This window comes from Ischnura elegans, chromosome 2, assembly GCF_921293095.1.
Source record: "Ischnura elegans chromosome 2, ioIscEleg1.1, whole genome shotgun sequence".
In the NCBI taxonomy this organism is placed as follows: Eukaryota; Metazoa; Arthropoda; class Insecta; order Odonata; family Coenagrionidae; genus Ischnura; species Ischnura elegans.
Genome location: NC_060247.1, coordinates 114065591 through 114188841, shown reverse-complemented (window position 1 = coordinate 114188841; position 123251 = coordinate 114065591). Strand labels below are relative to the sequence as shown.

General features: G+C 39.3%; 1 protein-coding gene across 2 annotated transcripts; it reads left to right on the top strand.

The window, feature by feature from the left end:
• Positions 1-2440: 2440 nt before the first annotated feature.
• On the top strand, positions 2441-45060 carry LOC124154436 (hypoxia up-regulated protein 1). Of its 2 annotated transcripts, none has more exons than XM_046528149.1 (18): positions 2441-2570; positions 2769-2910; positions 3047-3160; positions 7076-7227; positions 14838-15049; positions 16643-16820; positions 19134-19320; positions 20493-20642; positions 22064-22261; positions 23160-23368; positions 24547-24827; positions 24992-25286; positions 29119-29284; positions 34894-35187; positions 37587-37694; positions 40125-40197; positions 42159-42365; positions 44041-45060. In XM_046528149.1, the coding sequence occupies exons 2-18, from the start codon at positions 2779-2781 to the stop codon at positions 44085-44087; spliced, it is 3003 nt and encodes a 1000-aa protein (XP_046384105.1). In that variant the 5' UTR covers positions 2441-2570; positions 2769-2778; the 3' UTR covers positions 44088-45060. The 2 variants fall into 2 exon arrangements, with proteins under 2 accessions (XP_046384105.1, XP_046384106.1); XM_046528150.1 differs by having other exon boundaries at positions 2441-2624.
• The last annotated feature ends 78191 nt before the right edge of the window (positions 45061-123251 follow it).

The following is a 123251-nucleotide window of genomic DNA, read 5'->3' as shown; positions in this document are numbered from 1 at the left end:
TCAACGTCTTCTTCAAATCCTTCTCTGTCTCGGCTATGACTGCTATGTCGTCAGCAAATCGCAGCATACTAATTTTTTCTCCGTGGATATTGACACCCGTAGCTTTCTGCTTGATTTCGTTGATAGCTTTCTCTATGTAAACATTAAAAATTAAGGGGGAAAGCGCACAACCTTGTCTCACCCCTTTTCTTATTCTCGCTTCTGCACCGTTTGGTCCACATTTGATCACAGCTACTTGGTTTTTATACAAACTATGAATAATTCTAAGATCATTGTAGAGTACGCCGATTTCTTTCAAAATTCTAAGCATTGAATTCCATTCCACGTTATCAAAGGCCTTCTCTAAATCGACAAATGCTATGAAGGTTGGTTTGTTTTTCTCCATTCTCTTCTCTATGATCATCCTAAGAGCCAAAATTGCTTCCCTTGTGCCCCTGCTTTTCCTAAATCCGAATTGGTCCTCATCCAGGAATTCTTCTGCTCTTCGTTCAATTCTCCTGTAAATGATTCTTGTCAGAATCTTCGACGCATGTGTCGTCAGGCTTATGGTCCTAAATTCTTCGCACTTCTCAGCTCTCTTCTTTTTGGGTAGGGGAATGATGATGTTCTTCTCGAAGTCACTAGGTAAATCTCCTGTTGAGTACATATCGCAGATAGTTTTATACAGTTGAGTTAAGACCTTTTCTCCTGCATTTTTTATTAACTCTGCTGGAATGTCATCTATTCCTGGGGCCTTATTCTTTCGCAGGTCTCTTACTGCAGCGTCAAATTCCGATCTTAAGATGCTTGCTCCAATGTCATCCTTTTCAACTTCACTTTCCTCTTCGAGAACTTTTGAGCTAAGTTTGCTCCCGTTGTATAATTTCTCCAGGTATTCCTTCCATCTCTCGGCTTTGTCTTCGTTTTCAATTAGAATGTTTCCATTCCTGTCCCTTATGCTATTACATTTTGTGTTTCGTTCATTGAAATGGTTCCTCACTATTCTATAGGCCGCTTCCACTTTCCCTTTTACGAGGTTATTTTGTACGTCCTCACATATGTTCCTCATCTACGCTTCTCTGGCTTTCCTCGCTTGGCGGCAAATCTCGTTCCTTATTCTCTTGTAGCAAGCCTGTCCTTCCTCAGTATTCGTATTCTTATACTTTCTCCTTTCTTCAATGAGGTCTAGGATTTCATCCGTGATCCATGGCTTTTTCTTAACACATTTTCTTATCCCTAGAACTTCTCTAGCGGCCTCCTGAAATCCACTTCTTAAGGTAGTCCAGTTATTCTCAACTGAGTTTTCAGACTGATCTAGTCCTATCTTGCGCTCCACTACTTCTTGAAAGGCCTGTTGATTTTTTGGCTCCTTAAGTTTCTCTAATTGCCAGGTGTTCTTTGCTGATTTCTTCAATTTCTTGAATTTCAGATGGCATTTCATCATCACTAGATTATGATCACTGTCGATATCTGCCCCCGGGTAGCTTTTACAGTCCTTTATCTGGTTTCTAAACCTCTGCTTCACTAAAATATAGTCTAGTTGAAATCTTCTTTTGTCTCCTGGCATTTTCCATGTGTATCTTCTTCGCATGTGATTCTTAAATAGAGTGTTGGCAACCACTAATTTGTGTTCTGTGCAGAACTCTAACAGCCTTTCTCCTCTTTCATTTCTATTTCCTAATCCATATTTTCCGGTTATTCTTCCATCCTGGCCTTCGCCTACGACAGCGTTCCAATCACCTGAAACAATAAGGTTTTCTTCACCTCTTACCTTTTTGATTACTTCCTTTATATCATCGTAGACGTCTTCAACTTCTTCATCCTCGTAGTCTGTCGTGGGCAGGTAGACTTGTACCACTACGGTATCTACTGGCTTAGTCTCTATCTTCACCATAACTATCCTTTCATTGTACTGTAGGAAGCTTTTCACACGCATTCCGGCGCTCTTTCTGAGCATTATCCCAACCCCAGCATTACCGTTCAGGGATCCTGTGTGTACCTATAATCCTATAGCTTCCACTCCAAAAGTCTCCCTCCTCAGGCCATTTAATTTCGCTGATTCCTAGCACGTCGATATATATTTATTTCATTGTGAAATTTAATTTGACAGTAGCACAAAAAGAAGAGGCATTCACTACAAAAACATACATAAGTCATTTGTCTGGGGAAACTTAAAAAATAATGCTATTACTACTAAAAAGTTAACTCATGCAGATATTTTCATTCGTTGTTCGCGGTACCATCACCGATAATAAAAATTAACGTAACGTTAAAAAATACCGCCGGATAAAGCAGGCGAAGAAGCAGATGATACTGAATGAACTCCTCCGCGTGCGATTAAGCTTATTGCCTTAATTTTTAATATTCATGATACCGCCTATGCACGTAAGCGATCGTCAGTTGTGATACCCTGCTACAGCGATATCCGCCGCACCGAAGAGCGCTAGTGAACGGAATGCGAATGCGTCTTGTCCACGTTATCCAATAAAATTTGGCCACACGACCATACACGACATACGAGTTATAGTAACTCACTAGTATCAAAATTCTAGCCATTCATCTTCTTGTCACTTTCTGGATACCTCTGCGAGGTAAAATTTGTTGCTCATTAATAGTTCTTAGCTGCTGCTCTCCAATTGCCGGAGGTATCATCCATCTGTTTACTTTGAGTCAAAACATAATGTTTAGTTACATCTTCTCTAGCAGAATACTGGATTATGGTGATAGTACTCCAATTTGTTTCTCTCTCAAGCTTTTTACTTATTCGTCATTATTTTATTGACTTCCAGGACAGTTGAAATGCGTGCTTGGTGGACCGAGTGGTGTTTGTTATTAATATTTTTATGTTTCCAACCATGGAATTCCTGCGAAGGAATCGCTGTTATGAGCGTTGACTTGGGGAGCGAATGGATGAAGATAGCTATAGTTTCAGTACGTTATCTTGTCATAATTGTGCTTTAAATTTGTTATTACAAGTTTGACCCTCTTTTTATCGATTGCTAACTTCTCTTGCATCACCGTGAGTGTATTGAACGAAAATTTCACTTAGTATTTTCTTCACTTGTAGCCCGGTGTGCCTATGGAAATAGCGCTGAACAAGGAATCTAAACGAAAAACTCCTGTCGCTGTAGCTTTCAGGGACGGTGAACGATCTTTTGGTGAAGATGCGGCGGCTCTTGGGGTATGTGAGAATTATTTGTGTAAAAGACCCATGGTATTCTAATCAATTCTTCCATTTTCTTATTGTTTAACTTTAAAGTGTTGCAATCGCCCATGTATCAGGGAGATCGGGTACTGGTCGATTTTTGGTCTTTCTGTGTACACACTTTCAACTTCAGCAGTTGGGTTAACACTCACTCATCATTTAGGTATCAAATGATTGGTTAAGATAAGACAGCTATCCTATTATTGCACGAAATCTTTTAATTATTTTATGTTAATTCTTAACCGCCGTTTCGGACGTGGCAATGTTTTTGCAAGTTCATTCCTGTTAATACAGCAATTTGCAATGTGGTAGGTTGCCATGATGTTTTTTAATTTATGTTTTTTGAACAGTATTTTTTGCTGGTTGTTGTTGGAACTTGATATAAAGTGTATGGTGTGTTGTGTGTTTCTTCAAATCAAAAGTTCACGATTTGGACTTAAGGACTGTAAGAATAGTACATATTTTATCAATTCCTACATCGGAGGGGGTGGCATGTTCTCCATATGCATTTTCAGTCATGTGGTCGTACACTATGCGTTAGGTTAATTCAAGACATTAGTTGTTAACTGATTACAAGGGAACTTAATTCTTTGAGGTGAAATGATTGCAAATTGGTGTAAATGCACTGCTAGTAATTGGTATTGTCTTCAGGATGCACTTTGTCCTTAGAGTTAAAAATCACTTTACCTTGGGAGGTCGGGGAGTAAAAACACCCTCGGTATTTGTCTTTGGGGATGAGGTTGTGAACACTGTAAGATGGGGGGCCAAGGAAAGGTAATTTGCACCACTGTTTGGGTTCTGTTTTGACCAGCAGCAAACTGGTTAGGGAGGGCGATACTCTTATTCAGGTTTTTTTGGCCAGTAGTTTATGGATGAGGTGATCATTATAGCCTTTGTTTGAACATATTGATTTAATTACATCAAGTTCCTGGTTGAAACTTGAATCAGTCATTGGGATACTAACTAGTCTGTTTAACATAGAGTTAATACCTGCAATATTGTGGGAGTAAGGATGGTTTGAGTCTGCTGGGATTAGTACATCCGTAAAGGTACTTTTCCGGTAGGTTGCGAAGTTGCGAATAAATTATTATTATTAAATTCACATGTGTAAATTTCTGAATTGGGCAGCAGAATGATCAGTTAAAAACATCTAGTGTATTTCCAAAGAGTTCAAAATTTCATAATATTTTTTCTCTTGGGGCACCGTGGCCATAACAAGTCCTCTGATAATTTTTAGAAAAGACTAGGTTAGTCCTATTATTATGTGATGGGACTCTTTGATTAACAGCCCCAAGAAGATCTGAAGAAATAGTTCTATTATTTAAAAGTTAATGCAAAAATATTAAGTCATCCTTAATTCTTCTGTGGAATAATGTATCTAGGTGAAGCTTACAAAGTATTTCCCTATAATTACCTAACATCCAGAGTGAGTTCCTTGAGGGCCTTGTGAGGTGAAATGCAATGAGTAGACTATGTGGAATAAATAGTCAGTGGGAAAAGAGCAAAGGAAGACCTTGGAAATGAAGTAAGAAAACCAAACTTAGAGTAATTAATGGATCACTAGCTCAAGACAGTGTGTCATTCGCAATGAAAGAATATACATAACCTATTGTAAGACATAGCCCTTAGGAATCTCTAAACAACTCGGCTAGTGATATACCCTAGAAAACTGCACCCATTTGTAAGTTTCTCATTAGGAGGTTCGGAATTTTAAAACTGAAAAGAAGATTGCGCATAAGCGCTATGAGGACACGAGTTTATTAACTAACTACAAAGATTTTTCAAAACTTAGGGCCAGTGTCAAGAATCTGCTCTGAGACTGCTGTACGGTTCATATTAAAAATATTGACAGCCTGTCACGAAATCCATGGCATTTCTGGAATTACATTAAAACGATCAGATCTTCCAATGGTTGGCCGAAAACAATGGGTCTTGATAACCTGCAAACAGAAAATCCTTTTGATATTTCCAATTTGTTTGCTAAACATTTCTCAAGTACATGTATTCTTCAGGTAATATATAGAGTCGGATCCAGATTTAACGTTTTCGCGTTTAATGTTTTCCACATTTAGTGTTTATTTTTTTGGGGTCCCGATTCTTTCCATATCCGAGAAATCTAAAAATTATCCTTATTTAGTGTTTCCACATTCTGGGTTTTTCTGCATTTAAGGTCGTTAAAATTTTTCCCCTGCAAGATGTTTTTACCTGATTTAATGTTTTTTCATTATGGTTGATTCAAATGATTGTCAAATTTTTTGAATTTCTGCTGAACAACAAGAAAATTCTCATGAAATGTTAGCAAGAGTCGATTGAATCTATCAGGGAATGCTTCTTCATCAGCATTCTTTCACAATTGTAGCACGGGGACCTTCAACTTGCAAGCTGGGTTATTTGTCTTCTTGTAAAGTTTTGCTCCCCTTCTTATCTACACACTTATATTTGTATCAGATTTGATGTAATGGTGTTACGTCAGCCCTTAATAACCTATAACAACCGTATCTTTCACTTCTTGGACTTAGATGATTGTGTGATGACTGATGACATGAGTTATTCTCCAAGGGCTACTGCTATGATGGTTTTCTGGGAATGTTTTTCATTAATGGCTTACGTACCTTTAAGCTTTCTACTCTGCTCTCTATGGGAGTCCATTGTAAGCTCAATGTTTATCCATTCTGCTACTTTCCCTTTAAAAGAGGAGGCCCAATATTATGTGCGCAATTCACTCGAAGATTCTTTCTATAATCCATTCCAAGCTCAGTTTCAATGGATGAACTGTAAAAGAACCGAGGAAGTGTTTCCCCTGACATAATGGTAGGTGAGAGCATTTTTTCTCTATGGAAGAACATCATATTACATCATATTTAGATATCCCGGAGCCCATTCGATGACATGTGGATGGCTATCATCGATGTGAGATTCAAAGATCTGCTAGTTTTATGACAAAAAAGAAAGGCTATCAGATTTTTGACGACTGTATCACAGCCCATGAATAAATAAATCGCTCATTCTGGAAAAAAATCACTGCATAATCATGATCAAATTTTTTCCATCACGAAAAGTGTTAAAATAAGTTTAAAACCCTCTATTGTCTGCCCAATTTTTCAAAAATTTTCCCTCAGACTACCGGGCCTGGAGTCAAACTCCAGGAGCAAATGCCCATCAAAATTAAGGTTAATGTCCCCACAGATGTCTGGCCATTGGAGTGTTTTCTTTCAGGCTCCGTGGCGAGGTTTTTCCTATGTTTTGATTCGTATTTGGACTCACTGTATACCTCTTCCTAATACATGTCGCCATGGCTGAGAAGGTTCATACTGTACACGGTAGTGGCGGTGGAGTCTTGGGAGGCATCGAGTCTGAAGTAATCATACTTTTTTTTATTTTTTCAAAGACGTACTATGAACATCAACATAATCTGTGTGGGTTACTCAATAATAATTTACGAGAGAAAGTAAATTGAAGTTCTGGAGATGGATTTATTATATAGCATGAGCTGCTCAATTTATGTGTTTGCATACATTTCTGCATATATCCTGCATACATTTAATTTTGATACCCTTTAATGATGTTGTAATAAAAATATTGCGGGAGGTGGGAATGTTGTTCTAATTTCCCTCCTACAGGTACAATAGAAAATACCGAAACTCAGTTTCCAAACTACGGCGAAAGTGGTACTGCTTCATTTGTTGCAATACTTTTGAATCCGACTGTGCATAAATAAGAGAACTTTCTAAGTATAGGAATAATCATTTTTCTTAGGTACACCCAATTTCTCCATAAGGCTAAAATCATCTCTACTATGGGCCAATTACTTGTGATTTATATCAACCTCTAGTGCTATTTTTGTGTGTGAGCATCTAATTAAGGGACATCATACTTCTCTCCTCTTTCTAGGTTCGATTCCCAGCCAATTCATATGCCTACCTTCCTCTACTCCTGGGACAAAAAGTGAACTCCTCTGCTGTGAGACTATACAAGAGACGGTTCCCGTACCACAAAATTGTGGCTGATCCTGATCGAGGAACTGTGGTTTTCCAACATGATAGGTATGTAACACCCCTATAAGTTACTCTTGTGAATTCTTTTTGTGGTACAGTAGATTCCGTTTATTGGGTCCACTGACCGTTACTTGGGGCAGCCGCTTAATTGGGGCAGATCTTGAAGAACAGAACCCAATAGAGGAATATCCCAGAGTATTCTCCGCTTAATTGGGACAGCATGCCGCTTTATTGGGCCATGAGTCGGCGCCATAGACTCTATACTCGCGACGAAATTAAATTTTTTTGTTTTCAGAGTACAATTTTTTATATTTTCCTCCTTTGATTTAATCTTATTTTTCACAAATGTTCCTATTATTGTCCTATTTTGAAAGCTCTTGTTGTTATACTATCTGCAAGAGGATAGGACTTTTCTTTAATAGGATCGGATTCAGTAGCGTCGCCGGAGGCTGTGAAAATTATTTTAAACTAAATTGTTATAATTCTTAAAAATTATAATAAATTAACTAATCTCACTGATTTATTAATCAAATTAATAGTTTAATAAACTTATGTTGCATTATAAACATTCTTTAGTCTTCTCTCTATCATTTCAGCATTTGTTTATGCCCATATATAGGATAGTTTGCCTAATTGGGGCAGCCGCTTTATTGGGGCAAAGTACAAAAGTCCCCATATACCCCCATAAACCGGAATCTATTGCATTTTTTTCTAATTGGATAAAAGTAAAGCTAGGGGAATAAACCATTGTTTGATGTGGTTTGTTTTAAAGATGTGCTTTGCATGGAGTCTTAGTGATTAATGGAGCCATATGCTCTGTGGGAAATATTTCTTTTCTAGTACTGTGTACAAGCTGAGTACAGTGCAACCTCGATAAAACGAGACCCCACTGTGTTCAAATAACCACTTATCGCTTTACCGGAGGTGGAGCAAATAATTGCCAGTAAATAAACTGTCAACACTTATGTAGGAACAGGGTTAGTGCAGCGACGGAGACATTTCCATTTCCATCTGATAAACTTAAGCATAAATTAAGATGAAAGGTGATGTTTTTTTGCATCAATAAATTTTCTTACCTTAATAACAAACTAGCCATTCAATTTACAAGTACCGAACTGAATGAAAATCATGCAAAGCATTGATTAGTCAATCATCCCAATGCACAACTGATGAAGCCACTTTTCTATGTACTTGGTGCATTAACGTAAACAATTCAAACAATTACTGATAAAACTGTATTGCGGTTATTTAATGCCTCAGATGCTTCCATTGGTGTTTGTTCATTGTACCTGTACGTTTCGCGGAGGTCATGTGAAATAATGTACATCACATTTGTTTCTGCAGACGAAAATTGCGGAAGATGGTAGAAGATGGAAGAACGATCCTACCTCGGAAGACTTTTGTATGATCCAATGAAATGTCTTCACTATCTGCACTAAAAAGTCTGCTAAGCATGTGTAATATTGTGATTAAAATAGCCGTTGTTTCATAGAAAAGTTCCATTTTTAGAGTTACTCCGCGGCGTCATTTAAATAATATAATACACAGAGTGTATCTGCGGCACTGCAATGTAAACGATTTGAATAACAATTGGCAACATAAGAAAAGATATTAACTTGATATTATTTCACAAAAAACATAACACAGATATTGTGCTGATTTCACTTACGTAAAACTAAAGCAAGCTGCAAGAAACTCTGTCTAATATAACACGCACTCGTAATGCATGTAACAAAGAAATGAAAACCCATACCCATCTGATGGACCCCAAGCAGGGTTCCCATTCAACCGTGAAAACCTTAAAACCGTGAATTAGCCGTGAATTTCCTCTACCGTGAAAAAACCGGGAAATAGCCGTGAATTTCGTCTTAAAACCTTAAAAATCTCTCAATCTTGATAATAATACCTTCCCAGAAATTTTCATCTTCGTTCGTAGCTAGCGCACTTCTATTCATTGTGGCGAGCATCGTCGCATGCGGTCGCATGGGTCAGAAAAGCGTGGGAACGAATGTTGCCTGAAGAAAAAAACATCTTTCCCCAGCGCAGGCCTTTTCTCTCCCCCTCCTGAAATATGACACCACTTCTCATCAGCTTGTTTACTTTCCTCAAAAGGCTTGGTTTCCCCTCCCTCGGTCACTGCTTAGTCCCCCTTCCACCCAATTAGCCTTCCCACTGGCTGCAGCGACCACTTTCGAAACTAAATCTATATGGCCATTGTGTCGAAAAATTTGAACGTTTATTCAACACCCTCAATCCTATGACTGGAAGACTGCTAGCCTTGACAACCCGCCATGCGCTGTGGACACTACGCTCCCTGCGTTTGAACCGGGTGACAGCGAGCTTTCGGCGTGACGTTACTAATTCTCGCGCATTGCGGCCCTGAAAACGAGAGAAGATTTCCACATATGGCAACACAGCATTACACGATTGTCGCATGCGTCGACCTGGAACTTGCCAGTTTTACGTCGCAACCGGAAAGTTTGTGTGGAGTTATTTACTGTCGGTGGTGATCCAGTTCCTCCGCTTTGTGCTATCTAAGGTAATGCTGTTTGTTTGTGTCGTTAAAGCCTCAATGCCGTCGCGATATAAACTGCTACATAGTCTCACGAATACAAGGATCAAGAACTTTGCTATTTCCTTGATCCTTGTATTCGTGATATTATGGATTTCCACCAAGTTACGCCCTCTACGATTAATTATGCTACATAGTCGTTCCATTTTTCCCAGAGCAACGGTAAGAAGGGAACATTATTTGCCTCTGATTAGAGAGATCGATTCAGTTTTGGTTTCAGAGTATTACAATAGCAGAGAAAACTAAGTCATTACACTGCCGCTTTCAAAAGAAAGTTATACGGTGGAACCTCGATCTATCGTTCCCGCATTGATCGTTCGCCGTTTCTGGTCCCAAATAAAGTTCCTAATAGACAATTTAATTTTTTCCCGCATCTATCGTTCCCCGAAGTATCGTTTCTCGCATTGATCGTTTGAAGATCGCGGTTCCGACGCAGAATTTTCCCGCATCCATCGTTTGACGAAAATGAGACGAAATAAATACTATGTGTCATTTATGGCTAATAACGACAAGCACGTAGTTGGAATCCTCTCCAAGAGATGGAACTACCATTGGGAGAAGCTCAGTGCCGTGGGAAAGTAACATTAGCGCATTTCCCAAGAACCTTTATTCCCCTCCATTTACCATTCGCCTCCCTTCTTCTGACGCTTTCCTCTTCTTCAAAATAAAAACAGGTCCCAGCTCGCGCAGGGATCTTATTACGAAGACCTTAGCTTCGAAAAAAATATCGAGTTACACGAGAACAATAGAAACGTGTTTCGCGCTCCCCCCTCTTCTCACCAACTGACCTTTTTCAGCCTAACTGCTTCGAAGTTCCCAGTTTATGGAGGTCAACTGCTGCATGAATCACCTATTAGCCCAAAAGGTATCTAACAATGATATTCAGTAATTGCTATTATGCTTTTATTAGATTGAAATGTTAGTAATTTGCACGTTAAAAAAAAACGAGACCACACATGACGTATTTTAATCAAGGAAATAGATGGAAAAATACGATGGTGATTTTTGGCGAAACGCGATATCCTCGTAGCTGAGCTTACGGCAGTTAATTCGGCATTTTGTTCCGAAAACATGATACCAGGTTGTTATCAGTTATCAATTTACGAGCTATACTACTACTAGTAGTCTCACTTGTCAGAGTTACTGACGAAGGGATATCTTCTCAGGATTTTAGTTTCTCCCTACTAACAATCTGAATTCATCTGATCATCTGGTGCTACGCTAATTAGAAAAGAATGGGCATCTTTAGGGTAAAAAATTTCATGGCGCAGTCCTATGGTCACGCTTCGCCCTCTGCAGTGTGCTCTGCGTACCCCCGTACGCGATAGCATCAGTTCCGAACTTCACCTCGTACGAGTGGTTCCCTACTTTCCGGGGTGGCTGGACTTCGAACCACCGAGTGTTTTCCATGTGGGTTTAATAAAGTCATTTTCACTAGTTTAATTTTAGTCGTCTTCCGACCATGGCCCCTCCGAAGAAACTATTGAGAACTTTAAGAGATGGACTGAATATAATTGAACATGAAGAAAAGAATCCGGGCTAGATGCGCGTGAATATTGCAGAGCGCCTTGGGTTGTCCGCTAGCACATGACGGTAGGGGTGGGGGTAGAGTGAGCTACCTGGAGAAAACAAGAAGAGATATGAAGGCGAAGATCCAGGTGGGCGTGCCGCTGACGATTAACGCAACATTGTTCACGCTTTACACACTACCTCAATTGTATTAAAAATATATTCATTAGAAAGGAACAATTCAAGTAATTGACTATTTTTGGCCTTCGTGATCCATCTCACAACCAGTCACTGCACCGGCGAATGCGGTTGTTTTAGGCACAACATGCACATTGCTCTCGTGAATACGTGTACTGGAAATGGTGTTTGATGGATAAGGATTTTTACATCTGACTGAAATCCATAATAGCAGTGTAAATGCCGAGTGGAGAGCAAACATTCAGAATTTTGAAAGAGATATGGGTCGAATCAACAATATGACGTATGTGTCTTGATAAAGTACTACTATTCCTGTTATTATCTAAAATATTGTTTTGAAACCTTTAATGAATTTCTTAATTACTCGCCAAAATCCTGCGTTTCCTGGGACATAGGCAATCTAGCAAAAAAAATTAAGCATTGATCGTTTTTCCGCATTCATTTTATAATCGTATCGTTATTAATAAAGAAAAATTGTCCCCTAGTGGAGTTCCAAAAAAGGAGGGTAGTCTTAGAATCGTGTTCGTCTTAGATTCGTGCTGATACGGTGTATGAAATTGTTTTTCGATTTATTATGTTCTATTAACAATTTTCATAAAATATTTTCCGCTGAATAAGAAAGAATCAATTTATTATATTCTATAAACAATTTAAATAAAATATTTTCCGTTAAATAAGAAATATTGGGGTGGGGGAAATTCGGTTACTGTGCAGTAATAACAACGTGCGCAAAAAACAATCTCTCATTGTCAGCGAGGAATTAAAAAAGGACCTCGAGTGTCCGGACGGAAGAAGGTCCGAAGGGTATTCGGCGTCCGGGCAAGAGCGCGGTTGGGCTGGTCCTTTAGTCGGCCCTGAATTTTGGAAACGATAGATCACGTCATAACAGATATCACTTTTCATTGCGGCGTTAACATTCACGGCGTTTTTCGCGTACGTTAATTTTCTGTTGATATACGGCCAGTGATTTTCTTATTGTTGGCTTATTAACGGACCGTGAATTTAGCAAAATTGAGACCGTGAAAACCTTAAAAAAATCCGTGAAAACGTGAAAAATAACCGAGAAAACCTGGAAAAAGCCGTGAATTTCATTGTTCAGGTAGAGTGGGAACCCTGCCAAGGCCAAAAAAACTTACAATTATGAATTAATTGATTTAATACTCTCAATAATGACTGCGAAACATAAAAAAGAATGCAGAATTTTTAAAATTAAATTAACTTAAAGTGCAGCATCAGTTTTTCACACATGTAATCGCTAACAGCGAATTGCCTGCCTCTAGAAGCATCATTGCAAGAAACATCCCATACTGCAAGGGTTTTTTCGGGGAGTAGTTTGTAAAAGAATTCCGTTTCGGATGCATTATACCACGTGGGGGAATACTTTTTAAGATATTCCGCTAGGATATGAGTCCTTTCTTCCTCGACATTGGATGTACACTACAGGCATCACTAGCAATTATGAAGGGAGATAATGCTTTCGTACTTCAAATTAGTGTAACCAACCTTCTGAACACTTGAAGTTCTCGATTCTCAATCTATCACTGAAATACTCCACCATAACCCCTTTCTCAGTATAGTTCCCGCAGACTGAAAACAGGTAGATAAATTAATTATGCCACTCTCTTATTGCTCTATTATTTCATTTTCCCGCTTTGACATGGGTTTTGCGTTTTTGGCCATGGTGTCTACTCTCAATGCTCTCTATTCACATAACTCATGGACGTGTGATTACGCTGTCAACTGCTTTATGCTACCCGAGGAACAAAAGTAGATCGAGCATTCGAGAATGTTAATGCCGCGATATTTTCACCAAAATGAACTACTTTTTATCGAATGACAGTTTACCACATGAATTTGAGACAAAGCGCTCCATGTTAACTTCATTTCTAACAGATTTCCAGCAGTTACAGAGAATAGGGACTCTTGGTGAAGGTTTTCCGGCGATGGAACCTCTCACCATAGTGAGTAGCAACACCAAAATGGCCTCGTAAAAATGAGTTTTCTTTACATGCTAATGATTGGGTCAATTGATGGTGCTGCGGCTATCTCTCATTATGGCAGGGGTCTCGCAATAGCCCATACTCAATTTAACACAATTTCACTGAAAATATATTTTTCTCCCTTAATTTTAGTCACAGATTTATGATATACATTATAAAGCAACTTAATGCAACTTTAATAGCTTGGTAAAAGCTTTGATTAAAAAATATAAGATATGAATTTTCAAAATTCTATTTGTCAATATCATTCCTTTAAGAATCAATTTATCTCTTCAATGAAAATAAAACATATTTTGATATTTTGATAGTATGTAAAAAGTAGCCTAGTAGTTGCTGCTCTTGGCAGCTAATCGAGGGTTCGAATCCAGGGTGAAATCTTTGAACACCCCCAAACAAAAATCCTTGAAGTGCGAGGTGCCCAGGGAAAGGAACCACCTTGGAACTTACAAACCCAAAGGCTTATGAATTTGTGAAATTCATAAGCCTTTGGCTTATTTTGAGGTGAGCTCTACCTTCACCTGTACAAAACCAACCTTCGGGTTGAATCACTGAGTGAATGTTGCAAAAAGTATTTGTTTCGATTGCAGGAATTCTTTTCAGGTTCTCCTCCTGATCAGGTTTTCCATGGCTGATGCTTGACTCTCACGTCATAACGTCGGCCATGGAAAGCAAGACCAGGTAGAGAATCCAAGAAGAATTCTTGTGACCCGTTCGCTGGAGAAGTCTGAAATCGTATTTTACTTATTTTGTGTTGATTATTTGCTTCGGCACCTCCGTGAGTGATGTATTTGATGGGACAAATCCACGAACTGTTACATAAGATACCTATATCCAATTTCAATGTATCTTATCTCGGAGATGGATGATCCCCAATGCAAGAATTTTTATATATATGTATATGTATCAAATGTGTAATTAGGAAAAATCTGGTGATGTCCAGCTTTTTTATAGTTTTCATAGGTTTCCAGTTGAATTTGATTTTTTTCTCTATATTTTGAGGCCTGACTTGATCATATTCCTCGGGGAATGATGACGTCATTCTGTCATTATGTGTTGGACCTTGAAACATCAGCCATGGTGGAAAATCTCACCAGGTATGAAGACCTAGAGAAAATGTTTTCCATTTAAAACGGTATTCACACCATGCAATAACCCTTGCAAGTACTTTACAGGACAAATCCTCTGGTAGAATTAAAAAAAAGTGTATGGGCTATTTCCTGGACACACATTTGTGCATTCTGGGTGTTGACATCATGCAATTTTGATGGTAATTGTATGAACTCATCTACCCACCGGGGTAAATTCTTTGTGTAAACATGCCTTAAATGTTGATTGAATCTCTTGCATATCTCAGACACGTTCAACCTATCTTCTTACAGTGAGACGCAATATTCTGTTGAGGAGCTGGTTGGAATGTTGCTTGAGGTGGCAAGAAGTACTGCTCAGTCAGCAGCTGGAGACAAACATGTGGTTCGCGAAGCAGTGATAACAGTGCCAGGGCATTGGGGGCAGGCAGAGCGGAGATCTCTCCTAGTTGCGGCGCAACTTTCGGGCATTAAGGTGCTGCAACTCATAAATGATCACATGGCAGGTGAGTAAAAAATGATGTGACCTCCCATCTTTTGAAAACAATTCAAAATATGTTTGTAACATAAAATCCCATTTGTAAATATTTTCCCATAGATACATATTTTGACTCTACAGGAGTTAACCAAAATTTTTGTAAATAGCTTTTTTTAATAAGAGTTATCAAGAGAGATCGCTATAATGGTAAAAATCTATCTTCTCATCAAGATATAGTGGATCACATCTAGAAATGAAATCGGTAGTTTTCAGTCTGGGGTCACTCATGAGTAGGGACATGCAAAAGTCGCATATGTGATAATGCGAATTTTAACGTGAATTCCGAGGTTTTCCCGCAATAACACGAATTTTGTGTCAATCGCGATTTTCACCGATTCAAATGCGATTTTCATAATATTTCTTCCCCTCATGCTTCTCCCGGGAAAATGTTTTCAAGGCCTATGTTTATACTGCATTATTCCTACAAACTGAGGATTTGGATAGCTTTTATTGCAAATTTTCGATAATATGCGGTAGAGTAACAGTACTACGCTATAGGAATCGACGATCGTGAATGAGTCGTCAGCGAGAAATCATGGAATAATGTTTTCACCATTAGTATAAAAATTTTACACGGCTCTCATCCATTGCACTAAAAATATTCCCGGAGAAGATGGATGATTTATAATGAGAGGAAACTAGTAACTCAGCTGATATATTCATAATGACAAATGAAAATAATATGTGCACGAGTGGTTTTGAAAAATGCCTTGCTTGTCGAAAGTTGATAACAAGCCGCTTTCAGACAAGCAGACTTTCTGCTGGCTGCCGTCCATGGACTGGCACCATGCTTTCAAATAACCATTGGCCTCTTTGGATGTCTTCAAACAAGTTGAATCGTGCCGTTTACGGCTGTCCACGGTGCCGTCGACAGCCGTGGTCACTACGGTTCCCATTTCAATCCGGCCCCACAGTGTGCCGTCTACGGCATGAAATACAGTGCTTCCCTGCTACATTGAGGCAGCTTTCAAACGAGGCGACTGTCTGAATTTCACGGTGCCGAGGCTGAAAAAACAGCCTAAAATTCAATTACGATGAAAAAAATCATGTTCACAAAGTAACACATTTGAGGAAATAAAACAACATTTTTGTCTGGAGATGTTTACAAAGTGGCCAGAATGCCTTTATGTAAGCCCTCATACGTACTGTAATGCACTCATATGGGGTCAAACCAACAAGTTGGTAGGGATTTCGTGAGGGAAAAACTCAATGATCTAACAAACCCTAACTTCTTTCTACTGTATGACCAAATTCTTTCCCCCTCCCTCATCTCTGTTGAACAATCAGTTCAACATAGTTTCCTCCCTCCCCCTCCAAGTCTGGTATAAAAAGATGTGTTGGACCTCAGTAGAGTTCACCTGATGATATCTTGCGTTGAAACCATGGTCGTGTAAATGTGTGAATAAATATTTCATGTGAAAGCATAAATCCATTTCTATGGAAACTTTCTTGATTTACGTAGACTTTCAAATCATTTTCGTTGGACTTCTTAGTGCTTTGGGAATGTAGTGGTTGAAATCACTCTGTTGATAGTGTTTTTGTTGTGGCTTCTTTATTACAGTTGCCCTTAACTATGGAATATTTCGCCGTAAGGATTTCAATGAAACTGCTCAGTACATCATGTTCTACGACATGGGAGCATCTAGCACCACAGCCACCATTGCTAGCTACCAGATGGTGAAGACAAAGGAGAGAGGATTCCTGGAGACCAACCCGCAAGTCTCCATTATCGGCCTTGGGTAAGTGAAACCACATTGCGGATTTTGATTAATTTTCTCTCCACATCTCTTTGCAAGCCTCCATTTAGTTATTCAAAATGGATATGTCTGCAGTCGCAAGTTCTCTTTACTTTATTTCATCCCTAAAAGTAGTATGTATTAGCATGGCTTATGGCTCTGTGTAATGATTGGAATTATATAGGTACCAGTCACTGCATTTGTCTGCTTTAAAAACAGGTGTGTTTTCAGACAGATCCGATTATATCATCATGTAGTCTTCATTGTTCTTAACTAATCGTTTGAATAGAATAACCTCTGTCTGAATTGAATGCTCATACATATATTAAATTCCAGAGAAGTACCGTGATGATTTTAATTCAGTGTGCATAGGGGTGTTCAGAATTTTTTTGCATGGGTTCTGATGTTAGCTATACTGGTGTTAACCACTGAAGCTACCTTAAGCTCCTCTATTTTTTGTAACCAAAGCTGTAAATTTGAGATATTTTGGAGTAAGAAATGTAATTTGATGTGTGATTATGAATACTCCTCCCCTTTCTTTAGACTGTAATAGCACTCTCTTATATGAATGATAGTGAGAAAAGAGTCCTAATTAATATTTAAAAATTTCCCGTTACATTTCTGTTATTCAGTTAGACATAATAGACCAAGAAAATGGATTTCAACATAAATACTGCAGGCTCTTTTATTCAATAAAACAAAAATATTTGATTAATTATTGAAACTTACATTTCATATTAGATTGTGTTGGTTTTCAAGGATACACAATCACCCCTTGGTGATTGTAGATTAGTGACATATACTGTAGATATGTCAATGTCTGTATGACAAAGTGTAAAAAAAATTTATTTTGTTTTATTTTGTTTTATTTTTTGTTTCCAATGATACTTATGTAATAAATTGTAGGATTTTAATAATTCCTTTCTAAAAAATGTGGGCATTCTTACAGTATTTGTGGATAATTGTCTAAAGAGGTATCTCTCCATTTGAATCACTTATTTGATAATATTATTGTGAACTCATGAGGTTAATTCTTCCTTTAAAAGGGGAAAGTTTATAGTTCACTCCATTATCATGGATTGTAACCTCTACAATAGAGGAAGTTTCACTGCAGGGGCTGAGCTAGGAATTAAGGCTGGGCGGGTTTAGGTGCAACTAATACCGGGGTGTGTGGGGTATGGAATACCCCTGAGGATAAGTGGTAGGTGCTAGATTAATAAATTGCAGAATTTTTAGATAAATGGTTCAAAATGGTGAGTTTTACGGCTCTATGAGGGATATTTTATTAATCCTTACACTATTCTATTAGTGATATCAATCCAATTAAGTAAAACTGATTAAACTTAAAAATTTCTCTGAGCTCTGGGGGGTGGGGTTTATCGCCCAAAACCCCCCCTTGCTGCACCACTGTTTCACAGTACTACTTTTTCTAATGTTTAGTTTCAAGAAGCAACTATGAGGCATTTAATGAGTATATATGGAGTGATGTAAGTTAATTTTCCTTGTATTAGTCATTATGTTGCAAAGGACGTGGGAATACATGCCTTTGTCTGTAGAATTACTCCTAAATAATCTTTGTGGTAGAATCAGAGATGTGCCTTTATTTAGAGAATGAGACATTAAGGATGCTTCTACATTTATTTTTACAACTGCGTGCAACTACAACTTCATAGAACCCCGAAAGCCACCTCAATAGGTGCGTGGCAGGGGTATTTAAACTTATAAGATTAACTGATAACTTCATGCTTGACTCTGTGAAACCTCTCCATATTGGAAATAAAAGAATAAAACTTTGTAAGGTTCACGTGTATATTTAAATAGGCACGACCCAGGTCTCGTAACGTAGTTACCTGAAGATGTAACTGCATTACGAAACCCGGGTCGTGCTTATTTAAATATACAAGTGAACCTTACAAAGTTTTATTCTTTTTTTTCCAATTGTAAAATTAAGCCAAACAATAAACACTCTCAACAAGGTAATTTCAATGTATAGATCTCTAATTAGACATTTATCCGCACATGTTGCAAGTTTGTACATAATTCTGAAAAGTGGAGAATGACTAATATCTTGAATTTATCGCACAACTACCGCCTGAAATGCACGGTACAGTCGAATGAAATCAAATTTAGTGTAGGCACTGTGCCTATTGGCACATTAAGCATGTATTGATCCCATGGTAGGAAAAAGTTTCTCAGAAGCTTGCTCTCTATTGGTGACTCTGCCAGTGTTGTTGTCTTTGACCAGGTTAAGGTGGATGAGTTTTCTCTTTTTGGTCTTTGTGAGGGCATATTTTTTCTCATGGATTTACTCTTTAGGTACGATCGCACGCTTGGTGGACTGGAGATGCAGCTCCGACTCAGGGACTTCCTAGCCCACAAGTTCAATTCGATGGGGAAGACAAAGACTGACGTTTTCACGAACCCTCGTGCTCTCGCCAAACTGTTTAAGGAGGCTGGTCGTCTCAAGAATGTGCTGAGCGCCAATCAGGACCATTATGCTCAGGTGGGACTGCAATTCTTTAGATGAGATTATTCTAGCAATACAAACTTTTTATGGTTTACTTAAAATAAAATAATCTATTCTGTGGTGTATTTAATATAAAATTCATGATTTAGTATTTCGGAAATGTGGACATTACATGCCAAATGGCTTGGAAATCAGCCACTGACATTAAATGATGACCTTGGAGTGGGGGAGTTTTGTTGTCTAGCGGGTAGAGGTGTTTGCTGCTGAGGAATGAGTTCTGGGTCTAACCCTAGGTGAACCCTTCAGAAATTCCTGTACAAAAACTCTGTTTGAAGTGGCCCAGGGAAAAGGACTTCTTCCCCTCCATCCAAATCTGAATTTGTGGAATTCTTGTTCCTGTGGCTTATTCCAGCGTGTTCTCTACCCTCACCTATCCGTACCAACCTTCAGGTTGAATCACGGAGTTAGTGAGTGGCCTAAGGATGGTGAAGGAGTTTGGTGATTTTAATCAATATGCTTGAGGCTAATGTCTGGAATGTGAGGCATTGTTTCCAACTGGTCGAGGTTGTCCATGATGACAGACTCCTCTATCATTCCTTGTCATCAGGGTAGAATTTACATTCGAATGGTGAAGAGTGATTAAGACCTCAAAATATCTATTAACATGGACTATGTCACCATGTTTAAAATCCAAATAATTAGTAATCCCTCTTTATTCTTTGGGACAGTGTGTCTTTTTTTTAGTCAGGTAGTAAATTGAAAAAAAAAGTATTGACAAAAATGCATGATTCACCATAGCTTAGGCAGTGACATTGCTTGTGGCTTAACTACAAGTATCCTTCATTGTATAAAGCATTCTTTGGCTTCTCTGTGTCACTTCCCTATTCAGTTCCTACAATTACTTTTCGTCTCTTACCCTTATCTAATCTCCTTTTCCTGCCATTTGCTTTATCCAAACATTTATTTTATCAATGCATCGTGTGCAGTAAACAGTAAAGTGCTGATAACAATTCATGAATAGATTGTGTCTCTTATGATAATCCCTTTGGAATTTCCCCTCGTTAGAATTGGTAAATGAAGATTTACTCTATTTGTAATGTTCCAAGTGCATTTCTGTGTTAATTTCAGATAAGGAAGATTTTATTTCTGATTTGGATTTTCTTGTAAATTTTTATGCTTATGCTTTTGTGTCATTTTTTACCTTTCAGGTTGAAGGGCTTATAGAGGACATAGACTTCAAACTGCAGGTGACGAGGGACCAGTTCCAAGAACTTTGCTCTGATCTCTTTGATCGTGTCAAAGGCCCTGTCGATAGAGCCCTAGAGTCTTCTGGGTTGACCATGGATGTGATCAATCAGGTTATTATCATCTTTCTATTTTACCTCATGGGTTTGTTCTGGTGAAAGCATTAATCATTGAATTATAGTAAATCCCTAATATAATGGACCCCCACCCAGCAAAATTCTGAGGAAATATCCTTAGTTCTTAGGGTCCCTGACAATTTCAATAGATGTTGCATGTGAAAAACTGCTGTAATGAATGTCTCGCATTAAACTCATCCAACGAAGCCTGTGCTAGGGTTCAAAATAGGAAAAGTTTGCCTTCATATTGTATTTTTGGGAAAATTAAACGTATTATTTTGTGTTTTCATGTAATATTTAACATTTATGTTGAAGTAATGAGTAGGTTTGTTGTCAAAACGGTTTTGTTTCGAGCTTTCCTCTCTGTGGCCCCTAGATGATGTGCATTACGTCTCCAAAATAATTCCTCAGAGGTCTAGTATGCATGGGCAAGTGGTTTTTAGATATTCGGGATTAATATTTTAAAAATTGTTTGTTAAGCTGGTGAGATAGAAACTTTAATGAAAGAGCACCTTTAATAATCTCTTTTAAATTTTCCCAAAAATACCAGGGAGGTGGCTGTCTCTCCTCACCCCCTTTTATCTGCCACTGGCATATGCCTCCTCTTTGTGGGACAAGTAGAGGTGGGGGAAGTTGCATTGCTTATGCGCTGGTAGAAATTAACTCTTATTGTATGTCTAGCAAACAAGGATTAAATGAAACAAGGACAGAACTTGAATAACAGTCAGTGAAACACTTTTCTTCCTCAGGGCAGTAAAAAAAAATTGGTTGGTGAAGTTGGTACTAGAAATCAAGGCATTTTGCTGATTCGTCGTAATTTTCTGCACTTCTATTATATCTTGAGAAGGAAAATTAGACTCTTTGCCAACACCAGTGATGTTTTATCCATCATGAATGATAGAATTGCCTTTTGGGCAGAGACTGGGGTTTGGTTCCTGTGGTGAGACTTCACCAATAATCTCTTTTGTAACTGGGACAAGTGTTAGGGGATATATCGTTATGGTTATTTGAGTTTTTACTTCTAGTTTTGGTACTAAAATTGTTTCAACAATTAATTTTCTTGACATTATTTTGGGAAGGTGATTATTAACCCTTAAACTGTGGGAACGTTTTTAAACATTTTGTTCGCTGTCTGCGGTAAAGTGTTTTCAAATGTTTGGCCATTTTTCGACTTCCAACTTAAGTTTCCCAAAATTTTTATTGCCATCCTGGTAGAGCCCAAGTGCATTTTCCCTCATGGAGGGATTGCTAATTCGGCTTAACTCCCTCTGGTCATTCCAGAAAAACAAAGCGTTTAAAATAGTTCCCACAGTTTAAGGGTTAAGAACACAATATGGGTTGAAATAATGAAATTTTCAAGAACTCCTACTCCTATGGCTTTCTATATTTTGGAATGTTATGTCCTTGCTACCATACAGGTTATTCTAGTTGGTGCTGGGACGAGGGTACCTCGTGTGCAGGAGGTATTATCCAAGGCTGTAGGCATGGATTTGGGCAAGTCTTTGAACACAGACGAGGCCGCAGCCATGGGGGCCGTGTATCGAGCAGCTGATCTCAGCGCTGGCTTCAAGGTCAAGAAGTTTATAACCAAGGATGCTGTCCTCTTCCCCATTCAGGTAAATATTCCCCATGTTGGTTGTGCTATGGGTGTGAAGTGAGCCTGATGGTAGGTTAATGATTGGAGGAAATCTGTTCCTTTGCAGCTTTGTCATATCTTTGAATTTAGTCAATGTTATTGTTCATAGCCTTGCCATTTTAAAAGCTAGGAGTTCTCTTTATCTCTGAGTATAGTCCCCTTTAATTTTTGTGGATTCATTTTTGGAAGAAGGCACAAGCACTTAATTACCATTTTCTCTCAGGGTAGTGAAGGTATTAGGAAGAAAAAGGTAGGGAATATATTTGTTACAGCTTTTTGTTGTGAATGGGGAGTAATGAAATGGTTGTTTAAAATATCATATTTGGAAGGAACCAAATTACTTTAATCCGTCCTTTAAATAATAAATTACTTTATTCCGTCCTTTCCTTTATTATCGTGGCCATAGTGCTTAATATCATGATGGAGACTGCTAAAAAAAAACCACCCTTTGGGCAACAAAGCAGTTATCTCCGATGAGAGAAAATTTCATGACAGTGTAGGATATAATGCTATAGGAAATGTGTTTTGACAAACCGTATTACGTATCTAATGCAAATGGCGTCCATCGACCAGCCTTCAGAATTTGAGGACAAAGTTTTTTCACCATATACCTTTACTTTCTCTAACCCAATTGGAATGATATTGGAGATTGGCTGAAATATTTACAACCTGTATCCATTTCATCAATATCCCCCCTTCTGATAACCATTGAGAATGAAAATATCAAAATCAGTGTGTGGCTTTGTCTTGTTATTAGTTAGTCTGATGGAAGGAGCAGAGTCTCTTAGAAATGAGGTTGAAAAGGTCAAATGAGAAATGTCTCTGGTGCCGTGGCTCTCAGTGGATGCATTGTGTGATTGTTGTTGTCGTCCCTGCAGGTGACGTTTGAGCGTGAAGTGGAGGGTAAAGAGGGTGGAGATGGCAAGGGTATCAAATTGGTTCGCAGAACTTTGTTTGGAGCGATGAATCCTTATCCTCAGAAGAAGATCCTCACCTTCAACAAGCATACAGATGACTTTGTGTTCCGCGTCAGTGAGGCTGTGCCTGAAACTGACCACTTGTCTGAGGGACAGACTGCTGACAATGAGTGAGTTGTTCTTTTGATACTCTATATGTGGGAGGCATTGTAGTAAATAACTTCAATTCCTAATTGCAGTTCTATGTCTGCATAGATTTTGTCCTTGGTAGTTGATCTCTAATTTATGGTTTCTATTGCTTGCCTTCTTCGTGCTTAAAGCTGTAAGTAAATGTGAGACTTGAGGTGGGTGCTGTTGACACCAAAAATTGGTGCATGCCACAGTGCCAATCACAGTTTTGCTCCTCTTGGAATCCTTGGAACTTAATCTTATACTATTAGTGACCAATTTGAGCTATAGAAACCATCAATGTTGTTAGTGATACATGCCACAAAAAATATGCTCAGATGCTGTGGCTATGAAACTTTTAGTGTCGGTGAACACCTTTGATATAACTTTATTTTCATGAGGATGTGTGCAAATTGGGTCCCAAAACCAAGAACTGCTGCATTTGGGAGGAGAAAAAAGTGACAGATCGTTCATTTGCTTGTGTAGGAAAGTCTTAAATGCATATATGTATGGGTGGTTAATTCTCTGTCAGCAAACCTACTGACGGATACATCTGTCGTTAATGGAAGGCAAAACTTAATGGGCTGTGAATAAATGAGATCTGGCTAACTGTATTTTCTGCCTTTTTTTATTAAGTCTACCTGGGTTTTTTCAAAGAAATGAATCTTCAGATGCAGGTTATATAAGAATTAATTTTAGCGTAAATGATGAAACAAAAGCAATTTTCCAATATTGAGATAGTGAAAGGGTAAAAAAGATTTCTCTATAACCTAGGTTTCAATGTTTTACGTACCATTTTCTCGTCCTGGGTATGGTGAGTAAAGCTTTGAAAACTTGATTATATAGGAATCTTTTTTACCCTTTTGACAAACAGAATGGCTGGGTTTTGTCATTGGATGCTCATTTCATTATGTATTGGGTGGGGATATGTCATCATTATATGCATTCACATTCTTCATCCCTTCATCATTCCTTTGTGCCTGATAATATGGAGTGAGAAGTTCCAGCCCAGTGAAAATGTTTTGATGTCCGGAGTGGAAAATTGTTTTTATCTCCTTCTCCTTGTAGGTGTGCACCTTAGAAAAGTGGGAGTCGTAAAACATGCCACGTTTTTATGGTTTGTGCCAATATTTCTGGAAATTCATTGAAATGTCCCCCTGATATTTTGTCTTGCTCGCAGAGTGGATAAGTGGATGAACCTTACGGAGATCCACATCTCCGGAGTTGCGTCAGCACTGAAGAAGGTGCTCAGTGGCCCTGGCTCTGAGTCGAAAGGTGTGAAGGCACACTTCACGATGGATGACTCTGGCATTCTGTCTCTGGCCCACACCGAGTTGCTGGCCGAGAAGACACTGTCGCCAGAGGAGCAAGCTGCCGAGGAAGAGCGCAAGCGTAAGGAGGAGAGCGACCAGCAGTCACCACTCTCAAAGCTCGGCAGCACCATTAGCAAACTTTTCTCGGGTTAGTATCTCCCTCTCTCTCTTCTTGGTCCACTGATCAGAATACACTTAGTTCATAATTTTCACTTTCACTAAAATTCACTCACATATTTGTCAAAGTTTGTTACTCCTCCTAAATTGGTAATTTTTTTTTGGTAATGTGTGTGGTGGATTTTTTGTGTGTAGGCTCTGCGGAGGAGAGCAAGAAGGTTGAGAATGAGACTACTCCGGAGGGAGGTGGAGGAGAGGAGGAGGAGGGTGCCAAGGCAGGAGGGGAAGATGGCGAGAAGAAGGCGGAAGGGAGCCCCTCAGAGGGCAGCACCAATGGCACCAAGGCGACGGGCGAGAGTGCGGAGGCCGACGGCAAGAAGAAGCCCCTCACTCCCAAGGTGGTGGTGATGCGTGAGTCTGTTGAGGTGTCGGAGAGGAGGCTGGACGTTCTGGACCTGGAAGGGAAAAAGCTGGAGCAGTCGATTGCAAAGTGAGTCCTTTGTTCTCTCATTGATATAATTAGTGATGGGTCGATTCTATTCCTCGATTCTATGCCAAGAATCGGAATCGAAAATGAGTACTGATGAGGACCTCAAATCCGGAATCCAGAAACGTGGAAAACCAGAAATCCGGAACGTTTGAAAATTCCTCTGCGTAGTGTTTCGACTTGCCACCTCGTGACACCACTCTCCGGGCCTTATTCTGGGACGATTAGGAAGTTAGCACAAGCTATGAACATACGCTAAAAACCTAGGCAGGGACACACAGGGATGTCAAATATTGAGCACAGGATCCTGAACGCATTTACAAATTAATTAATTAACAAAACATAGAAGCATTTGCACAGATTTACTGTCCGACTAAGGAAGGTATCGATAGATTCAGCAACGTCTGCTAAGGAATGCCATCAATGAATGCTATTGAGCATGAAGAAAAAGATGTATTTATTGCTCATTCCCATCCAGTATTAAGCACATATAATTTATGCTGCGGAATCTATGGTCGTGACTTGACGACTTATTCGGCAAGTTTTTTGCCTCCTTCAATGTAGTACTTGAATCCATACAAGGCGATGAAAGTTCTTTCTTGGGGTAGTTTGACAGACCATGGTTTATAGTTTTATTGCATTGAAATTCTCAAAATAAAAGTGTACCACTTTTTCCATGTGCTGAAGACCAGAAAAACCAGAAATCCAGAAACCCTTTGGTCCCAAGCTTTCCGGATTTGAGGTCCTCAACTATATTTACCTAGGTGGAAAATCGATTCCGATTCCAGTAGTATGTACTTCAAACCACAACTTTATATAAGACTGTGCTTCTAACAGTCATTTGAATTTTTGCGCCACGTAATCGTAAAACCAAAACACATTTTAATCAGCTGAATTATCGTTTCTTCCATGCCGTGGTCCGGTGGTGACTTTGAAGATGAATAAGTTTGGTTCTGAAATTTAACAATTATATTTTAATTACATAGTGATGATGCATGATTGGAATTGACCCATCACTAGTTATAATACATATACACCCATGTCTCGTATAGTGCAATTTCGATATGGCTCAAATTCGTTCCTCGGGGAAACATTGCAACGCAGTGTAGCCTAATCAAAAATCTTAAACGCTCTCGTGATAAAACGTGAACTTGCGCTAAGTACACACGAAATTTCTATCATTTTACGCGTACAAATATTATTGCTAGCCTCAAATCTTCTTTTTTGTTTATATATTAATCGAAATCCATTGCTGTGCAATGACCAAAAGGATTACTCGTCATTGGGTCTAGATAGCCGGCCTACCGAAGTAATTTATCTCGTCTCCTTAACAGAATGAGTTAATTTAGATCATTAATTAAGCGTGGGGCTAGTGGAAATGAGTTTTTTTTAAGCAATACTGGTTGAGACGTAATTTTTGCCGTCATAGGTTATCGGGCGATTGACTTCCAGGTAGAGGGTCTACGCTAAAGCCTTCAAGGTCATCGGTATTCACGGGGGAGAAATGGAGCGGTGGCTGAGTTGCGCATGAAGAGCACCAACATATAAGAGGGTCCCCTATAGAGTCTCAAACACAATAGCTTTGTTCCCTCCCCGCAGTCGTAGGCCCTCTGCGTCTCAAGAACACAGTTCAGCAGTAGAAGGTGATTTCGATAGAGCCATGCAGAGTAAAAACCAAGAGAAAATGGCAAAAAATAGGAATGCGGGTAGAAAAATCAAGAATTTATCAAGAAAAACCATATACCTAGAAGAGAAATTGATATAGGTCAATTGCTTTGAAAATGGAGAACGTCAAAGCGATATTGCGCGGAAGTTTAAACGCACGAAGCCTTATTCTGAATAAAGACGAAGTTAAAACATCAGTGACCTCAGCCGCACCAACTTCAACTAAGCGGTCTACGCATACGGAAAGTTCATATTGAATCAGCACAAAAAGACGAGAGTGGTAATCGCTCCGAGACATTTAGTGAAAGCTCCGGTTGGTTCCAGAATTTAAACGGCAAGCAGGTATTTTCAGTGCGGCGATATCAGGTGAATCTGCAAGTGTTGATAGCGCAGTCACCACAATATTTTCTGATGAACTCCAAGCTGTGATTGAAAGTGGCTCCTTTCCCCCTCAACTAGTTTTTAGTGTTGACGAGACGATATTCTATTGGAAAAGAATGCTTTCTCGTTCATTCATTTTCAGGGAAGGAAAACCTGGGAAGGCTTCAAGACATTTAAAGACTGTTTCACGTAGCCGCTAATGACTCGGAGGACTTCAAATTAAAATGATTTATCATTCATAAACTCCGCTAGCTATGAAATGGCATTCAAAATAGCGTTTGCCTGTCACTTCGATGAGCGACAAAAGGGCCTGGGTGACATAATAGTTGTTTTTAGACTGGTTTGAAAAATCGTCCACTGCCGGCAATGCATTACGAACCCCTGAGATAGCAGATGTTAGCCCACCCGCACGACAGAAGGGAATTTCAAAAGCACGTAAGAATTTTTTTTAACGTGAATAAAAGTCTTCAAATGTGTGCATACATCTTTAAAGATGTTTTAAACTATAAAAAATTATATAAATAATGTTTTCTAAGGCTATTTATGGGAATATATATGTTTTAGAGGAAATTCAATACCCAAGACCTATGCTACCAGGAACGCATCCCTATCTTCCCAATGTTAAAACGCTCTCCTATAACGCAAATTCGTATAGCGCAAAGACCCCAAGGAACGCATCCCTTGCGCTATACGAGACATGGGTGTACAGCACACTCCCGATTATCCGGGCTAATGATGGGGAGAGACGAATAATCGGAAAACAAGGATAACCCAAACTTTCACTTTAATGTCTTGTAATGCTCATAATTTACATAAAACAAACAATTTTATATTATTTAAGCAGATATTGTTGAGAAAATGAAATGTTTCAGCCATTTTCCCTCATATGGGCAGCAAAATTTTTTCAGCTCCAGCCGAGTTGCACAAGCAGCAGGAACAATTCGTGATAATAATAATGATAATCATAATAATATGGTTTATTAAGGGGCATAGAAACCCAGTACAAAATTACAATACATAAAAAATATAAACCAATACAATATTATAAAAAAGAAAAGATAAGACTTCATAATATTATGCAATCAAAACTCAATAAGAAAGACCATTACAAAAGGAAGGCATGATGTGAATACAAAATCACCAAGGCTCACAAAAAATAATTAGGAAGAAGGCGATAATTATAAAAGTGTCTCTCATTTACCTAACTGTTGACTTAACAATGTAATTAAAAGTATTTGATGGTGTGGAAAAAAGTTCAAGTCACTGTTAGCATTGCTATCTCTCATTGCATGGAAAAGAGGCAAGAAAAAAGAATAGTCATTTCTTAAAAAAGGAATTGTGAACAATGAAGTGCTATAAGATGAAACTATTGGATCTCTAAGGGATACAAGGGAAAGCAAAGTTGAGCATATAACATGATTATTCAACAACAATATAGAAAAATAATGGCAAATTGTTTTCTCCGCAAATGAAGGGAGGCTAAATTAATACATTCCGTTAGATCATTAGCTGATGATCATATGTTAACACAAAATTTTTATGCAGTGTTTGCAGCGTTTAGTTATGTAAGCAGAAGCATTTACCATAAAATTCCATTTTTTCTGTCACAATTTTAAGTTTGAAATCAAGGTGTTGACGTTTGGGTACCTTAACCTTGTCAGTATTGAATTTTAGAGTTAATCGATGGCTTAATGGAGACTCCAGGATTTTCAGGTAGATTTCAAAGGGATGTTATCTCCTTCCTCTGCAAATTAACCATACTCTATGTGTGCTGTATACATTTTTTCAGGATCAAGTCCCTCAATGAGAAGGACCAAGCAAGGCACCGTACGGAGAGTGCCATGAATGCTCTGGAGAGCTTTGTCTTTGACATGCAGATGAGGATGGACCAGGAGGAGTTTTCATCTGCGTCCACTGGGGAAGAAATAGAAGCCATTCTCAAGGAGTGTGCCAAGGTGAGCTTGAATTCCATTTGTATTGATTTGATCTCCCATTTCTCTCCGAAAAATTTTTGTGGCAAATGGATTATTTTATCCTTATTTTCTTTTTTGTATCTAATTTATTTCTTCAACTCAGTTTTTTTTAAAAAAAAGCTACATAATTCAAATTTTACATTGAATAAAAAATTGAAATTATGGAGCATTAACAAAAATAATCTGTATGTAAAGAAAAATAAAGTTTCAATTCATTATCAGAAGGCTTTTCTAAGCTGGCTCTTGAATGTTCTGAAGGGATTGGAGGGAGGAAGGATTAAGATTCAGGGAAGGTTAGGGAGATGAAATGGTGTTAAACAAGGTTTTGTCAATAAACTTGATTGTTTCTGGCTTTACTTTGTGAAAATCCATTCTTAATAATAAAACGTTATTGTACTTTTCCACACGATACCAACCAGATAAACAAGAACAAAATAACTGTTATTATAACGGATTCTGTACCTGATGATGTCGCCTCTGCGACGAAACCGGTCGTATTAATTAAATCGTGTGGAAAAGTACAATAACGTTTTATTATTAAGGTTTTGTCAGTTGAAAAGTGATCTCTGGGAGGCTGGAAGACGGGATTTAGAGTTATTGTAGAAGGTGTCAGTTAAGAAATGTGCAGGCGGGGATGTACAGTGCAATGTATGTGAGTATTGAATTGGCATTCACTTTTTAAGGCTTTTAAGTGAGAGTAGGGTCTAAGATATTACTATGGGTGGTTAGTGGGGTCAATGAAGGGCAGACACAATTTCAAGGAAAGAAGATTCACGGAGGTGAGGAAAGTGGTATTAGACAACTGAATCATCATAATCATTGGTCAACAATCCAAATATTAGTTTGATACAGCTCTCCACTCAATTCGCTTTTCAAATAATCTTTTCACTTCTATGCATTATTTTCTCTTTCACATCCTTCTGTACCTGTTCCATATATTTTGTTTGAGCAACAAACCTGGATCCCCCAATATCCGGTCAAGTGCTTTGGTCATTTAAGCTACAGAGGCATCATTCTCCTCTTTGGAAATTTGTGGACTATATTGGAGGAGATAGTCTGGACTGATGCGAACAATAAGAGACTATCAGCCAAAGCTGTGCGAATTGCACCACAGCCAGAGAGCAAAGCCCAAAATTCTTGTAGAGTACTAAAATAAAGAAAATTTCAAGGATTTTCTTGTTGAAGGGGCAGGCAGTAGATATACAGTTACCATTGAGCAACACTTAGTAAAGAATTGTTGGTTTGCCATAGCTTGAATTAGAAATCAAATAATGAAACGCCTGGTTCTTCTCCTGTATTGTACTTTTGCTTGAAGTCGTGGGAAAAAAATAACTTTCTGTTTGTGTGCAATTGAAATAATAAATTTACAGATTTGGTAATTTCTATTGAATGTTTTTGAGTACGCTAAAATATAACAGAGAGAACCATCTGAGTTAACACCAAAAATATGTAAATACAGTGGAACTTGGTTAGTACATTCTTCGTTAGCTCCTTTTCTGCCTTAGTGTGGCGATATCTCCTGGTACCATCCAAGTGAAATGCAAGTAAAACTATTTAGTTAGTACGCTTTAAATAGTGGTGCTTTACTGGGTAGTACGCTAAATTATTTGCCATGAAGCAAACCGCAAGTCGTTTCCTAATACATCCATGTCTTGTATAGCGCAAGGAATGCATTCCATGGGGTCTTTGCGCTATATGAATTTGTGTTATACGAGAGCGTTTTAACATTGGGAAGATAGGGATGTGTTCCTGGTAGCATAGGTGTTGGGTATCTAAGACCCTCTAAACGATATATATTCCCATAAATAGCATTAAAATACCTTATTTATATAAATTTTATAGTTTAAAGTATCTTTAAAGATAGTGGGCACGCATTCAAAGACTTTAATTCACGTTAAAAAAATTTGTATGTGCTTTTGAAATTCCCTCCTGTCGTGCGGGTAGGCTAACATTGCTATCTCAGGGGTTCGTAATGCATTGCCGGCAGTTGACGTCAATTTTTCAAACCAGTCTAAAAACAACTATTGTGTCACCCAAGCCCTTTTGTCGCTCATCGAAATGACAGGCAAATGCTACTTTGAATGCCATTTCATAGCTACGAGAGTTTATGAATGATAAATCATTTTAATGTGAAGTCCTCCAAGGCATTAGCAGCTACATGAAACAGTCTTTAAAAGCCTTAAAACCTGACCCAGGTTTTCCTTCCCAGAAAATGAATGAACGAGAATGCATTCTTTTCCAAAATGATATCATCTCGTCAACACTAAAACTTAGTTGAGGGGGAAAGGAGCCACTTTCAATCACAGCTTGGAGTTCATCAGATATGGGTTCATTCCAAGAATGAATGTGTACGGCTGTTGCCGGGATTTATGGTAAAGAAAATGTTGCCCAATAGTCATTTTCTACGAGTAATCTCTGAGAAAGAAGAAATGACCTAGCTAAACTTGTCCAATTTTATACCACAAATCACGAGAGAATGACAACGTTTACATGTAAATGTCTCTGGGAAATCTATGAAAGCATTGTGATTTTCGTCCACATGGTATTTTTTTGGCAGTTTAGTGCTAATTATCTTGATTTTATTTGTGGAAAGAGTTCAGGAAGGTGATCCTACAAGAACTTTGGACACTAATTTTAATTATGACGACTTTTCCATAGATTGAAATTGCCCCAATTTCTATGATTTACTTCCCTGGTTAGCATGTTTTCCTGAGTAGCACATTCATTTTTTGTGGTCCCTTCAAAAACATAATAAAGAAGTTCTACTTTAATAAATTATTTTGAAGATATCTTCAAAGAGTGCATTCAAATTATGGAAACTAGTTACTTCTGTTGTGTATCAATTATGTCAGCAGTATCTGAGGTGGGTAAAGTGATTAGTTGGCTTTGATGATGGGCAGTTTTTTTTACATACGTTGGGGAACTATGAGACTGTAGCATTTAGGCCTGAATAAATTCCCCTGATTGCAGTCTCATCCCATTTAACACGTTGCGTACGGATGGCGAGAATTCTCGTCATTTTTTTCCCGAATGTTCCGGACGGATGACGAAGATTCTCGTCATTTAGGCGCGTCAACCTAAACAATTTTTAAGCGTACAATATGTATTCCTTAGTACATTTTCAGTTGTTGTTTGTTATTCATAATGAATTGATGCATCATAACGTTTGATTGGATAAAGTTATATTCTAAAAATTAGCTTTTTAACCATGTTTAAACCAAAGGCATTACGCCCTAATAGGCACATACAGTGGAAGCCCCTTATAACGACAGCTGTTGGGAACAGAGAAATCTGTCGCTATAGTGAGTTGTCGTTGTTACCGAATGCAATTACATCGTCACATAAAAATCACTCATCAGGCGTCACCACGGCTGTTTCTGCCGAGAGGCGAAAATTGCAGCATGATAGCCGTTTTAAATCATTATTTTGAACATTTAATTCACTAATGATCATATTCACTTGCAATCTATGATCAAATCATATGTAATTATGCAGGATGCTATATGCCGAGGCATTAAGAAGTCGATTTTAAAAGTCCCAGCTTCAGACTCACTCGTACTGAACTGTGCATTATGAGCTGTTATTATCCTTATTTCTTGGATGCTCCAAATATACATGTCATAACTACCAGTTATGGCTATGCATCAGACTATTAAATGCTAAAACTTCGGAATCTGTTCAAAAATTCATACCTTCTATCTTTCCGAGTAGTAATGAAAATGATGTGTGGCTGCTGCAATTGGGTGACGAAAGGAGCGTGATAAAATTTTAGGGTTCCACATGAGCATTGCAATTCTATCTTTTTCAGGTTAACGGCGGAATGGAGGTGGAAGTAATCTTCTTATGCTTCAAGTCTGCCTGTATGAATAATTTACTATCGTGTTTCAAAACAGCCGACTCAAATGCTATCGGAATCATGAAACCGAACAGCATTACGGCATCTAAAAGCATATTAGTCATATCAATTATCTTCGGTGGAAAGGGTGAAAAATGTTTCAAATAAATAGAAGGACAAATGATAAATGAAGTCCACTCTTTGTCTGTCTGTTAGCAATATTTATGTTTCGTAGAGATTCACGCAATCAGACGCAATATCAGCGGACGTAGAGACCTCTAGCGGCAGTGGCGCACACTTTTTGATAGGAATGCTGATGGCATTAACGTTTAAGGCGGCAATAACACAATTTTAACGTTTCTTAGTTCTATTGGTGGGTGGGCTGGGCAATTGTCAATGAATAATAGTACTTTTTTATTCCTTCCACCAATCCTGGCATCAAACGCTCGTAACCACTGCGTGAAGATAGCAGCCGTCATCCAAGCATTTTTATTTGCTTCGTAAGTGCAAGGGAGAGTTTTAACTCCCTTAAAACATCGGGAATGGGCGGATTTCCCCACCACGAACGGTTTTAACTTATCTCAACCATCCATCTTGGCGCATAAAAGAACAGTTACGCGGTCTTTACTTTTCTTCCCTCCTTTGCAGGGGTCCGTTCGAGTGGCGAGAGTTTAGTTCGGGAGAAGGTTAAAATTTATGCCCGTCTCATCCGCGTTGTAAATATCGCAGGGGCTGTAATTGTCCAAATAGTAGTCTTTAAGGACCGGAGCCCAGCCTTTCACAGGATTAACGTCGACACTTGATGATTCACCGGATAGTTTGTGAAGGGATATCCCCTTCCTATTTTTAAATCGTGCAAACCATCCATCCGAGCACTTAAAATTGTCTTCACCAAGCCTCTCACACAAATACTCAACTTTAGCCTTCATCATTGGGCCGGTGATAGGAATCCCTGCGGCTCTTTGCTGGCAAAACCACGAGAAAAGAGCAGTTTCTAGCTGCGGATGCTCTCCGGGCCGCCGGTGTTTTTGAGTGCTTGGACGCCCTTCTTTAAGCACTGCCGAACGAATTTGTTCTTTTTTCTTTAAAATAGTGAACAATGTCGATGTATTAATTCCAAATGGCCTCGCTATTTCACTCTTTGAACACTCTCCACTTTCACAATCTGCAATAATTCTCATTTTGGTTTTTTAATCCAAGGACTTGCGTTTACCAGCCATGGTGCTAGCAGACGGGCGGAATAATTTTTAACCTCACTGCGGATGCGCGGGAGGGAGATGACAAAAGAGCAATGAAATGTGTACTCGAGAAATTTATTAAGGAAAGAAGAATAGGAGAATACGGAACATGTAGACGTCGACGTTGGCGGAAAAAATGCCGTTTTAAAAGCATTGAATTCCAGAGATGTGGCACGTGGTCAAAAAGTCAACCTGTCGTAATTACGAATGGCACAAGAGAGGAATCGAGCAATTATCGCTAATACGAATTTATTTTACATTTAAATCATAGGGTTTAAAATGGCTCCTTGGGTAGCTGTCGCTAATTCGAGCTTGTCGCTATATCCCGTACTCGTTATAAGGGGCTTCCACTGTATTTCCAATCTCGGCGTTCCTAGGAATTTCAATACCCCGGTACGCAATGTGTAAATAAAAAATTGCGTAGTAATGGACAATCATCTCTGTTACGTTTTCTTAGTTCTTTGGGAATAGAAGCGTGTTTCATATGCTCTAGCTTCAGTGACTTTTGCATTTTTTAGGTGTCTGACTGGATCTCTGATGATGGAGCTCCAGGAATGGGAGCTGGCTTCGAGGACTACGAGAGTCGCTTCCTGTCCTTGAAGAAGCTTTCGGCACCCCTGCTGCAGCGAGTGGCTGAGCATCGAGGGCGACCCGAGGAGATTCGCACCCTTGGTAAATTGGTGGAAGTTGCCGAGTCATTTCTCAAGAGTGCGCAAACAATGGATGGGGGGGCATCGGGTGAGGGTGGAAAGGGCGGTGCGTTCACGCAAGTGGAGCTGGACACTCTGAGCAAGCTTATTTCAGACACTAAGGTGAGAAATTTTGAATAATGTTCTATGGTTAACAAATTTGACGAGACGAGAGTTTTTCCAACCACAAGTTCTTAACCATTACAACACTAAGAGCCCTACAAAACACCTCCCAAACTCACCAGCTTTCATATGGCTGGAGGTGAAATTTAATGTAAACCCTCAAATCTTTAATAATCCAAGTGTGACCACTCAACTGCTCACTCACCTTGTGTCCGTTGCCAACTGCCGAGTTTGGACAGATTTTTCAAAAATTCCACAGAGAAAAAATTCATACCCGGATCCCCTAATTTCTGGTGGAGTGCTTCAGTCAGTTAAGCTACCAACACGTCATTCTCCTCCTTGAAAATTTTTGCACAATGCCAGACAAGACTGTCTGGACTGCTGAGTATGATAAGCAACTAGCAGTCCTAGTCATGCACATTGGACTGCTAGTCACATGATTAATATGTGGCCACTTGAATGAAATTGTACCTCTTTTTCTATATATGTACATATTTTCAATATAGAGTAACAAGTTCTTACTTAACGAGTATTTATTCAGTGTTTATAGTATTAAAACTATTTAAAATGAACACTATAAGTTTTCCATCTTCACTTTGTGGAACCACAATTAAATGGAATTAAAATTCACTCTGTATATTCCACAGTGAATATGTATTTATTAACCCTTTCAGTGCCAGCCATTTTTACTAGGTATTCTGGAGAATGCCAGGGCTTTTAGGCGAATTTGTAGGCTTGCGCTTAAAAATTTACGTAAAGACCAATATGCATTTTCAGAAACTATTTTTTTTTTATTTCCTCCCAAAACCTGCCGGTATGTTAACGCATTCAATGCGGGCCAGATTTTCATGACAGTCGTCAGAATCGTCCGATGAAATAAGAAAGAAAAATAGAGAGAGATCGTTGCTAACGGCTTTAGGGAGCAGCTGCATGTTGTGCTTTGTCGTGCAAGCTTTCGCGTCCATTACAGGGGGCATCAACAGGCGATGAATGAAAAAGGTTGTCAATTAATATACTCGTCCACCCTTCCCCATCCACTGGAGTAGTGGGGGAGGAGGGCGACACTGACATCAGCAGAACTCTCAGCCCTGTCCTTGAGCGGCGAGTGGACTCTTCCACAAGGCTGGTGAATAACCTTGCTTGCAACATAGTCACCGTGTTCTCTTCCGGAAGATTCTCTTCCAGGTCTGGCTGAGTTTTACGCCGTCAACTTGGTTGAAATTCTGGGGGCATTTCTCAATTTCAATAGCCTCCTGAATCAGTCGTGTATGATAAAATTTCTCTTGGGCTAACACCTGCGTCTCGTTGATTAAAATTTGATACCTGTCTTCCGAGTAAGCATGCTCCGCTACAGCCGACTTCTCCGTGTCATGATGTAATATCACTAGTTTGTGTCTGCTCAAGGACAGGGCTGAGAGTTCTGCTGACATCAGCGTCGCCATCCTCTCCCACTACTCCGGTTGATGGGGGAGGGTGGACGAGTATATTAATTGACAACCAATTCCGTATTTTCATTCATCACCTGATGATGCACCCCGTAATGGACACGAAAGCTTGCAAGACAAAACACAACATGCAGCTGCTCCTGAAAGCCAATAGCAACGATGCCTCTCGCTGTGAAAACCTATGTTCAAAAATAGAGGTTTTCGCATCATAACTACTGTTCAAATACTGCTATTTACAAATGGCTCACAAGGGTCGAAAGAGGGAAGCTTGCTGAAGGCCATGCATGCGATCAGAAGACTCGGAAGTGGATATTAGTCACGTACGGAGGCGTAGAAAGGGCTTCCGGCCCGACCGGCAGAGCACGTCAATTGACTTGCTCCATATTTCGGCTTGAACAGGACCACGTCATTTGACTTGCTCTGCGCTGAATGTGTTAAAGCATGTCTGAGTCTAAAAATAATTACCAAAGCTGCATGAAACACAATAAATAAAAGGTGTGAGTGTAAAAAAACCCGGCCGATAGATCGGTCCTTGGCACTCTTGTCACATACCCCCTGGGCCGATGGCACTATATGGGTTAATACCAGCCATGTTTTCCCTACGGATAAATATGCCAGTATATCGTCACCATGGTCAGTGGTAATAAATATTCAGTTTGGAACGTACAAAGTGAATTTTATTTCCCTGTATAAAATGAAAATTGTTTTTCTGCCATGATTCTCCATAACTTGATACTTGATGGCCACAGTGTTGGTTTGCTTTTTAAGGTGGAGAGTTGAATGTAACCAAAGGTTGTTAGTGCCTACTATGTTGTATAAGATGTTCTTGATTTGCTAAGTTAGAGATAAAGTTTTAAGATGTTTATTCTTCCTTACCTCAGTTTGGAATAAATTATGAATGCTTTCAAGATAATCAAAGGCTCTTAAGTTACCCTCTTTGCTCTGTTGTTTCAGGACTGGAAGGCAAAGATGGAAGAGGAGCAGTCAAAACTGCCTCTTTCCGTTGCTCCAAAACTTACCATCAAGGCCATTGGTGAGAAGAAGTCAGCTTTGGATCGGGAGGTGAGTGTACATTGACTCCAATAGTATTACATTTATCCATGGTAAAGCATTCTCTCTAATGTTTTAATGAATACTGGCTCAAATTTTTGTATTATCATCATTATAATGGGAGTAATAACAACTTAGTTATTTTCTGCACAATGGTTATTTTGCTATTGTCCAAGTTGGTTTAGTTAGATAGACATTGTGTGAAGAATGCTAAGTTTTAACCATGGTCCTTATATACTGGTTGCTAATCTCCCGACATATTCCGGCTCGGGAGTGTTGCCTCGATGGACGCGTTTACCCCTCAAACCCCTTAAACACAACTCTGGGCACAGTCGCGCTTCCACTTGGGGAAACATGGACCTAACGGCGCTGTCGTCGGCGGTTTGGAAGCATATTGGGAGGAGAAATCGCAGTTAGTTCCATATTTCCCCTAGTGGCAGCGCGACTGTGCCCAGAGTTGTGTTTGAGGGGAGGCGTTTGAGGGGTTTGAGGGGTAAAAGTGTCCGTCAAGGCAACACTCCTGAGCCGGAGATTAGCAACCAGCATATAAGGGCCATGGTTTTAACTAATTTCTTTTGGTGAAATTTCATGATGAATAATATCCTGAATTAGTGGTGGATGATAACTTGTACTGGTATATGTGCCTGCTGCTGGTTACAGCTTCGGGTCTTGTGGTATGCCATTAATATTTAATTAAAGAAGATGAAATTGTTTAAGGGTCAACTAGGGATTTGAGGGAGCCTTTTGGTGTATCACAAGGGAAGGTCAGGGAAATCAGCAGCAACAGGAAAAAGTCTGGGGATTTAAAAAAATCAGGGATATAGGATAAAATACTGGGAATCTTGTACATTACATCGGGGAAAATTAATGACATCATGACAGATGAATCAAAAGAATTGCCTCTCGTTGGTTGGCTGAGGGCTTGCATTTTTTATACTTGGTAGGATGTGGTAAATTTACCTTTTGGAATCCATTAATTCATCATAAAACCAACCTTTTTTTTTTGACCATAATGAAGTTAGGAAAGTTCACACGTTACTTTTTATATGCACTCATTGTTAAGACTGGTTTGAGTCCTTAAAGTAATCTTAAATAACGGACTACATGTATACATATCTATATTGTTTGATTTACGTTAATTATGAACATATGTAGTAAGAAATGTGAAGTTTGGATAGTCAGTGTTTTCTGATTATATGTGCTGCCTCTGCCCATCATGAGGCCAGATACATACATAATTGGTAGTTTACTCTGTTTGCCATGTTATTTCCTTAACCCTTACACTGGGGGAACGTTTTTATACGTTTTGCACACTGACTGCGGAAAAACATTTTCAAACGTTTGACCATTGCTCGACTACCTTCTTCAGTTTCCAAATACGTTTATTGCTACCTGGGTAGAACCCAAGTCAGCGTTTCCACTCAACCGTGAAAACCTGAAAACCGTGAATAAGCAGTGAATTTCATCTACCGTGAAAAAACCTGGAAATAGCCGTGAATTTCATCATGAAACCTTAGAAATCTCTCAAACTTGATTGGAGATCTACGATACACAGATTAAAAGAAAAATCTATGTTCGGATCATGTTTCAAGGCCGAGTCACGTCCAGACGCTGTCCAGAAATTTATCTGCATGCGTGTATTCGAAGCGCAATTATTAATTGGTCCGTGCGCCATGATAGCACATTCACCTTAAGCCTGCGATTGGAAGACATTAACCCTGGCAAAAAATCAGACTCTTCTTCACTTCCCTGCCACCCTGCTCTCTCCATTTTCCCACTCAAACCCTTAAACTGGACCCGAATTTTACTACTACAGGTGACGCTATAAGAGATAGCACTGTCATTGCTGCGTTTTCATTCAAGGCATCTGTTGCGTTTGTTACATTTTTAGTTAAGGTGTGGCCGATGATTGTTACTTGATCAATATTTCTGCCTAAAATGCCTTATCTACAATCAGTGAATTTGATGACATTTAGACTGTGAAAACCTGAAAAAAACCGTGAATTTTGTAATGTAGTTAGAGTGGGAACCCTGCAAGTGCACTTTTACGCACTGTATGGATTGCAGCTTAACTCTCCATGGCCATCCCAATAATACAAACCGCTTAAAAATGTTCCCGCAGCCTAAGGGTTAAGTTCCCTTTCAGTTTTGCACTGATTCCCTACAGTTTCCATGGAATTAGTTCACCACATTGTCCAGTTTCAGACAAGAACTTTGTTTTTGATAGGGTCTATTTGCATAAAATACCAGGAGTTGTTTCACAATTAATTCAAAATAGCCTAAGATTCACTATCTATACTTATTGCTTTAAATTATGTGAACGCATGTATTGCACAACCTTCAGAATAAAGGGTTTGGTGGGGTGGTGGAAGTGTCACCAAATATCACCCATATATCCATTACATTTTGTTTGTTTTTAAATCATAATCTTCTTTCTTTTAGTTGAAGTACTTATTCAACAAAATTGAGATCTGGAAGGCCAACAAAGCTAAGGAGCTGAATGCAGCAAGCAAAGGTAATAGAATGTCTTCTACACTCTCGATTTTTATCCATTGGAATACATTAATTATACTCTTAACGTAGTGAATAAATCACTGTACACCTTTTTATTATAAGAATGTGTATTTTACAATTATTTTGTGAATGCCTAGAATACATTAAGATAATGAAACTTAAGACTGTGCCAGCAAATAATATTGCAAAACCAAGTGTCTATCTTCTTTTTACATCATTTAAAAAGATCAGCTGTCAGAAATACCTAAAATAATACAAATGTCAGTGTAGAATCATCTTCAGGTTTGCAGGAAAATATTTTTTCATAATATCTTGCATAGGGCTCTGTAAAAGTTGGTCAAGGGTCAAAAAATGTGATTTGCAATGCTTCAGCAGTACATCATCACTTTAAGCTAAGTTTAATTGAGTCTTAAGATTGAAACAAATATGATTTTTTGTAAAAAATTAGTTTTTCCCCTAATAGAAACATAATCCTCATGTCACCACTTTTAACATATATGTGAAGGAGTCGTCCGATAATTTCAATAATTACTATTAAGCTTGTCATTAATAAAAATATGTAATTATAATAATGTAGTTACTGGTGTGTGCTGCACCTTTGTGTATTTCACCTCCATTTTTGGACAGGCTTGTGAGAAAAATAGAGATTACAGATCTCCCAAGCTGACCCTGTGCTTCAACTCTAAGGTTGGTCTGGAATGGTGAGAATAGTGTTCACCCCAAACAAATCTGTAGTCATTCGAATGACAAATTCATTACCAGCTTCACAGACTCAGTCTGGGAGATCTCTTGCCATGCCAATCCAAACCAGCCCTCAGTTTGATCACCAAGTGAGTGATGTTTTCCTGATAATGTTCACATCTCCATTTGGTCAGGGAAGCACGATGGCCCAAAGTAAGAAGGATCCAGAGTTGAGTTTTTTGGGACTAATAAAAGTACCATGACTATGATAAACATGAAATTAATGAACTTGAGGATCAAATTTTCCTTTTTTTAACCTATGCTTTTATGTTTGCAAAATACTACCCTCCACAATCAGATCAGCCCCTCAGAGTACAACCCCGCACTGCCAAGGTATGATCCATGCATCTTCTTTGTCTACATGCTTCTCATTGCCATTGGAATTGCATTTGGATTATTAAAATTGTAATTTTTCTCGTGCAAAAGGTTATATTAAACAATTTCATTTACCACCTTTATTGAAAGCTGAATCTTTATACTGATTTTCTGCCCTTTTTTTATATCATTGTGTGATTTTTTTATTTGCCACATTCTAGGAGATGTAGATATTATAAATATATAAGTTTATAAAATCCCCAGATACTGTTGATGTAAAGTCTGTGTAATTTTATGAAATTGGACTGGAAATTGGGGAAATGAAAAGTTCGTATGAACAATGGACAGGTGAGGAGGGAACGGAAAATGAAGATATGCCCCAGTCTACGAACTGAATTGCCTCTTTCTCTAGCTAAATCTCTCTCAGTTCAAGTCGACCTTTCTCACCACCTTCCCCTTTCTTCCTCTAGCTCTAGCTAGCGAATCGCTCACTTAATGCTTCAACTCTGAGGTTGGTCTCGAAAGTTGAGAATAAAATTTACCTCAAACAAATCTGTAATCATTTGAATGACTCAATTCATTACCAGCTCCTTTCATGAACTACCCTGTACTACGAGGGTCAATGTTTAGGGATGTCTGAAGTCATCACTTGGGATTTGAACCGAGGACAATCAAGTCAGCAGCCAAATGCTCTTAACCACTTGGTCACCATGCTTCCTTGATCTGTGAATATAGGCACGGTATTTTTAAGGGAGGTCTTAATTTTGATAATAATGTAATGGCATTGTATGTAGTTGTATTTTTGTAAATAAAGAGGAAAACTGCATAGGCATCAACCTGTTATCTCCAACCTTCAAATGTGAATTATGAGTAGATCCTCAAACTTACTTTCTTCTGCCTACCTAGGAAATAAATCTGAGTCTTCGTCTTCTGGTGGTTCTTCAGAGAATGAAGAGGCGCCCAAGACACCAGCATCAGAAGAAGCAGAGAAAGGGGAGCAGGAGGATAAGGATAAGGCAGAAAGTGGGGCAGAGGAAGATGCTGCGACGGACGATGTCCTCGGGACGACAGCTAATGTGGGAGAGGATGCAGGGGAGGAGACAACATCTGCAGGTAGCCTATCGAGTATTTTCTCATATAAAGGTTTAGTAAATTGTTTGTAGTGTATGCAGCAAGAAGTTGAATTTTGATGTTATCAACCAATATTTCGTTTCTAAAGGCCGTTTTACACTGGGCACGTACTTGCACAATATGACGTGTGTATGAAGGGGCAGTCATAATTGTGTCGTGTAAAGCGGTGAATTGCTAGAACACATGCGCGGGTTTGCGTGGACATGAGGTGGCAATATAGCCCCTGTTCTAGTTTCGTGCATGCATTTTTGCAAATCCATGCCATTTTAGAAATTAATGCAGTTCTAACCTGCACAATTCCGTGCCCCGTGTAAAGCCCTTAAAAAATGGTGTTTTAGCTTATTTTTTTACAAATGGATATCTGAAATTGTGACTTTACATTGAAGGTGAAACTCAAAGTTGGATTTTGTTCAATTTTGTGGATGTTTAATTTATATACTAGTAATCTCTGTTCACTCTTCAAATAGTGTAAGCCTTCAAGCATTTGCTTTGATTTGAAATTGATTATTATCTCATCCAATTCTATCATATATGAAAGGCACTCTAGTCCTTGATTCCCAGTTCCTCTACCCTTCCAGTGCACTTTGGTTAGTACTTGGCAAAATGTATGTGCCTATGAGGCAGACATTCTAATTGGCACGGCTTCATCTGGGGTATTGGTAATCTAATGAGATTTTTTAATCTTCACTATCCATTGGGGGTAAAGGAAATCCATATTTACTGATAATTCTGTGGGCCTCATGAAATTGTTTCTGGAGGGCTAATACAGCACACAAGTCATATGTTTGCTGTCCCCTGTGTTCAACCATAAAATGGCTTCCAGTTGTGGTTCTCTTAGTATCTCCATGTGTCATCCTAGCCGTGGTATTGTATTTTTTAAGATCATCTTACCCTGTTCTTTCCAAGTTTTTCGAAACGTGTCCCTGTCATCCCCACCTGCTTTGAGATATGAAGTGAAACACTTTGTACTTTCGACATAAAAATTTATGAAACTGCAGTCGACATGTTTTGCTGCACTGCAGCATTATCCAGACTAAATCAAGAAATTAACCATACTGGAGGTTTAGTCTTGATAATGCTGCAGTGCAGCGAAACATGTCGACTGTAGTTTCATAAATTTTTACGTGGAAAGTGCAGTGTTTCACTTCATATCGCATAATGGATCTCCACAAAGTATCTGCCTCATCCATCCAATTCATCCCACCTGCTTTCTTGGGTCCTTGAAGTATTGGGTGTACCATTGACCATTGAATGATTACCAAAATGAGTTCAAGTCCCAGTTGGTCTTTTAAGGCATTGAAAATTAAGAACATTTCATTGAGGCTCATGCAAACTTCCCTCCATTCCAAATTTCAATTAAAGCTGTGGTGGTGTGTTTGTTCTCAATTTTTACCGGTAGAGCAATGTCAGGGTTTTGTTTTCGTAACGTGAACCCTTGCCTCGATGTATTGCTAAATAGAATGGAAATTCAGTGTCCTCTGAGTACTTTAAGGAAAATTGAGTCATGTTCATGGCATTAAAAGATGGAGCAAATATTTATGTGGATAAATTGATCTGTTCTCAATTTTGTTGTAAATTTTCCATCCTATGGGGATGTTATATTTTTAGTATACTGATGAAAATGTCTTTCTTTTAACATTGTGGTCTCTACTTGCAGGGGTCGAAAGCAGTTTAGATGAGGAGAAGGCGCACGGTGAACTTTAACGTAATTTATTGTTTAAAATATGAAAAATTACTTTGATTGTATGAAATGTTTTGAATGGTGGCCTATCGTGTTCTCAAGGAGGAGCACTGTGTTCTGCATGAGTGAGACTATAGAGTTGTGAAGTCTTTGTGTGTTGCACAAGGGCATCATGAGTGAATGATTTGCGCAGGGATTGGGGGCATGAGTGGGAGTTGGACAGGCTCTATGGCCCCATCATCGTCTTCATTCCAATGAGAGGGAGATCTCTCTCTTTCCTCTCGCTACCAGTTTTCTCTTCCATGTTGCATTGAGGTGCCATCCGGCCTCCAGCCCTCGCCCCCCCCCTCCATCATGCGGGACAATGCAGGCGTTGCTGCATGCTCGCCCCTCCCTTGTGCATTTGCTTTTTGCGTGGATGTGTATGTGCCTACCTGTGCGTGTGTGTGTATATGTTGGGTGTTTGCGTGTGGACAGTTTCTCTCCCAGAAAGTGATGGAGGTCATGCTGACTTAGCTGGACTCTATAGTGTGGCGTGACCTAATCAAAGGAGAACGTTCATTGGTGGACCAGTCACCCACCATGTTTTGGAAATCTTGCAAAGAGCTTGGCATTCTTGCCAATTGCTATGTTACGAGACTGTTTGGTGGTGCCTCAAAGCCTGCTGCACAAAGTGGACATGGATAGTTTTGACTTTGACATTGTTGTACTTCTCTCATCTTCATTATTTTGTGCATTCAGGTTCATTTTTTTTAAAAACGATTCATCAGCTGAAGGAAGTGTGTGAAATTTGCAATTGCCCTTTTGAGTGGTGTGTCTTGATCCAATCTATTCCAGTGATTTCCTTCTTTTAATTTTTTGTCTCCTTTTGCATTTGAAAAAAAACTGAAATTTGTCTTGGAGGGTTTAGAAAGGAAGAGTGGTCTGATAGTTGTTAAAAAGTATTTATTTGTGGTGGTTATGGTGTCATTAAACCATACATGTTGTTGCAACGAATTGGAGTTTATTTATTTATGTGGTGTTCATGTCACTATTCTGAAATCTAGGCAAGATCCTTGCCGTTAAAAAAGTTTTTCAGTGAAAATGCCGAGAACCTTGTGAATCATGAGGAGTGGTAAAAGCAATTTCCTAATTAAAGCAATGGAAGTAATTAGGAATTTCCTGAATTCATGTCTTGCGTTCAGAATGGATTTTTTTGAAGTCTGCAAGTGGGGACATAATCTGGTGGACCATAAACCCTGTTCGGTTTTTCAGCTCCAGCTTAGTCAACTCATTCACTGCTGATAACACCAGTCGGTATCATCTCTGGTCTTCCTTAAAGAATGTGCAATGATGCCAAATGATGCCATTTTGAGTCATTGGTGACAACCACCAGCCTATTACCATGCAAGTGGCTAAATGGTTTTTGCCTGCTTGCTCTCCGCTCTCCCTTTCTCTTTTCACCTAGCTCCCAGCAGGTCAGAATGCTCATTTATAGGGAATGAATCTTAGAAATTATTATTTACTACTAGCTTCCTTCAGTCTATCATCAATGGATTCATAATCATGAACTCTAGAGCAAGAATATGGACACCCCCTCTCAAAGTCTACCTTAATCTCCTCCCCTTTTTATGGTCTCTCAAAAACTCCTTTACATCGTATGCAAATATTTCATATGCAACTTATTTGACAGATTAATAATATGATGTAGGATTTGGTGCTTTCCTGATGTATCGGCTTTAAGAAGTTTTCCCCGGTTGTCCACCGAATGATGGGCCATTTGGGTCAATGTGACATCTTGATCATTTAATTGAAGATGATGGAGGGAAGATGAATGCCATCACTGGAAATTGAATGTCATATATAGGTTCTCTCATGGGTCCAGAGGCCCCTGATTGGCTGAATTTATTCTTCCCATTTTCTGATCTCCGTTTTCTCAATTTTTTCCTGCACATGGCACCAGGAAATCGGCACTGAGGAAAATTGATAGGAGGAAAACAGAAAACAGTAATAATGTCAAACAATCAGGAGGCTTTCTTGATATACACTCCTCCTTTGACCAGTCATGAGTCACCTAACCTGTGGTTGCATTTGTATATGACGGACAACTTCCTCGGATGATTTTCATCTCGCTTTGAAAATTATCCTGGAGTCGAGGATCAAAACATCGGCCCAAATGGATGACTCAACCCTGTGGACAACCCATGAAAACTTTTTGAAGTAAAGAAAATGATATTGACGATACAGCTTTCATACAGCCATCTGCTTCATGAAGTTTTCTTCGGTCGTCCACCAGGTGAGAACAGCCATTGGGTCTGGCGATGCTACTTTTCGATGATGAGGCGAGATGAATGTCATTCCTGGCACCCATCCTATTTGTTAATGTGGGTTTGTAAGGCTAATTAAATTATCATATCGACCTTCAACGTAGGTATCTGGCTGATCTTCATGTACACGTGCTGTGACTCTGCCATTAAGGGGATGCTAACATCCTTCTCAAACGGTCAAATTTGTCCTTTTTTTTGACATATTTACTTATTTTTAACTCATGCTACCATCTTGGTCTGTCTACCTTTATGAATCTATAGTATAGAAAACTATATCAGAGAAAATACTGAGGTAAAATTTTTTTAAAATACCTGATGAATTTAAGGATGAACTTTGTGAAACCTGTCCAATAGGGGAAGTGAAAGAATTAACTTTGTTAGGCTCATGAATCTAACGAAATTTATTCTTTCATTATCCATAAAATTTTCATATTTGAGGTACAGGAAAGTATTGACAAAGATCCACTTCATTTGGCCTGAAAATTTTCTAGACGATAGTATAAGTTCTAAACAAGTAAATGTGTCACAAAAAACTACAAATTGAGGGGTAAAAAGTGCGAGTATTCTTAATCCCACTTCATGAGGATCCCATATGCTCTGGGGTGGATTAAGATCGTTGTTCTGGGGAGTTCATTATTTGAACCTTACTAACTGCAGCGTCTTGGTGGTATGCAACTCCTGGAAGATGAAATGCATCTGAGGTCTTATATGATTATACAAATGACTTCAAGATATAAATCAATTATTTTCAAGCATTGATTGTTAACCTGGTGAAATACATTTGAGAGCACCTTAATTATGTCCTACTTATCAATTTTCCCCTTGCCTTAAACCCCCCTTAATCAGCCAATGCATATACTGGCAGCCAGTGGTGGAGCAAGAAACTTGTCTAAGGAGGGCTGCTGGGTAGTTCAGAGGGCATGGTGTCAAGGGTGTACCATGGATCAAAACAATGGGGAAGCGGGCAAGTTATAGGTAAGATTTGAACATGGAAAGGTGAATGAAACCAACATAGGAAGGAAAATATAACAGCTCTATATTAGCTTTTAAAATTATTTGCTTGAAAAAATATTAATTTCCGTAATTTGCGATTTTTGCATCTATAGGGGGGCAGCTGCCCCCTCCTGCCCCTCGCTGGGTACGCCCATGCACGGTGTTCCTCCTTAGGAAACGGAGAGTCCGGAAAAAATAGGTCGCTTACGCACTTCCGCGTCCTATATGATTTGCGTCGAATGAACCAAACGGTCAAAATCGTCAAACCTTCAAAAATGCAAAACTTCTGGAAGCCATTTTACCTAATACATATAAGATGAGACCCAGAGGGGAGCCCCCCCAACCAAATCCCTTGCCACCGCCACTGCTGGTAGCTTACTCCGAAGGGAAGGTCTCGCGAGGGAAAAGAAGCCCGTTTAGAAGACTTAGTCATCGCACTTCCCAAACCCAGCCTTATCGAGTTCACGGAGTCTTGAGAAAACGGCTGCGGTTGACCCTCCGAGCAATTCAATTGCCCTGATCGTGGGCGAAGGCGAGGAGGCGAACGGACCTACGGTCTACTTCTCATCCGTTTGTGGAGTCGGTGTGTGCGCACTTGGAAGAGGCGATTGACAGTTATTTGCGCCCTAGGCGGGAATCGAGGGAACCCCGGAGTCAAAGTTAGCCTCTACACGGCACCCAAGTTTTGGATTTGGCTTCGTCAGGAAAGACGCTCCGGGGACCACAGTATAGCGTCCCATACAACGGACAGAGTAGAGTACGCGAAGCCCATCCACATAGCACCTGTGTTTCAGGATTGGATTGCGTCAGAAAAGACGCCCAAGGGGCCACAGTATACCTTCCCATCCGACGGACGGAGTTTTGTACATGCAGCCTCTCCACACAGTTCCTAAGATTAAGGATTGGACTACGTCCGAAAAGACGGCCAAGGTTCCTGGTCATAGTTTCGCATCCGTCGGACGGAGTGCTACGAAGCAGCCTCCGCGCAGCACTCAACTAAGGTTTCGGGCGTATTAAGAAATATCTCCGCTACTCCCTGGAGTCGAGCCCAGGCGCTCAGGATGGGATGCTAATATTCTACCTACCAGCCTGATCCTCTCGAGTCTTCGAGGTCGAGCGGATACTCGACCGATGATGCAGACGCCGAAGTATCGTGGACACGGCTCGGTTTATGTTGGGATTTTCAACCATCGTGTGTTGGTGACCATCGCTGCTTTCCATCGTCGGATGTGGAGATTTCTTCCGGGCACCTCTGCTCTACCTGACTGACCACTTCTCATTCTGTGAGTTTTTCATGTTATTCTACTATAAATATAGGAGTGGGATCCAGGGTGCAACTCATTTGTCGAAAATCTGTAAAATAATAGGTTCTATCCTACAAGTGTGTGATTTTTTTGACACGTGATTTTGTTAACACGTGCCGCAACCCTAATCGAAAAATAGAAATTTTGCACCAAAATAGGGTAAAGTACTGAGATGCAATTTTAATTTTCTGTTAGGGGAAAAGTGTGTCTATTTTGTCACATCTTTTAGTCATTAACGAAGTACTGGAGTTCGAAGTTGGATCGCAAAGGAGCGTGCCCCCCTTAACGGCGTCCGACCCCCCTGCAGCTGCCACGTCACATGTTTCTAATACTTCTGGAGTCATTATTAATGTGTTCACCATGAAGTAAGTTGTGTTTTAACATTCTTTTAGTTAGTCTTGCCAAGTTATGAGCATCTACGGAAAACATAACATCGAGAATGGGTACCGTATACCCCACTAGCCTCCTCTTTGACCCCCTCTCAAACCCCAAAACTCAACCCCCACCCCCAAGGGCGTACCCAGGATGAAAACTTGGGGGAGGAGGGTCAAGTCAAGGTTGTTCAAGTTGTAGGTAAGATTTAAGCATGGAAAAGGTGAATGAAATCAACATTTTAAGGAAACTGTAACGGCTCTTCATTAGTTTTTAAAATTATTTGCTTGAAAAAATATTATTTTCCTTAAAAACATTTGCGATTTTTGGGGTGGCAGGGGTGGCAGCTGCCCCCTCCTGCCCCTCGCTGGGTACGCCCATGCCCACCCCTTGAGAGTTTTCATGTAGAAAGCAACTATAAATGGGTTAAGGCCGTTTTACACGGGGCACGTACTTGCACAATCTGACGTATTTACGAAGGCGCAGTCAAAATTGCGTCGGGTAAAGCGGTGAATTGCAAGAACGCATGCGAGAATGCGTGGACGTGAGATGGAAAAATAGCCCCTGTTTTAATTTCGTTAATGCATTCGCGCAATTTCACGCCATTTTAAAAATTAATGCAGTTCTAACCTGCGCAATGCCGTGCCCCGTGTGCAACGAACGGCCTTAATGCCCTGTTAATCAACCTCCCCTTTCCTTATCACAATTTGGGGCTAAATTGCAATCGCGTTGTTATGTTTTGAGTTGCTATTGAGTTTAACACGATCATGCTTTCCGGGCTTTCTTCGCGTTGTGTGATTTATGTATAGCTTTCTCGGCTAAACTTAGCGGAAAAATGCAGGGAGTCATAGAATCGACCCCCTCTAAAATCGCCTGAAACTCTAGGAAAAATTGCCGAAGCACTAAATTTTCTCTCTATTTCAGTGTCGCCAACTGTCTGTATGCCTCGTTTTTTTGTGTATATTTGGGGGTCAAATAATCGATTTTTCAAAAATGTCATTTTTGGAATGTAGACCACGTGGTAGGTACGTCGAGAAACCAATTTTCTGACCGATCGGAGCGCTTTTATAATCTTTGCTAAATCCGGTAATTTGACTACTTCGTGACCAATTATCTCAACAACGGAGATACATACCGGTTTGAATGCTTTCCACTCTCACCATTAGCTGCCACCTTCCTCCCACTCAAACTTCAAATTTTCTCAAGTAGATTTGAGATTTCCTTCGTCACGCTGGGGGTCTAAGCCCTAAGAATTAAATCTCGCCGCAATCTTCTTCCACTCCTCGTTCTTGGCCAGTTTGGCCACCCGATGCGTTTTTTTATTTCCACTTACCTTTGCAAGAATTACAAAGATTTTTCCCTCGGAAGAGGACATAATAAGCCTTTTTTTCGTCTTCAAAATAGCACTGCTGCTTTCCATTCCATAATGAACGTTTCTATTAGTTTCTCTGTACCACGGTCTTAGAATATGAGGTCTGGACACTCTCCGTTCAGGCATGGTCATTTAATGAAGCCGTTTCCCGTTGAGGCCGGTAGGGGCGCCACCTATCCTGAAGGGCACGTTTTCTACGTATCTGTATAAGATACTTCAGTAATTATGAACTAATTTATGGCAAAAATGAATATAAACACATCGAAAGTGGTTACTAGTTAACAAATTCACATGCACTTAACATCTTATAGCGAAAAATACCTAGAAATCGTTCTCATACGTGAGTATTAATCAAATGGAAGGCGTTGGATTTCAGCTTCGTCTGCTTCCATACCTTTGTAAAATCAGTTACAGCCATAACGAAAGATTGTCAGCAGTTAAAACCTTATGTAGTGAGGAAAGGAATTTTTAAGGAAATAATTATTTATAGCTATCTTGTGGTAAACGTTAATATAAGTTGTTATAGAAGCTACGTACGCACCATTGCCTCTGAGCCCATCGGCATGTTTCCACGGCCTTATAAGAACATAGATGTTATTCCTTGCTTTCAAACACTATCAACAAATATAATATCATAAACGCAAACGGCTTCTTACCAAGGCCGAAGTGAAATACTTCTTATGAAGTGACGTATGTTAATGTTTTTAATCTCCTGAGTCTCGATCAAGTGATACTAATAATGGCAGGGCACAGCAAACCTAAAAAAAACGATTCTATCCTAGGGACGTTTTGCGGGTATAGAATAGGCATATTTAATCGTTGAGTACCATTATTACCGTTAAAGGCTATTTTATAACGATGCTTGCCTACTCACCAAAGGAATAATTTGAGATTTAAGGAAGTAAAATACCATATGAAAGATAAGAACGAAAGAGATTTTGCAAATAATTTCCGAATAAACTTCCACGAAAACAGTGCAATGGATATAATCCGAGGGATTTGCGGATGTCTGATCACTTTCAGGTGCTGGCAAATCTGAAATATTATCCCTCACCCAAAAATAAGATGAGTAGTATGACAGAAACCACAGGCTAATACTGCTAATACGCGGTAAATGTACTTTTCATGAGAGTTGCACGCACCATCGATAACAGCTGCATTAAAAGAAATCATCGAAAGAGGTATTAAGAATGAAAACGATTCACATTTTTCCAACTAATATAATGTACACACATATCAAATCTACATTTCCAGAATGATTACACAATGCTATTGAAACTGAGATTATTTATACAATCAATGCAAGGTAATGTCATGAAAAATAAATTTTAAGTACTCACAATTTAACATTTCTATTAATTCTTTCTATTACTAATTTCTATTTCTAATTACTAATCATTCTAAGAGATTCAATTTAGTAGGAGAGAATGATGAATAGTTGATGAAAGCCGTCGCACATCTTGCATTTTCTCAGTGTTACTTCATTCCTCCACTGTGAATGACATTGACCACTGGAACAGCAGAACCTGTAATTTAAAATATGTATAAATTTTGGAGCTTTAGCACACCAAAAAAAGGAATCGTACAGCTATTTCATCGCTTCTCAGGGTCCTTGGGGACTCTAAAAAGCGAAATCCCCGAAGTCTTGTGGCCATAACCAGTGGTGCAACGCGGTACCACACACGTCCACGGCATTTTCCTTTTTTCAGTAGATCCGCGATATATATCCACGAAATATTAATGTAGAACAATAAGGAAATAATGCAGAAGACTAATATTTGAAAATAAATGAAAACTAAATCTTAATTAATTACAAAAATGACTATTTCCACTCACCTGTAGTATGCGCTCAACAATACGGAAATTAACTTACCCGCTAATTCTTGCCCTCCAGAATACGTTGCGCCGCCCTGGCAAACGTGCGGCAGGTTGAGGAAACGACTTCAATAAAAGACCATGGGTTCCCAATAGAGTGGGATAGGAAGTGTCAGGGGGCTGCTCTGTACTATGCGGTTTATTGCTTAGGCAGATGAAAACTAATTCTACAAGCGATTACCTACCGTCATTTGTTTTTTCGACGTCAGAGGTATGAAATATTCCCCAGCCAAATAACATGTTCTTATTTACTCGGTTTTATTGAAAACTTAGATAAAACGGGAACGGTGAAACTCGATACTCAGATCATCGAGATAATATTTTTAACCGAGTTTTCGAAAACCAAGATAACTGAGAATATTATCCCGGTTGGTTAAACTGTTCCTAAGGCAAATACATTCGGGCTCATTCTGCATTTAACTTTATTTCTGACCTGAAGATGCTGATGCGATCAGTGACGGATACAGAAGAAACTCAAGTGGAGGGCGCAAAAGATAATTTGAGCTACCTATGCTTTTATCGTAATGAAACATAATCAAGTTACATGCAAAGTTTAAGATAGTTTTATTTGAATTGATTATACGCAAATACAAGACAATGATGTCCTATGATATAAAAAAGTTGCAATTGTGGTTCTGTAATGTTCGGCAATGCGAGCGGACCCGCAAGGGGGAGGGGGGGCGCCCCCTGCTCCTCCCATTTGTATCCGCCGCTGAGCGAGATTTCCGGCGAAACTTTCGTCATCAGCAAGGGAGTATCCGTTTTTTTTTCTGGTGGGGGAGGGCGCAAGGGTTTTACAGGCAAATGATCTTCTCATAATTTAGATTAAAAACAAGATATGTAAACAATTCATGGGCGTACCCAGCGAGAGGCAAGGGGGGGGAGCAGCTGCAAAGCAAAAATCGCAAAAGTCTTTAAGAAAAATCAGAACTGAATTGAAACGAAAGTATTCTACAAATTTTCTTTAAACCCACGAAAAATGATATTTATTAGTATAAGATATGTAACTAAAATAAAACTATTTTTAAAAGAAATAATCTCATAAACTAATAAACCGCTGTCATAATTTTCTAAAAATGTTGGTTTCATTCACCTTTTCCATGATAAAATGTCACAACTTGGCTTGCCCCCCCCCCTTTAGACTATGGCTTGCCCCCCCTAGACCATGGCTTGCACCCCCCTAGTCATGATCCTGGGTACGCCCTTGCAACAATTACTGCATTGGCGTACCCAGCGAGGGTCAGGAGGGGGCGGCTGCACCCCTAGAAGCAAAAATCGCAAATGTCTTCAACGAAAATAATATTTTTTCAAGCAAATAATTTTAAAAACTAATAAAGAGCCGTTACAGTTTCCTTAAAATGTTGATTTTAGTCACCTTTTCCATGCTCAAATCTTACCTATACCTTGCCCCCCCTAGTTTTGATCCTTGTTACGCCCTTGAATTACTGAACGAAATATTCTCTTTATTTTAAGATGAAAGTTATTCATATGAAATTGAATGATTGAGGCTCCACAATGCTAAAAAAACAATACGTATGTAATGATAACCGTATTAACTTTTTTTCTATTTTTCAAGCGTCTGGGGGAGTGCACGTTCCCCCCCTAAATACGCCTATGGTCATCAGCCATCAAGCAACGTGGTGAAAGACCTTAAAAATGATCAAATCAACCATTTACCGCGGGAGCTTTCGTAATATTAATTTGAAAAGTTATAACAAATCGCGGGTGTTCTTGTCGACCGTTATCGCCTATTAATTAAGCCAGTAATTTAATTTTGTCAATTTTACTACCTCACTCATAAATTTAAGCGTCGCACTGTTGACTGTCACGAAATGCAAATCGATCCTTTTCTCGTAGGCTTAAGCATTGTCATCACGTGAACTAGTTTCAGTATTCACAAGGATATTCGCAGTAGCCGTTTTAATGCTTATATCTTTTCTTTTTAAAACGGATATTGAATGCCCCAAAGTTACTCAAGCCCTTTTGTTGTTTGACTACTTGCTACTCGAGTGCATTTGAGCTTAAATCCCTCAAATCGAAAACTCTTCGTTATCGGGTGTACTTAGGGATTGCAGAGTATCCTAGTAACTTGTGTCTCTAGCGTAGTGACGCGGATTACCCGTGCAAATCACTCAAGACGCCGGTGTGATAATATTTTCTGGGGGACTCGATGAAGGAAGTTGTGCAAACAAAATCAAGTGCCGGGGACTCATCTTCGACGATGGCGGTGGATTACCGGCCACTTGACGGGAGGCCTCCCGGGCATTTCGCGCGGGCGTGGATCGTAGTAAATCCGCTGCACTTTAGATGGCATTAAATGCTGATGTAGTTCTTCCGCGTATCGTGCGCCAGTGCATCCATTTTCTCAAGGCGTGCTTCTCGAGGCGAAGGATAGATGAGATGCAGTCGATTTCTTAAAGGGAAGAGGAATTAGGAGAATTATGGGGACCGCTATACTAAAATTATTGCTAAGTTTTGGTGAATAAAAAGTTAAAATTAATCTTTTAGCTTAATTAAACGAGAGCTTCAACGATACGGTTGCGCTATCACATCCATTTTGAGATTAATTGTTTCAGACAGTTACAATCGAATTATTACGTCCAACCTTGATTATTATTTAACGTCTAAAAAAATCCGGAGTATTAAATGAAATGTTGAAAAGGCTCGATAACCAAGAAAAACCGTTGTAATGGTAACGGCAGAGTGCAACCAAGAGAATGTTTGCGTTGCCATAGCACGGTAACTAAGGAGTTGCGATCACATGTTTATAGGACAAAAAATACTTAAAATTGTCTCCACTACCACGTCCTAAAGTAAAGCAGATCCTCCCGAAACAACCTGTATTTTCTTTTATCTTCAGGTTCTGAAGATAAAACAAAATATTCCCCGTAATTTCTAATTTAATGTTAGCATTCCACCAGATTAAGCCTGGAATAACTCACTGAATTTATTGAGTTAATTTATTTAACCTTAAATTAATAATTTACACTCCACTAAATTTTATTTATTGCATTGGACACTGACGGTATTCGATTTGGATAAGTTGCTATAAACGTATGATATTATTTTGAAAATTTCGCGGTGTATAAAGTAGGCCGTTATCAAAATTTTACCGTATCTCAAATTTAATAATTTTATCTTTTGTCTTTAAATTATTTTTTCCAATGTAATATTTCAGTATGTATTTGAGATAGAGGGAAAATGTTGACCAGGGTATACTAAGATTCTTTCAACAATGGAAATTTAAAAAAAACCAGCGTAAATTTTACGCGAATAATCCGTCCCCAATAAATAAACTGGTCGGGAGGGAGGTTTGCATCCTCATAATATCCAGGTGTTCACGGATGTTGCTTATCTTGTCGGTCGTACCTTTGACTTAAGAGAGGTTGTCTTCATTTTGGCTTGTGACATCCACAGCTTGGGATGAGTTCATGTTGTCCTAGTTCCCAATCTTGTTAACATGACGGTAGATACTCGATTTAAATTTTAATGTTTCTGAAGGTACGAGGGATATTAAAAAAGTAATGATAACTACGCTCTGCTGGAAAAAATATTTATTCAATCTTACAAATGTACTACATGCTCTTTTTCGAAGTAGCTTTCCTCGGATCAAGTACATTTTTCCATCGTCTTTGAATCTTTTTGAACACGAAATCCAGGGCATCTTTCCCGAGCTGCTTGCAGCGCGCCTCTAAAGCTTTGATGATCTAGTGATTGTTCTTTAATTTCCATCCTCTAAGGGACTGTTCGGGAATTCCGATATGTGCAATTTTCATCATAAATTTTTCGACATTTCCCCATATGATTCCGCCAGGGGCGCTGCTAGGATACTGCTGCGGAATTAGGGCTAAGGGGGTTTTTAGCCGCAACTAATACTGTTGGGTTTGGGGGGTATGGTCCCGCCAGGGTAAACGGGAGGTACGGTGGCCCTCCTCTAGAAAACTTTTAAGATAATGGTTCAAAATGATGAGTCTTACGGCTGTGTGAATAGTTTGATGTTTTGTTCGTGAGTTATCCGTCCCCCTAATATTAGTTTAAAAATTTTTCACATTAAAACATTTTTTAAAAAATTTCTCTGACCTCTGGGGGGAGGGAGTTTATCCCCCAAAACCCCCCTTGCTGCGACACTGAACGTCGCCGCTTTATGGAAAATTTCCGCCTACTGATTACGGGGAGGTTCTTTGTTCTTCGTGACTTGCACGGCACCTCGTAGATATAAATGTAGAATTGCTCTGTGAGCAAAGGTGAGCGCTCCGTGAGGCTGATTGTACCCATTGCTTTTCGAGCAGCCCTCGAAGATTCTTTGTGTGTCATGTAATGTGGTCAAAATTGGGTTGAACTCGGTAGGGTGGTTGTGAAAGTGGACATGGAAGTTTTTTACACGCCCACTGAACTCAAAATAATGGAATGCTGATACCCCCTCCCCAAGAAATGCCAAGGCCAAGAAATTGTGCATCCAAACATATTGAGAAGGACCGCTAGAATTGCGCCCCATTAAAATACATGCAACTCTTAATATTTTTTCAGCACATTTTCGGTTGAGATCGCGACTAGGATTATAAATTACTTGGATCCCATTTGACAGTTTTTCCGCCTGAAAATTTCCATTATCCTTTCCATCGAACATTTCGCGTTTTCTCATTTAAAATACGTGAATGTCGGCAACGTGTGGAGGTCCCAGACTGGCTTTAGCCTGGCTTCAACCGCTCGCTCCCTTCCACGGGGCAAAGCAACGAGCATTCCATTGTTTTGAGTGTAGCGTATCTATTAGCCTCTTCATCGGGAACCGAGTGAAATTGCGCAATAATTACCAACTGCAGAAAACAGACGAAAAGATAACGCATCCACTAACAAGCAGTATGTCATGGTTACTTCGGAACGGACGCGTCCGGACGGTTCCCTTAACAATGGTGTCCATGGTAGAAAAATCCCGCTGTGAATTGTTGTCGAGTGAGGCCCTAGTGCTTTTAATTGAGTAATGATTGCGGTTGGAGAATGTTCACTCAATGTACAGTGAGTGCAAAAGTATTCGGACAGTTTCCAGCCACTATTAATATTTTGACTTCATTTCACTTTTTCTTCGGATTCAACATGAATGTTGTATTATCACTTACTGCTCCGGTGAAGGTTAAGAAATCGAGAGAACGAGAATTTGATGTTACTTTGCTATAAATCCAGTGAACGAATATGCAAAAAAATTGCGCGCAAAAAGTATTCGGACACAAGACCCACGTCGATTTATACGCGTTTATCGGAGTCCACCGGTGTTATTGCTGTCCAGCTGTGAGCGCACATGCTTCCCCTTGGATGTGGTTTAGTGAAACGCATCTTTGTTTGAACGGGGACCAGAGGTGTTGACAGGCATGGGATGAAAGGCAACTGAGACGACTGAAGCTGAGCGAAAGCTCATTATTAGGCACTATAATCAATGTAAGTCACTGATACAAATAACTGGTCTTGTAGGATGACCAAGGTCAACTGAGTACGATATAGTAAATCGGTTCGGGAAGACCAAGACCAAAGATTAGAGACCAAGACTGTTCTAAACAAGCCCAGAAGAGGATGTCCACGGAAATTGACTGACTGTGACAACCGATTCATGCTGCGGGAGATCAAGAAGGACCCAAAACAAAAAAAGTATTGCGTAAAGTGTGCCTTATGACTTTATTTTATATGAAAAATTCAGGTTTCCGAATACTTTTTGTGCGACACATTTGAAGTTTTTCTATTTTGTTTAAATTTTCGAAATTTTATTATTTGTTGCTGTTGCTGCAGTGTACGCATGAATAAAGAGTGTCTATAGTACAGGATGAGAATCATTTCAATCCAGAAACATACGCGCAACACAGAGAAAATGGAAATTTTAGCTGGAAAAAGAGCTGTTCGAATACATCTTGCACTCACTGTATACCTGTACCTACCGTTGCTTCTGGATTGATCACGGCCTTCTGGTAATAACACAATAATATATGAGTAAAAATAGTAGCGTATCCAGGAATTTCGTTCAGGGGGGAAATTTTTGAAAAAACGGGGTACTCAGTAATGGGTTTTAAACTAATTTTAACACTTTTCATAATAGAAAAACCGCATTTGTTGAAGAAATATTTTTTAAATTCATTATTTTTCATATTTTTTCTTTTATGAAGGAAAATGATTGTATTTTATATTTCGGGGGGATGGGGGTGGAGGGGGAGGGGAGCCCCCCCCTGGCTACGCCTCTGAGGAAAAAACGAGGCGGTGTAAATTAGTTAGATAGAAAAAGTTTGACGGTAGAAATTTGGAGGAATGAGAAGTTTGTGTTTGCTGACATTTCTTGAACCATCTGTGGATTAGAACGGGGTAAGAAAAAGAATTACACACTCTAATAGGCAAGGATTGGTCGTAGTATTTATTCAACTGGTCGGTATCAACATTGAATACTTGCTCTCTGGAAAAATGCTACGGAGATATGGAAATATTTGGCATATAAACTTCCGAGATGAGGTGTTTTGCCGGGAGCATATCTAAAAGGAAATGGCAATGAAGAGCCTCAAGGAGATGAAAGAACTAGCTTGGGATAGGGATAATTGTAGAGCTGCCGTATACAAATGTTAGTATTGTAATGTATGTATATAGCGTTCAAGATTAGTCAACGAATATAGTTACTTTTTTCAATATTTGTTGTAATATTTTGTGTTGTAATCGATAGAGTAACGATTCTTGTTTTTTTTTAAGTTACAGCATTTATTTACTAATTGTTCATAAAGTAGTATGGTTTCAAGGTTTGCCATCCTTATGCTTGTTTTATGATGAGTGAAATATTTTTTTGTCGAAATAACGATGATTTCGAAACAGTAATTTAGGTATTATCTGTTCGCTGTACCATCGCTGGGATTGCTTCAATAGGTCAAAATTCGAAATTCCGTTTTTAAACATGACACGAAAAGCCCAATTTTTTAACGAAAGTGGACGGAAAATATTAAAAAGGATATTTTTGTAATGTATCTTGTTCTTTTGGAGATAAGTTACAATAATATAAAAAATCAACCATTTTTCTCGCCGAAGCGAAGTTTCGCAAAATTTATTTTTACATTATCAGGGTTTAAGATTTTTTTTCAGGAATTAGCACATTTAACTGAAACTGTTCCAACTCTTCACAAACGCCAACTTTTTATAATGGCACTTGTGTTAGAAAGATGTAGAGATTCGATAGGTATGAAGACTAAAATATGCCTGTGCAATAATAAAAATATTGGTTTCTTGTTTACAGGAGTAGGTGAAAAAATAGTTACGGTTTAAAATTAGTTTTGAATGCAAATTTATTCTTAGTTAACCGTTATTAATCTATGTTTGTGAATTTGGGAAACATGGATTAATTTAAATCTAATAATAGAATAGTCATAAGAAAACGGAAGTTAGAGGAACATTGATTAAAATAATTACCCAACGGCTTGCATTCCTTTCTTTGCTAAATAATATAAATTTTTTCTCAGAATTAAGGGTATAGATGTAATTTAAAAATGCAAGAGAAAAAAATCTGCGCGGAATCAATTGGCTTTCTTACGGAAGAAAAAAATAACTGTTATGGGGTAAAGACTACCCCAAAAATTCTTTCTCGCAAAAATTCCTTCTTAGTGTACATATAACACAAGGAATTAATCCTGAAAATGCCATAAGCAGTTGAGTCTGCACGTTGATACATGAGCGAAACGGTCTCTCAGTCTGGAAACGTGCCATGAAAGATTGCGAAACTTCGGCACGAAGGTTTGTTGTTACTTTTTAAATAAAAGTGACCTATATCTAAAAATAGCAAGATAAATACGAATCAAAAGGTCATGACACATTCATCATAAAGTATTTCTGGTATTTCCAGTAGCGAATCGTTTGATTTATTTCTCGATGGTACTTCATCTAAGAAATATCTCCAAATGGCGTTTATAAACGGCAACTCTAAATGGCGACTGAGGGATCCTTTAGGACTATAATTTCAATCCATCTGGCAAGCAGATTATTTTACTCACAATCAGTAGCGAGGTGAGTGTCGTTTGATCATGAAGTAATGACCGCGACGAAGGCGCATATGCAAAATTCAGTACCGGTGAGTGCATTGACTCACCACAAATAGCCAGTTTACAAAAACAGAGAATATTATTGGCGTATAAGTTTACGTTTGTGGTGATATACGTTGATTTGTAGGAGAAAATAAAATTAATAATAGCACTTTTGATAACGAACAGAATAAATTTGGAAACAATTATGAAATTTCCAATTGGTGAATCGATTTTAAAACATTTTTCTTTTTAATATACTACTAAACTGATATTTTATTTTTTATGTTATTATTACTTAAAACGTATTTTTATTTTAAATATATTTTTAATGCCAAACTGATATTTTATTTTGATTTGATGTCATTATCACCTTTTTACCTGAATACGCAATTGCTAAATTTAAGAAGCATTTATATATATTTTTTTTTCCTTTTTTCTTTTTTAAATTGAAGATAAATCAATGAAAAATTATTAACCTATGATTAGAAGGCAGTTTAGGCGTATGAAAAATTAATGGAAAAGTGACTTGTTGAGGCTGTGTTTATATGAATCGGATGAATGAGGCAGATAATTTGTGGAGATACATTATGAGATATAAAGTGAAAAACTTTGCACTTTCCACATAAAATTTTATTAAACTATAGTCGATATGTTTCGCTACACTGCAGCATTATCAAGACTATTCCAAGAAATTAACCATACCAATGTAAATACAAAATTACACACTCGCAAACATTTGAGAAGGTGGGGGTGGAAGGAGGGAGGGTTGGGAATTTTAAACCCACACCCAAATACCAAATTTAGACCAACGGTCATTTTATATTTATATTGGTATGGTTAATTTCTTGGTTTAATCTTGATAACGCTGCATTACAGTGAAAAATGTCGGCTGTAGTTTAATAAATTTTTATGTGGAAAGTTCAAAGTGTTTCACTTCTCTTCAAGTGTTTCATATCTCTGTGTATATATGTTGTTGGGGTACTTGGGTATTAGTCCCAAATGTCTGTAAGGAGAGTGTTATAAGTACCCTTAAGCCAGGATTTAAAATTAATTACAAGATGATGATATCATTGATGGAAAAGAGTGGTGTCTTATTTATAATTCCACCAGGATTGAGGTCAGGATACTCGAGTAGACAGCCAGTATGTACTGGCGAAACTCCCTTTCATTCGGTCTGATTCAAGCGGTTGCCAATGGCGGGCATTACTTATTTACACGCCCCGTTTTTGTGGCCCCGAGAGTGTTTGATTAGCTACCGCTGCTTGCGAGTGGAGCCGGTTGGTTCACCCTGGATTTTCTACGGCTCTTCTTTTCTTTCCGGACGGTGTCCACTGACATAGAACTACGAGAGATCAAAATAGAGGCGTTACGGTGCTTGGGATGAATGAGTTGTTTTGTTATACAAATATATGGAGGGAGTTTGGTGTGGAGAAGGAACCAGACTTGGTTGAGGCCGGATTAGGATTCGTGTGTTGATTTTGGGTAAGGATTTATCGAACCGTTCGGAGAATTGGAGAAGGATTTTGCGAAAGGAAGATTGACGGAGATCTTTCCTTTGCTGACAAATGCTTTTATTTGGATTGTCTGAGGGTTTATTCTGAGCTTCCGAATTTAGGCTCGAATTCGGATGATTACACAGATATATACAAATATGGGAATTGCTTGGATGTTCAATAAGTGACCGCCTACGGCGCTTGAGTAAAGGTTCACTCTAAGGGCTCATTTTGCAACGTAATGGTGCATTTCCAACGTGTCATCGGTGTTGCCTCGAGTAATGAATGACTCATTGAACAGATCAAATCAGATCAAACATTTCTCCGAATGCGGTCATTTCCATTTAGAATTACGGGATAAACCCTTCCACCCCTTGAGAGCTTGAGCTGCGATTAATCGTCAAATCGAATCGCCCATTGTTGACTCCGATTGTTCCGCGACGAATGGAGAGAATTAAAAGAATAGAATGAAAAGAATGAACGATCGGTAAATTCTCTTCCGTACCTCACTCCCATTTGGGATTTTGTCCGGGTTAAAACCTCCTGCCAGAGATTTCATCGGGAGATTTTTATTTTACGTCTCTCGTGGTTTTATTTTTTTTAAAAGTACACTCCATTGCGCTGTGAGATATTTCGATCCATTTAAAACCCTGGAGAGCATAGCTGGGACCAGCGCATCTGAACTTATTTTTCAGGTAGATTGCGCTGATATTTTAGGCTGAGGATTGGAGGTCTCCCAGGAGTGAGTTCAATTGCGCATCAAAGCATTTATTTTTTTAGGGAAGGTGAAAATTTTGAGGTGCCTAGGATTTATAGAATCAATAGGGAAGCGCTCAGTGAAGAGTTTTAAGTCCTTTAGGGAAATATTTCTAATTTTTAACACTGTGATGTGATATTTATTTTATTACTAATTCAATGGGAACAGGGGCGCAGCTAAGAATTAAGGCTAGGGGGGATTTAGGCACAACTAATACTTACGGGTGTGGGGGTATTGCATACCCACCAGGGTAAGCAGGAGTTGCGGGGGCCCTCCTACAGAAAATTTTTATGAATAATGGTTCAAAATGGCGAGTTTTACGGCTTTCTGAGGGATATTTGATAAATCCTAACACTATTATATAAGTAATACTGATCAAAATGAGTAAAATGGATTAAACTTAAAAATTTCTCTGAGCTCTAGGGGGGGGTTTATCCCCCAAAACCCCCCCTCGCTGCGCCACTGAATGGGAAGGTCAATGCCTTAAGCAAACCTGGAGAGAATGTGGCGTTGGAAAAATGTTGCAGAATTTTGGTATTACCATTTTAAAAAAAACTGCACTTTCTTCCAGTCTTAAAAACGCGGCGCCAACGGGAAGACCGGGCCACGTCGTATCATTTGTAGAAAACGTTCGGCATCCAACTGCTGAATTATGTCATCATTTGCCTCAGCAAAAAAAGGCTTAACCCTCTAAGTGCCGCGGGCCGAGATATCAGCATATCCTTCTAAGCCAAAAAGTACCATGGGCTTTGAAGCATTTTTTAATTGCTAAAATTATTATAATGCACTAACTAAAATTTTGGGTAAAGAGTCATAATTACTCAGTGCTGTAGTTGGGCCGGTACGGCGTACCCCCTAAAATCCAAACTCCTTATAAGCGTACCGGTTAAACTACCTTCTGTAAAATAAAGTATCTGTAAAATGTAAATCTGTAAAATATAGTCCTACTGCAAATTGTCCAATGGAATCCAGGAAGAAAAATCGGAAATGATTATTTACTTGTTCAGAGTTATCTCGTGGCACAACTTGAAACTAATGTAAGAGTTGGAGTTTGACATTTCAATCGCGGTCGGATGTACAGTATAATGCATGTTCAGCTGTTGGCAAGTTTTGGTGAGTACCGCCTAATTTTTTTCCCAACTACAGCACTGGAATTAATTATACAGTTATAAATTAATATAACAAGATTAATATGAAAACAACAGCATGTTGATATTCCAAAAACTGATAAAACTGTTTTTTTTTCGAAGATGTGATGTTTAATTTTAATACCTTTGACATTTCTCTACAGTGGCACTCCAAATAAGTGGCACGAAGAAGATTAATCTGGGAGGTGGGTTGGGAATTTCCTCTCCTTCCACGAAATTAATAGTAAGCCGCATTTGTATTACCCACTCCTTGAACGAAATAGGTTCGCGTCGCGTTAGCCCGATTCATCAGTTTACGCTCGCAAGGGAATCGAAGGTGATTTTTGTGCTGCCTCTCTTATTTTCTTCTGTAAAATATGGTCGTCTCCCAAGAAGCGGGGATATTTAGCTCAAAAAGCGCTCAAATCATTGAAAAATGACAATACAGGTTCTGAATAGTTGCTGGTAAAAAGAATGTAATAAGCCAATCAAAACTGTTCAGTTTAATGCTAGACTGAAAGGCAAAATGTTAATGAGGCTGCAGTAAGTAGCAGTCCATGTAATTAGTCAAGAAAAGTTTTTTAAGATAGTTTATAGCTCTTAGTTTTGGGTGAGTTAAAAGTTTTCAGAGAGAAGCATTTAGAGCAACGGACCCTGAAAACAACCAAGTAAAAGCGAGCTGGCAAGGGGAGAAGGAAATACTGCAGCTCCGAGAGGACTTTTACAGTTCGCGCAAGCCCTTTTCTTGCTATTTATTTTCAGGCCCTTGAATCACAACCGAAACTCCAAAAGTGCAGTATTCCGTTCTGCAGAGCGGACGTTTAAATTACAAAAAATAGTGTGGAAACGCGCAGTGTCGTTTCCTGGGTTTCGCAGAGTTGTATCCATTCAAGTTTAATTCGCCTTTAAATATTGAAATGTTTCCTGGGCAAACTCCATTTCTTATCTCTTTGTTGCTGGGGTTACTGAGCAGAGAATGCCTCTTATTTATTTTGAGAGAGAGAGAGTCGGCGTCGTCTTTGGCGATTTTTTTATCAATGCCACTTCTAGGACTCTTTTGTAGAAGGGTATTGTCTGCGAATCGGAAGGGAATAGAATGGATGTATTTACAGTGAAGGAAGGGATGGGATTGACTACAGGGGGAGGGTGTTGGAGGGAAGAGGGTGGAATTTAAGAAATCACGGACGGAAACACTGCTCTAGGAAGAGCACGCAACATCCCCCAATGGTTTTTCAATTTCCGAGCTCGCTAGGGAAGCTACTTACCCAAGTGTCACCGCGATATCGCATTCAAAATACCAGGGATAAGTGGATACCAAATGTCGATTCTCAATTCCACCGATTCTCGGTCAAGGAATCGGAATCGAGAATCGATCGTCTTAATTCGATTCCGATTCCATCGATTCCAGGAAGATAAATATAAAAAAAGACTATAAGTTAGCAATGAAAAACACTTCGTTATTTCCACAATTTATTTAAAGATTGCAACCGGTTTGGGCTGTCACGCCATTATCAAGCACATAATTACTTATTTATTTTTGTGTAATGTATTTGTAATCTAATTATGTATTTATGCACTTGATAATGGTGTAACAGCCTAAATCGGTGGTAATGAAAGTAACGAAGTGAATTTCATTGCTAATATGTAGGGATGTGTGAGTAGTGCTTTTTGATCTCGAGTCAAGGATCGAGTCAAGTTGAAAACTACTCGCTAGTATCGAGTTGAGTCGAGTATGGCAACTGCGAACCAGGAAATACAGCTCGTCGTACCAATCTTCGGATTTATGACTGCTCCTACATTGATAATAATAATTATTATTAGGATAATTTTTTATAGTTTAATAAACCAAATTAATTGTAACAATGATACTTAGCAAACCCAAAAAATAAATAAATCGACAAATAAAAGTGTGATGCTTCAATTTGTGGAAGTAGCAAGCATTCATTATAGAATATACTCAATATTCTTCTTCAGTAGTTCTATTATTTCCCAAAGAATTACTCTGAGGTGATGCCGTATAGCAGTGAAACGTGTTGGATAAATAATAAAAATACTGTCGAAGAGTACTCAGTTTATTCTAAAATGTATAACTGAAAGTTTCTTAGAATAGAATTTAATCACATACGTAGGTGTGTGTTGGATAGCGGAGAGAAATTAACCAAAATCCCCCTTGGACCAATTTATCTCACACTCTTAGTCTCCCGGGGAATCAGTGAAAATTGAGGAAATCCGCGGGCATCATGCAATATCTGGCAAATTGTAAATTACTTGGGACTCCAGGGAGTGGGATTAATCGTGCAGTTGAGGCAGCTCCGCTATGCTGATGATTAGTTCTCGAATGACCGCGCACAGCTGGTTGATAAAGCGCTACGAGCAGCCGCTAAACATAGGAACTGAAGCACGTAATGGAACAATCGAAAAAATATCATAGTTCACAATGATGGGAAGCCACGCAAGTGTAAAATCAACTTTCGCTTCACACCATTAAAATTAGTCAGAACTCTATTTTAGCCAACAAACGATAATCGGGATCAAACTGGTCCTCAGGAGATACGATATCTTGAGGGAAATGATACTGAGTTATCAACAAGGTTATGCAGGGTTATCAGGAGTTTTGAACATGATTTATATATGAAAACAGAATTACTTAGTTTATTTTTTTAGTTTTTCGTCTCAAACACTATTTTTTACATTTATGTATATAAAAGAGGATGTCTGTTTGTCTGTCCACTATGCGTTTCCATACGGCTGCACAGAATGCAACCAAAGTTAGTGCATTGGCAAAATTCTTACTCCCAAACGCTGTAGTGCTATATTTGGTAGCGTCTAACGCGTCTTTAGCGTCGTTCTCTCATTGTCGTTTGTTACGTCACGTCATACAACTTCTGCGGTTGTACATCCTGCCGGGTAGGCACATATGTTGACACGCTCAAAGATGAAACATTAAAATCGTATATGATCATGAAATCCAAGTTTCAAGTTACCCATTTCTCTGGGTAATATACTTCCTGAGCAACGCCGGGTGGCCTGCTAGTAGTTAAAAAATTTCAATGTGTGCGCCCGTAGTCGCTCGACGAGAGAGAAACCTGGCGTCGACGTTAGCCTACTCCTAACTAAAGGCGCCAAGTGGACCACGGTTTAACGTCCTATCCGTCGGACTGGGTGCTCTGCTTAAAGTGCCCTCCTCAAGGCACTGTAGCAGGGATCAGGCTGCCTCTGAAAAATCTATGCCACCCTATCCCAACTATCTTCCTATGGATTACTGAAACGGCATCATTCATGTATGATAACCATATTTTGAACATGATATTTCATGTACTATGTATTGACATGAACCATGTATTGACATGAATACGTGGGCGGTTGGAAATGTTTACTGTTTGGTAGTACGGCAAAGTAAAAAGGACCGCATTAAGCTATACTATGAAAATAATGGCCCTGGCTAAGGTGGCGTATGTGAGCAAGTTGGAGTTGATGCAAGACAACTCAGATTTAGATTTTAAGGCGATCACTAGAGCGATCGCTTTTCGCGACGGGAAAAATGATCGCTCTAGTGATCATTTTTCTGAGTCACACGATCCCTTCCGCCATCGCCTTTCGCATCACTTTCGATATCATAGCTCGTTGTCTTAGGACCCGCATAACGAAAGTATATAGCGTGTTTGTTTACCTATGTCGCTCCCACGATTGTCAAACGTTACGCTGCAATCGCTCCATACGGGCATGCGTTCCGATTGGCTGGTATGGGGTTTTAGTGACGGAAAAAGCGACCGGACGAGTTATGAAAAATAGTGATGGGAATCCTCATCGCGATCGTGATTGCGAAAAACAATTGACGGCGACGGTCATTTGCGAGTGATCACTCTAGTGATCGCGATAGTGATCACAAGGAAATGACGGATAAAATGATCGTGTGATTCAGGCTTTATTTGGGAAGTAGGATACCAAGCAAAGGAAGGAAAATAAGGAAGAAATCATCAATAGAATAGCCCAAGCAAAGAGAGAATTTGACCAAAATGGAAGATTCACTTATAACGAGAAATTACACTCATCAACAGCGGATATATATCCTTATTGCCTCAGGACTTTGGAAAACACTGCTTTTTGAATTTGTGCAGGTGGTCAATCACCAGTCGTTAAAAATCCTTGGGACAGTGTGACGCAGCTCCCTCAGCTCAAGTCTTCTTTTATATAATATGTTCGCACCTTCAAATTTATTTCCTGTTTTAATCCTTGATAACCTGTTCCATATATTTTATTCGAGAGCCTCCTTTTCCTATCTTGCCATCAACTTGTCTCTCGACGATTGTCTTTAACAGGACATCATTCCTCATGATAAAACCGATTTGATTGACCTATCTATTTCTTTTAATTCTTAAATTAATTTCTTAAATTAGATTTTATGGAAAAATTAGAAATTGCCAACAGCCTGAATGGACTTTGTAATGATGTTTTATTTTGTACGGACTCACCTTTGTTAAAGTTAAGCTTCTCCATGACGCCAAAACCCTGACCTTCACGCTCCTCTTGTTGTATGACTTCTGGTTTCGGCCTTCGCTCATTTGTTCATCTAAACTGCTTCCCCCTCCCACTCCCCTCACTCCAATTCCATATGCCCCCCACCTCCTACCTTGGCATGGGTATATATACCGAGAGAGTTTTTTTGGATTACCTTGAAAATGACACAAAGTGTCGAAACCATGGTCGGTTAAGAGATAAATAAAATAGTGTGGATATTACCTTTTGTGCTTTAATCATGGATATAGCATTATTCCACAAAATTAAGCCTGAAACTATTTTATACGTACTAAATTTAAAATACCTCCACTTTTTATTTCTCCGCTGCTGTTATCGTCTAGGCCTCATAAAAAAGGAAACATTATATTTGGCTTTGATAAAGAAACTAAGATTTTTGGATATTAATATTAAGATCCACGGTGTTGAAAAATTGAATCTCGATGTCCATAAAGCTGAGAATTTCTATATTTTTTATCTTACCTCAATGAAAAGTACTGTCTCATTGATGATAAAGATGGATACCTAAAAATATCACTAATTTTTTCAAATTTCCGAAAAAAATACGTTTCTTCAGTATCTTAATTAGCAACAGTATTCTGTGATATTAAATGAGAAATTATAATAACTAAAATTTTACTGTGTTTAATTCATTCTGTGGCTTTTACTGTTTATTTATCGTGATGGTGGAGCCACTTCACCTCGCTAAAGCTATGATTTTATGGAGAAATGCGACGTGTGGTATGACTTGGCGTTTAATGCTGACGTTCATGAAAATTAAAGTGAATTACTGCGACAACTTGCAGCGGCACTGTAATATCCTCCCTTCTGCCCTCTTGACCCCAAGGTGCGACATGCCTTAAGGCTTCAAAGACGCTGAAGAAGGCCCGAAAAATTTTTCTGCTTATCTGCATGTCCTTGAACTGCCGTGCCTGGCATTCATTTGCATTAATGTCCAGAGAGCAGTATACTATGTGGCGAGGTCGCGCTTCAGTCGGAAGATTCGGCGATTCAGGGAGACTAACCTTAATTCTGTGCACGTACTTGCAGACCTTTGAATCTGTGTCCAGAGTGAAGAGGGTCCTTTGCATTAAAGTCGAAGTAAAACGGCTTTCTCGCCATGAAGAACTCTATTCATCCGTATTCATAATTTAGCCTCGACTCACAGATAGAGGGGGATCTTCTTGCCTGTGAATGTGCTGGAATATCTCCTTGCTTCTGAAGAATCCCCTTTTCTCGAAAACCGACTGTCATTCACGCTCTAAGGCGGAGATCTCTCACGCTTTAGCTCGTGTGTGACTTAAACTTTGCAGAATTGGAAAAATGGATGCTCCTAAAAGGAAAAAAAGGAAACGCGATGCAGGAATTTTCACGTCGTCATGGTTACTGATCAACAATTCTGAGATTGGTTTGACGCAGCTCTCTCGTCAATTCTCCATTCAGATAATTTTTTTCACACCCACGTATTTCTTATATTTCACATCTTTCTTTACCCGTACCATATTTATTTAATTCGAAGTCTTCCTTTTCCGTTCTTGCCATCTCTGATCCCTTGACGATTGTTTTCACCAAGCCATCGTGTCTCAAGATATGACCGAATAGGTTGTTCTGTTTATTTAGTAACGTTTTCATGAGGCTTCTCTTCTCTCCTACTATTATCAGGAATTCATCATTACTCACTCGATCGATCTATCCTTTTCTCTCCTACTATTCTTTCGTCTCTACTTACTCAGTCGATCCATTTGATCCTCATCATTCGTCAGCGGCTCCACATTTTGGAAACCTCTTCTCTTGATATCTCCGCTGCTGTGATTGTCAATGCCCGCATTATGTAGGGAAGTATATTCCCAATGAAAGTTCTGATAAATTGTTTACATATTTGCTTTTGAAAGCCTGGAAATAGCGTAAGAATCCATTGTCATCTGTCTCTGATCTGTACTGAAAATTTCAAGTCGATAAAAATACTCTTGTCAAATAAAACAAAACTTAGAATATATAAAACAATAGTCATGCCAATATTATTATATGGCTCTGAAGTATGGGCTTTTACAAAAGTATCACAAAAGAAGCTCATAACTTTGGAAAACAAAGTTTTAAGAAGAATATTCGGCCCAATGAAGGTAGGAGAAAGATTGAGAATTAGGAAGAACAAAGAGTTGGGGATCTATGCAAAGGACCAGATATCGTGGGAGTAATTAAAATCAAGAGAATAAGATGGTGGCTGGGCCACCTCCATAGATGAAGTGAGGACGAAATGCTGAAACAAGTTCTGGAGGGCAACTCGAAGGCAAAAATCGGTAGGAAGACCAAGAATGCGCAAGGGCGATGAAGTTGAGAGGGATGTGAGAAAGATGGGAGCCCAGTTGGATATGACAGGCGACCGTAGAATGTGGTGGCGCCTAGTTGGTGAGGCCAAAGACCATCTAGGTTTCGAATTGCCACTGGAGTAGGGGTAAGTAAGTAAGGACAAGCAAACGTAAAGATGAGAAAGTGGCTTCATGAAAATGTGGTTATTAGGATCCCGTATACGTCGAGGGTCAACGTAGGGGACAGCGTATAAAACCGCTCTGCCAAGGGGACTGTATAGAGGAGGCCCAATTCCATACCACAGATGGTTAATTTTGTTGCCGCTTTGGCCGCATTTTAATCGGCTTTCAAAAATGCCCGCGGCGCTGTGATGAGTACCTACCTTGCGACACGCTTTTATGCAATATTTTGCATTATAATGTTTGTAATTGCGAGGAATAGCATTGAAGAGTTATGAATTTGATAAATAACACCATGATGAATGTATTTTTGGTTGACACGCCTAATTATACCTTGTTTCCCCGTAAAATTGGAATAAATTTGTCCGTCAGCAACGCGAGTGGCGACTTCTGGGAACCCATTTAGATGCGCGGTGGTCAACAACGCATTTAAGGCCGACAGTTGTTCCTTCTGCCCTCCATCCAATTCACCTTCTCCATTCTTCGCTACACCCACATCTCGAATGCCTCCATTCCTCTCTCATTCTAGCCTCGAAAAAAATGATTGCGTCGTAATGGAACATTTTCAAATACATAGGAAATATAGGAAATAATATCTAAAATTTATCATTGGAGTAGATCATTGCCAAAAATCTACCTCTGTCTCAGTCATAAAAGTTTTTTTATCTGAGAAAATACTGAGTTTTAATTTTTAATATTTAAATTACTAAAAGCAAGGGTCTACCCTATCTCCTTTGAACATTTCAAGAATACGGCTTAAGTAGGTATTAAAAATGGATGGCGAAAAAACGAAAAGCATCCGTCGAGCGATGTCGAGGTCTTAATCGCTCTTTCAATATTTCATCTGGGATGATGACAACGGCTAAACCTTGACAAGGAGGATAAATTGAGGCTTAAGAATTTTGAGCTTGATATTGACCTGAATTTTTGACCATATTAAGTTCAGCTCCTATTTCTCTACCAGCAATATCTCCGAGCGCACGATTTGCCACCCCTTTTTTCCACCAATCCCCGTCTCCGCTCTGCCATTCTTTCCCCCACCTCAATTCCTCCATCTCCTAATGAACGTCTTAAATGCGGTACGGTCGTCTCCTTCACCTGTGTTGCTTCCGCTAGGAGGGTAGTTCGAAAAAGTTCAAAATTATGCTTGCAATTTCTAAGAACGTAGGCTTTCGCACAAGGGCGTACCGAGGATCATAAGTAGGGGGTGGGGGGCAAGCCATGGTCTAGAGGGGCAAGTGAAGTTGTGACATTTTAGCTTGGAAAAGGTGAATGAAACCAGTATTTTTAGAAAATTATAACAGCGCTTTATTAGTTTATGAGATTATATCCTTGAAAAAATAGTTTTATTTTAATTAAATATCTTATACACATATCATTTTTAGTAGGTTCAAAGAAAATTTGTTGAACACTTTGGTTTCAATTCAGTACTGATTTTGCTTAAAGACTTTTGCGATTTTTGCTCCTGGTGGGGGGGCAGCTACCCCCCCTGCCCCTCGCTGGGTACGCCCATGCTTTCGCAGCGAGATGAAATGCCTGGTGAATGAAATGCCTTTATCGCCTGATGATGCGACCTGTAATGGACGCTTAAGCTCGCATGACAAAGCGCAACACGCAGCTGCTCCCGAAAGCCGTTGACAAAAATCCAATTTCTAACTCTACATGCTTCCGCGCAATCCGCCTCAATAAGTGTGTGGTGGGGGTTGTCAGGACAACGCAGCCCTTAACAAAAAAAGATGAGATGTGGACACGAAAATCCGCCCACCATTAATAAAAGTACTTAGTCGTTCAGGGGATGAACGAATTCCCACACAGGAATTCGTAGCAGAAAATAAGCCTTTGTACTCACAAATGATACTGAAGCAGTAATGATCGTTTTACTTTATATTAATTGAAAATATAGTTATTTTTAACATCCAAACATCATAAACACATTTCTTTCTGCTGCCTAGCAGATTTTTTTACTTAACCGTTCCTTTCCTGTTGAACCATTTTTTACTGCTCAACCTCTTTTTTCAACTAGACAGGTGAACCAGGGCTGGAACCATTCGGTTAAAAACAGTGCAGTAATAAATTTCATGAAACAAACACTGTAGACCTCGGGACACTTCGTGGGTGGTTTATCACATTAAATACTCAGAAAAAACCGGCGCACTGTTATTTAAAAAAATTTAAACTGGCTTGCCTGTTCGGAATAGAACTGAACTGCTGAACCGCCGCATCGGAAAAAGGCACAGACCTGCATGGAGATATTGACCCGAATGGAAACCCGATAACCGTTCCTGAATAGCAGGTGCTTCATTCAGCACTCCTCGCGCTAAGCCTGTTGTCTTTTCTCTCTCTCTCTCCCTCTAACAAGGCTAACATTAAATATTTGCTATATCTCCTGTGATCACTTCTAATCCCTCAGACCCTTTTCTACTCTTCTCGCGGAAAACCTCGGCGATGTGTGAAGTTCCCTCTTATCATCTCGAGAGACTAGGGGCCGACCGCGGCTCCTCCCCGCGGCCTTCCCGCCAAACTCTTCTCTCGCTCCGAGCCCGCGTGCATGAGTGCACCGCGGAAGAACGCACGCACTCGAGTCGCCGGACGCGACGCCGCAACCGGGCTTTTTTCAGGGTTGCGGAGCGAGCGAGCTCTTTCTTCTATTTTCTTCTTATTTTTTTTTTTACTATTTTCGTTTCTTTGACCCAGATATTCTCTCGTCGCACGCTTGTGTTGGTAAAATGCACTTGTCGATACGAATATATGTAGTGCACTTATTTGCAGCGTGCGCGTATGTACGCGTATAGTATGTGCTTCGGAGGTGCATGGAGGAGGACACTCTAGGGACGGAGAGGGAGGTGACGCCCCGCTCCTTATTGGCGCCGGCGCCTCTGCAGCCCTGGGTCCAGTGCCGCGGCGCGAGATTGCCTGAAAGACGTTGGTTACGATGCACGGATGCGTTTGATCGCGGAGTTGTTAGGGAACGGGAACAAGCGACAATCACTGCTCTACGAACTCGGATATAACTCAGATAGAAGCAACGTTACTTTTTACTCGTAAAGATATAAACGAAAAAAATTACGATTTTTAAATTATACTTTTTGAAAATGTAACACAGTTGATGATTTCCAATGATCGCTGAATTTTATCGGCGATAGTTAATTCTGTTACTTCACTACACAGTCTGAGACCAAGCAAATAGGTATGGTATACCAATTACAGAACGATGAAATAAAAATGCAATGGATGGTGCATACAATATCCACATCTGTCAATTTAAAATTAATGTCACATCGGCGATCCCTCATAGGACGCCCTTTTGGTTTTGCTATCATTTATTTATTTTCTCCCTCAACCTTTTTTTAACAAAAAACTATTGAAATCAGTCATTTTACTATTTTTTGATCAGTAAATATTTATTTACATCTTTTCAAGAGCTAAGAGCCATAATTGATCATTATTAAACATTGAAATCCAGTTAAATTAAGGTATTTAATGAATTGAGGTATTTAATCAATTAAGGTATTTATCTTGCGGAGAGGGAAAGAATTTTCAGAATGGTTCGATTCAGAGTATAATCTCTGCGTTGTATCATATGAGTACGTAGTGGAAGACTTAGTTTTTTTGCATTAAAAAAATGTAAAATGAATAACTCTTCTTAAACTATGATATAAAACTAAGTCGTGGAAGCCAGAATAGACGACAGTCTAAAAAAATGAAAATAAATGGAACAAAAAAAGTTTCTCCCTTAATTCGTAGAAGGTATATAAATTAGTAGGAGTAGTTCTAAGGTTTCCCACTGGCTCCAACGGTATATTTCTACCAACGTTTCGAGCGATTATCCTGCCGTTGTCTTTAGGGTGAATAGATCAGCCTGAAAACGGTGACTGACCAACTCGCTCGGAACGTTGGAAGAAATCAACTCTTGGACCCGTTGGGGCACCCGAACTCTTCCTACTACAAATTTGCCGGGAAAATCTGAGATCCTAGGGTTTTAAGTAGTTTCAGCCGATTGCAATTTGAATGTGAATTAGCAATGAGAGAGTTAGAGGACGCGTAACTTTCACGAGAAACCATGCATGTATTTACAAAAAAAGCAGTGAACGGGGAGCACACACAAATGGAGACCTGAAGAAAAATCAATTAACTACGGAAAACACAATGACTAGTTACAAGCTGCATATCAATGCAAAGGTAACCAAACTATTGGCCTGCTGTGGAAGAGAAGAGGTGATGACCATCCCGAAACTACCCCTTTGAGTCGCAACCGATTTTCTAGTTACTAGGCTAAAAGTGCCGATGCATTTTTGCTGATTTTGCAGTAGGTTAAGACAGTGGCGTAGTCAGGAATTTCGTTCGGGGGAGAGGGGGGAGGGCGCGGTCCAAAACCAGGGGGGAAAATTTTTGAAAAACCGGGCACTAATTCATGGGTTTTAAACTAATTTTAACACTTTTCTTAATCGCAAAAACTTGATTTGTTAAAGAAGCATTTTGTAAATTCCTGATTTTTCAATATTTTGTTTTCTTTTATGAAGGACAGTAATTGTGTTTTTATATTTCGGGGGGGGAGGGTGGGGTCCGGACCCCCCGTACTCCACCCCTGGATACGCCACTGGCTTAGGAAAAAAATTAGATATCAAAAACAACTAAAGGTATGTATTCAAAAACTTTGGGAAATCTTTATTATATATGGTTTCACCTTTTTAATGTATTATTTGACGAATGCTTGGTAATATGAGTTAATTTTTGTATTTTAATTGAAATAGTTAATGTTGAGATAAAATGAATATTGACTATTGAATGATTAGTGAGCTGGCAGCATCTAAGAGTGACATTGCAGAAGGGCTGCACTTTTCGCGAGAGAACGGTAGCGCTTCCCGGCACTCTTAAGGGCTAGGAAACCATGGACTTGAGGTGAAGGAATAGTACCTGCTACTTGGGTAGCGATGGACCTAGAAATAGGGAAATAGTCGGCAAAATAGACTAATCCGATTACGTCTCCGATTACGTTTTTTCCTACTCCACAGGGAGTTAAAAGTTTGACTAATAAAGAAATCCTATTTGAAAACTGAGCATGAATAGTAAGAATTAGTCCACAGCAACATAAAAGGAGACCAAACACATGGGTATATTGATAATGCGTTGAGTTGCGATACGAAAATGTGATAATTCAAAGGAAGCTTCCGTGCGAAAAAATGGGAAAACATCAGAATACACAAGTATAGAAAAACACAGAAATTCGCACAGAATTAAAATTTTCAGTGAAAAGCCTGAATGTAATTGTGAAAAGCAGGTTTCTGCTAAATAAAAAGTAGATGGAAATTATGAAAAAAATACCAAAGATTGGAATCGAACATGGAGCTTCGGAATTTCAGCACCATAACCACTGGACCACATTTACAAGCACATGCATATTGTTTTGAAGGGAGAACATTTCACTTGTAAATGCCTAATTCCTTTCTTTAAATTATTTGATATGAAATTGATCTTGAGTTTGAGCAATGAACGATTACATTCAACGCGTAGCGTATCTCTTGCGGGCTAATACGTAAGTTGACTTGTATCCTAGCGACTGGAGCGCCGCTATTTTATTGCGACCGGTGGGGATCAATGGAACCATGGGAGTGGAGAATCCTGTGTAGAGTATTTATGAGAAAATTGATGGATCGTGTGAGTAATGTGGAAGTTCTAAGAAAAGTAGGAGAGGAGTGAAGTCTTTGGAAACCTTCGGTAGATGAGACGACAGTTACATGGTCCACATCGTGAGACTTGATGGTCTAATGAAAGTTACCACTGAACGGAAGAGTGGCAGAGTTTGGTCATGGGTGAGATTTTTCGGTATGGTATAGTATTTGGAGGAGGCGACCGACAGCTGAAGTCATTTGCGCCATGAGAGAAGGGGTAGGTAAGGTAGGGTGGAGAGAAACCCGGCGTCGGTATTAGCTTGCTCTTAACGAGAGGCGCCAAGGGGACCATGGCTTAACGTCCCATCCGACGGACGGAGTGTGGCGCTTGAAATGTCCTCCACACAACATTCAAGCAGGGATCGGGCAGTTTCTAAAAATTCTCTGCCACCGCCGGGATTTGAACCCGAGCCCGCCGGGTGGGAAGCCAACACTCTAGCTACCACACCAACCCGATCCCCAGGTGCAGATGATAATGACGTAAAGCAGAAGAATTACGTAGATGTTGAAAGAATAAACGATGAGAACATTGAGTGGAGAGCCGCCACAAACCAATCCCAGGACTGATGACTGTTGATCATGACGATGACAGTGAATGGAGAATAAAATTCGGGTCATGCAATGAAATGTTCACGCTAGACTACTACACCATTATAAGGCATTTGAAAGAATACGATGAATTCGCTTTTGTCCGCAATAATAGGCATCTCCAAAACCTCAGTGCTTAGCGCTATCACTCCGTAGACTCTCATTTGAGGAAAGTGGGCCTATTGTCTTGGAGGATGGAAGGGAATGTCTCAAGAGGTTGGATAAGAAGAAGAATAAGAGGTAGGGGAGGGGCTGTCACGGGAGGGGAGTGATGGTGGTGTTTGCGGCGTCACGGAGAGTCACCGCGCGCGCCGCTGCACTGACAATTGGGTCAAGGGCACTGCAATGGAAGGGGGGGGGGGGGAAGAGAGAGAAACAAATGCAGCTCGGAAAGCGCACTGTTTACAAGCAGGCGGAAAGGAAAGGAGTGTCCGTAGCGCGCGGACGGAAAGTCAAGTTTGGGACTGGCCCAGTGAAAGTCTGCTAATATACATTATATTACTATCATCGAAAATATAATAACAAGTCAACCATTCGGTCGGGTAGTAATATGGATTGGTGTTACCCAAGTTAAATGGAAAAAAGACGTAGATGTAAATGGAGAAACTCATTAACAAGTAATAAATTATAAAATTAACCATAAACATACTAAACATACATAAATGAAGAAGAACCTTACAATTCAATTTTATTTTACCTTCTCATGAAGTTCTTTAGGTTATACGGGAAGTGTTCAAAACTACCTTAGGAAGACCGTTCCAATCCCCTATCTCCCAATACAGGAAAGAATATTTCAGTGTTAGAAAGCTGTTTCGGAGGATCATTTTGTGCTTTGGACCTTTTCTTGACGGATAGTTTGGCTTATTAACTCTATTTATGATGTCTATCCACACATGATCAACAACATAGGATTTGAAATGCTCTTCAACCGCGCTTTTTTCACCTAAATTCAAGATATTGCTTTGCTATGATAATGATAGAAATAGCAGATACCCTCGTATGCCATAATACGTGGTCATTTGCATTGATAATATAACGATGGCTAAGTTCTAACAGCACGTATCTCAAAATTTGGCCGGTCTGAGTTAATACTGATAATACTGTTAATAAAAAATAAAATTCAAGAAAAAGACAACTCTTTGCTTGCAAATGTATTCTTCTTTTTCATTTTAATGTATTTTTGGTTTTTAATTTCAATTAAAATTATATTCAAATGAAAAAATAAATCTTTTTTTTTGCTCTCCTTAAAAGTTGCTTTTTTTTGAGATACGTGTTGTGAGAACTTAGCCATCGATAAGTAACGAAGAAATGCAATCGGGCTCAGTAAGATTATATGGTTTCCAATTTTCATGACAAATTGTTCATCGGAAAAGTATTATAAAGGGCTCAATTACTTTTCATTTCGCTTTCGACAATGGAGCTATCGAAGTTGACCGCTAATGGACGACTCGCACGTGCGACAGCGACTGCGAAGCACTGCAAAGAGAGCGCGAATAGATTGAAGCCTTTATTCGATCTATTAGCGAAGTGGAAGAAGTTCAATTTCGAGTGCACATGGGGGCGATGGCTATGGTTGTATCCCTAGATAAAAATATTGATTTTACAACACAGGCAAAGAAAATAATTACAGAATAAAAAAATGTATTTGTCGCATGAAATATTTGTTAAGCAAAGTTGCATTTTCATGTTTTCATAAAGAAGGTGAGATAAAATTATTTCTCCTTTGCAACTCCGACTTCTTTTGTTTTTTAACCTCTGTCGTCATGAAAAGCATTGGAACTGTTGGGACATTTCCGTTTCGCTAGTATTTGCGATTTATCGCTTAGAAACCACATTTCGCTTATAGTGTATTTTCAATAACACTGACAATCATATCTTGAGACATGATGGCCTGATGAAGACAATCGTCGAGGGACAAGTAGACGGCAAGAACGGAAAAGGAAACCTCGAACAAAATATATGGAACGAGCAAAGAAGGATGTAAGAAAGAAGATATACGTAGGGGTGAAGAGATTAGCTGATGGGAGAATAGAGTGGAGAGCTGCGTCAAACCAATCTTAGGATTGTTGACAAGTGATGATGATGATGATGAGCATTGAAAAGCCAGTTATCCGTCTGATATCATATCCTCGCCTCATTCAACCCCGCCCTTCATGAAATATAAGCCAGAACCACCAAAAAATGCATTATATGGAAGGAGTAGACATTTTTTCAATTTCAGAAGGAGTGATAAATTTTACTAATCTTCAACTCATTGTTACTTTTTACATTAGAAGTTTTTCATTCCATTATTCAGCTTGTGCATATTGAATTAGTATATTAAAACGACAAAAAAAGATTTTTCAGCTTATATTCCCGGGGAAAAAGGATTACCATTTACGCTTCAAAATTTCTTTATTTACGTTCTTTTCGTGCGATCCTAATTCCCCAGAATGAACTGCACCATTTTGGGGCACTGTTATGAGTAGTTGCATTCGCTGGCAGGATGACTACTGGCGGGGCGGAAGTTTTACAACACTGTTCTCAGGGCTGTTCTGTCGACACAATGGGGAACAGGCAACGCATAGGGCCCGTACTGTCAACAAAATGCGAAATGCGCTATACTGCCATAGAAGTCTACTGCCACGTGCAACCCAGGCGTTAGCAACGGAAAACAACTGACTGCATTTGATAGATCGAGAGTTTTACTGGAGTTTTGATAATCTCAGTCCTCGACGGATGACAGGGCTCTTTGCCGCAGAGGAGCATGAGTGTTGCGGCGAACTCTTTAATTACTCCGCAGCGGCGTGCTTCCTTATTAATTTATCGAATGCCCTACTTCCGCAGGGTTCACGGAGGCGGGCGCTTGACGACTAATTTCAACAAACATCCAGAAAGCGAACGATTGAGTAGTTGTGTTCGGGAGAAAGTTAGCGAATATCGCCTCCCTTTCCTGGTGGTAATTATATTGTCATTGCAACATTGAAGACAAGTGAAAGAAGTGTCATCATACCAAGTCATCTGTTGTTCGGAAGCATAGACGTTGAGGGAAAAAAAGAGAATTTGTTGCGAGAGTGGGGAAGAAAAATTAATATGGAAGGATAACAGAGGATTGTAAGGAATGAGGAATTGAAGAATCTGCATTAAGAAAATGCTATTAACGGAAGTCAATAAATGCAAAATATGGTGATGTAGCGTTTCATGATTTCTTGGTAGATAGTACAGATAAATTCTTGTCAGGATTAACATTGTGTTAAAATCTCCATAACTGCCGAAGTTTCGTTATATTACTTATCTAACATCCTCATATCCAAAGAAAATCTAGTGGCCCAGTTTATCCGTTATTTATCTGTCTGCATATTACCTATCATATCTTCAGCATGGTGAAGGGAAGCTGATAAATACCAGACCAATTTGAGTATGGTATCTTCTCAGCTCTTAGGACGTTAGATAACAAATAGTCTAACATAACGTCTGCAATCTTGGAGATTTTAACCCAGTGTAAAACCAATGAAGGATTTAACTTTGAAGTATAGAATTTGACGGGCAGGGCATGGAGACAAAGAATAGATTGGGAAATAGTAGGTTACAAGTTTTAGAAGGCAGACTAGATGGAAGAAGAAGTGGAGGAAGATCCAAGATGGGGAGAAAGTATGAAAGGATTTGAGGAAGAAGAAGGATGGAAGGAAGTTGCGAAGAAGACCAGGGGTCTGCTACTTGGGCTGTATCGCCCTGGAGTCAGAATGTAGTCCCTTCCTCAGCCTGCTCCGTCAACAGAGGGATTGCTACCCTCCATTGACCATTGCGGCGAATTACCGGGTGCATACAAATTCATTGAAATTTAAATTGAAATTTTAGGCGATAAGCTGAATTGAAACTGCAACGCCACGCTTGGTATTTAACTGACTGACAATTGCAAATAGGGGAAGTGACGGAATAAGCGCTGGAAAAAGGGACGGTGGGAATGACTGTGTGATTCAGAAAATTATGGCTCGAGCGATCACTCTTTTGGTCCCTGAAAACCTATCGCTGGAGCTATCATTCTGAGGGGTAGGGAAAATGATGGTGTGATTCAAACTTTTAATCGACCTTTTTATGGAATGGGATGTGCCCTCCTCTATGTGGTCCACTTGGTTGTATTATTTCGTGCGGGAACGAAACTAAACCTTAACCTATAGTATTTTCGTTTCCCTCCGGCTCGAAACGAAACATTTTCGTTTCGTTTCACTTGCAAACCCTGATTAAATCTTTTTGCATCTTATCCCATATGCTTTCCACATTTTCTAGGCTCGCCTTGACGAATGCGATGTGGCACATATCTTTCTCTTTCAAACAATTGCAGTACTTGTGAAGGCTTACGCCGTTAGGATTCGCGCAATAAGGTAATTGAAATGGGTGTGTGGGAGGGGGACACGGGGGGAGGGATGGCGAAGTGGAAAGAGAGAAAATGGAAACTAGAAAGTCTTTCATAATTTATCGGCATAGAAATGTAATGGGGGCCGTTCTCTAAGACCCAAGATCGCCATTAATTTAACCATTATTTGTGTTTACTACGTACATCATTCATTATGTTGTATTTTGCATGTATTATGACGTTAGTTTTCACTCAGTAGGGTTTCGCAGGTTTTTCAAGCCCCCCTTCTTGTGTGGGCGTTTTCCTGCAGTGTGTTTTATTTTTCCCACAAACAGAAATCTTTTTTTGCACGAAATTTCCACTTGTACTTGTTTATCTTGTTTTAAATTTCACTGTTAGAGTAAAATTTGAATATTTTTGTATTTTAAATGCTCATTTACTGTTTATATATTTGAATTGACGCAAACGAGGTGTTAGGTGGAGGAGGGGACTTTTTAGTTTCAACCCCGCCCGAATGAAGGCATCTATTATTATTATTATTATTTATTGGCCAATTTACTATATATTCTATGATATAATACCATTGGTTAAGTTACTATTAAAATGTTTAATTTAGCCACTTTAAGCATAAATGAATATGTTTCCACAAAAATTTACACCTTTGGATGACGTGGCTAAAAACTGCCTTTCGATCAACTCGCTTGGAATTTAAATTTACACTTTTGTTTAAAAAGATGAAACGATTAATCAAATGCAACGATTACACGAACGAGTTTTGGAGTGTATTAAAAATAAAAATTATTTTTTAAATGTATCAATTAATAGTGAAAATGACCAAAAATGAGATCATCAACAGTAATTCAAATACGTTCACTTCATTTAAATATCAGATCTCTGCATATTATATGCAGCGTGTTTCATGGGGAATTTGCAATACTGCATGAGGTGGTAGGGCAGACAATTTTAAGATTTTTTTGCCCATAAACATGGGGTTGCAACTCCTTAGTTACCCAGCTATGGCAACGTAAACATTTTTTTGATGCTCTTTGCAGTTACCATGGCAACTGTTCCTCTAGAGTATACTGCCTTTTCGAGATTTGTTTCAATGCTTTGTATTTTTAAGGACATTAAATACTTAAGGTTGGACAAAAATTAGTGATTATAATGGTCGGTGCGATTCAAATGAAACAATTAATGTTTGAGTTTAATTAAACGAGAGATTTGAGCGAGAATCAACAATAGAACTGCGAAATCTCACCTATGTTAAGATTTATTCCGACAATTACAATTGCAAACATTCGTCCAATGTTAAATGTTTTATGTCCTTAAAAATCTAGAGCTATGATAAGATTTCGAAAAGGCTGGGGACCCAAGAAAAATCGTTAAAAAAACCGAAAAACCTTCAAAGTGCATATAAAAAATGTTTTCATCAATCTATACGCCGGGAAAACCTAAAATTTTACATAATATAAAAAATGCTTCCGCTGCAATAGCTCAGCAACAACGGAATTGCGAACCCATATTTATAGGACAAAAATGCTTAAAATTGCCTCCCTTACCGCCTCCTGAAGTATTGCACATTCCTCCTGAAACACCCTACTTTAAAAACCTATATTTCCACGTGAAATTCGGATCACACTATCAATATCGACGGGAGTGGTGACGTTTGAAAATCCATTCAAAAACGCGGGGCGTGAAAACACATCTCTTTACCGACTTGAGAATCCTCCTTGCTAGGAATAATCTTGGTTCAGCCCCTGTGGTGGTATGCTCCTTTACGTAGACGACCCATTCGAGTTCGTGTCGAATCCACTGCGCGGCGGCTACCCACGCCCGTTTCAACCTCGTAGGAATGATTGTCACGGACCACGGAGTCAACTCTATCCTCTCATTTTCCCATTATTATCATTATTTTCTCTTTTTTAATTCGTGTTGAAGACAAAAGGTGTCCCACACGGGCGCAGAGGTATGAGCAGCACTGGCAGCAAGGCCCGAAAAGGCGGCGAAGGGAAGGGTCTCTTGTGGTGGCTATCTTCGACCCAACCACACGGCCCTTTAAAAAGCACTTGAGAGGGCGAAAAATGAAATTGGCGGGGGGCGTGGGGGGGATGAAGAGGGGAAAGCGCGGACCGGGAACAATGGAAGGCGACCCTTCACTCGAGGGGGTGGCAACAATGGCGATGTCGAAGGGGTGGGGCGGGGGTCGGGGGAAGGTGTCTCCTCTCCTCCCTTTACCACAGTGGGTCAGGGTACAGGTTTAGCGAGCCTAAAGTCGATTTTTTCAAAATGTGTGCGAATAAAATGCAATTTTAGGAGTCACAGCAAGGGGATGTATGGCGCCTGAAAGGGCAGAGTGTTTGGTCACCCTTTCAAAGGTGCTGGGTTCATATTCCGGTTTGAGATTTTGGTCACCACACAACTTATAACTCGAATCATTGTATTCACTAAAATCAGCGGATTTTTCTACACGAGGGAAGGGATGAAACGACTTTATCACCCTAATTTTTTTACCCTTTCAAATTAAATTCAACCATAAAATTTACGGCATAAATTGGTTTTGCTTTTCCACGGGGGTTTCCAAGTAATTTTACTAATATTTGTAGAAATATAACGAAAAGAATGTTTGATTTTTATTCACATTAAAATGATTGTGATCACACTCAAGATTTTGGACACCACAACAGTCCATAATTACTCACCGTGTGTGGTGACTACGTGAAAGAAACTGACCCTCTCCTACCCTGCATGAACGTGTAGAATGTAATGTGTGGAATTTAAACACCAGCGCGTTGGTGCTTAAACGCCATACGTTGCAACGGCTTAGTCTGGGGCTTATATAAGTCCGTGGTCTGAGGTGAGCTCTACCGTGTCCTTATCAAATAAAATTCAAGTCGAAGCACGCTTAGATGTGTTTTAAAATACCCCTTATGTGCCGGTCACGTCGAATGCATGTACAGTAGATATACCAATAAAAATGCTCATCGCAACCAGCCAGTTTACGATGCAGTAATTATTTCGCTCATTTGTCTGTGTTGTGTGTGAAGTTTGTAGTTTCAATTAGCAGAAAATTAACATTATACATGGAAAATATTTGTTCTTGAACATTTTATTTCTAAACAGTTGCTTACAGGATATTGTTCGCAAGTTAATTCATTAATTAAATTGTTTATCATTTTATTGTTGGAGAATCAATCAGGATTTCACAATTGGTTATTATCTTTGAGTATTTATCGTAGTAACAGGGAACGTTGTTAGCCACGTATCTATGTATTGCAGTTTGTTTAATGTGTGTCACGTCATGCGAGAAGTAAAAGTAAAACTGAGTATGAGTTCAAGTGTAGGAAGATATTAATTTATTCAAGAAGTTTACCAACTCATGCCAGTTAACAAATATTTATTACATTTTTTCTCACTATTTGAAAGTGGGAAGCGTATGTATTGGTAGGGTAATTGTACACTGACGAGGGGTACTGGAATTATATCCAGTTTAAACCTTTGAACACCCCCAAACCACAAAAATCCTCGCTCTGTGAGGTGGTCCAAGGGAAGGATCAAAATCCTCTCTTACCCTGAGTGTGTGAAAAAAACAGATTTATTTGCCTTCAATTCATTACTCACGAGAAATTAATTGCCAGCCAAAATTTAATTTGATTTTCTCAGAAAGGAGAGGAGATGAAAATATATATCTTACGCCACGGACATTTCTTTTGGTTTTTTTCAACCTTTGCAATAAAAATCTGTAATTTATGTGAGTTGGGAGTTTTATTGGATGAATATTTGTCTTTTGGTTAACATATTTCTTCCGTTGTCACCGAGCCTTTTCGCATCTTGGGTTTTTATTATTGGAATTGCAAAATAATTTTAAGATATTAAAAATTTAATAAAAATATACATATTTATATCCTATTGTAGATTTTGGCTCCTTTATTTGGAATAAAAATTATGCTTATAGCACTGAAAGGGTAAAAACATTTCTAAGAATTGTATACTTCCATGCCGGCTTCTTTGCATAGGATGCGCCATGTATTGAGACAATGCAAATATTAAATGTATATCCACTGCGTATTCGATGTCAGCTAACTGAATTGATACCATTGTACATATTATGAAATAGAATCATTACTTGTCCACCATTTCTTAAATAAATACCATTTGACATCACATTTCCTTCCACCAGATGTACTAAATTATTCAACATGACATTCTGTTCAACAATTAAGTACTTCAGTAGAATAGTTTTGAGACTGCTATAGTAGGAATTTCACTTTCAATTCCCAAGTCACATAGTTCCTTCGATGATATAACTCTGTGATAACAAATGCTGACATACGTAATGATACCCTTGCTGTTTTAGGAAGAGGAGTGCTGATATTAATGTAAAAATGAATAGATCTGTATATGTGCAACAGCATATCTATAATGTATGCATGTAATAACCTTTTTCGGACATTTTCGAAAACTGATCAGAAAGCGACCGAAGTGATAACTTAAATCAACCTCCTATGGGACGGGATGGGACTACTTCTATGTAGACCCCTCGGTTGTATTATTTGTGCGTTGGTCATTCACAACCCGCAAATGGAGGAAGGACCCAGTCGTCCGCTTATCTCCACACTCGTCCCTGTCCTCTCCTCCCCGCTCCGGAAATCAAAGGAATAAATCCCGCCGAAGGTGGCGGCGGTGGAGCAGGACGGACATTAACGTCACCCGTTCCTCTTCTTCCTTTTTTTCCCGGCGGAATTCGGGAGCGGATAATCCAGAGGACGATGGCTCGTAGTGCGGCGATATCTGTGCTCCACGAAAAATGATGACTGCTATCACAAACACACAGGCATATATCAGGGGTCAATATTTGAATGCCCTTGGCTGCTTACGTCGACAACAAGCATTTTGAATGAAATAATATTTGATGCTTTCCCGGCAAATTATGCGGGTACACATTTCTCGGGATTTCCACCGGGTTAACAACTCCTTTTCTGCCGACGTTTCGAGCTCGGGGCTCTTCCTTAAGCTCCTTGCACTTCACACGTTTTCGCCTGTGCGGGAAAAAACCGCTCGGGCCTTTTTCTATTAGTCCACCAAAGAAGTTTACGATACATTTCACATTGTACGGTTAAAACATCATTAAAACCCGGGCACGATTTTTAACCGTATTGCTGCCGTCCAGTGCCACTGGGGCCACACGGCTACCATATCGTCTTTCTGCTTAGTGATCCACGTAAACAAATGCACAATTTCACACTAGACGGTTTCAGTCGTGCGGGAGCTGTCTCCAGTACTGCTGATAATAATCTTTTTGTCCAGTTAAAATCGCACATTATGAACAGCAACTGGCCACGATTTAAACCCGTGTGTTTTTTTTTGTTTTGGTTGCTATGTCACATTGCTATGATTGATTTGTTGTATAATAATGCAAGCATTGTTATAAGCATTTTAGCAGTAAAGCAATCCTACCTAATATTCCACGTCCATTATTACCATCTCTAGTGGTGTCTCATTGGTTCAAGATCTGTCGAGTTTTTAGGTGGTATATCCACTCTCAATGCTAATTCTTATGTACTAATGTGACAATAGATGACTATTCATTCGGCCTTTAGGTGTTATTTCACCGTCTGTGCATTTTAATCGGTTTAAAATTGTCGCCACTCGCGTCGCTGAAGAGCAGAGCGATCCAAATTTTACGGATAAATAAGATATAATAAGGATTGTTAACCAAACTTCATATATAAGTTAATGGACGTTGTATACGGTCATTGAACAGTTGAAAGAAATGAATTCCCCAAGGCCGTATCTTTGCCGGGCGAAGGAAAGGGGGACATTAATAGGAAGGCTAAGGGGTTAAGTTATTAAGTTATAATTATTGTTATTGGAGAAGTGTATGCTTATGATAGTGTTATCCATCAAATTTATTACTTTTCAAGGCTCTTCCCCGCGGTTGCAAATGTTCATAGAATTGCAAATGTCCAGAGTATTGCAACACTGAGATTGGTATACTGCTGCCCTTTGTTTCAATTATTAGTATTATTTTTTAAATTATTATTTTTATTTATATTTCTCCCTATCCCAAGCCACTTCTTTTACCTCCCTGGGACTCTTACCTCCCATATCCTTCTTGATATGTCCAACGTAACTGTACCTTTGTCTACCCCTGAGGACTTCTCCATTCATGTGTCATTTCATTATGTTTTCCTTCCTACTAATGTCTCATTACGGGGCGAATCTAATCAAGACCACCGCGATTGCAAATAATGAAAATAAATGAATCGCTTTGCAGCCAAATTCGCGCTGTGGGCATTTTTGAAATCCCGATTAAAACACGCCATAAGTGAACCAACATGAACCAAGCTTCTACCGGGACGGACTGGCAGTGGCGGATCTATAGCCCCCCCTTGAGTATCCAATTTACGCTAGATAGAATTTTAATTTTTCTCGCACCCCCAATACTGCTGGTAGGCTAATCCCCACTTAGTTCCCCCCTTGTCCCTATTCTGGATCTGCCACTGCAGACTGGGGGCTCATCTATGAAATGTCCTTGCTCACACACACTAGCATTCGAATACTCTTGACTACATACGGTCTCCTACATGCAATTCAGCCAAAAGGGCAATTGCATCCAAATTCCGAGTGGAATATTGCCATCTATAACGGTCTCTCAATGGTTTAAAACCTATTAATTATTAAATTGTATCTGCGATGTAATTTCAAATCCTCATCACTCCTCTACGATCTAAATGCTGGTTTGACGCCGCTATCTGATCGAGTCTTCTATCATATATTATCTAATACCTAACTTAAGAGTTTCTTTCTTTTCTTTCACACCCTTCAATACCTGGTCCATATATTTATCTGAGATCTTCCTTCTCTGTTCCCACCATCTACAGAATTAAGAAATCTAAAAGAATTGAGAAGAGTGGCATTGGAATTATTACGTCATCATGGTCAATGGTCAAGAATTCTAAGATTGATTTAACTAAGCTCTCCATTCCGTTCTCCTATCTGCTAACCTTTCAATAGTGACTGTTCCTTTTTTTCAATATCATTTTATGATATTTCAAAAATTGAAATTTACTAAAAGAATAAAGAAATGTGGTACAGGAATTTCACATCGTCATGGTTACCGATAAAAAATTCTTGAATCATTTGACGCAGCTCCCTATTAAATTCTCTTATCAGCTAATGTTTTCATACCTAATGAAGAATCTGAGCTTTTCATACATACGTTTTCTTTCACTTCCTTCATTACATGGTCCATATCTTCCTTTTACGTTCTTACCATCCATTCACTTGACACTTGAAGATTGTTTTCATCAGGGTTTAATGCCACAAAATACGACATCGCACTGGCATTTTCAGGATAAATTTCTTATAGATAAAAATAAATTCTAAAATAAATTTTTGCTCATATTTTCCTGTACCTTAAAGATGAAAAACTTGTCTTAGCCTTTCGCAAACGGCTAATCACTTACCTTCACTCTCTCCTTGATATTGAATTAGAATATGACTTCCAAAATTATGTTTGCAACCTTATGTTATGAGGGTTGCTTAATAAGTCCTTAGAACTTCTGAATGATTGCAATCTTAATACAAAAAATTAATTTTTTCAGTAAGTAGCATTCTTGAATATTCAGCTGCTCGAGTTAAGGCCGTATCACACTAGCGACTGCGACCGCCGCTGCGACCGCGATTTCGGCTGCGGCTGCGACTGCACCCCATCACACATTGCGGCCGACGCCACGGTCGCGCATACGCACGTATGAACGTTTCTGCTTGTGGCTTGTTTGTTTACGAAAGCCCAAAGAATGGATAGAGAGCAGCAATTGTTGAAATTGCTCCTAAAATATGTTAAAACGCACTTCATTATTACTTATCTGTGTACTCGGGTCCAATATCCAATATGCTGGGCTTCCATCTTCACTTTAAAAATCTGAAATTATCTCAGCATCTCACAACCTTCTTGAAGTTCCCTCGCTATGGTAACCAAAACAAACACGTCTGCCGCTTGCGCGCGAGATTTAAATGGAGCTCTCTGATTGGCTGCGACTGCGACTCAGAAAAATAGCCGGTCGGCTATTCTTCTGAGTCGCAGTCGCAGCGTCGACTGCCTCGCTCTGATTGGTCGACGGGCCAGTCGCAGTCGCGGCCGCAGCGCCGGCCGCAGTCGCTAGTGTGATACGGCCTTTGCAGCAGTATTCATGCTATAGCTTCATTGTTGTTACCGATTGTAGTGAGCAATTTTCATTTGTTTATGAAAATGGATGAAAGTGAATTTCGTGCAGTGATCAAACACTTGTTTTCAAAAGGGTTAACGCTGAAAGAAATCAAAGCTGAGCTGTATGAAGTTTCTGTCACATAAGCTCTTGTGTTTGCAGCTATTTACAATCGGGTAAAGAATTTAAACGTGGCCGCAAATAAAAAAAATGCACATCGTGCCGGACGTCCTGTAGTAGTGCCTTTCCCCGAAATGATTGACAAAATCCACGATATGGCTGTCAGTGATAGGCAAATCAAAGTTAGCGATATGGTTGAGGCCACAGGCATATTGCACAGCACAGTCGTTTTAAGTTTCCACGAAAAATTGGACGTGAAAAAATTCACTGCAATATGGCTGCCGTGGCTCGCAGTGGAGGAAAAACGAAATCGTGTGGTCAACTCCGAGGCTGTTTTGTCGATTTTCCGCCGCAATCCCGAGGATTTTCCGCGTCAATACATTACTATTGATGAAATTTGGATTCATCACTACATTACGGAGACAAAAACAGTTGAAACAATGGAATTATGGAGGTGAATAGGCTCCAAAACAGGTGAAGGTGGTGAAATGAGCCGTTCAGGTCATTGCAACGATATTTTGGGATCCATGCGGAATAAACTCACCGATTACTTAAACAAGAGAAAATCGATAACAGGAGAGTATAATATCGCGTTATTGGACCGATTGATGGTAGGAATCAAGAAAAGCGTCCTCATTCGAATGAGAATAAATTCCTCCTTCAATAAGACAATGCGAGGTTTCACACCTATGCAGTTGTATTGGCCAAAATTACCGAATTGTAGTTCCAATTGTTACAAAATTCACCGTATTTACAAGATTTGACCACCAGTGACTTTTTCTCATTTCCCAACTTGAAGAAATGGCTTGGTGGACAAAGGTTTACGTCTAAGGAGCCAGATCATCGCCGAAAAAAATTCCTATTTTTAAGGAGATCCCGAAATTCTACTTTTTGGACTGCTTAAAATTCTTAGAAAACTGCCAATAAAATTTATAGAGCTGAAAGGAGACAAAGATTCTACCCTTTTCTGAAGACTTTTTGAACGACCCTCTTGCATTTCCCTATCGGAGTGAATGGGAATAATGATACGGATTCTATCTCCCGATAACTGACGCGAGAACTTTGACTTTCGTTAGAAAGGAGTGCTGCTTCGGCAGGAAGACGGCGTGAACAGACGAGCATGCCAGAATTTAAAAAGCGGAAGAGCCCTAGCGGCGGAAGGAATGAATTGAGGAACTCTACTATTTGCACCGGTCAGGGGCGCAGCTGGTAATTGAGGCTGGCGGGGTTTAGGTGCAACCACTACTCTTTCTCTCCCATATCAAATTCTAAACACAAAAACACCTCCTTACCTATCATGCGAATTCAGGAGCCTTGACACTGTCCATATGACTAACACAAGAGGGAATCACAATCTTGTTATACCTCATCACCGAACTGTCATTTACAACAAATCATTTACCGTTACTGCATGTAGGGAATGGAATAATCTTAACCTTTCAATTAGGAACTCATCATCATTGGCATCTTTTAAGAGGAGGCTACACAAAGCACTTTTCACCTCACAACAAGTAGGTATACATGACACTGAGCAGCACCTGCGACAAAGTGATATGCATCACTGAATGCTTGTATATATATACATGTTATATTTTATATCTTAATTGCTTGTGTAATATTTGTGTATCCTATGCATCTCATGAACTATGTTGTATTTTGCATGTAACATGACATTAGCTTTCACTCAGTAGGTTTTCGCAGGTTTTTCACGCCCCCCTTCTTGTGTGGGCGTTTTCCTGCAGTGGGTTTTTTCGCTGAAGGATATTACACCCTTATCCTCATGTTTTTTCCCACCAGCTTAAATCTTTTTTACACAAAAATTTCACATATAGTTGTTTATATTTTTTGACATTTCACAAACAGTGTATATTGTATATTCTTGGTACTGTAAACGTTTGTCTAATATTTTATGATATGCTTGCATTGACGTTATCGAGGGGTTAGGTGGAAGAGGGGACTTTCCAGTCTCAACCTCGCCCGAATAATGGCATTTTATTATTATTATTATACTGGGGTGTGTGGGGGTATGGAATACACACCAGGATAAACGGTAGATGCGAGATTAATAAATTGCGGAATTTTAAGATAAATGATTCAAAAAGGTGAGTTTTACGGCTTTCTGAGGGATATTTTATTAATCCTTACATTATTATTCTATTAGGCATATCAATCCAATTAAGTAAAATGGAAAAATGGATTAAACTTAAAAATTTCTCTGAGCTCTTGGGGGGGGGGGGGGTTTATCCCCCAAAATTCCCCCTCGCTGCGCCAATGGCACCGATCGGATTCTTACTTTGTATCACCTCTCACTTTTTATTCCCCCCCTCATTGATACTCACAAATACACTTGTTACGAGGGTAAACTTAAAAGTAAGGTCCCCATTTTTTTGTCATTGAATATGACATTTAAATTTTATTTAAATTGTTGGATACATCGACGGAAAGGTCTTGGCTTCAGGCCTTTTTCGATGTAGTCACCCTGGCGTTAAATGACTTTTCTCATCCGCACGATGAACCTTTGAATCCCGTCGTCATACCAGCCTCCGTCCGCGTTGCGAAGAAGGGCCTTCATCTGCTCTTACACCTCGCCGTCCGTCGCGAGCTTCATCCCTCCTGAGTGTTTCTTTAGGCCGAGCAACATGTGGAAATCACCGGGTGATAGTGTCCAAAAAAATCATCTCATTCCTCTTCAAAATGGCGCAGTAAGTCTTCCGCACATTCCACGGGCTGCATCTGGTGGTCTTCGGTGAGCTGTTTTGGGCATCCGCCTGGAAGTGAACGTTTGCGCGGCCGGAAAGGAATTTGTGGCACTACTTACGAACGTTTTTAACATCCATTCATTTTTCACCGTAAACTTAAACCAATTTGCGATTAATATCGATAGGCGTCACCTTTTCCCGGGCAAAAATCGTATGACTGGCCGAATTTAACACACCTGGACGGAGAGGTGAGGGGAAGCTCCATTGAAACGGGTGCTGTGCCAACAATGAATGATCGACAGCTTCTTCGCGGCCATTGAGAATGGTAGTGGAGGAACCAAGGAACACGTGGCGATGATTGATTGCTCATAGCGCTTCTTGCAGCGAAGCAACGACTTAAGAGACCTTATTTCTAAGTATACACTCGTATTTCGGTGTGAGCTTAGAGGCGAGATGGACGTAGAAACAATAAGACACGCTCTTCTGTAGGTCGTTGCATTATATTGCAATCACATAAAAAATCGCAAGAAAAGAAATATTTTCGACCCTAGCTCATGTTAGAGTGTTAAATTTAACTGATTAAAGACGTGAGCTTTATGCTTTGGAACAGCTCGAGATTAAAAACAAAAAAGGATTCGTGACCCTTGTGTTAATGTTTCAAACGAATGCTTGTTTCCATCCAATTATCTCCCCCTATTCCCTGTTTTTCCTTGTGCTGTCGCTATCATACAAACTTCGCTCTTCCTTCCTGCCTCTTCATCTTCTCCACCAACTATTGATCTTTATTCATGGATTTTATTTGTTAGTTTTAATCACGTGATGACGATACTTCTTTGATGAATTATACAGACGTCGTATTCAGCGATATCTATGAAGAGGGACGAAGTGTATTCAGAAAATAACGGGAACTAAGTTTTTAAATTCCTCGCGAGTTTGGATAGTCTGATTATAATTTTTTTATTATTATGTTCACATATACGATCCTGAAGTATCTTAAAAATTTCAGCTGTATTCATATTTTAGCTTTTCTGTGGCAGCCACTAAGATTAAAAGTGTTCCTATGAGATCGGCGATCAAAGGTTCACACTTCACTGCTTCTTCGTTCATTTTTAGCCAAAAACGATGATGATGTTGGCCAAATGAAACGTATTTCGATGCCCCAGCGTACGTATTCTCCAGAAATGGCTCCGAGTGAATGTCTTCTATTTCGAAAAAAAAACGAGAACCGTAAAAGGTTATCGTTTTACAAGCATAGATGACATTAAAAGAGAAATCCCTGAGAAAGCTAAAGGCTATCCCATATATCAAGTTTAAGAAGTGTTTCGAAGATTGGAATTAGTGCTGGAACGGGTGAATAATATCTATTGGGGAATAATTGGGGACTTATTTATGGGAATGATAATTTGAAGGCGACAACATGAATTTAGACGAATCAATAAATATTTTTGTCGAAAACCCATGGTTCCCATTATTTTCTGAACACAGTACGTCGGGTTCACCAGAGCTTGATGTGTTTTCATAAATGAAATCTACCGTGCCAGTAGATAGAGGATAAAAATGGGAAAGATAAAACAGAAAAGAATTGAATGTGACATAGAAGAGGGAAAAATATTGGCAGATAAGTTATGGAAATGATGAAAATTATCATCATCGCTATTTTCTGAACGCACCACGTACACCCCAAGATTGCTGCAGTAGACACGAGCGTGCGTGTATGCCACTACGCGCTGAATCCTATCGCTCTGAGCAGCACGACGCGTGTCGAGCGGAACACGATCAAATTTCCCTCCGAAACCCTCCATTATTTCGCACCCACGCCTACAACCCCGCCGCTTTCAACAGATCGACGCCATGCAAATCGCCGCCCCACACACACAAACACACGAAAAAAAACCTCTTCATTCTCCTATCTCTCCCCCTCTCTCTCGTAGCTCCGATGGAAAAAAGAAGAAAACGGCCCCAGCGCGTTTATATTTTTTCCATCGTTCAATCTGTCATCGAGTTATCGCGTTCTGTGTATTGGAGTGAGTGGTCGCTTTGAGAGCGAACCTTCCCAACAACAGATAGGGCGCATCACGCGACGAGTCTATCAAGTGGGAGTGGGAGGAAGGGCTGTTCCCCTTACTTCCCTCACGTCAACACTCTTTACTGCTAAATAAATTTCGAAAGAGAGGCGCGCCTTCCACGCAGATCAATGCATAAAAGAGGGCATTGCATCCCAACCTCACCGTAGACAGCTTTTGCCTTTTTTTTTGGTGACTCCTTCAAAACTCATGTTATCATATGAAGAACCTACTCTTGTCCCATCCCGTCTATCTCTTCACAAACCAACCCCTCATCCCTGGAATTTGTCGGCAATTTCTTTGCCAAAATAGTAAAAAAATAGTATACTTACCGCATTTACGCAGCATGTCCACTAATGCTATTCTCTCCTCTCTCTTCATCCCTAATCTCACTACCCATAGGATCATAGCTGATTTCAAACTTATTTATAAGATTCTCAATTCCACCATCGACTGCCCTGCATTGCTCTCTTTTATCAATTTTAAATTTCCACCCCGCCCTACCCGTTCTCATCCCCTAATCCACATACCCATTCCTAAACTTTCACTCACTAAACGTTCGTTTTTCTACCGCATTACTTCTGTGTTGAACTCATTCCCTCCACAAATCGACCCCTTTGCACTTCCATTGAAATCCTTCATAAGCCTTTCCCTATCATATCTGTCACAGAAGTAGGCTGTCACTGCAGATTCTTGTTGTCCTTCTGTCTTTGTAAATGTAATTATTGTTTTCTACTTGTTATATTGCGTCTTCGTCCTCTAATTTATGCATTGTTACCTGGCCACCATAAAATGGCAACTATATGCTTTATGTGGTTCTCTTTCTTCAAAATAAAAAATAAAATAAAAATAAATAAGTAATGTTAGAGCGGAAATTTCCTTTTTGTGCGATGAAGTTCTTCACTTTCTGTTACTATCGCGTAGGTTGCTTTGGGGATGGCAACAGTTTTGCTGGCACTTCTGCCTGCGTCTTCGGGTCGAAGATGAAACTGTTGTCTTCGCCATAGCAACCGATGCGATAGTAATCGAAAATGAAGAGCTTCATAGGGTGCTTTCCATTCATGCGACTCGCGCGTCGATTTGTGTCGACTCGCGGCTTTTGTTTATAACTCTCATTTTCCTGCGTGTAATCGTTTGTTGACTTGTGTCACAACAGTCGGCGATACGCACAGAATGGAACACGAAAACCGCGACGCAAGTCGACTTGTGTCGACGTTTGTCAATGAATGGAAAGCACCTATAGTGAGTAATACTTTTCGTGCTAATGAATTGCGTAAAGTCTTCTCGGAATATTGACAGGTTTAATTCGATTTATTTCACTAATTTTTCAATGAGCGACTCATTTATTGTCATCAGGGTGAAAGAATAATTTCAAGAACAACAAACGTTGATATGTAGCTGTAAACAATTACAAAAATCAGGCTACTTCTCTCACGACCACAGTTTACTGCTGACTAAATTTTGAGAGGAGCGTCTTCTGCACAGATCAGTGCGTAAGAAGGCATTGCATCCCTCCCCAGTGGCGTAGCGAGGGGTCCAGGGGTCCGGACCCCCCCGAAATATAAAAGCACGCTTACCTCGCATCACCAAAAAGAAAATAAAATATTGAAAATCATGGTTTTACGAAATATTTCTTCGGTAACTGAAGTTTTTCGATTATGAAAAATGTTAAAATTAGTTGGAAACCCTCTACTTGGTACCCTGTTTATCAATTTTCCCTTCTGGGTTTGGACCCCCCGCCGAAAAAAATTCCTGGCTGCGCCACTGTCTCTCCCTATCAACAGACCGATTTATTTTACCTTTTATGGTAACTCCTTCAAAACTCATACTATCAGATAAAGTAATGTGACAACGGAAATTTCCGCGGTGCGCGATGACATTCTTCATTTTTTGTTACTACCGCGTCGGTTGCTGTGGCGACGACAACAATTTCGCTGGCACTATTGCCGGTGTCTTCAGGTCGAAAATGAAATTGTTGTCTTCGCCATAGCAACCGATGTGATAGTACACAAAAATGAAGAACTTTCCGGACGAATGAACTGCTTGAAGTCTTTTCGGGGTTTCCACCGGTTTAATCCGTTGTATATCACCAACGTTTCAATGAACGATTCGTCCATCATCATGAGTGCGAAAGAATAAATTTAACTGAACAATAAACGTTGAGATTTAACGATAAAAAATTGCAACAATCAGGTTAATTCTCTCACGACCACGATTTCCTGCAAAATAAATTTCGAAGAGATACGAGTCTTCTACACTAAACAATTTTTCGCCTTTTTTTGCTGACTCCTTCAAAATACATGTCATGAAATGAAGTAATTCTTTCCCGACGAATCAACTGAGTGAAGTTTTCTCAGGATTTCCACCGGTTTATTCCGTTGTATAAATGAACTACTCATTCATCGTCATCAGGGTGAAAGAATAGTTACGACTGAAAAAAAGTAGAGGTGTAATTACTTCAATAATAATAATAATAATATTTATTAGACATAAAACAAAACACAATTTGCATTAGTCTTCGTCATGATTGGCATACAAAATATTACAAATACAGAAAATTATTATACTATTAGTGCAATTTCTGAAAATATTCAGTCACAAACTATACAAAAAATATTAAAAGATACAAGAAATTATAATGAACATTTTGGTGAAATTATGGAGAATATTAAATCACAAAAAAATTAAATCACCCTTGTCGCTATCAAGGAATTCCTCGATTGAGTAGAAGGCCTTTTTTATTAGCCAGGCATGCACAACTCTCTTGAATTTGTTAACACTAACAAATTTAGCTTCAGAGGGTAAACTATTAAACAGGTGCAACTTAGTTACATGGAATGATTTATAAGTTTTAGATAGTCTACAGTAGGGAACATTTAGAGTCTCCCTGTTCCTGGTGAAATGCTGGTGAACATTTCCTCTTGTATCAAAAGATGTTTTGATTGATCTTTACATCAAAAAGACACTTCTTTATATATAAAGAATACAAAAGAATATAAAAATTACATCAATAAGCTTACTTCTGCTCGCACGATAAAAGCTAATACTACAAACTAATGTTTTAACTGCAGTAACATGGCTGATTTTTTAATTTTTCTCAAATGTTCCCGTTGGACGTCACTGATTGCACCCTCTGTTGTATCTTTATCCTATGACTCAGCCCTATTTTTCTTCAAAACCCCTCCCTTCCTGGTAGCCACAACTGGTTTATATGATATATATTATTTAATGATTTGAATATCATTCACCGAAAATTCTACCGTGTATTTTAACCTCCAACAATGAATGACTTGCGTGTTTAACTCCTCCTTTCATTTCAGTGCAGCATTGTACATAAAGTTATTCCCGCTCAAAATTTTTAGTCTCTTAAAAATGGCACTGGAGTACTGAAACTGTTTGGGTGAGAAAATCAACTTGGAATGGTACTAAGCCTATTTTTTTGCAAGCGCAAGGCACTTCTAGGAAGTGACGGCCGAAATTCTCGACATGTTTAAGTATGTTTATGTTTCACAGAAATAGGCAGCAACCAACCAGCGCAACATCTTGTAAGGAGTGGCTTCAAATCGTGAAGCCTTCTCTCTCTTGTAAAGTGATCTCTTGAACACTTTGAAGGGTATTCCCCGGGGGCTCACGGATATCCCTGCAGGGTACGCGGCGTGAATGGTCAGTAGGGGTGCGGCGCCGCCTGGCTTGGCTACAACTATTTACTGACTCTTAACAACGCAACATACAGCGATTTCGCTAATGTGCCTCCCTACACATAACCGATAAAATCATTCGTAAAAACTGTTTTAGAGGAATGTTAGTCAAACTTGAGTAGTGTGCGTGTGTATACAGCGATTTCGCTAATGTGCCTCCCTGCACATAACCGATAAAATCATTCGTAAAAACTGTTTTAGAGGAATGTTAGCCAAACTTGAGTAGTGTGCGTGTGTGATAAAATGTATGCTTGATGTTTAACACAGTGGGCTCCAAGAATCGATAAATAGAGCTAAAACGGTATAAAATATAAAAACGTAAACGTTAAAGTGACCGCTCGCGGTCGCTTTAGGTAAAAGCTGACATTGTTCTTGACCTGAAGTTTCTTCTCACAATAAAATTCATTTTCACATTATTTGTTTCAAAATATCAAAAGTAAAAAAACCTGAGCCTTATAAATTGTGAAATAATGAAATGGTGCGAGAAAAAAAACGCGAACCATCAATTCACCATCCCTGATAATTCTAGCGTTAAATCATTTGAAAAGTTGAAAAAAATTGACATTGTAATATCCCACTATATTTTTAACGACCCAATAGTTTTCAGCACTTCATTGCTATTGCTATCATTATCAAGGGACTAGCAAGTCTGAGCATGGAGATACAATAACCTTATGCATAGTGCATTGGAATGGAAGTGGATATCCTTAAAATTAAGACATCCATTCTGGATATCCTGGCGAAGTACCCCTTAACAACGTCACGGGAGTCAAGCAGAGCGCGGTGGAGTGAGGGGGTGGGGGCGGAATGAATAGGCGGCCATGACAACACCACCTAGCGGCAGCCGCGAAGACAGGAGAAATAATTGAATGCGGTGAAACAAGTGAAAGGGCCGTCTGCGAAGTTATATTCCCGCGAAAGTACGTTATTTTTTCCTCTCTTTATTTTATCATTTCAATACGAGCGTTTCTGATTGTGTTGTCGTTTCTAAAAGCCGTTACTGCTGGCCACGTCTTATCAATGGACCATCTCCTCCTCGAAATGCCTACTCGCTCTCCAAAACCCTCAACTTCGTACAAGATTCTCAGATTTCATTCATGATTCGTACTCAATTTAAAGTGGAAGCTTTTTTCCTTGCATTCAAAAACGGCCTCTTTCACCATTTATGAAATTTTTGTCGAAATAGAGTTTGAAAAATAAAAGACTCAAATTAAAATACGAATATCCATGCGTTATGGAGTGGAAGTTTTCCATTTTGAAATAAATGTTATCGTGGAAAATTGCAATAATTTATTTCAATTATTCCGTTCTGTTTTTCAATCCGTCTTCAACTGCTTTGAGCCATCAGCGGTAAAAAAAAAAATGATCGGCCATAAGGCTTTAGCAGGTAAGTTGATGGCGTCATGATTTCACACCGAACTTACAGGCTCCCCAGGTTTGTGCATGATTTGACCTCAATGGTTCTTTGATCTCTTTCTTCAAACGCTCTAATAAGTGATCCCTGGCCTCAATGATCGGTCCTTTCAGATTCATTTCATGAACCGGAACTCTAATGACGTCACCAACTCATGAAAATTCGGTGAACACTTCTAATTTCAAAATTTTAAATTATGAGACAATGCCTGAATGGGAAATATTTTAAAGAATTTTGTTGTATCCTTTCTGGGGTGTTGGTAATTCGAACGGGTGGCGAACACACTGGGAAGGGCACAAAATAGTTGTAAAAAGAGATTGACAAAAATATTATTATTATGAAGATTGTTTTCGTTGCAACTCATCTTTCCCTCCATTCACCGAATTAAGTAAATAATATGCGGCTTCGGGTTTCAGTGAACGAATCAGTTTAATCAACGCGATGGTACTGCTTGGAGGACGTACCTGAAAAGAAGAGGTAGGCCCGATTTTTTCCAGGATAGGACGTTGCGTATTAACGGCTCTCTCTCCAACCTTACACGTATCACGAATTTCTCCTAGAATCATAACTTTCACGCACATCACGCTATTATAAAAAATTAGCTTTGTTTGTTGGACACATGGGTAAAAGAACTCATCCAAGAGTTATCCAAAATTTATTTTGTGTGATAATAAAAGCCAAGGGGTAATGGTGATTTCTTTTTTCTATACACCGTTAGGTACAGAAAATAGGTATAGAAAACAAACGAAATCAATTAGATGTTTAGTAGTGCATTTGATTTTCCATTCGATGTCAGCACAAACTGAGACTCACTTGTATCTATTGGCAACCAAGTTTTAGTGCATTTCTTCTAACAATTAACTTAACCTAACTCTGTCGAGAAAAAAATCACTTGTACCCCTTGGCTTTTCACCCCCTGATATAACAAAAGAACTTTGTGACTATTTTGTCTGTTGTCGTGGCCTACTTAATGCTTAAACGCGACGAATCATTAATTTTCCATACCATAGAGTAACTCTGTGCTTTAACGCCACCGCCTTAGGCTCATACCATGGTATTCATTCTTAGGGGTAAGACTCCAGCACGTTCTCCCAAGGTAAAAATGTAGCAATTTTGCCGAGGCTAGTCGAGTAGATCATCGACGGTCCATCTAAGATGGCGACGCGATGGAGAATGGACTTCAGATAAACCACAACCGGTTTCTAGAAAGTCAAAGGTTCCTGGTTCGATTCTCGGTCCGTTGGTACTCTTTCTCACGGTAAATAATGTGAATTTCATCCTCGTTCACTCGGCAGTATTGAAATGTGACACATTTTGGTGCTCAGCGCTTGCGGGTGAGGGGCAGGGAGCGGAAACATGTCGTCCGCGTGTCGGTTGTGAATCGGGGCCACCTGGTAGCGCACTTGTGAGGCTTGTCCATCGCAAAACCCCCCCTCAACCTCTCGGCGCTTTGCGCGCGAGCGGAAGAAAGGGGAGGCAATATCAATTGAATAACCATTCCTCCATGCATTGATTTTTAATGAAAACGCTCAATATATATCCGTGCTAGCCAACATGTGAAAAAGCCGAAGCGGCGCAAATATCCACGAAGTTCCTTTGTTACACGATCCACATGTCATGATGTCGCCTCGATATGCGCATGGCATGGGATGTTAGGGTAACAGCCGTTTTCATATATGAGGATTTCTATTTATGTATCCATAATTGGCAACAAAAAGGTCGGGAAAGGACATAATTTCAAGGCAAAACGCGATGCATCCGTATCAAAATATGCTGGTGACATGAGCGTTGTTGACAACTTTTAAGAGGCCTATATTTCCACTGTGTGAAGTTCCCTCATTGAGATAAATCATTACTAGAATAATTAAGATTTACGTTGAATATATAAATAATTACAAAGTGCAATTACAGGCAAAAAATACTCATAATATTGTCACTAGCTTACCTCAGAAATCGCGGTGTGATTGTAGATTTCCATTTGTTTCTTCTGCAATTTATCATCAACACAGCTCTTCTTTTAGGATCAGAAGAAAAACGAAAAAGTCTTACACATTTTTTTCGTGGAATTGGAGCAATCCGGAGCACTGCAGCACGTAATTTAAAAAAATTAATTCACACACTCTATGCAAACACCATGCTAAAATCAGACAGGTGGAACCAAGACGGTCTAACCGGCACGATGGGCACTATGACCTGTCCTTTACGGACCTTGGGCAACAATGGTATTGCGAGGTGCCATCTGACATACATATCGTAAAGATTGAAAGTTTTGACGTTACACGCGCTCAGAACGCCTTGAAGTGGGATTCTATTTTTGCGTTGTTGACATTAAGTTGAAACTTTCATCTCATTCAAACAATGGAATTAACTCGCGAGAATTTTCGTGCAATGATTTACTACGAATTTTGACGTGGATTATCTCAACAACGGTGTATCGGTCAACTCGCTTCGGCCTCGGGCAATTTTGTACCATCTAAAACTACTGTATCACTGGTTAGATGAATTCAATCGTGGCTTTTGTTCACTCAAGGACGAATTTAAAAACAGGTCGTCCAAAATCGGTCGTAGAGTCAGAAAACATCAATGCTGTGCACGAAATGATAAGGCAGTATCGGCATGTGGCACACTGTGAGATTGAGGCATTCTTTGGCATTAGTATGACAAGGAAACGCAAGATTTTGCGCGAACATTTAGCTAAAAAAATTTAGCGCGTTGGATTACACATAAAGCACTTAGACATTGCTAAAACAAATTCGCGTGTGGATTGGCACAAAGTTGAAAATGTTGTAAAAATAGAATCGTATTGTGTCAAAATCCGTGTATAACATTTCCGCTGGTGAAGAATCTTGGAATTATGCATATGAGCCTGTAATTGAACAACAATCGACTGTTTGGGTCTTCCTAGGGGAGCCAAACTCAAAAAAGTTGTTCGCACCAGAAGCACTTTGCAGCAAATTCTTGCCCGCTTTTTTGGGATAAACGGGAATGTGGCTACAGTGCCGTTAGAAATTCGTGAAACGGTCTCTTCAATGTCATTTTTTTTGCCAGAAGTCTTTGAAGAAATAAGAAAAAAACAACAACAGCGACGTTGGATCATCCTTCACAATGGCAATGTGAGCACTCACACGTCGGCCTAAACGACTGAATTTTTAATCGGACAAAGCATCGAATTAATGGGTCATCTTCCATACAGTCCTGATTTGGTATCCAATGATTTTTTTGTTTCCGTCTGGGAAGAATTAAGTACGTTGTCCATGATTTTCGACGCCATAAAAAGCTGTCGATACGTTGAAAATGGTTTTGTGCTATTACCTCAATCGGAATGACAAAACTGCTACAAAAGTTGGTTCAAACGTATGCAAAAATGTATCATTCATCGAGGAGAATATTTTGAAATACAATAAAACCATTTCAACGACAACTATTTGTTTTCATTTTTCATTTTGGATACATAAATAGCAACTTTCAGAGAAAAATTTCAAACTTCGATTTACATACACTAACTTTCTACCGTTACAAAATGTTTTTACAAGCCCAGGTTTCAACACTTCCACTTAAAATTTTCACGGTCAAAATTACAAGGCTCTTGAATTTTTTAAAAGTAGTCAGTCGGTTATAATACGTTTTTGTTAGACGGTACAAAGTTTTTTGGGACGAATTATTTCTATCTGGAATTTATTGGTACCAATATGGACTCGAATCTCATTGTAAATATGTTATGTAACAACCATTTCTCAATATTAAAAAAAATATAATGATTAGACGTTGCAATTTAATAATTTTCCTACGGTCCGAACTCATATATCACGTGAGAAAACTTCACATTTTGAGTAAAATACACTCACTTTTTACAGTTACAATTTCTTTACAAGCCCGGTTCCAACATAACCACTTAAAGGATTTAAAAGTTTTAAGTAGCAATTTGATTAGAATAGCTTTTTGCTAGACGTTACAAAGTTTTGTGGGACGGTTTACTTCTATGTATAATAGCTTTTTATATAGAAACTTGGAGTGTGGCTTCTATTGACGCTCAGACTTTCTCCCACGCACTCTTTGCCACAGGCAACCCTCTCGGGTCTAGGCGTCTATCTAACATCTCCAACCCTCCCATCAACCGGCCGCATTTTGGGGGATGTTGAGGGTGAGGTGCAGGAGATTGTGTGATGCACCAGGCGATGGGAAGTGGCGCATGCGCAGGAGCGAGGTAAACAAGCGCGCATCGAGAGAATAAACAAGAGAACTCCTCTCGGCGAGTGAGATGCAAGTAATTAAAAGGACGGAAGTCCGTCGAGAGCATCGCCCCGTGTATTCAACCCCGCATTATAAAGGTCACTTTTTATTTTGGTCGCATCCTCTTAAATAGACGATGTACTCTTGAGCTAAGAGAAACCATCCTCATCCTCCTTACGGGGGCGAACCACGAAATAAGTGTGCGATGGATGTAAGCATCCCTAGTTTTTTTATCAGGTAGGAACTACTCTTTAGGGCGATCCGTCCCGTGTCCAGATTAAAAAATCTTTTTCGTCTTGTCTCCAATGCCATGGAGACCTCGTTCAGGACCGGTGTAAACCCTGTTGCTTTCATTTCGCATCCATACCGTCAGATGCCGTAGGATTAGAAAGTGGGTTGGCATTTCTAATGCGGGCGCGGGTCATCCAAAATAAAGGCACTTGATATGCAAGGGGCCGTGGGAATATTTAAAATTCATTCAAGATTATTCCATTGATGAATTCTTCCCGGGTTCTCAGCCAGGTTAATTCTTTCATATAAGCTGACGTTTCGAGAGACGACTTGTCTCCCGAAACGTCGGCTTATATGAAAAAATTAACCTGGCTGAGAACCTGGGAAGATTCATCAATGGTATTCACGAGGAGAAATTAAAATCGTTTCAGATTCTTCCATCTTTGAACTCCGCGTTTAATATTATTTAACGAAGACATTGCAAATTGTCCAGTGAATTTATTTTCCCACAACACGTTTCATTGCTACGACAACATTTTCAAATGGATTGCTTTTATGCGGTTCGCTTTGTTTGAACTACAAAGCAGGAAAAAATCGCTCACCTTGTATGTTCCACACTTGAATTCTATTTTGTAACATGGATTCGCAACTTGTTATCAGGCATTTAATGAATGCGCACCTTGAAAATGACAAATCATCATCGTGAGTCAACAATCCTGAGATTGGTTTGACGCAGCCACGAATATTACAAAAGAGGATCCTTAAATGTGTCTGTAAATGTGTTGTCAACCTCCGCGAATTCAAATGTGTTTAAAAAGTCGCCATTCGCGTCGCTGATGAACAAATTGATCCGAATTTCACAGGGAAATAAGGTATGATTAGGGGCGTTAACAGAAATTTAAATACATGATGATGTGATGTATAAAATTCGTAACTTTTCAATGCTATTCCTTGCAATTACAAGTATAATACTGAAAAATATCGGAGAAATGGATCGCATTGCACTCATCGCCGCGCCGCGGACACTTTAGAAAACCGATTAAAATGCGACCGAAGTGGCAACAGAAATCTGCCCTCCATGGCCTGACTGACATTCGGAAATCTGACTTGTGCCTCCTCTGTGCAGTCCCCTTGAACGCAGTTATCACTCCGCTCTGCCAAGTTTTTCATATCTGTATTTTACTTCCTTGATAACCTGTCAAATGAAACTCATTCTAGTCCTCTTTCTGCCTTTCTTCCCAACCACTTGTTTTTCGACGATTGTTTTCATCGAGCCATTATGCCTCATAATGTGACTAAGTTGTCCCGACGTCTCCTGAAAGTTTTAAGAGTAGGTACTTCTCTTTTCTCCCGTTATTCTAATTACGTCTTCATTACTTACTCTGTCAATCATTATTATCTTCATCATTCTTCGGTAGCATCCCGTTCCGAATTCCTCAACTCTCGACTTCTCTGCTGCTATCAACGTCCAAATTGGCGCATGTGTATCGTTGTCTGTGTAAAGTGTTGTTTGTGTGGAAAAGGAAAGATTATAAAACATTGGCATATTGAATATATGCATATATTTTTTTTCTTTTAACAATTTTTTAATAAAAATTATTAATTTTTTTCTTTTGTTTAGAGAACACAATATGCGCTTTGCAAGCAATAAAAAATTTATATATTTTAAATTATTTTTTGCCTATTTTAAATACCATTTGCAAGGTAATGGACTCATTATTGCCTCGAAAACGCAAGGACAATTTAAAACCTGTGATTGGAAGAAGGTAAGGCATACGAAAGACACATAGATGTGAATAATAATTAAGTCAGAGTAATTTGTCATGAACTTCCAATGAAAAATCGCGCAATGACGACTTTAGCTCGTCATCAGATTTTGATAATTTTAGCACTTTTTAGGGGAACAATATCAGTATTTTGAAAGGTTCAAATGTTGAAACATCCATAATGCACACATATAACTTATATTTAATGGAATATGATGTATGGGAAGGAATAAAATGATTTTTTCCGGGGTAGCGATAGGTGTGTCCTCGATGTAATCAACTAGTTAACAAATACGAGTGATGGCAATTTTCCAAAAATTTATTTAACAAAGCACCACACGCTTCGACCTTCAGGTCATTCTCAAGTACAATAATAACAATAATATGTACTTGAGGATGACCTGATGGCCGAAACGCGTCGTGCTTTGTTAAATTAATTTGTGGAAATTTTTTATCTCTCTTATTCATTAATTAGGATGTCATTCCGCTATGTCCCGCCTGCCTGAGTAACTTGTATTCAACCAGATACTTTAAAATATGAAACAAAAATCACTTTTCATTTCACTGTTCTACGTTGTTTACAAACAACTAAATACCATTTCATTACCATCCATTCCGTTTAAAAAGAATCACAGAAAAGATAAATAGAGGGTAGGAGCACAATATTCAGAAAATGAATTGAAGTAGAAGGGGTTAATATGGCCATCATGTCTCATGTTCTAGCATGTTAAGTTCTCCCGTGGTCTTCTTGGGGTTTTAAGGCGGCTTCTCTTTTCTTGCACTCTTCTTAGACCTTCCTCATTTCTCACTCGGTCCATTCATTTTAGAGACAGAGTGTATTTGATAAAGTGTTGTCGAAACCATGCTCTGAATTACAGTGTTAGTATGGAGCGTGTCTGGTGAATTATTTTTATGTTTCCCCATTTCAACTTCCTCTCATTCAACTGTCTTCCCCATCGCGTCGCGTCGTGCCGAAGAAGGTTGCGGAAGCAATCGAATGCTTTTCGAGCTTTAAAAACGAGTGTGTCCCATTTTTTACGCTTGGGTTCCCACGCTTTTGTGGAATAAATATACGTCAGTGTGTGTTTGTGACATGTGTATATAAGATAGGTGGATGCTGAGTGAATGTGGCGTGGAGCGGGGCGCAGTGAAAGGGTGGGCGATTAATCTCCAAGGATCGAGGACGCTGCAACTTTTCATGAAAGAGCACACTTTTGTGTAGTAATCAGCACACGTGTTTCTCTTAATTACATCTCAGGATTATTATTATTATAAAAGTATTCTACTTGTGGAAGTAGGTTTGCGAGGATCCGATCGAAGTGCCTGTCTTCCCAACCAACTTGGGAGTAGTGATGGAAAAATCCCCCTATTTCTATAAGTATTATGCGATATCGAATTTCAGTGAAAGACCTCATCGAATCAAGGCAATGTGTCTGCTCAAAAGACGTATCTGATGTGAATAGAGATGGAAAAACGTACATTAACGCGATTTTTCCTGCAATCGATTTTTATTTGAAATAAAAAGTTCGAAATTTCAACAGAAATCGACATTTGAAGAAAAATATCGGTATTTCGAAAAAAATAGACTTCTTAAAAGAATGCAGTTTGTACATAGAAATTTAATTAGCATTCTAAGGACATTCAAAATTCACATTAATGTCGAAAAATATCCCAAAAATCTACTTACAATTAGAATATATGCATGAATTATTCGTGGTAAAATTTAAAAATGCCCACACACTTAAGTTTTTTGATCGCCGCTTGGACCAATTCAGTTCCACAACATTTTCAAGTAAGATCAACTGATGTAGATGCTTTCTTGATGACCTACGGCGTAGTTTCCAATTTTACCGGCCTTAGAGAAATTTTACGTGCGACGGATAGCGTTAACAAAGACTAGCGGTGACGCTGCTTAGATCATACGAAATGGTCAAGATTAAGGTTGAAAAATCGAGTTTGTATTGAAAATCGAAGATAAAGGCTCGATCTCGATTTCATTGATTTTTGGCTATTAAAACTTGATTTTAGATTTTAATTTAAATCGATTTTTCCATTACTGCTTTGAAGTTCCCTCTTCAAGTCACAATTAGGTTCAACCCCTTACATTCTGTCTAATAATCCTACTATTTAAGTAGTCTACCGATTAGGGTAGGTTTACTCTAAGTGTTTAAGAAGTATTCTGCCAGTTTCCTCTCTCGTCATAAAATTCCCTCTTCAATTCACAATAAGGCCTACTCTCTTTCATTCCATTTAAAAATCCAATTCTCTTCCTTCCTCTCCCTCGTTTACCAAAAATTCTACTCTATAACATTGTTTTCAACATTCTCTTCCCGCTTAGTACTCTCTCTATCCATACCTTTGTGTCCTTCGTGTCCTCTAGAAGCTACCTCTCCTCACCCACCATGTCCAGCACTTCGTCGTTTCTCCTCCTCTCCGTCGATTTCGCCTTTATTTTTTCATATCCAAATTTCTTATTCATTCCTATTCTTCTCTGTAATACTGTATCCGTTATCATCCAGTGTAGTGCCCAAATAGTTGAATTGCATTCTTAGCATATATATATTTAATCTCTGTGCTAGGTCCTTTATCTTGTGAAGCAAGCTATGAATTACTTTTTTCCTCAGGCTTGAGTGTGATTACCAGCTAATGTTAAAATAAAATGAAAGGATCCAAAGAAATATCCACTATATTTACTCTACGGAAATACCAAGTAAATAGGTTTAAAAATCATTTTTGTCGGCATCAAGGTTAGGTTGTGCGTTGATCATATTCTGAAGGTAACCAAATATAAGATATTTTGTTGTCAGTTCACACGCATAGGTAAGCTATACCTTTTAATAGATCTCCTATAAATTTCGTTTGAAAAGTGCTGAAAGATAAATTATCGTAGGTCTTTGGTAGACATCATTATTATTATTTTGAGGCTTCCATTACTGACATGAGAGATTAGTAAGTGTCAATTGTAATTATCGAATTTTTAAGTAACATCAACCGAGTGATTTGAGGATGCACAAATTAATTAATACTCCGAGAAATCACGGATTACCGCCTTAATGGCCTATAAGTTAAATACGGATAATGGATATTGCAATTGGGGTACTTGTGGGAAGTGCACTAGGATTGCAATTACGTGCCTCATTAGGGTGGTCCTGAAAAAATTAAGCTGCGAGTGCGGATGCATTTTTTTGGTGAAGATTATTTATGAAAATAAACCGCAGAAAAAATAATCATGCAATACTTCACCATGCCGATTCATGTTTGAATATTTCGGCTGTATAAAACCGTAATTTGCATACTTTACAAGGGCGATCCTCGGGTTTTCCGATTTCACTTGGGAGCAATTTTTTAACACATTTTCTGTTAACGACAAATTTTGAGCTGCCTTAGAGTAATACAGGTATACTTATTTCAAAACTGAAGTTAACTTTGGTAACTTAAAACTCATGCGAACCCCAATATTCCCATGGCTAAGAATGATTTTCGTTCGCCCATCTACATCTACGGAATAGGCTGCGAGCCACCTCTAGGGTGTATGGCAGGGGGTGATCAATCACCAGCATGCGTTAGGATTCCCTCGTGCACACTACACGGTCCAAAAAACGTTGCGCAAAGGTACTAACATATTATTAAATCACATTCATACAAAGGCAAAAATTGCCAACTATTCATGAAGGAACTCTGCCAATAAAACTAAAGCACACAGAACATATCACCCACTGCAAATATGTTCTCTTACTTTATTCGCTGGTGACATGTTTAATACGTGGCATATGATTCCTTTCCGTAGCATCAGTCTTCGTTTTTCAATCTAAAAAATGCTTCCGAGTTCTGAATATCCGAATGCAAGCCGATTTATGTCACATTTGTTTATCCCGTTGGATCAAAGAGTAGCAGGAATAAATAAAGTCGCCCTAATTGAGGAGAGAATCTTCGCCTTCTCGCCGTCTGACTGCCAACCTTCCTCCCTTCCGCCAAGCTGATTATTTCCACCCCACGGTAACTCAACAGTTGTTCAGAGATCCTGAAGCCGTCGTTCAACACGCGCGCCCCCAGGGAGACCACGCTCAGGAGAGGTAACAGTCCGTCCCATTGAAGCTTCTATTTATTTATCATTGTTCCACCGAAAACAGCACCATCGGCCTTATAGATCGGGGTGTTCAACAAATGTAACAATTACACGTGTACGAACAACCATGCTTTGGATAGAAGCTACCTATCCAGGCGGGACTCGACCTCTTGTGTGGCAGGCAAGGACTTAAACCCACCGCCACCGAGGCCGCATTTCTATGCCACTGTGGGCGCATTTTAATCGGTTTAAAACAAAATTGCGTGAACTTTTCTTTGGTGTTCCACCGGGTGAGTAACTCCATCTCCGTCGACGTTTCGATCACTGATTGGTTTTTGGTTTGGTCAGTTATATCTATTATTTGCCTCGAACCGCCACTACTTTTTCACAGCAAATCGAGGTGTTTTCTGTCGATAGGTACATAAGCTACTTAAGATCCAAGAGAAGACCTTTTACCGTTGGCATAGCAGCAGTATGGGAGGTTTGGAAGCTCGTGGTTAAGGAAGCTGGTACTGTGGTAGTGTGGTGCGTAGTACAGATAGTCATCGAGTATTCAAGTTAACTTTGAATCAAGGTAGAATCAAGTCAAGGTAGAATTGAGCACTGTGCGGAAAACGGACGTTCTTATCTTCCGAGGCTGGTAAAATGTACGGAGTACGGTGTCTGCACCAGAGTATATGTGTCCGTCAAGGCAGTGTACTGGGTCCACCGTATTGTGCGGGGGTGGCTTCAATTGCGTGACGTCACAGTGCACGCAGGGCGCATTATCTTCCCTCGTGGGGGGCCTTCCCAAGGTCGCCACCTCCTACATCGCATCCCTTCGGCTTGCGTGACTGGGAGAGGTCGGAATCCATGCAAGTGACGGCGGCGCCCCGCCATTACGTCACCCACACCGACAAAACACAATCGGAAAAAATCCCGATAGAATCGGAGCAAGGGTTTTGCTTCATTGCTCCTGCCTGGACACGTGTGTTTGTGTGTCTAGGGTTTTTAAAGGCGATAGCAGCCGCAGGCGTCAATAAAAGTGAACCCTAGTTTTGGTTCGTCTTGAACAGTCGTTGGTATCCCGTCGAATACCGCGCAATCATCTTCATCCCATCACTATTCCGATGTACTGCACGCGTAGTGTAGGACCAAAGGATTGAAAATTAATCATATCTATACTATAAAACCACCTCCGACCACTGATTGACTAATTCATACAAATGTTAGGGGCGAATGAGACGAGATATGACAAATACTCATAGAATCGACCCCTCTACAATCGACTGACACCCAAGAAAAAATTGTCGATAAACTTAATTATCTATCAATTATAGTGTTGCCAATTGCCTACATGCCTCGAATTTTCGGGGGCATTTGGTGTCAAAAAAATCGCCGGTAATGAGGAACTTGAACATCGAGGTGAAGCTTGTTAGTGGCACCGAAGTCATTGTGGCAGCCTTTTAACCGTCAGAGAGCCTGGAAGGCAAGAAATGTTTGGTATTCCTAGAATTCAATTTAAATTGGTCGGATATAACCGAAAAAAACGATCCGCAAGCAAGAAACGGTAGAAAAAATTGCGAGTACTAGCCAAGTGACCAGAAAAGGCCGTAAGCCTTTTTCAGGGGGCTTAAGCAAGTCGTAGAATATGCGTGCCTGCCTTAAGCACCACGTCCTGAGGTTCCACTTATTCCGAGCCTCTTGTTTTTTTAATATTATTTAATTCTCAGCACCTTATTTTTAAAATTTGTTCGTCCTTTTCCCCCACCTAATAACGACTCACATATTCCATTCTCATATCTAATAATAATGGCCCAAATTGCCCTTTCCTCCAAGTCTCTGTGGTATTCTCCATTTCCTCCCGTAGTGTATTATTTATTTCCCAATGCGTCATTTTGACTAATTCTTTGTCCAAGTTTCACCATCCTTCTTTAATTGCATTTTCCTAATAATTTCCCATGCATTCCTCGGTTAGTTCATCCATCCACTCACCACGCATCCAATTGAAATCTCTGCACCTTTGATTATTTCCGTTAGTAAACTTTCCCATCCTTTCACATTACTTTCAAACCTCTGCATTACTATGATGTAACCTAGTTGACGCCTCCTCGTGTCATCGAGACTTTTCCATATTTGTCCCTCCGTCTGTAATGGAGTTTGAACCGTGTGTTTGCTATAAATAACTTGTTCTCCCACCTTCGACTCTCTCCCCTGTTCGTTTCTCACTCCTAATCCTAATTCCTTTGCTTCGCTTCCATCCCTCCCCTTCCATTCTGAAGCATCCCAGTCTTCCATAACAACTTGATTTTTTCCTACCCCATGATTTCATAATTATATTCTAGAGCTCCTAATACACCCACAAAGGATTAACATCAAAAACTTTTTCTCGCTTAAATACGAACCATACATGACCAAAAGGTTAATCGCAGTAACACTTCGAGCCTTTCGAAAAAATTAATATTTATAAGATATGATTAAGGAAAAAGACGGATCTTAACTGCCCTCTACTTATTTTAAGGTCCTTTTTTCTACTGTAATTTGCTTACTTTAAACCATCCCCATGATGATAATATTAATAATGATAGTACCCCATTTAACTTCTCCTTTCTATGGTTGCTAATTGACATATCGATGGCTAAGTTCTAACGACACGTATCTCAAAATCGGCCGGTTAGAGACAGATATCTTAAACAAAGTGTGATAACATTAAAAAATAAAATACAGGCAAAAAAAAACTCTTCGTTTGCAAATGAATGCTACTTTTTCAGTTTTATGAACTTTTGGTGTTTAATTTCAGTGTGCAAGTAAAAATAATTAGTCGTTTTTTTGCCCTCATGATAAGTTGCTATTTTTGAGATACGTGTTGTTCGATCGTTGAGTTACGTGTTGTTGGAACTTAGCTATCGACATGTTCCGTAACCAACACCTACTTGCAAACTGGTAGGACGCATTTTTCATCAAGGCCATATTCAGGTCATTCCTCACTGCCACTATATTCTACTACTGCCACTGCTGTGTAGTTCTACCTTTTGAGGTCAATAGCTTTGATTGACGTCATTCAATAATTTTTATGCATGTCCCCTTGCTTTACGCAAAATTTAATGATGTATAAGTGGGAAAGAAATCCAGTAGCACGGATAGACGCAGTAATTAACTAGAAGTGATTGAAATTCGAATAAAAAATGAAAAAAATTGATTCAAGTGGACGAATCGGAAGAAAACTGCAGTACTCCAAATAATTGAATTGAACTCTTCTCTTAAGAAGACTTTTGAGTTAAGCTTTGATATAAAAATGGAAATGTATTCGTCGGATCACCAAAACTGAGCCTATTCATCGGCGAGTTCAGATATTACAAAAGAGGGAGAATTTCCTAAGGCAGTTGGAAAGGGAAAACGGCGAAATCTGATGCATCGCGAAGTTTCGTTGATTGATAAATAATGTGACTGTATTGCCTTTCCTGTACTTAGAGAAATGAGCGTATGGTATGAGACGAGATATATAGCCACGACATGTTTTTGCTCTTCTACGTTCTGTTTATGAATCGAACGTTGCTTTATAATTCATAGCAAAGAATGTTAAAATAAAAATAATGGACGCTTTGAAAGCATATGAAATATGATATGTTTTTATGCCAACTCATAATTGCTAAGCATTCTTGGCTTCAGATACAGAACATATCTAAAACACATCTGTGTTGTTTAAAAATTTGAGGAGGTTGTATATCTAAAAATTTGTTGTGTTAAATTTGACGCATGAGTTAATGAACCACTCTCTCAATAATTTCGCTATTCTACTTCTCACATTTCAAAAGTGCTTTAAATATTTTAGGAAATAATTCCTAATTGGAGAATTTCTGCTTGATTTTCGTTGCCCACCAACTCGGATGCTTTTAAGGTTTTATCTTCTCTCACTATTAATTTTTTTTCCAAAAGCCTATTTTAGACGTCAAAATGGCATTATGCTCTCAAATCCGCAGAGTCAGGAATTCGGAAATTCATAATCGCGTGGATAGTTTCATCTGTAAGTGTCTATACACCGGAGAAAGTACACTATCTTGTCAATTAAACCATGTTACTCATATTAAACCTATGGGATATGGATGCTATTGAAACATTAATTATTTCGAAAGGGCATGCGCGTGGAAATTTCTCGTTTTCTCTTCATAAATCTGCTTCACGGGGTGACGATTTATATTTTGGAACCTCCACTTCACCGCCCATAAAGTATGAAGTGCCAGCCTCACGGAGGTTTCCAGATCTCGCTCCGGCCGTCTTTTCATGCCCTCTTTCGATAAAAATATCGTATTAATGATTTCGACGATAATTCAGACATTTTTCCCTATTCGTGCTCTGATCGCGACGGGGAGCGAGCTAGCACCTCTATCGGGGAACACTCGAAATATCCGAAGCTCGGAAATAACGAGGTCGGGACGGCGCGACAATTGGAGTGCTGAAAGATCGCGAGCGTGTTGGAAGCCTTTCTTTCATTGGAGGATTTTGAATCCGCAGCAGAGACAGAAGAAGGCGTCGAAGCGTTGGCTCTGAGGACGTGCGCGGAGCCGACTGCCGATTATTATTATTATTACTTCTAGGCATACAGTGACGTGTATATTTTTCTTTAAATAACACTCATCTCGCCCAGAATCATATCTCACAACGATTCTAGCTGTTAATAAGGAGTTAGCAGTGTGCAGTTAAAAGCAGCTCGTGATTCAGAAGAACAATGACAGGCCAACAAACAACGATGAATAATCACGGGATAATAAAAGAAGAAACTAGAGATAGGGAGTAGTAGACGGTTGTCGCTCGCATTGCAACTCCAGGATTGCGATAGAATGGATGAATTGCAAGTTGTGGAACTGTAAAACGGTAAGTTGAGTAAAGAACTAAGAATCGTATTACCTGTGTTACCACTGAACTCTTCTATAAGCAATGAAGAGCTGATACTCCCTTCCGAAATAAAGCCCAGTAATTGCGCTTCTGACCATCTTGAGAAGGATAGAAGGAATACGTGCATGCAGTAAGTATATACTATGTAATAAGCAGGGAATGGAAACTGTTTATTCAAAAAATAACGAAAAGAAGGAGACAACAATGCCCCCCGGATTAAACCGATGTATTAGCGCAGAAAGGAGGGCCTACAATTCATTGATTCATTCATTGCTAGTTTGATACCGTTACCACCATGTGGTCACAAGGCATACTGAGAAAACTGTTTGATGAATGCATAACCAAAATATGTTTAAGGGATCAATTAAAACGACCTTTCGAGCGAAACAACTAAATATCTTCAAACTCTCAAGCGGAAATGGGCTAAAGACCAGGATTTCGCGTACGGTTATGGGAACAATCTCACAGTGAAGAGCACGAATGAATAACAGTACAAGGGTCAGGTAGGAAGTTCGGCAGGGGAGGATCTTGCGTTATGAGGCGGCGCGAGTCACCACCAGTCATGCGAGTAAATGTTTCGGAAAAAAATTGGAACTCATAACCTATCAATGAGATAAGGAGCATAAATTTGTCTCGGTTCTTTTATTTTCTTTATATTATGAGCTTTGGGTTCATTCAATGGAAAGGCAAATATAATCTATAGCCCTGTGAATTTCAAAATGACAGCGCGCTGTAGCGTGAGTAATTTGACGCCAAAGGAGACAAATTGACACCGGTCGAGTGGCAGAGATGCGCCCTTTTTTGATATTTTCTATAATTTTCATGAAAAATAACTACGCTCAATTGCTTGGTTCTGGTGGCGTAGCCAGGGGGGATCTCCGGGGGATCCGGAACCTCCCCCCCCCCCCGAAATATAAAAACACAATTATTTTCCTTCATAAAAGAAAACAAAATATTAAAAAATCATGAATTTCAAAATAATTTTTTAACACATTAAGATTTTTCTATTATGAAAAGTGCTAAAATTAGTTTGAAACCCATTACTTAGTACCCTGCTTTTCAAAAAATTTCCCCCTGGTTTTGGACCCTCTCCCCCGAACGAAATTCCCGGCTACGCCACTGGTTCTCGTGCCTTGCTTCTCTCTTACTTCCTCACATTCTGAATGCTTGAATTCTATTCTCAGGTGCCTTTCCATTCTCCCACGTATTTCCCACTCAAATACGAGGAAACATCCTACGTAGATGTTTTTATTTAGCATATTTTATTTTATCCATATAGCTTTTTATTAACATTTATTTTATAACAATTATTTAAGTTCCATGGCATGATGTCCTTTGGAAAATTTAATCAGAAAGTTATAAATTTCAGCATATATAACAGTGTGTCATTTTAAAAGATTGCGCACGCTGAAAAATTCCTGCAAAAATGGTGCTTAGTATAATGACATATGCAGGTTAATACAGGTGAATTACAAAAAAATTTGCTCGCATACATAAGATCTTTTAAATATTTTCTGTTCAAAACGTTCATGTTTTCACAAATGATTTTCGCGTCTCCTTTTTTTCTTTCCCACTTCCATTTCACGACTCCCTCTTATTGTAATTTTTGGTTCTAATTTTATGCATATTCATTTTTATTGATTATTTTAAATTATCTTATTTAATTTAGAAATCCTAAGGCGCCAGAAAGGCCCACGGGTATGAAGTAAAATGAAATGAAAATTTGGGCATTTTTATTAATTTACGATTTTGTTTATTACATCACCTGACTAACGCGCTTCTTTTCGAATAGATTTTTAGAGGGTCTCATTTACTCCGATAAATAATACTGCATCCCACAAGAAGTAATATACGCCGATCTACCGTACTCACTAATACCTTTTGACACGACTGTGCTCGTGAAATGTAATTAACAGGAAGTTTTCCGTGCTGCGTTATGAGGGCGGAGCAAAGTGCGAGAGATCTCTTCGTTGCCCGAGAAACGAAGGATAAAGGTATTTGGGAAGAGGAGGTGCGCGTGGGCTGAGGGATTGGATTTTCCGTTCGGCTACACCTCCGCGTGAGGTAGCGCAATGCACGGAGTGGGCGAAGAAGTCGTGGAACGTATTATTGCATAGTTCGACGCCGTGTGGGTGCGATCAGGAAAATTGCGTGCCTGGCCAATCTACATCCTAGGATCGCGTCGATCGTCATTTGATGACTACACATCTGATAATGAGTTTCATATTCTTGTGATGGAAACTTCTTCGAGGAAGAGCATCGTAGTCTGCTCGGAGGTTCGTGAAGCCGAACGTCCGTGGTTCCAATCCCCCCTCCGGCAGTGGCGTTACTAGGGGATGGGGATGCGACTCCCCTTCCCAGTTAACGAGAAGTCCGGGAAAATGTTTGAAAAATAACATGCCTCGAAATTATTTTACATCATTTTGGCACGTAAATTTTAACTTTAAGCCGATGCAGTTATTATATATTAAATCTAGGCAATAGTATTAAATATTTTTTATATTTCTCTGTGGCTTTTGGGGGGGGATCTATCCCCTCATCCCCCCATAGTTACGCCACTGCTCCCCAGGGAAAATGCATCCTTGCACTATTCCTAGATATAGGTCTAGGCAGTATATTTTTCGATGAATAACATTTGCATCAATCGATCAGCTTCAGGGCTAGAATTAATGATTTCAAAATTCATATATCAGTTATCATCATCAACTGCTAACGCGTTTGCGTAGCAACCATAAATTTACAGGTTCGAATCTCGGAATAATCGCTTGTGTTCCTTGAGTTATTCATTATGGTTTATAAGTTGACTTCACGCGTCTTGCATATTTTTAAGCGTTTCTATTTCACACTTTATATGAGGAAATTTTTCTTAAACGTCTCATTTAAAAAAATAAAATAATGAGAATAATGTAAAATTGGATCAAAAAATTAGTTAAAAATTTACATTTATATTCTATAAAAAGAGAAGAAAGTAAAAAAGTGAGAAAAACTGTTTTTAAATTAGTATAAATTACAATATATAGTAAAAAATATTTTTTTTACTCAGGGAATAAAAAGTGGGTTTCAATTCTTACCTACCAGGTTATTCTACTGTCATTTCTTATACACATAATTATCGCCCAGCTTAAGTCTCCGAGCGATGGAAAGCTCACTTTTTACTATTTACTAATTACATTTCCCAATGTTAATCGTAAAAGCGTACTTTAAAAAATATTTACATTGTTTTTTTGTATTCTCATTTATTTTTATTTTATTTTTTATTTATGTTAATTTTATTATCTTTTTATTTTATTTTTGTTTTGTCTGCTTTATTTTTAATTTCTATAAACCGGCCTTCACCCCTCACCTATAGCAGATTCATTACTTCCGCAAAGTACAAGAAAGAAATGACGAGCAAGAGGGCGCGTGAGGATCGAGGATGAGGGCAATTACGTGCTCCTTGGCGACCCTCGCGATAAAAGCAGCAGCGATGGAGACGGAGCGAATCGTCAGATGAGGCCTATAGGAATGGAAACGGCTGGCTGAGACAGCGCGGCGACTATCAAGGTCGAGCGATAATAACAGCGGCCTGTCTCCACCGCCTCCTTGACTTGTCCTCCCACGACGACGTATCTCCAATGTCTGTGTCATATATATACATACTTTATAGATGTCTATAAAACATTAATGAGCCGGCTGTCGTGAAAAAATAATTGCGTTCGAGTTTACAGTAAAGTAAAGCCGAAAGCAATCGATCGCCTGGTGACGCGGTTCATATTATAAAAGAAAACACACGTATTGATAGCGTTGTCAATTAAATATTGATTATTGTTGAATATGGAATTTGTAAATGTGTGTACAGGTCTATGTGAGTCGCACGAGATACATGAGCTCAGTAGGCACACATCAAAATGAAATACGACATGTTAAAATATTTACTCAGCAATGGAAAAGATCTCTGACGTTTTCATGAATGATTTTTGTTGGTATCCAAGTGCACAGCAATAGTTTACAATTTGCTACGTGAATGTAAGTCACGTGACAAAATTGCAGGTTACCATTGAGACCCTCGAGGTATGTTGGGACCAAAGTAGTGACGTAATTTGCCCTCTACTTATCGTTACTCTGAGCCTCGGTCTAGCATATCAGCATTCCTCAGTGAAATATCTCCTCAGTGTTTCCTCACATTCCTCAGTGAAATGTTACCCAGAAGAAGTCAAGGGGCCGTAACTCTTAAAAGCGTCACTAACTCGTACAAATTGGACGGTACCTTCGATTTAGAGGAAAGCGGATGCAATAGTAAGGACATCAGGAAGCGAATTACGTTATCAAAGGAGGCGTTCACGAACAGGAAGGAGATTCTGAGAGGATCGCTGTGTAAGAGTTTAAAGAAAAGTTAGTGAAGAGTTTGATCTAGAGTGTAGCTCTCTACGGTGCGGAAACGTGGACACTAAGGAAGTAGGACAAGAGAAGATTGAAGGCGTTCGAGATGTGGATAGTATGGGGAAGAATGGAGAAGGTGACAGCGAGGAGGGGGAACGACGAAGTGCCTGACATGGTGAGTGAGGAGAGGCAACTTTTAGATAAAATACAGAGGACACAGGAGATATGGATGGAGGGAGTACTTAGCGGGTAAGGGATGTTGAAAACGGTGTTAGAAGGTAAAATGTCAGGTAAACGAGGGAGGGGAAGGAAGAGAATAGGATTTTTAGATAGATTGAAAGGGAGTAGGCTTTACAGTGAATTGAAGAAGGTAGTGCTGGAAGAAAAGGGAGGCTCCCAGATTACTTATTTATTAATCCATGGGAACCTACCTTTATTCGGTCGAATACTATTACAATAATAAGAAAAACTTAATGAGGCCTTTTTTCACTGCAACTTATTTATACAAGATGTTTTCCTAACCTTCTTCGTCTGTTTGTCTTTTTCATCGTTGGAATCTTGTAATTGATTTATGATTTAATTTTACACATAACGAACTATGTTTTGTAGCGATCAATAAGCTAAAAAATATGGAAATCGTTTTTTCCATTGTTTGTTATTATTAAAATATACCTTCTTCATACCTGCTTTGTTCCTTTACCTAAAAATCCTGCCATTTGACCATTAATTCCAAGTTCCAAGTTTCCTACTTCTCTGGATATTATCCTTCCCGAGCCATGCGGGATGGCCTGCTAGTTTCTAATCTTGGAAAAAATCAGGACGCTAAACCATAATAGTATATACAATTTAAAATCAAGAAAACGATTTTACAAAAATAAAAACTGGAGATATGGTTAAAAAACTAAAAATCGTGTTTCAATTTTTTCTGGGACTATTTTCCATTGTTGAGGCCTGAAACTTTGGGTAAACACATAATTTTGGATGCACTTTAAGTGTATATTTTTTATTTATCAAAATATCGGGGGGCACTTTTCACCATCTTAACCTGCTAGACCCCTTTGAGGCATAGGAAAATTTTTGACAACTGTCCGCATTATATACTCGTTAAAGTTCAAGATATGGTTTAGATATTTTTCAAGATATTGTGTATGGTTTTAGCAAGTAATCCATCACCATGAAAGGCCTGTCAAGCAAGAGATATGAACCCTCTTAACTGGCCTGCATATTAATAACGCGTGTTTTTGTCCAATAAGTCAGTCTGGGTTACATTTAAGAAGATTCTAGGCATTTAGTAAGCTTACATGACCTCTAAGACGGCGAAGAAATGCCGTCGAGGAGAATGTATAGGAGGATCTATATAGTGGTGGAGTGGGCACTTACTTGCACCCGGCCGGAATTGGCACAATCGTTTTCCCCTCCTTTGGCCTTGACCCACATACCAGCAACCAACCACTCGGGCGTCGCGTCGTCGGGCCGAACGAGGAATCCTCGCAAGGATTGGAGGGCGGAAATAGAACTGCCAACCTCCTCGCCCATGTAACACTGGAGCCTCAGTTATAACTGCAGTGGTTTACGAGCCTCCGGAATTCAATCCAGAGTCGTAGCATCTCCTTGTTGTTTCTTACTATCTAATCTGTTTACATGGATCACATCATCATTAGCAGTCATCAACCCTTCGATTGGAATTTATTCATTCACTTCTAATGGATGACACCATTTTACAATACGATCAACTGAAGAAAGCATAAAAGATTAAAACAATAAACAAAAACAAAATCTAAAACAAGTAATTACTTCACAGAAATAAGTCTACAATAATTGAGAGACTCCACGCAAAGACAAATGAGTGCATAATGCTTGTTGATTAGGTAGATAACATGAGATATGAAAATTTTGATGCATAGATTTAATTCTTCCTGATTTTCAGTGGTGAGATGTATTACATGAATGTGGACCAATTTCTGCTAACATCCCAACTTTTCTTCTGAACGAAGCTGCAGATTCATGGAAGAAATCCAGGTGCGTAGCAGCAGCATTACCTGTTCTGAGAAGACGGTAGAGCCCGCTGTTATAGGCGTGTTTTGTTGAAGAGAACCTTTCGGCGAAAGATGGTTAAAGATCGAAAGATGCTAAGCGCTCCACTCCATTCTCATCCCAGTCGACCTTTTAACACCTTGATAGTTATTCTGCATTACGTCCCTAATCACCTGCTCTATGAGTCTCATACGAGGCATACTTCTGCTATTATTCTCTTCTACCTGTCCTTCATTGATAATTTTCATCAGATAATTGTTTCTCGCGATGCGACCGATTAAATTGTCCCGCATATAATTATGTATATTACTCGATATTTATTACAAGCAAAGACATATACAAAATATAATGAGCTTTAGGTAACACAGAAGGACCAGTGTCTACACTCAATGACAGCGAAGACGCGAACATAAAAATTGTACCGGTGAGCCAATCACACCTCCACCAGTGACATAACAGAAGTATAAAGAAATGACTGGTGCATATTTTCTGTTGTCGTCTGTAGTGTTGTTTGTGTGAAAATGAATATTGGAAACCTAAAAATTAAGAGGATTTTTGGATATTGCTATTCATGCAGGGGAACATAATTATTACCATTGTTATTGTGTATATTTTTCTTAAAAATTGTTTTTTAAAATATATTTTTCATTTTGTACACTTTTTTAACCTTGAATTTTGTGATTTTTTCTCTTCTTCTTTTTTTCTTTTTTTATGTCAAAATTTGCAACAGCGACTTGGTTCAAGTTATCATCATTCTATAATAATCTTCCATATATTGATTTATAAATAATGGAAAAAAGGCATGTACCAAAATTAGCAAAAGTAGTATATTTAAATAAATATAAATAATAATTACGAAATTACCAAAAGGTATTCTACCAAAGATTTTCAAAAGACCTCTCCTACTCTTCTTGTAACTACCGCATTACTCACAGGATCCATCCATTCAATCTTCTTCATTCTTCCTTATCACCATTTCGAGAGCTTGCAAACTTGATTTCACCGCTGCTGTCTTCGTTCATACCTCACTACCATAAATAAGCGTGGTCCCAATATAATGCCTAATAAATTGCTTCATAACATCAACGCTTACATTCCCAGCTGTAAAGAGACTCCACTTTATTGCGAATTCCCTCAAAATTGAACTCGGCAGTCTCATATTACCACCGAATATTGCTTACCATTCCCTTATCGCAAATCATCCATGAGATCCGCGTCTGGCCTATTACTCTTAATTTGATGCGTATTCCCAATTCTCTTCCTCCGCCTTCCACCGCTTAACCGTCATTCTACCCTCTACAGCACTATGCTGAGTATCCCATTATCCCTTGTAATATACAAATACGTGCTCCATTCAAATCCCTATATCTTCTTCTTGTATCCTATAGCAATTTCTCCTGAGCATTGGAAAAATTTCGATGTAGGTACATTGTTCAGGTTCTTTTGAAAATTCTTGTCGACGAGTAAAAAAAGTGGTTGTATATTCAATCAATTTTCCGTTTGTATTAAAAATTGCTTGAGGTTAATAATAATTCTCATGATATGAATTAAACTAGGGCACATATATATGATAATGCTGCAAATGAAGTCATATTGAGCAGGCTGAATGAAAAAACAAAGCGGTCGACTCGAACTGCGCCGGGAAGCGTGGATTAAATCATGTAGTCATTGCGACCAACCTATATGTGATGCAGTCTGCTGAATGGCTTAACCATTGCAACCAGGATTTTTTTAAAGGAAGGCCGTTAAAGTGACCCAGAGTGGCTCCTTAGTCGGGCACGAGTTACTGCATGCCGTGACCAATCCGTAACCAAGGCGACCCGACGACCATTACTAAAGTGTTGAAATGTGCTCTGCGGATTGCCTACCATTATTTATCAAATTCGATACCTGCAAAACTGCAAAAACGCTCAATAATCGCCCGCCGAATCAAATCCGCTTTTCTATTAGCCCAACAATACGAATCCGCTCAGCTGGCAGTGTCCGGAGCATAAACGCTCATCTCCTATTCTCCAAGCTTGGAGGTGAGGATTTATGCTCCGGACACTTCCAGCTGAGCAGATTCATATTGTTGGGCTACTAGATGAGCGGATTTGATTCGGTGGGCGATTGTTGAGCGTTTTTGCAGTGGAGGTATCGAATTATTGCAATAACTCGGCTTTAAGGCACGAGGCCTCGGGAGATTTTGCATGGTTTAAATTTTCACTG

What these genes read in the sequence shown, in the direction of transcription:
- LOC124154436 (XM_046528149.1), top strand. Translation starts at nt 2,779, where the DNA reads ATGCGTGCTTGGTGGACCGAGTGGTGTTTGTTATTAATATTTTTATGT. An exon ending in GTGGTTTTCCAACATGATAG is followed by an intron (nt 7,228 to 14,837) that starts GTATGTAACACC and finishes ATCTTCTTACAG; the next exon opens with TGAGACGCAATATTCTGTTG. An exon ending in CATAAATGATCACATGGCAG is followed by an intron (nt 15,050 to 16,642) that starts GTGAGTAAAAAA and finishes TCTTTATTACAG; the next exon opens with TTGCCCTTAACTATGGAATA.